Consider the following 123,413-nt stretch of genomic DNA (forward strand, 5'->3'; position numbering starts at 1 on the left):
CCATCGATCTCAGTGAGTCCTATCCAGGTGTGAAAGGGGCTCGAGTGCTGTGCAATGAATCTCTGGAAAACAGGTGGAATGGAGTGTCTAGATCAGTGATGGCGAACCTGTTGAGCTCGGCGTGTCAGCATTTTGAAAAACCCTAACTTAACTCTGGTGCCGTGTCACATATAGAAATTTTTTTGATATTTGCAACCATAGTAAAACAAAGACTTATATTTTTGATATTTATTTTATATATTTAAATGCCATTTAACAAAGAAAAATCAACCAAAAAAATGAGCTCGCGTGTCACCTGTGACACGCGTGTCATAGGTTCGCCATCACTGGCCCTTCTGCTCGGTGCAGGCATTAGCTGGGGGCCCTCTGCCTGCCCAGCCTGAACTGCCCCAAGGTGAAGCATCAGCCCCCAGCGAAATTAGGTCCTCGCTTTTTCCTTTGTCGCCTTAGCTATTGTTCCGAGATCATTTACTGGGCGGAAGCCCATGCTGCATGCTTCATGGGTATTATTTTATCTAACCCTCAGAAGCCCTCTCATGCTTCTGATTTAAGGACCTCGCGGTGGCTGGTAGAGCCCCCTAAGTCAATGCAGTGCTGTTTGTGACGCCCCTACTTCATCCTCAACCCCTGGCTGCTACCCCAACACAAGTCCTCTCCTTGTCTTCTGCCCACAACCTCAAACTCGGGATCCTGACTGGCCCACGGAGCTATCGGTGTCACCCGCCACTCAGAGGCTTCTGCCCCGCCCCTGCTTCTGTGTAGCTGTCATCTCCAGAGGTTCACCGGGTCCTGGGGCTTCCAATTGGACCCACCGCCCAGAGCCCCAGATGGCGCTGCAGGTCTCACCTGCCCACTGCCACCACCACACCACAACCCAAGCACCATCGTTCACAGGGAAGAGCCAGCCTGTTAGAATAGGCGGGGCCGTTTTTTCAAGAGGATCTTCGTGGTAACATTTGCTGAGTCTTTACTATGTGACGGGAATCCTGCCCTCTCTGCTCCTTTCACCCAGCTGCCCGCCACATGCCAGGCCGGCACACAGCGAGAAGGGCTCTCAGTGCCCCTCGGCGCTCTGCAGCCGAGTCCTGCCTTTAATTAGTTGGTCTTTGCGTTCTGTCTCCTGACTGCCCCTCACCCCCTGCTCACCTGGCTGCTGCCCCTTTGCCTGAGCTCCTGGCTGTAACCTTCCACCTCTGAGATCAGTGGCTGCTCCACTATGAACCGCCCAGCGTTCTGCCAGCCTGCTGCTTCTGGACTCTTCCCCAGGTTAAAAAAATTTTTTAAAGTGGCCCTAGCTGGTTTGGCTCAGTTCATAGAGCATCTGCCTGCGGACTGAAGGGTCTCAGGTTCAATTCAGTCAAGGGCACATGCCCAGGTTGCAGGCTGGATCCCCAGCAGAGGGTGTGCAGCAGGCAACTGGTCAATGATTTTCTCTCATCATTGATGTTTCTATCTCTCTCTCCTTCTCCCTCTCTGAAATCAATAAAAATATTTTAAAATAATAATAATAAAAACACCTGGCTGGTGTGGGTCAGTGGTTGAGCAATGACCTATGAACCAGGAGATCACAGTTCAATTCCAAGTCAGGGCACATGTCCAGGATGTGGGCACGATCCCCAGTGTGGGGTGTGCAGGAGGAAGCCGATCAATGATTCTCTCTCATCATTGATGTTTCTGTCTCTCTCTACCTCTTTTTTCCTCTCTGAAATCAATACATATATCCTATATAATAAAAGCCTAATATGCTAAGTGTCCGGTCATCCAGTCGGCCATTCAACCAATCAAAGTGTAATCTACAGTAATAAAAGAGAAAAATGGTAATTGGCGTACAACGCTACCCTTTTCATTGGCTAATCAGGGCTATATGAAATTAACTGCCAACTAAGATTGGCCGTTAACTGCCAACAAGATGGCGGTTAATTTGCATATGTAGGCACAATGCAGGGAGGCAAAAGGGAAAGCAGGAAGAAGCCCCCTGCCACTGACAGTAATCGGAAACCCAGGGGGGGAGCTAAGAGCTGGGAGGCAGGGCAAAGGCAGCCCTGGGGCCGCCTTTGCCCTGCCCCCCAGCTGTGATCGGAGAATCAGGTGCCTTTTCCGCCCTGGCCAGTGATAGCAGGAAGTAGGGGTGGAGCCAGCGATGGGAGCTGGGCACGGTCGAAGCTGGCAGTCCCAGGAGCTAAGGGTCCCTTGCCTGGGCCTAAAGCGAAGCCCACGATCGCGGGGCCGCTGCAGCTGCGGGTCCCCACTGCCTGGGCCAGAAGCCTCAGCCAGAGGCGTCCTGCAGGGGCAGGGGCGGAGCCCGCGTGATCACAGCGCCCCCCGCTGCCACTGCAGGTCCCCGCTGCCCGGGCCGGATGCCTAGGCCAGAGGCGTTAGGCCTGGGCAGGGGGAGAGCCTGCAACCGCGGGGAGCTGGGGGTCCCCTGCCCAGGCCTGATGCCTGGGCCAGAGGCATCAGGCCTGTGTGAGGGGCGGAGCCGGGGATTGGGGGGATATGATGGTCCCCTTGCCGAGGCCTGAAGCCTGGGTCAGAGGCATCAGGCTTGGGCGGGGGGTGGCGCAAGCGATCAGAGGGAAGATGGGGGTCCCCTGCCCAGGCATGATTCCTGGGCCAGAGGCCTCAGGCCTGGGCAGGGGCCAGAGCCAGTGATCGGGGGGAGATGGGGGTCCCCTGTCCAAGCTTGACACCTCTGGCGGAGGCGTCAGGCCTGGGCAAGGGGCCGATCAGGCGATCGGAAGGTGATGGGGGTCTACGCCTCTGGTCGAGGCATCAGGCCTGGGCAAGGGGCAGAGCCAGCAATCAGAGGGGTCTGGGGGTCCCCTGCCCAGGCCTGATGCCTGGGCCAGAGGCATCAGGCCTGGGCTGGGGGCAGAACCAGTGATGGGGGGAAATGAGGGTCCCCTGCCCAGGCCTGATGCCTTTGTCAGAGGCATCAGGCCTGGGCAAGGGGCCGATCCTGCGATTGGAGGGTGATGGGGGTCAACGCCTGAGGGCTCCCAGTATGTGAGAGGGGGCAGGCTGGGCTGAGGGACACTCCCCCACACACACACCCAGTGCACGAATTTCGTGCACCAGGCCCCTAGTATGCTAATAATATGCTAAGGCCACTCAACTGCTTGCTATGACATGCACTGACCACCAGGGGGCAGACACTCCGACCAGTAGGTTAGCTTGCTTCTGGGGTCTGGCCGTTTGGGACTGAGCAAGACAGGCTGGACATGCCCTGGAGCCTGCCCATGGTCCCTCCAGTTGGTCAACCTCCCGCATCCCTCCCCAGCCCTGATTCGTACACCTGTAGGGTCCCTCGGCCTGGCCTGTGCTCTCTCACAATCTAGGACCCTTTGGAGGATGTTGGAGAACCGGTTTCAGCCTGTTGGCAGAACAACCTGTTTCTATGATGTGCACTAACCACCAGGCAGCAGACACTCAATGCAGGAGCTGCCTCCTAGTGGTCAGTGCACTCCCACAGGGGGAGCGCTACTCAGCCAGAAGCTGATGCACCGCTGGCCAGTGCATCAGTGGTGACGGGAGCCTCTTCAGCCTCCGCGGCAGCGCTAAGGATGTCCGACTGACGGCTTAGGCCCGCTCCCTGATGCACTTAAGCCATCAGTCGGACATCCCCTGAGGGTTCCTGGACTGTGAGAGGGCACAGGCTGGGCTGAGGGACGCCCCCCCCCCAAGTGCATGAATTTCATGCACTGGGCCTCTAGTATTTTTATAATAATAATAAAGCGCTGATCCAGCCACCCAGGGTTCGCATTCCAGAGGCGCCTCCTGCCTGGGGAGGTGGGGCCTCACCTGCTCCTCTCTGGAGTTGATGACCACCAGGTGGGCGTTCTCCAGCTGGCAGTACTTCTCGGCCTCGGTCCAGGTCAATCCAGAGCGAGAAAACCAGTAGCAGCTGCCTTCATACTCCAGCCAGTTAACCGGGCAGCATTCCGTGCCTGCAGGATGAGTGGGCAGGGAGGTGAGGTCCCGCTGGAGGGGCAGGCGCACTGGGCCTGGAGGCTCCCTTCCCTACCGTTGCTTCGCAGGAAGGCCATCTGACAGGACAGGATGCGCACGTCAGCTGGGAAGTGCTTCAGGTGAAAGAGCAAGGTGGTGTGATCTAGGGGACGGAGCAACAGGCCCGGGTGTGGGCAGTGCGGGCGCCCCATCTACCAGCGCCCCACACAGGACACACACACACTCACACTCATACACACAACAACACACACACATCACTTACACCACACCCCACACCACACACCAAGGGGGGCGGGGCTCTCAGACCTGCTCTCAGCTCCAGCTGCTGTTTCTCCAGCTTGGCTTCCAGAGATGTCACTTTGTCACCTGTGCTGCCTCCTGAGAAAGAGGAAAGCTGAGTGGGTTTCCTCCATTCAGCCTCCTTCCACCCTCCATGCTCACCCCCTGGAGCACCAGCCACCATCGCCTTCACCTGCGTCACCGGCTCTGCCCCCCGGGCTCCCTGCGCTGCCACCCGGCTTTCTGAGGAACAAACCTGCTCAGGCCGCTCCCCTGCCTGAATCCCTTCCCTAGGTCCCCATCTTCTCAAAAGGAAGCCTCGCTGTATTCACACAGCTTCTTCCGTGGCCTGGCCCTGCCCACCTCCTTGGCAGATTCGTTCTCTCTACCTGGCACTAAGCCCCCTCCTCTTCACCTGCCTACCCATCCTTCAGGCTCCCTCAGCCCAGGGATCCACTGGGGTATCCGCCCACACACCTCAGACACGCCCCTTTGCAGACCCAGCACGGGGCACCCACCTCGGAATCCAGCCTGTGCTGCTAAGAGGGTGCCTCAACTACCCCCCCACTGGCCCTCCCGGCTGGGGAGCGCTCTCACCATGGAAGCTGAGCGTCTGGATCTCGGCGAGGGTGCTGGCGGAGAAGTTGCTGAAAGCGTCTTTTAGGGCCCAAAACTCCCTTTGCATCTGTGCTCCTTGTCAGGAGAGAGAGGGCACTGGGCAAAGTGGAGGGGACTGTGCCCCAGGTGACAGCCTCATCACTGTCATTGCACCGTCCCCCCCACCTCCCCTCACCGTCCCAGCACTGCTCCTTACTGCCTCCAAGTCTTCCCCTGCCGTAGCTCTCACTGCCCCCAGCACCGCCCCCAGCACAGTCCCCACCACTGCCCCCACCACTGCCCCAGCACTGCCCCCAGCACTGCCCCCAGCACCGCCCCCAGCACAGCCCCCAGCACTGCCCCCACCACTGCCCCAGCACTGCCCCCATCACCGCCCCCAGCACTGCTCCTTACTGCCTCCAAGTCTTCCCCTGCTGTAGCTCTCACTGCCCCCAGCACCGCCCCCAGCACAGCCCCCACCACTGCCCCCAGCACCGCCCCCAGCACAGCCCCCAGCACTGCCCCCACCACTGCCCCAGCACTGCCCCCAGCACCGCCCCCAGCACCTCCCCCAGCACTGCCCGTATCTCCTCCCATCACAGCCCATCCCACTGGCCTCTGCGATCGATCCTCACTCTGAGACCCGATCACGCAGACGGCCACCAGCAGCAGGACGTTGAAGCCCAGGACCAGCAGGCTGAGCCAGAAGCTGGAGCAGAGAGTCCGCAGCAGAAGGGGCTGGGGAGGGGGCGCTCCTGCGAGGGAAAGGGTGTCAGGAGGAGGTCTGTCCAGAGCCCACCTAACGGGAGCATCCAGGGGAGCAGAAGTCTCAGGAAGTACAGCCCAGGTGGGTGGGAAAACTATGGCTTTGACCCTAGTGTTTCAGCATTGCACACGCATGCATTTGCACACTGGCACCCACATGAACACATGCATATGCTCACACCTACAAGTGCATGCAACATACCTGCGCATGACACCGATAGTCACATCATCGGTGTGTAAAGGCCCAATCTCAGACCCGGGGACCTAGGGAACAGGCCCTGTGTTCTTAAGGTCCATGCCTGAGCTCCTCACGCAAGTCTAAAACTGGAACCACCACCACCCAGTTCCCCCGGGATGTTCAGTCCAGGTCATCCCACCACAAGCCGCTCCCCACGGGCTGCTGTCCAAGTCCCCTCCTCTCTCATCTCCTCTCCCACGTCTCTGCCCTTCCACCCCAGAAACCCTTGTTCCTTCACTGTCAACTCTCCCCCCTAGCCCTCAGTCATCTCACAGAAACCTCTCCCTCCCCTTAGTCAAGCTGAATCCTGAAAACACACACACACACACACACACACACACACACACACACATTTTTCATTTCACTCTCACACTCATGACTGATACTCCTTGGCTCGGCCTCTGACTGCTCGCTCTAATACTGTCCATTTAGTCGGCCCTTGTCCTCTTCCCAGCCTGACCTACGGCCTATAAAACCTCAACTCTGGGTCGGCTCAATCATCTGTCTCCGCACCTCTGTCCGGACAGCAGACCACCCATGGCTAAGTCCCACTGTGCCACCAACCAGCTCTGAGGTCAGGGGAAAGTCATTCAACCTCTTGGCGCCTCAGTTTCCTTGTGTCCACTTATCCAACAGTCAAACTCATAGGAACAGGGTGGGATGGTGGTTGCCAGGGGCTGGGGATGGGAAATCGGGAATTGCTGCTCAGCGGGTGTAAAGCTATGATTACACAAGACCTGTGCGTTCTAGAGATCGGCTTACAACACCGTGCCTCGTTAACAAGCAGTGTTGCGCACTTTAAATTTTGTTGAAAGGGTCGATCCCATTACGTGTTCTTACCACAATAGAAAAAAAGTGGGTAAGAGCAGCAGCTACCTGATTGGGTTGTTCTGAGCATGAAATGGGTTTAATCGTGTGACGTGCTGCTCAGGCAAGTTGGAAAATAAAAGAAAGGGCCTGCCTTATGGAACAATAGGACTAGATGGGCCTCCTCCCAGAGACACCAAAATAGGAAACAGCTACTATAAGAAACAACCACTTGCAAGGGACTGGCCTTCAAGCAACACAGAGCAATGGTCCCCGGGAGACAGGAGGCGAACAAGAGGAGGCCTATGAGTGTCCCCGCCTAGTGCTGGGGGAAGCTTTCAGACCACGGGGCAGAGGAGGGCAATCCAAGCAGAGCCCAGCAGACTCCCCCAGTTGAGGAGATGGGGCCAAGAGTCTAAGGAGACATCACAGGACAAAGTATCAGGGGAGAGAGCTGCACAGAGAAGTCCAGAGATCTGTGTGGTGTTCCCTTCAAGCCATCGGCAGTAAACAAAACCACCAAGACCAGGCAAAAACAATCTGCAAGGATTAGGGGGCAGTGCCTGGCACTCACACAGGGCCAGGAACAGTGCCTGCTCCCACCAGCCGGACTGGAAAACGTAACCTACAAGGCACTGGGTAGCGGACCCGAGAAGCCCTTGCCCCGACCATGCTCCAGACCCACCTGACAAGTCATAAACGCAACACCCAGAAGGACCAGATGATCCAAGTCACTTAACTACATCCCAGAATAAAGCTCAAGAGTATTTAGAGGAATACAAATATATCCAGCACACAAGAGGCAGAATCACAATGTCTGGCGTCCAACCAAAGATTCCTAAACATTCAAAGAAGCAGGAAAACACATTTTGTAGCAAGAAGGATAATACATCTATCAAAACTGACCCAGAACTGACACAGGTGTTAGAATTAGCAGACAGGACACTAAAACAGATATTGTAACTGTGCTCCCTATGTTCAAAAAGTTAAGTATCAAGGAGGATATTTAAAAGGCCCACGTTGAACTTCTAGACATGAAAACTACAGGGTACGAGATAAAAAATACACTGGGTGGAATTAATGGAAGATTAGACATACATAAGGAAAGATTTGTAAACTTTAAGACACAGCATTAAAACTATATAAAAAGAAACACCGAGAGAAAAATTCATTTTTTAAAAATGGAAATAGCATCAGGGAACTGTGGGCCCACTAGTAGATGCAGAATTGGAGTCCTTGAGGGAAGGGGGAGGGGGGGCGAGGCAGACACTGGCCAAAGTGTTTCCAAATTTGCTGAAAACAGAGGCATACAAGGGGCTTGGACATGGGAGAGGATGGCGGGCAGGCAGGAGGCAGATGCCAGCTCCCCTGCCCACTGACGCTTGCACCACCTCAGCGGTGCCCTGCAGTGTCTCCATCGGGCCTGTGGGGTGAGCTCCTTCTCCCATGAAACCCCAAACCTCTGGCCTGTCTCCAAACCACCTGCTTACACGCTGAACCCTCCACCTTCGGGAGATTCAACAATATCCCAAATCATTGTGAGTGTTCACTGCATACCAGGTATCACGTGGGCACTGACAACGCAGAGGGAGTGAGACAGATGAGGCCTCCGCCTACTGCCCAGCCTTCAGTAGAAATGTCCGTGCCTCCTGCCGCTCCTGCCCTGCCCAGCTCCCCCAGCAACAGCAGCAGCCTCCACAGTCCGCCAGCCTCAGAAATGAGGCGGCTCTCCTCCCAGCCCAGGCTAACCAGATCCTCTCCCTGAGCTCCAAGCCCCAGCCCCCCCCCCCCCCCCCCCGTCTCCACAGAGCCTCACTCCATCACCACAACTGACACCCCCTCCCCACCCCTGGCTCCAGCCCTTCAGCCTAGAATGGCTCGGGTCTCTCTTGCCTTAAGCCCATTTCCAAGACATGGGCCTTCCATCAAGATCTGCCAGAGAAAGATCTGGGGGGGATGGAGGGGGGTGTTGGGGGGAGTGAGAATGTTCCAGAATATCTCTGTGTCCATTGCCCCACCTACCCATCCCCACACCCTCCCGCATACACAGACGCTCTCCTGGCTGAATGGGATTTCCTTGCACACAGCACTCGTCAGAAGGAAGAGGGGAGGAAGTCATCTCCAGCTCCCACTTACTCCCTCACCTCTGGGCACACACCCTTTCCTGGGGTCCTGAGGGTAGAGAGGAAGGTGAGGTCGGGGGTAAACAGAGGTGTGGGCACCACACACCTGCACGCATGGAGGGGCCTGGGTCCTGCCCACGGAGTGAATGTCACAGAGACTCAGAGAGACAGAGCGGTCAGGAGTGGGGGGTGAAGCAGAGCCCAGACACTGGGTACTTGCCTTTCCAAAATGCATCCTCTCTCCCAGGACTGTGTCCATGAGGGCCTGGCCCCTCGCCCCTGCCCAGCTGGTGGTCATTTTCCTCGGGGTCCAGCTGCTGGATGTCTTGGAAGTCCTTCTCCATGCTGGGTCCAGGGCCGAGCTGCACCTGGGGTTGAGTCAAGGCTGCTCTTAGGGCTGGGGCTCAGTTCGGGGCTGATGTTGGTGCTGAGATGCTAACTCAGGTGCAGGCTGGTGAGGGGTTGGAAGTAGGGTGAGAGTAGATCGAGGAGATGGCTTGGGTTGGGTCTGAGGTTAGAGGTGAGTTTGGGGCTGAAATACAGCCAGTCCTGTCCCCTCTCAGATGATTGCTAAGGCCAGTGATGGGGAACCTTTTGAGCTTGGCGTGCCAGCATTTTGAAAAACCCTAACTTAACTCTGGTGCCGTGTCACATATAGAAATTTTTTGATATTTGCAACCATAGTAAGACAAAGACTTATATTTTTGGTATTTATTTTATATATTTAAATGCCATTTAACAAAGAAAAACCAACCAAAAAAATGAGTTCACGTGTCACCTCTGACACGTGTGCCATAGGTTCGCCATCACTGGCTTAGGCGATGGCATGGCCATGGAGGAGCCTTCCCTCCACACACTCATCTTCCCATCCGGTCCCCACTGCCCCTCAACCACAGTCTCCTAAATACCAAACATCCCCAGTCCCACCTGCCTCCCCAACCTTGGTTACCTGCTAAAGGTGTGGAGGGCTTACTCCCGGTCCCTCAGGCAGCCCAGGCCCCGAGGCTAAGGAGGAGCTGGAGCCAGGAGAAGCGGGACAGGTGCTGCTAGCAGGACAGAGGAGGGGAGGGGGCTGGTCCAGGTGAGGGCCCTGAGCCGTGTGTCTGAATGTCCAAGTGGCTGTAACCTGGCATCTCCTGACCCCGGGACTTTGGACAGTAAACAGAAGCGGACATGGAGTTGGGAGGCAGGCGAAGCGTGGTGGGGGCTGGGGCAGGACTGTCTCTGTTCTTTCTGGAGAAAGGGTCTCCTGGCTGCCCCCCCTCACCCCTACAAGCGGTCACCTCGAACCTCATTGCACAGTTTGGAAGGGAGGCCTGGCCAGGAGGGTGGAAGTGCAGTTCAGGGTTTCCCCTCGTCCCACCCCCTTTCACTTCCTGCCTCTGAACTTCCCAGAATTGTTGGTGTCTCCAAACACCCTGACCAGGATCAGAGGGGCCGGTTCTCTGTTCTTGCCCAATCTGGCATTGGAGCCCCGGCCCAGCTTCCCCGGCTCAGCCCAGGCTCCCCTGCGCTGGGCTGACAAGCTCCGCCCCCTGGGGACTGACACCCTGGAGAACTGGATGTGCGGGGCGGGGCCGGGGGCGGGGGGGGGGGGGGGGTTAGGGGCAGAAACAGAATATTGGGGACCAGCTTCAATAATAAGAAATACTAATCACGCTCTGTTAACCAGGATGGTTCTGTTCTGCTTAGAGAAAGCACATTCTAAGCTGGCTGGGAGTTGCACGCCCTGGGACAGGGAGCTAACATAGGAATGCAGTCCATCCTCCTGTCCCGAGAACCGCCTTTCATTATGGAAGGATTTACAGCCTCGTGGCTAGTCCCAGAGGCATCTGCTCTTTACAACCCCCTCCCCTATTGCCTGTAATCTGGTCCCAGGGAACCTGGAGGCACCCGCCCTCTGCGACCCCACTCCAGCCCACATGGCTTGAAACCTGTGATGATTATCCCGTGCCTACCTCCCCACGCCTGTAATTCCTACTCCCCCAGGTCATCTTTGTCCTTCTACCGTAACCAGCTGGCTTATGGGGGGCTGCAGAGCAGATTTTTGTGAGTGACCTGTTGCTCTCCCATGCTGCCGGCAGGATTGGGATAAACGCTCATGTATGATTCAACCCTGTCTCTGCTGAATTGGCTCAAGTAGCAACAGGCAGCCCGGACCCCTTGGTTGCCGGGTTACAGAGGGAGGACTGGGCAGAAGGCAGCCCTCCCGGGGCAGGAGGTGTGCCACCCCAGGGAGCCCCTTGCATGGCCCTGGCAACACAAACCTTTGCCCTCACCCCCAGCCAGTTTCTCAGGTAACTCTCACCACACAGCACCCAGGGAAGAAAATTACCACAAAAATTAACCTCGAGGGAGGGAAATGGGAAGCAAAGCAGGAAAAGCGGGAGGGGGTGGGGGGACAGGGAGGAGGGGGGGAGGCAGAGCATAAGAGAGGAGTCTTCACAGTCCTATGAGGAAGGTGGGCTCCGTGGACCGAGGAACGTGAGTAATCGCTGCGCTCACACTAACAATAGTCTGGGGAAGAAAACGCAGTTTCATGCCTGACTTTCAGACCCTCACCTACTTGGGCTGCTCATGAAGTAGCCCGTGGCGCCCTGGTGCTGAAAAGGGGTGGAGACAGAGGCCTGTGCTTTCCTTCTGTCTGTCTCTGTGTTTTTAATTGACATTTAACATTGTGTTGTTTCAGCTGTACAGCCTGTGCATTTTTTGTGGTAACTTCCCGACACACATGGGAAGTGGCCACTGAATTCAGTATCATGACTTTTCTACGAAGCCACCAAGGCAGTGGTGGCTGCTCTGCTGTGGGACCGTCGCCCACAGTAAGAGATGGGTTCTACAGCGTGATCCAGGACACACTCGCAAGCACCTGCCCACGCGTGCACGTGTGTAGGTTTCACTGGTTTCTGAATCCCCAGTGCCTGGCATATAGGAGGTGCTCAACAGGTACTTATTGAATGAACACGTGATTGAATGAATGAACTTGTAGATATACTATTGACATGAAAGTTTCATAAAACGATGCTTACCTTACTACTTGCATTCTATTTCTTTTCTTAACAGTCTTTATGATCTTTTTTAAAATATTTTTTATTGATTTTAGGAAGAGAGGAAGGGAGAGAGAGAAACATCGATAGGTTGCCTCCCATACGCACCCTGACAGGGATTGAACCTGCAACCAGGGCATGTGCCCTGCCCAGGAACTGAAATGGCCACCTTCTGGGGCATGAGATGACGCTCAACCAACTGAGCCACACCGGCCAGAACTGCTTGCATTCTATTTCATGACCGAGTTTCCTGATCCATTCATCAGTCACCAAAGTTTGAAAACACTGTCATGAAGCCGTGCTTTTGGCAGGGGCGTGGTTTCCGTTCTGAGATACAAGCAAGAGCTCAGCAAATAGATTATCAGCTGCATGTCCAGGGTCACCGACGGCCATCCAGGGATAGAGGGAGCCTCACTGGCCACCTGCCAAGACTGAATAGATTCCAAGTTTCAAGGTACAACCCCCCCTCCTGGCACTGGCGAGGTAGGACAGAACACAAGAGATACCCTCTGCGTCCTGTTCTTTCTATCTGAAAGTCAACATTTTAATTTACCAACATTTGACATATACTTAGACTATTTCTTACGTTTCCACATTGACTCGTTACTTTTATGTTAGGGTTTTTCTGATTTGGGTTATAAAGTTCCGTTTTATGTGGTTGATTTTGGTTTTGGCTGGGGGAGGTTGTGTACCTAAGGCACAGAAAGTGAGGTGAGTCAATTTCTGAGTTCACAACACCCAGCTTCCTCTGCGGTCTGAGCAAGACCTTTCTCTTGTTTTATTACCTTCCCCTCTGCACCCCAATTCCTCCACTCTCCACAGGCAGCCCAAGTGGTGTGTGTACATATACGGCAGTCTCCAAAGATGGCAGCCATCACCTTCTCCCTTCACTGTGTGTGCAAGTCACACTACCCATCCCTGGTAGAGTCCATTCCCCTCGCCTTGAGTCCAGGCTGACAGTGTGACTTGCTTTGACCAATAGAAAGTGCTTGAAGTCACACTCTGCCTAGCCCAGGGGTGGGCAAACTTTTTGACTCGAGGGCCACAATGGGTTCTTAAACTGGACCGGAGGGCCGGAACAAAAGCATGGATGGAGTGTTTGTGTGAACTAATATAAATTCAAAGTAAACATCATTACATAAAAGGGTACAGCCTGTTTTTTTTTTTAGTTTTATTCATTTCAAATGGTCCGGATCCGGCCTGCGGGCCGTAGTTTGCCCACGGCTGGCCTAGCCTTTAAGAGACCTGGAAGGTTCAGTTTTCACTCTTGGAAGCCAGACACCATGCTATAAGGAAGTCCAGCTATTAGGCGAGAAGCAGGGAGGGGGGGTTCATGGAGAAGCCTGGGCTGGGGGACTGGGCTGGGGTGGGTGGGGGGGAGTTAAGACACAATATGGAGAGAAAGAGAGAGGGAGAGAGACCACCCAGAGGAACACCAGGCCCCCAACATGTGAGCAAAGCCTTCTGGGAGCTTCCAGAGCAGCACAGCCAATGGCTGGGTGCATTCAAGCATATAACATAGCCAATACCACATGGTCCACCTGACCTCGTCCTTTCTGTGTGACTGTATTTGGAGATGAGGCCTTTAAGGAGGTCATTAAAGTTAAATCAGGTCATATGGGTGGGGCCCTAATCCAATAGAGTTGATGTCCTTATAAGAAGAGGAAAAAAAAAAAGAAGAAGACATCAGGAATGCACACACAGAGGAAAGACCATGTGAGGACACAGAGAGAAGACAGCTGCTTACAAGCCAGAAAGAGTGGTCTCACTTGGACTTCTTGCTTCCAGAGCTACAAAAAAATAAATGTCTGCTGTTTAAGCCACCCATTCTGTGGTATTCTGTTATGGCAGCTCAAGCAAACCAATGCACTTAGGCCAGTGGTTCTCAACCTTCTGGCCCTTTAAATACAGTTCCCCATGTTGTGACCCAACCATAAAATTATTTTCATTGCTACTTCATAACTATAATGTTGCTACTGTTAGAATCATAATGTAAATATCTGATATGCAGGATGGTCTTAGGCTACCCCTGTGAAAGGGTCATTCGACCGCCGAAGAGGTCGTGACCCACAGGTTGAGAACCGCTGACTTAGGCAAAAAGACAGCATTTTTAAATAGGACATATGAAAAGATACATCAAGTCAAAAGATGGAAATAAATCAGATAAATGATCCTCTCAAAATAGACTTAACTGCACCAGGCTGGTGCGGTTCAGTGGCTTAGTGTCAACCCATGAACCAGGAGGTCACAATTTGATTCCCCATCAGGGCACAGGCCCGGGTTGCAGGCTCAGTCCCCAGTAGGGGGTGTGTAGGAGGCAGCGGATCAATTATTTTCCCTCATCATTGCTGTTTCAATCTCCCCCTCCTTCTCCCTTCCTTTCTGAAATCAATAAAAAATATTTTTTAAAAGAAATAGAATCAGCAATAAACAGGGCAAAGTTTTTAAAATATCCTGGATAGTTTATTTGCTAAGTGAATGAATCTTGCTTCTACAAAACAAGAGCAGGAAATCACACCAGAGGAACAACTGATAACAGAAGAACAGTTTGGGGGTGTAACATGACGGTGGATAATTTCAAACACGATGGAGTATGTGAAGCGCCAATTGGTAATAGCAGGAAACAGAATCAGTGATATAGACAGAAATGGTAAATTTCCCCCAAACTCAACGCTACAGAAAAAGATTGTGCAGCCATGTTCGTAGCAGCATTATTCACAATAGCCAAAGGGTGCAAGCAGGCCAAGTGTCCAGTGATGGATGAATGGGCAGGCGAAAGGAGCTACCTATGTAATGGAATATTATTCAGCCTTAAAAGGAAGGGAATCTGCCCGGCCAGTGGCTCAGTGGTTGAGTGTCAACCTATGAACCAGAAGATCACGACTCGATTCCCCGTCAGGGCACATGCCCGGATTGCAGGCTCGATCCCCAGTGTGGGGCATGCGGAGGCAGCCGAACAATGATTCTCTCCCATCATTGATGTTTCTCTCTGAAAATCAATAAAAAAAAAATTTTTAAGAAGGAAATTCTGACACATGCTACAATATAGGTAAACTTTAACAAGGTTATGTTAAGTAAAATAAGCCAGTCACAAAAAGACAAATACTGTATGTTCGCATTTATATGAGGTGCCTAGAGTAGTCCCATTCACAGACAGAGTAGGAGTTGGGGCGGTAAATATAGGGAGTAAACATTTAATGGGTATACAGTTTCAGGTTAGCAAGATAAAAAAAAAGTTCTGGCTGCCGAAACCGGTTTGGCTCAGTGGATAGAGCGTCGGCCTGCAGACTGAAAGGTCCCAGGTTCGATTCCGGTCAAGGGCATGTACCTGGGTTGCGGGCACATCCCCAGTAGGAGATGTGTAGGAGGCAGCTAATCGATGTTTCTCTCTCATCGATATTTCTAACTCTCTATCTCTCTCCCTTCCTCTCTGTAAAAAATCAATAAAATACATATTTAAAAAAAAAAAAAAAAGTTCTGGAGATGGGAGGCAGTGATAGTCTCGCATATTTATACTTAATGCCATCAAGATGTACACTTAAAAATGGTCTAAACAGCAATTCTCAACCTGTGGGTCGCGACCCCTTTGGGGGTCAAACGACCCTTTCACAGGGGTCTCCTAAGACCATCGGAAAACACATATATAATTACATATTGTTTTTGTGATTAATCACTATGCTTTAATTATGTTCAATTTGTAACAATGAAAATACACCCTGCATATCAGATATTTACATGACGATTCATAACAGTAGCAACATTACAGTGATAAAGTAGCCACGAAAATAATGTTATGGTTGGGGGTCACCACAACATGAGGAACCGTATTAAAGGGTAGCGGCATTAGGAAGGTTGAGAACCACTGGTCTAAATGATTACAAAACCGAATATGGAGAACACGTTTCCAGGCTTGGAAAAAAGTTTTTGGAGAAGAATCCAAGGAGTTTGCCGATGATTTGGGGGAAAAGAGTATCTTGAGACTGTGTCCACCCGAGAAGCAGCAGCAGAGCTCCTCAGCGAAGTCCTCAGTGGGAACACGTGGCCCCTGAGGCACTAGCCAAGGCTGCGCATCAGGGTGCTGCCTGTCCGACCCGACTCTGATCCGATAGAGGCCGCCCTCCCACAGGACGTGTTGGGAATTTGGGTGGACCCCACAGATTCAACTTATCAGTATGCACAAGGCTCTGCTGACACTCAATCCATCTGAGGAATCTTCCCCAGGGACTTCAGCGCGCCCCCATTTTAATCGGAGTCTATGACACACAGACAGGGGTGCCCTGATGGGAGTCATCAGCCAACCTTTCCTAAGACCCAAACACCCTCAGGTGGAAAGGATGGTGCTACTGGGGCCTTTCTTGCATGGGAACCAACATCTATTCATTTCATCTCTGAAAGAAATGGCAGTGAGCCCTGGCCAGTTTGGCTCAGTGGATAGGGCTTCGGCCTGCAGACTGAAGGGTCCTGGGTTCGATTCCGCTCAAGGACACATTCCCCAGGTTGCAGGCTCGATCCCAGTAGGGGGCGTGCAGGAGACAGCCAATTAATGATTCTCTCATCGTTGATGTTTCTATCTCTCTCCCTCTCCTGTCCTCTCTGAAATCAACAAAAATATTTTTTTTTGAAAAAGAGAAAAGAAATGGCAGTGAACCTCCGAGCCAACTGGCTGAAAACACCAGCTCCGAGGCTGAACTCTGTCGCCGTTTTTTCAGCTGCCATTAGCACACGCGAAAAGGGGCCTGGCAAAGCGGCATTGTCCTGTGTGTGTGTGTGTGTGTGTGTGTGTGTGTGTGTGTGCGTGGAGACTGCACATTGTGGGCAGCGGGGCTGGTTACAAGCGCGTGTGTGTTGCCCAAGGCCTGTGGACCTTTACATCTTTGCAGAAGATGCCACATTCGAACGGGGCTCCCGTGCTGCTCATGCCACACTCAGGGCCAGGGCAGGGGATGGTGGACTTTAAAGAACGCGTGGATAGACATCCAGACGCGGGCTTCCCTGGCACAGCTGGTGAACGAAGGCCCGTGGAGCGGATGGCTGGGCCCGCAGGGAGGACTAACTGCTACCCTTCTTCTCCACCCTCTTTTCCTCCGTAGCGCTCGTCGGCGTGTCATATATCATGCATTTGGGTGTGGTTACTCCCTTCCTGCACATACGGGAATGCAGGCTCATCGGGAGCAGGACTTGCCTCTCAGTCCTGGCTCCCAGGGTCTGGGTCAGTGCTTGCACACGGTCTGCTTCCAACACCAGCAAGTCCGTATTACAGGAGTGAACGGATGGCCCGTGTCTCTCTCTACGGCGGGGTCTCTCTTTTCCATGGCCAGCGCGGAAAGAGAGTGGTCTGGTTCTTCGAGTAGGGGCTGCTGGGGATTGAGAATATGAAAAAAGAGACAAGACACAAAGATGGAAGAAAAAAGCTGGGACCTGGTGGGACTGCCGCCCTCTTCTGATGGAGAGACAGAGACCCAGCACCGAAACCACGTTTTTATTTTATATCCCCAATACCAGGAAGTAACGTCAGTTCTGGGCGATGCCTGTTCATTCCTGGTGCTTGGCTGGATTTACATAATGAAACCCACTCCCTGACACCTGGGCAAAGATGAAAGTCAAGCTGAGAACACTTCTGCCTTTTTGGTAAGATGTGTATCCAGGACGTGGCTCTGCCTGTTGTCGCCTTGGATTCAGCTGACAATTATTAAATAAATGTCCATGTGCCTTCCCAGGGGCCCTCTACATCTCTCCCTGTCTGGATGCCAGCTCTTTGAACTCAGGAACTACCTTCCTCACCACTCAACCTCCATGCCCAGCACCAGGCCCCCCAAAAAGCGAGGAAAAGGGAGAGCCCACCCTCTGTCTGAAGGCATAAGGAGAAGACCAGGGCTTTGGGAGTCAAACACAAGTTGGAGTTCTGGTCATGCTGCTTACTAGCTCTATGTGAATGATGGACCAGCTACCTAAGATCTCTGAGCTTCCACTTCTTCCGCTGGAAATGGACATGGTAATAATACCTGCCTTGCGTTGTCCTTGTGGGATTGAGTGCGTTAGTGGAAGAAAAGGCCTCTAACACTGAGCCTGTACGCAAAGCCCGTCTCAGAGTAGGTGCTCGATAAAAAGCCATTCCCTTCCTCCCTCCTGCCTCCTCCAATTGCTGCAAAGAAAGCTCTCCTCCCCCTGATGTTCGGGTGTCCACCTGCACCCACTCCCTGGGGGAGATGCCACAACAGGAACTGGGGAGCCTGAAAGCAGCTGGGACCCGGGGAAAGCCCCCGCTTCCTGTGGCTCCGGCAGGGGGTGGGCGAGAAGAACGGGCCCCTGGCTGGGGACTCAGAGACAACCAAGAAATTGGACAGGAAGTGAAAGGAGGCATGAGGCAAAGGGGAAACAGCAGCTTCACCCCTGGCCCCTTCTGGACGGTGCACACACTCCTACATCACAAAATGGGGAACCAGGAGAGCCAGCAGGAAGGGACAAGGCGGGGAGACTCACCAAGGAGGAGGAGAGTCAAAACGGCCCCATCTGGGCAGACACACACACACCCCAATCCTACAAGCCCCATTACCCTGCTCTCACCGGGCTGGTCCTGGCCACTGGCTATGCTGGCTGCAGGTCTGTGTCTGCTCCCACACTTACCTGCACCCGCCCGCCTGCGGCCCGCGACAGGCCTCATTCTCCCTGCCTGGCTTACCTGCTCCATGTCACCCAGACTTTCCGTGGGGTGGACACACTGTGTTGAGAGGACAAGCATGTGCTTAAAGTTCACAAGGGGTCCTGATGATGGACTCAGACGCCCACTGTGTGCAGCCCAGGGCTTGTGCCGGGGGGACAGACATGAACAGGGAGGGACCGCTCCCTCAAGACCACAGATGAGAGGGAAACATGGACTCATACACAGCACAAGCTCAGGATGAAGGGGGGTGATTAGGGGGGCGGGGGGGACTTTCTGGAGAAGATGGCGGTTCAGCTGTCCTTGGGGGAGCCTCACCCACACCCTCTCCCCCCCGCCCCAAGATCAGAGGATGGTCAACTCTAGGAGACCCACGGCCACACCATAGAGTGTTTATCTTAGTACACTTCTGTTTTTAATATAAAAATAATTTTAAATTAAATATTACTGAGTTGAGCCCTAGCTGGTTTGGCTCAGTGGATAAAGCGTCGGCCTACAGACCAAAGGGTCCCCGGTTTGATTCTGGTCAAGGGCACCTACCTCAGCTGCAGGCTCCTCCCCGGCCCAGGCCCTGGTCAGGGCGGGCATAGGAGGCAACCAATAGATGTGTTTCTCTCACATTGATGTTTCTCTCTGTCTTTCTCTCTCTCTTCCACTCTCCCTAAAAATCAATGCAAAAAAAAATATATATATATATATATATATATATATATATATATATATATGTATGTATTACTGAGTTGAAAGGATTTTCCAAGGAAAATGCACTGATACATGACCAAGCAATGACATAAGCACATGCATTGAAGGCTTTGGACAGCATGCTCTACCTCCACTACCTCAGTTAAGCTTAATAGCAGCCTATGGAGAAGGTTCGGCTATTACCCCCACTTTACAGATGAGCAAACTGAGGCGCAGAGAAGTTAAATCACTTCTCTCAGTCACTCACAAATCAGAGGCCGAGCCAGGATGCAGACCAGGTCCGTCTGACGCCAGAGCCAATGCCCTTGTTATTCTGCACCCGGGGCCATCCCTTGCCTCGCAGGCTTGTGTCTGTTTGAGAAGCACAAGCTAAGAAAGGTGCAAACTCCTCACCCACCTCCAAGCTGCACACATGGTCCGTGTCCCCCTCCCCACGTGCTGACCCCTCCTGAGCTGCAGGACACGACTTGTAGCCACCAGACCACAAGCTTTTGGCTTTCTTTGTTCCTTCACACAAGCTTCTCACTGTCCTGGAATCCCAGCCCAGGCACCGTCTCTCCCCTCCTCCAGGAGGCCTTCCCTGACTGCCCACGTGGAGCTCACCATCCCCCGCTGGGCACCATCTCCATGACAAGCCTATGACTCTGTCATTGCTTCGGGGCGTTGTCTCCCCTGCTCCACCCTGACACCCTCCTGGCAGGAACCGTGGCCTCGTCACCTCCGTGTCCCTCACACCCTGCCCAGAGCCTGGTACACAGCCGCCTGGATCCCCCTTTTGCTTTTTTTTTTTTAAAAAATCTTTATTGTTCAGCTTATTACAGTTGTTCCTCTTTTTTCCCCCCATAGCTCCCCTCCACCCAGTTCCCACACCACCCTCTGCCCTTACCCGCCACTGTCCTCATCCATAGGTGCACGACTTTTGTCCAGTCTCTTCCCACACCCCCCACACCTCTTTCCCCGCCCCCCCGAAAATTGTCAGTCCACTCCCTTTCTATGCCCCTGATTCTATTATATTCACCAGTTTACTCTGTTAATCAGGTTTTTTATTCACTTGATTTTTAGATTCACTTGTTGATAGATATGTATTTGTTGTTCATAATTTTTATCTTTACCTTTTTCTTCTTCCTCTTCTTAAAGGATACCTTTCAGCATTTCATATAATGCTGGTTTGGTGGTGATGAACTCCTTTAGCTTTTCCTTATCTGTGAAGCTCTTTATCTGACCTTCAATTCTGAATGATAGCTTTGCTGGATAAAGTAATCTTGGTTGTAGGTTCTTGGTATTCATCACTTTGAATATTTCTTGCCAGTCTCTTCTGGCCTGCATAGTTTCTGTTGAGAAATCAGCTGACAGTCGTATGGGTACTCCCTTGTAGGTAACTGACTTTTTTTCTCTTGCTGCTTTTAAGATTCTCTCTTTGTCTTTTGCTCTTGGCATTTTAATTATGATGTGTCTTGGTGTGGTCCTCTTTGGATTCCTTTTGTTTGGGGTTCTCTGCACTTCCTGGACTTGTAAGTCTATTTCTTTCACCAGGTAGGGGAAGTTTTCTGTCATTATTTCTTCAAATAGGTTTTCAATATCTTGCTCTCTCTCTTCTTCTGGCACCCCTATAATTCAGATGTTGGGACGCTTGAAGCTGTCCTTACACTATCTTGATATTTTTGGATTCTTTTTGCTTTTTGCTTTTCCAGTTGGGTGTTTTTTACTTCTTCATATTTCAAATCTTTGACTTGATTCTTGGGATCCTTTTGTCTGCTGTTTGATCTCTATATATTATTCTTTATTTCAGTCAGTGTATGCTTAATTTCTAGTTTGTCCTTTTTCATATCCTTGAGGGTCTCACTAAATTTATCAACGGTTTCTAGAAAATTCTTTTTTTTTTTAATTAAATCTTTATTGTTTAGATTATTACATTTGTTCCTCTTTTTTCCCCCATAACTCCCCTCCTCCCAGTTCCCACCCCACTCTCCGCCCTCACTCCCCACCCCCTGTCCTCATCCATAGGTGCACGATTTTTGTCCAGTCTCTTCCCGCATCTCCCACATCCCTTTCCCCCCCAGGAATAGTCAGTCCATTCCCTTTCTATGTCCCTGATTCTATTATGATCACCAGATTATTTATTCACTTGATTCTTAGATTCACTTGTTGATAGATGCATATTTGTTGTTCGTAATTTGTATCTTTACCTTTTTCTTCTTCTTCCTCTTCTTAAAGGATACCTTTCAGCATTTCATATAATACTGGTTTGGTGGTGATGAACTCCTTTAGCTTTTCCTTATCTTTGAAGCTTTTTATCTGACCTTCAATTCTGAATGATAGCTTTGCTGGATAAAGTAATCTTGGTTGTAGGTTCTTGGTATTCATCACTTTGAATATTTCTTGCCACTCCCTTCTGGCCTGCAAAGTTTCTGTTGAGAAATCAGCTGACAGTCGTATGGGTATTCCCTTGTAGGTAACTGGGTTTCTTTCTCTTGCTGCTTTTAGGATTCTCTCTTTGTCTTTTGCTCTTGGCATTTTAATTATGATGTGTCTTGGTGTGATCCTCTTTGGATTCCTTTTGTTTGGGGTTCTCTGAGCTTCCTGGACTTGTAAGTCTATTTCTTTCACCAGGTGGGGGAAGTTTTCTGTCATTATTTCTTCAAATAGGTTTTCAATGTCTTGCTCTCTCTCATCTTCTGGCACCCCTATAATTCTGATGTTGGTACGTTTAAAGCTGTCCCAGAGGCTCCTTACACTATCTTCATATTTTTGGATTCTTTTTTCATTTTGCTTTTCCAGTTGGGTGTTTTTTGCTTCTTCACGTTTCGAATCTTTGACTGGATTCTTGCGCTCCTCTGGTCTGCTGTTGGGAGTCTGTATAATATTCTTTATTTCAGTCAGTGTATGCTTAATTTCTAGTTGGTTCTTTATCACAATATCGAGGGTCTCATTAGATTTCTTGAGGATCTCACTACATTTATCGGCGGTCTCCCCAGTCTTTTCGAGGGCCTTACTAAGTTTATCGGCAGCTTCTAGACAGTTCTTGAGAGACCTTAAAAGTGTGGTTTTGAGCTCTATATCTTCCATTTCTGACATTTGTGTCTTGTTTCTTTGTCTCCGCATTTTTGTATCTTTTCTTGGTGCACCCCTTAGTGGTCTTTGTGCGCAGTCTTGTTGTAGTTAAGCCTTGATTGTCGGTGATACCTGGGGTGATTTGACCTCCAGGCTAACTGGCTATGAGAGTCGAAAATTCTTGAAAAACCTTATAACCGTGGTTTTGAACTCTATATCCAGTCGTTTCCTTTCCTCCATTTCTGTCATTTGTGACCTGTTTCTTTGTCTCCACATTTTTTATGCTTCCCTGTGTTGATAGAGTGGCTTTCTGTGCTAGCTATCCTATAGGGCCCAGTGGCACCCCTTTGTGGGCTGTGTGCACAGTCTTGTTGCAGTTAAGCTTTGATTGTTGTAGGTATCACTGGGAGGAATTGACCTCCAGGCCTATTGGCTGTGAGAATCAGCTGTGTCTACAGTGGGAGAACTTCTGTGCTGAAGACACCCTTATGGGGCAAGACTTGCTTCAGTGGGGCTTTGTTGCTCCCTGAGTCTGCCCCCTGAGTGTGTCCCTTATGGATCTGAGGAGTTGCAATCTGGATGGTCCCAATCTGACCACTGGGTACACAGGCTCTTGGATCACTAAGGAGGTGCTAATTTAGCCTCTTCCTGAGGCTACCCAGCAGGAGCTTTGGAGAGATCTGCAGGTTCCTCTTTTTTGTTTGGGTTTTGGAGATGCCCAGATGAGGCCCAGCTGTGAAGCAATGCAAGCTGCTGTGGGGCCTTGGGCCTTCTTTTGGATGTTCTGGGTCTTTCTGACCCAGCTGCAGTTTGTTAGGTAATTTTAGATCTCAAAGGGCCAGGGCATTCATATGCAAAAGCCTCTGCTCACAGCTTGGGTGGGGCGGGGTCTCAAGGAATCAACAGGGCAGAGAAAACAGCTATGGCTGCTCCTCAGTCCTGCCCTAAGAGGTCCCGGGTCTCAGTGTCCCAGTAATCGCTGCAAGCACCTCTGAGAGAAAGCCGCCCTCGAGTTCCATCTGCTGCCAGACCGTCCCATTTCTCCCCAAATGAGTCTGGGTCCCCAGAGACTCGCCTGGAACTGGAGTCAGGGCCGCAGGGAGCTTGTGCCTCCCTCCTGATTGAAAAAGACAACCGAATCCTCAGTTGCCAGCCCTTTCCACATGTGCCTCCGTACCTCTGAACTTCACTTCCGCACCTTCTCTGAGTCTCTGTGTGCTTTTCTCTTTCCTTCTAGTTGTAGAATTTCTACTCAGCCAGCCTTCCTGTGGTTCTGGATGATGTCCGTTTTGTCTTTTAGTTGTATTTTTGAAGAGGTTGTACGAGGCAGCAATTTCTGGTGTTTACCTATGCCGCCATCTTGGTTTCTCCCTCCCTTTTGCTTTTAACGTCTAGAAAGAGGACAGCTAGCATTTGGGTACAAACATTGGAATAGTCTGAGGAAACAATTCATCAAGAAGCATGCAGCACTGGATTCTTCTACCAGCTTTACAGTCCTGTGCGTCTTCTCACTCCCTTGGCCCTGCCAGGACTAAGTTGAAGCTGCTGTGGAGAGGGGGGAGGCAGAGTTTCAGCTGAGGAGGTCTCTGGAGCTTCACCTCACTGCTCCCCCCTCTCCCCTCTGTGCCCCTCCCCCCAGCCCCCGCCCCAGCACCTGCCAAGCCGTAGTGTCCTCGAGTGCCCAGGCTGCAGGGAAAGGACCGTTCCCGTCTTGCTCAGTGCTGAGTCCAATTAGAAGAGCTTAGGCACATAGTAGGCTCTCGAGAAATGTTAGTTGTCTCAACAACTATTTGTTTTGAAGAAATAATGTTTAAAATTATTGTGGTTAAAAAAAATGTTGAAGGACATGAAGTAAACGGAAACTCTCCTCCATGCTGGTGGGAGCGCGAAGGGCGCAGCCATTGGTAAACTGCTTGGCAGGGTCTCTGAAACCTGGCCATGTGGCCCAGGAATCCCCGTCCTGAGGTGCACCTGACAGAACCATCCATGCGCTCCCCAAAATACACATGCCGTGTTCCAGCAGCAGCCCTCATAGGAGACAACACTGGGGAGCTCCCCGGACGCCCCTCGGTAGAGTGACTAAACCATGACGGGAACCTGTACAGCCACGAGGGTGAGCCATCCACAGCGTGTGCAACGGTTCAGATGAACCTCACAGACGATCGTGAGTGAAAGAACCACATGCATGGTTCCATTGACTTAAGTATGGAAACAGGCAAAACGAACCTATCCTGTTAGAAATCAGAGAGAGAGAGAGAGAGAGAGAGCCATGACTGGAAGGGGGCACAGTACAGCCCTGGGTGCTCATAATGTTCTTTCTCAATCAAATTTCTGGCTGCATGTGTGTGTTCGGTTTGTGAAATCTGGCCTGTGCAGACAATAGAAAACATGCATTTGTGCTGGTCTCTGGCACAGAGCTCCTAAGACCCTTGCATATTCCTAAGTGGTAAGCATCTCTTGTTCTAATGGGCTCCTGGGTGGCTGCTGGGTGGGGGTTGATCAGCAGAAAGACCAGGCCACAATTAGGGGCATTTTTAGCTCCCCCCTCCCCCATTCTCCAGAGAGGGAAGAAGGGCTGGAAATGGAGTTGACAATTGGTCCTGCCTGAGCGATGAAGCCCCCATAAAATCCCAATAGTGAGCGGTTGGGAGAGCTCCCAGGTGGGCGACATGTGCACGTACCAGAGGGTGACACACCTCCACTCCACAGGGGCAGAGGCCCGCACTTGGGACCCTTCCAGCCACCGCGCCCTTCTGTCTTCTCTTCTGGCTGTTCATCCGCATCCTTTATCATACCCTCTAATAAACTGGCAAACATAAGTGTTTCTCTTCAATTCTGGGAGCAGCTCTATCAAATTAATTGAACCCAGGGAAGGGGTCATGGAAAACTTTGATCTATAGCTGGTCAGTCAGAAGCACAGGTGATACTGGGCTTTCGATGGGCAAGGGTGGGGGCAGTCTCATGGGACTGAGCCCTTAACCTGTGGGCTCCGCCGCTATCGCTAGGTAGATAGTGTTAGAAATGAGTTAGATTGCAGGATGCCCAGAGAATTGCTTGTTGGGGGGGAGGAGGGGGAGTGGACCTCCATACTTTGGTGACCAGAAGTGTCAGAAGTGAAGTGTTCTATGTACTAGTAAAAGTAAAGGAGAAACACAATAGGGAAGACCTGGATTTTTCCCTACCCAGGAAGGAAAAAACTTGAGTTTTTCCCATTTTAGAAAGTTTCTGTACAACTTCTTTAAGTTACTATAATAGGCATCAAAAGTTACTTTGGCTTGAGGGGGGTGGGGGGATGGAGGACATCTGTAAACGTGTCAACATTAAAAAGTTATTCTTGCCGAAACCGGTTTGGCTCAGTGGATAGAGCGTCGGCCTGCGGACTGAGAGGTCCCAGGTTCGATCCCGGTCAAGGGCATGTACCTGGGTTGCGGGCACATCCCCAGTGGGGAGTGTGCAGGAGGCAGCTGGTTGATGTTTCTCTCTCATCGATGTTTCTAACTCTCTATCTCTCTCCTTTCCTCTCTGTAAAAAGTCAATAAAATATATTAAAAAAAGAAAGAAAGAAAAAGTTATACTTTTCTTACGTTCCCAACATTCAGGGTGGCAGCACCACCTTGTGGTCACCCCTGTGTGACGCTCCAGTCCATGAGGAATGACTCTACCCACCTCCCCGACTTCTATCATGCTTCTCTCCAAATAGCTAAAGTGAAACAGTAAATGGTAAAGAAACCATTCTTATCATTAAAAGTGTAGGCCTGCCCAGCCTGTGTGGCTCAGTGGTTGAGCGTTGACCCATGACCTAGGAGGTCACGGTTTGATCTTGGTCAAGGCACATGTCCTGGTTGCCCACTCGATCCCCAGTAGGGGGGCGTGCAGGAGGCAGCTGATCAATGATGTTCCTCTCTCATCCATGTTTTTCTCTCCCTCTCCCTTCCTTTCTCTCCTCTCTCTGAAATCAATAAAAACTTTGTTTAAAGAGCTCTAACAGGATCCATGTACTGCAGGCTGTCTAGGCTCAAAGGGTGGGTGACTGTCTTGGATGTTGTGTTCATCTGTATTGAACGATGACCAGTGACCACAAAGCAAAATTGGCTTTCAAGCCTGGTGTTACTAGTGGACAAAAAAGGAGCCACATACTAAACCTGACAAGCTCAGGGGAGGCCTGCATGGAAGGACTTATAAACTCAGAGACCTCAGGTAACCACATGGGATGATCTGAAATTAAAACTTAACTAAAGGTGGGTCATGACGGGTTGTCACATCCTGGGCTGGTATAGTTAATGGAAAAATGGCACCAGCTGTTACCGGTGAAGTTAGACCTCAGTCCTTGAGTTTGGCTAAGAAAGAATTCAGAGCCAAGAACTCAAATACAAGCAAAAGTTTTAGAAAATCACATAGCGTGAGCCAGCTGAGCTGTGTGAACTCAGGAAACAAGTTACTGAGGCAAAGGAAGGGCCCTTGGAGCTTAGGAAAGAGCAAAGGTGCAGGCCTTGAGGGAAGAAAGGGGGAAGGAAAGGCAAGGACCTGCGAGAGAGAGAGAGAGAGAGAGAGAGAGAGAGAGAGAGAGAGCGCACATGTGCCCTGGGTTGTCTCAAGAGTTTTTATCTGGTTTCTAATGGCAGAGATTAAGGGGGAGGATTTCAATAGAATATTCATCAGCTTTCCAGGTGTGTCCTTTCATGGTTGTGGTCTCTACCAATTGGTCGGCACAAGGATAGCAGGTCAGAGGGTCATTGGCCATTGCACCTGGTCCTGATGTCAGCCATGGCGTCACTTCACCTGGTTTTGCTGCTTTTCTGGGCCTGGCGCCGAAACAACTGAGGCCTAGATGTGATCTCTAGTTTGACAAAAACTCTGTCTCTGTGGTCAATAGATACGAGGCTTTGTTTCTAAGATTATTTGGTGCCTGTCAGGACCTCCCTGTCCTGAGGGCTTGCTGCTTCAGGGAGTGGCCGTGCAAGAGCTTTTATGGGAGTCATAGGAGGCTGTTCTCTGGCCCCCTTGCGCCTCCTCTAAGGGGTCTGCCATGTGACCAGCAACATGCCAGGGGAGACAAGGTCAGAGGAGGGCCCAAACTGCATGGCCAGCAGTATGAAAGGTCAGGGGGTCTAAGCTGTATGATCGGCAATATGCTAGGAGGGGAAAGGTCATGCTGGAGGCGAGGTCCCACCCTACAATACTTATTTTTCCCAGTTTTTCCATTGCTATGCAACTGGGCTTTCTGCCCTGGTGACCTTCAATGCCTGGCCTATCGCTCCTCCTCTGCTCATGTCTAACTGCCTCCTGTATCAGTATCTTCCTTGACAAGAGTCAATCTTTACCTTAACTAAGCCAGTCTACTGTGACTTTTTTTTTTTTTTTTTTTTTTTTGCATCTACAACAACATACCTTTGGACTGTCAGAGTAATCCCCTTTATTCCAGACCCTCAGGGCACGCTCTCCCACCAGAGCAGAGACCATGGAACACATCATTGTTATCTTGTTGCCCAAATACCATCTCTAAGTGCCGTAAGTGTTCATTGTTAACTAGCCTATACCCTACACCAGCCAAGGTACAAAGAAGTATGTGTCTTCACTTTACTCTTTATGCAATCTCAGAGATTTCCCTAATCTACCACCAATGCATTTCATGTAACCCTCCTTGGATTTTAATGTATAAAATAAACTGCAAAACTGCCATTCTCTGGAACATTCCCCAATCCATTGAAATTTTGCTTCTTGGCGTTTGTCATCAGTTTGACTCAAATAAACTCATAAAAATTCTTTACGGGTTTGGACATTTCTTATGTAGACATATTTTATTGTTTACAGTTAAGCAATTTTGAAAATGCTCCCAAAAATGTAAATGGACTTTATGTCACATCACTTTATTAAACATAAAACAACCCCTTCCTGCCCCTCTCCCCCACCGACCCAGCCCCTCTGGTATGGTTCAGTGGTAGAGCATAGGCCCATGGACCAAAGGGTCCCAGGTTCAACTCCTGTTCAAGGGCACGCACCTGGGTTGCAGGTTCAATCCCTGGCCCTGGTCAGGGCACATGCAGGAGGCAACCAATGACTGTGTCTCTCTCACATTGATGTTTCTCTCTCTCGCTCGCTCTTCCTCTCTGAAATCAATAATTTACAGGCAGTCCTCGGGTTACATCAGACTCCACGTATGTCGTTTTGTGGCCATCTCCATTTATAAAAAAAAAAAAGTTCCGTCATTTCGATGTATGTACATATGTGCTTTATGTTTTTTATTTATTTACCAGAAGGTCAGGAATTGTTACCTTTTAAATTTTTTTTACTTTCACTTCATTACTGCTGTGTATGCGCTCCATGTGAGCGAGATAGGTGCTTATGTAGGTGGGTTCCGATTTACGGCGAAAATTGCATTACGTCTCGCCATAGGAACAGATCTCCGACGTAACCCCGAGGACCTACTGTATCTTAAAGAATAGCTAACTATGCTTCACTGCTACTCTAAAACCCCACTCTTTCAGGTGAATAGCTTATAGGTCCTGGATCTGATGTGTTATGGAATCTTAGCCTTAGTATTTTCATGTACAATTTATCTATCTTGGAAGTTAGGCCCTCTCGTCTACCCTGGGAGCAGTGGCACCATTCTCTAAACGAGCAAAGCAGGAGGTCATTGTCTTAGCCAAAGTCACATGGTCAAGACAAGATTCAGACGAGGCGGCCGGGGTCTTCCTGCCTGGGTGCTCTCATGGCATGTCCTAAACTGACTGAGTCCAGGTCCAGTGTCTGGGGAGCGGTCCTCACCTCCCTCAATTCCTGCCCTTTCCAGCCACCCTGGGCTTCCGTCCTTTCATTGATATCGCTCTCATTTTTCCATTGATCTGTAGTCCACTCTGTCTTGGAAACCTTTCCTTCTTGCTGCTCATTGAAGCTTCATTAGGAGGCCTGTTCTGCAGATGAGCTTGCCATAGGCCAGGTGCACGTTGACCCCAGAGCAGTCCATTTTCAAAGAAGGGATAACGTGAGAAATGAGCCTTCCCATGCCATTGTTGGGGAAGAGGGACTGTCGCTGCTGGTTTAGCGGAGTTTCAAGTCCATCACCCGGGGATGAGAACCATGGGAAACTGAAGCCTGCGGATCTGGAGGGAAAGGCAGTGGTATTCCTGATGCCTTTCACTGGTTTAATTATTGGCATAAAGTGGTGTGCAGTAACAGCAGAATCTGCAGAGAACGGAGGCCTCTGTGCAAGCATCAGTCTCATTTATGGCTGGGCTAGAAAACTAGTTTAAGGATCTCTGATTCGATATGTAAAAAACAGGGCCTCAGCCCAGCCAGTGTGGCTCAGTGGTTGAGGGTGGACCTGAGAACCATGAGATCACAGTTGGAGTCACCAGGGAGGGCACTTGACCTGGTTGCAGGCTTGCTCCACAGGGCGGGGGGGGGGGGGGGGGGGGGTGTGAAGGAGGTGGCCAATCAATGATTCTCCCTCTCCCTCTCCCTTCCTCTCTGAAATCAATAAGACAAATTGTTCCCAATCATTTACATTTTGATGAAAAGCTCATCCTTAGGCTTTGCTCCGTTTCTTGCCTGTGATGAACTGAGAGGTCCAAGCACAGTCCTCAGCCAACGAGGCCGCCTTCTCCAGAAACGTCCCTCCTCAAAAACCGACAGGGAAGGGATTACAAATGGCAGCAGAGTAAGTGGATGCCGCAGACATGCTCGCAGGAACTGAAAAAAATAGGGTGCATTTAAGAAAGAAAGCACTCCATTAAAGAAGTTCGAATGAACCCAAAACTTGAACAACCATTAGAACGTAAGACGTCGAACTGGAGACTGTATAAGAGGAGGAGGCTGTAGAAGAGCGAAATTACACTCAGAGGCAACTTTCTCACGAACAGAACGCTAGAATAGTACAGGATGGAAGTGCGACCAAACACTTTTGCAATACAAAGGTGATAGAAATAGCTCACAAGAAAATGAATTCTGAGGTTTCTAATAGTTCTGACAAAGAAAAATGCCTGTTGCATGAAAATCCCAGATGTTGCAGGATGAAATTGCCAAGCTAAGACTGGACTTAGACACAGTAAAAAATCAGACCCAGGAAATGGGAAAAAATATTTTGAAGACATTGCAGTTGTCAAAGAAAAGAATGACCATCTTCACAAGACGACAAAACTGAATGAGGAAACATTAACAAAAACAATATTTCAATATAATGGACAGCCTGAAGTTCTGACGGCTGAGATGACAATGCTCAACTGTAAACCAGAGAATGAATAACAAAGCAGAGGAAGACTGGAAGCAGAGGTTGAATCATACCGGTCTAAGCTGGCTACTGCTGTACAGGATCATGAGCATTGTCAGACATCAAAAAGAGAGCTAAAACTTGCTGCCCTGATCGGTTTGGCTCAGTGGATAGAGCGTCGGCCTGCGGACTGAAGGGTCTCGGGTTCGATTCCGGCCAAGGGCATCTACATTGGTTGCGGGCACATCCCCAGTAGGAGGCGGGCAGGAGGCAGCTGATCGATGTTTCTCTCATCGATGTTTCTAGCTCTCTATCCCTCTCCCTTCCTCTCTGTAAAAAATCAATAAAATATATATTTAAAAAAAAAGAATGTAGGGGAGATGCTCTCAAAGAAAGGACACTGGTTTTGGAAAGTCTAGAAAGAGACCTCAGCCAAAAACAGTGTCAAGAAAAGGAAATTGAACACCACCCGTATTAAAAGGAACAAGGAAAGTAAATAAGACATTGGAAAACAGGAATCATCATCGGAGAGTCTATCTCACCTGCAGAGTGAAAATATATTGCTTTGACAGCAACTGGATCATGCTCAAAACAACGCTGACAGGAAAGAAGACTAATTAATATCCAAGATCAGTCTCAGAATGTCATAAAAATAGTGAATGCTGACAGTGAAAAGCATGTTCTTATGTTGAATGTAGTAATTAAGGAGTTAAACAAATGGCATCATTTTAAAGAAAGAATATGTCAATCTGAAAAGGATAATGTAGAAAGAGATAATGATGATCTTATGGAAAAACTGCAACCTTCTTCAAAATGTATACATCTGGATGAAGAAGAGACCCCTCACCAGGAGTTAGCAGTGGAAGCACTCAATTCTAAGGAAATACAAAAAACTAAAGGATAAAAAAGAGAAGTGGAAAGAAAAAGCAGTAAACCTCAAAACACACAGGGAAATGCATATGGTAGAAGACTGTGAATGAGAAGAGTATAAACTGAAGATTGAAGAAACTGTAAAGGACATAGCAGACAAATTGACACAGTCTATTCATTTTCACAGGGCTCAGAAGCAGCTAGCAGAGGTCAGCACCGAGGTTCTGCTTCTTGTAGAAACAACTAAACAGATGCCTGAGCACTGCTAAATGAGACCAGTCCTGGAGACACCTTGTGTTGGAAACCCTAATCACAGTTTTGTGTGCAATAGAAGATTCCTACTTTGAGAATCTTTTCTTATAAATTTAATAAACTTGTAGTACTAAGATGATTAATTTCTGTTTTTAAGTGAAAATTTTTGTCATCATCTTACGTGAAAGAACATTAATTGCTACTTACAGCATTTTTCGGTTTTTATAAAATGTCTTGCTGAGCAGTTGTACATTTTCTAAACAGTTAAATGAAGGAAATATTTGAATTTGAGTTTAAAAAAACAAACAAACAGGGAAATGTGAGCTCTGTGTGTCCCCTGCTTTGTCCCATCTTTATCCTCCTCAAATTTACCTCCATCTTGCGTTTGGGTGAGCATCTCTCATGCCAGAAATACAGGAGAGAGCCCTTTGGAAGTAAACGCATGCCGACAATTAGTGATTCATGCCCCGTTCCGTCTTTCACATGTAGCTCCGGTCTCATTAGGGCTAAATGGGCACATGGGTCCATGCTCATGAGCAAAATCACCGCAGACCTGGGCCCTGAAGACGAGCCCTGCACGCTGGGCTTTTCGAAGCTCCCTGTGTCTGTTTAAAATGCCCACAATGTGTCTGGGGAGACCTGTGCATGTGGCTTGGCCTGGAGTACAGGCAGGACTTTCAGCCCCACTCACTTCCTTGGCCCTTGGCCGAGTGCCCTCGCGCAGAGTAAAAAATGCACAACCAACTGGGCAGAAGCAGTTTCCTCTCGACAGAAGCAGTTCCCATCGGTCCCCTTTAGACTTAGTCTCACAGGCACCCTTGGAGGGTGCTTTTACTTTCCTCACTTCTTTTATCCCGGAAGTTAAATCACACCAACTAGAAGCAGCTTTTTGGCCCCTTCTCGAACCTCTGTGTGGTTCAGCCTCCTCACCTCCACTCCGGCCATCATGATATCCACAAGAGTGACCAGGAGACCCCCAAGCCCCCCGGGGCCTTCACCAGCCCCTCATGCTCGAGTGGGCCCAGCACCAACGGCGGCTTTTCCCGGTGGGCAGCGGCTACCAGCTGGCCTGGATGCCAACGTGAGTCTGGCTGGGGGTTACGGCAGGGCTGATAATGTGGGGAACCTCACAGCTGTCCAAGTGAACCTGCTGAGGCCCCTGAAGCTGGAGGTGGACCCCAACATTCAGGCGGTGCACCACCGGGACAAGGAGCAGATCAAGACCCTCAGCGACAAGTTTGCTTCCTTCGTGGATAAGGTGCGGAGCCGGGAGCAGCAGAATAAGATACTGGAGACCCAGCGGAGCCTCCTGCAGCAGCAGACGACTCGCAGTACAATGGACAACATGTTCAAGAGCCACATCAACAAATTCCAGCGGCAGCTGGACACACTGGCACAGGACAAGCTGAGGCTGGAGGCAGAGTTTGGCAACATGCAGGGGCTGGTGGAGGACGTGAAGAGTAAGTCCGAGGATGAGATCAGCAAGCGCACAGAGATGGCGAATGAATTTGTCCTCATCAAGAAGGATGTGGATGGCCCTGGCCAGTTTGCTCAGTGGTTAGAGTGTCAGCCCATGGACCGAAGGGTCTTGGGTTCGATCCCCAGTCAAGGGCATGTACCTCCGTTACAGGCTCCCCAGTCCCTGTGACAGCATGCGCAGGAGGTGACCAGTTGATGTGTCTCTCACATCAATGTTTCTCTCTCTCTCCCCGCCACCTCCCTCCCTTCCACTCTCACTGGAAATCGATGGAAAGAGTATCTTCAGGTGAGGATTTTTTAAAAAGAAGAAGAAGATGTGGATGAAGCTTACACGAGCAAGGCAGAGCTGGAGCCCCTCCTGGAAGGGCTGGCCGATCCGATCAACTTCTACAGGCAGCTGTATGAGGAGATTCATGGCCTGCAGTCCAGACCTCCCACACATCCATGGTGCAGTCCATGGACAACAACCGCTCCCTGGAGCTGGATGGCATCATCGCCCAGGTCAAGGCCCAGGACATGGAGACCCCCAACCGCAGCCGGGCTGAGGCTGCGATCATGTACCAGATCAAGTATGACGAGCTGCAGACACTGGCTGGGAAGCACGGGATGACCTGCATCGCATGAATACTGACATTTCTGAAAAGAACCAGGGCATCAGCCAATTCCAGGCTGAGATCGAGGGCCTCAGAAGCCTGAGGGCTTCCCTGGAGGCCCTATCACTGTTGGTGAGCAGTATGGGGAGCTGGCCATCAAGGATGCTTAGACGTTACCTCCAGGGAGGGTGGGCGCTGAGGGGGTGGACTAGGCATCGAATGGCAGGACACATTCGGGCTGGCTCCTTGCATTTCTCAGGGCGGCACTGGAACCTTCAGAGCTCTACTGATTTTTTCTGAGAAAAAGAAAGAGAGAGAAAGAGAAACATCAGTTTGTTGTCCCACCTATTTATGCATTCATTGGTTGATTCCTGTATGTCCCTGTGCCCTGACCGGAGATTGAACCTACAACCTTGGCATATGGGGTGACACTCTAACCAGCTGAGCTCCCCAGCCAAGGCCTATAATTCCTCACCTACCAATTATCACTTTTGATCATGAAAAACTCATGTTACAGATTTTTGTCCATCCACAGCCATACACCCCAGTCGAACACATTGGGAATCAGCAAGCATTTGACTGCCAGTTAGAGAGAAGAAAAATGAGCCCCAACTTAAACCTATCACTGGCAACACAACAAAAGGCTTCTTTGGAAAAAGTGGTTATTTACTCAGAACGTTCCATAGTGTGAACTACAGTAACCATAGTGAGGATTAGTCCCTTGGTCCCCAAGGGCCAAATGCCCGGTACTGAAGAAAAGCCAAGGCTAGCTAAAAATAATAGTAATAATAAAATAAAAAGCCAAGGCTAGAAGACCCCACTCAGTGAGACCCTCTGCAGATCTACTGTGACTCCTCACATTCACATACCCCTTCCTGTCCTGCCTCAGACGCAGAGGGAGCCTGAGGCTTCCTCTCTCCATCTCCGCAGGGTGCCCGTGCTCTTGCTACCATCACAGGTGACCATGATTAACACCCACTGCTAACAGGTCCTCATCTGGACACGCCCTTCTCCATCTACCCACCGATTCTTTAGCTTGGTTCCTGATTCCACATATCCCAGCCCACATAACAGAAGGCTGTCAACAGAAAAAACCACCATGTCCACCCTTGCTCTTTGCTTACATTTAGGCAGGCATCTGCGATGTAGACTGAGATTTGCCGGGTTGTGTGCCAATAGGAATGTTCAATAAATCTATGGAATAATACTTGGGGCCCTAAAATACATTAGGGAAAAAGCAACTCTTGTCAGATGCCTACTTGGCTTTCATTTCACGTCATTTCTTTTCTTTTCAGCTTTACTTGGGGACCCATACAAAGCTCCTGACTGTGTGAAGGTCAAGTGCACCAGTGCACAGCTGGGTGGTGCGGGTCAGGGGAGAGGTAAGGGCCCTGAAAAAGGAGGAACATGAGCTTGTGAAGCGCCCAAAACTGGGAGCCAGAGACCTGGGCAACAGCGGATAGCACTTAGCACTTTCTGATCGTGTTTTTACTCAGCTGTGGAAGGAGACTGAAATGCATGTCCTGCCCACCCTTGGGGTAGAAGGGAGTAATATAATTGGCCAAAACACTGTTTTGAAAAATAAGCAGTGCTGTCTTTATCTAAGTAGCAGCGTCATCGTTTGTGATGTGCCCAGATCACTGACAGAGACCGTATTCACACTGCACAGGCAGGAAAGCACATTTTGGACGTTACCAAGTAGGTGCCAATAACCTAATATGTAGAAAAATACTTAAAAGCAACCGAGTGTTTGGTGGGTGGAAAGCCTGGAGCTTCCGAGCACGTTTGGAGTTGGAAGTCTAAGCACACAAGAGCCCTCCCATCCATGAGAAGGGCTGGGTAGCAGCCTCTGTGATGGAACTAGAAACTCTCAGGTTCCAAATAAAACTTTCATAGAATAGTATCATTTGTCCTCTTTTTATAAAATTGCAAAAACAAACAAAATAAACATGTATCTTCCTAGCCAGTTTTGTTCAGTGGTTAGAGTGTCAGCCCACAGACTGAAGGGTCCTGGGTTCGATTCCGGTCGAGGGCATGTACCTCAACTGCAGGCTCAATCCCCAGCTCCAGCTGGGGTGCACATGGAAGACAACCAATCGATGTGTCTCTCTCACATAGATATTTCTCTCTTTTCCTCTCTCTCCCCCTCCCTCCCTTCCACTCTCTCTAAAAGTCAATAGAAAAAATATCCTCATGTGAGGAGTAACAAAAATAATAATGATCCTATCTAATAAAGACAGAATATGCAAATTAACCGTCACTCTGTGACAAAGATGGCGGCGCCCACAGGCAATAAGGAGGGCATATGCAAATTGATGTGACAAAGATGGTGGCGGCCGGGGTGGACGGGACGCCTGCTATGGGGGCGTGGGGAGTGGAGGGAGCTCCAGGAGGGTGGCAGGGCCGGAGCGAAGGCAGAAGGTGGCTCCAGCCGGAGCAAACACCCAGGTCCCGGGTGACGGAGGGAAGCCGGTGCCAGCTGCCAGGGGAAGGAAGGCCTATTCTTGCATGAATCTTCATGCATAGGGCCTCTAGTAGTAGTAGTAATAATAATAATAATAATAATAATAATAATAATGCAGTTACATTATTTGTTTAAAATTTTATCATTGATTAAAAATAAATTAAAACAAATAAAATAAAAAATTTTAATTTTATTATCAGGCAATTCCGACTCACCACAGTGTGTGTTTGGCAGACATTCAGTGTCAAATGCAGTTTGATTGTCTTGCCCACAGTCTCAATATTATTTTTAAATTGGCAGAGGCAGCAGAACAAAGCTAGGTAAAATCCTATAAATGGAAACACAGAGAATTCAATCAGTGGCAAAGGAGTTCCCTGAGTAGGTAGAAGAGGCAGGCCACTTGCTACTCTTTAACATTGTAAATAAATAGAGAGGAGGACAGACATGCCCAACAGGAGGGTAAGTATGGCAGAGGGTATGGGAGGCCTAGAATAGAGGCGATAAGGACTAGAATTGGGTGACACTAATGCACAGTTTAATTCAGACGTATCTCCTTCTCCCAACTCAAAGTCTCACTTTGGGTTGAGAGTCCACAGGAAGAGGAAGACTTCTCAGAAGACTCCGAATAAGTCGCCAACTTACAGAGTCCCTTTCTCAATTCCTAACTGTGAGTGGGAAATATATAAGAAATTATTCTGGGCATAGAAACATTGTGTGGTGGGAGAGATCAACCAAAGGACTTGAATGCATGCATATAAGCCTAACCAATGGACACAGACACCAGGGGGGTGAGGACATGAGTTGGGGGGGGGGGAGCAATGGGGGGATAAGAACACACATATAATACCTTAATCAATAAAGAAAAAAAACATTGTGTGGCTAAATAACAGATTACATTGGTCAAATCTGGGCAATTTGAACATTCAAAAGAAAACTGATAAATTACAACATAATTAATTTAAAGAAGAGTTCATGAGTTCATAATGATACTCAAAAAGAAAAGAGGGGAAGCTATTATTTATAGAATAATGCTGCCAGCTAATAAATGTAGAAGGAATAATAGAATTAGGAAAAAAGTGTCATTTTGTAACCACCGATAATCGATTCATGCGCAGACTGTCATCGATGCACAGTTGGTAAAAAGCTGAAAGCAGCTGAAACCGGTCTGGCTCAGTGGACAGAGCGTCGGACTGAAGGGTCCCGGGTTCGATTCCGGTCAAGGGCATGTACCTGGGTTGCAGGCACATTCCCAGTGGGAGATGTGCAGGAGGCAGCTGATCGATGTTTCTCTCTCATCGATGTTTCTAACTCTCTATCTCTCTCCCTTCCTCTCTGTAAAAAATCAATAAAATATATTTTAAAAAAAAAAAAAAGCTGAGAGTAGAATCTTCCCTGATCCCAAAGCATCATCCCACAGATGTATTAATTACCAAGGGGAAAAATAACTTTACAACAGAGAGATCTGCACCAAGTGATCAAATGTAGCCCACTAAGGGCCACCTGAAGTGATGAGGTAGGAAGAATACATCACCTATGTAGTAAACCCTCGATTTTTCGGACCTCGATTTAATGGACTTTAAATTTAACGGACAAAATTTCTGATCCATACGTCATATGTGAAAATTAACACCCTGTTAATTTTAAAATGCTTTTAACCAAGATGTGCTTATTATTAAATTAACAGGTTATTTTTTGTTATTATTTCACTGTTATTTTTAACAAATTTTAGCAAATAGGCCATATGTTGGAAAAAACAATGTAGTAATTTCACCAACATAAATAAATATCACATATCTGCAACTATAGTCTATATATTTAAATGCAAGAATCACCGCTTGCAAACATTGGTCAGTGAATGATTAGCACATGATTACACTAAATTGTGTGTGGTAATTGGTTCTGTTGTCTCATGACGATTTTCTGCAGCAGTTTTTGTTTGTTTATTTTAATCCTCACCCGAGGATATTTTTCCATTGATTTTTAGAGAGAGTGGAAGAGAGAGGGAAAGACAGAGAAACATCCATGTGAGAGAAACACATCTATTGGTTGTCTGCTGCACGAACCCCAAGCAGGTCCTGGGCAGGGGAGGAGCCTGCAACCGAGGTACATGCCCTTGACTGGAATCAAACCAGGGGCCCTTCGGTCCGCAGGCCAACGCTCTATCCACTGAGCTAACTGGCTAGGGCTCAGCAGCAATTTTAACACATGGCAGCCAATGTTCCCACCTGCACTAAGCCTGGCCCCAGCGTGTGCATCTGTTTACTCGTAGTGACTGGTGACTGCAGTATACCCATTCAGGATAAGTTTAAAATTATAATAATATATATAGAAAATTTTTCTGTGAAATTAAACTTTTCATACATACTTAATTTTAATTACACAAACCTGTCTACAGAAGTAAAAACAGGTTAACTAATTTGTCCATTTTTTAACATATGCATTCAGAAACCGCCTTTATTATGTAACAGGTTTTTTGGCTTTAATGAGCACCTCTCACCGCAATTAGTCTGTTATAGTGAGGTTTTACTGTATTCTCCCCAAAACAGTTTACCTTGAATCTAATCACAAGCAAACAGACAGATCCAGACTGAGGGACAACATACAAGACAGCTATCTTAAGCACATCAAAAATGCCAGTGTCAGCCCTGACTGGTTTGGCTCAGTGGATAGAGCGGCGGCCTTCGGACTGAAGGGTCCCAGGTTTAATTCTGGTGAAGGGCATGCACCTTGGTTGCGGGCACATCCCCAGTAGGGGGCGTGCAGGAGGCAGCTGATGGATGTTTCTAACTCTCTCTCCCTCCCCCTTCCTCTATGTAAAAAATCAATAAAATATATATATTTTTTTTAATGCCAGTGTCAGAAAATACTTTTTTAAAAAAGCGTAGGAAAATGTTTTGGACTATAGGAAACAAAGACACATGTGATGTCTGATCTTTGATTGGATTCTGGATCAAGATTTAAATACTATTATAAAGGGAAAGGAATACTACTGGCTTTTGGCCAAGATGTAGTAACTAGGGCCAATTTAACCTCCTTCCCTTCCTTCCACTCACTCTCTGAAAAACAAAGAAGGGAAATAATCCAATAAAATAAAATAATTTAATAATAAAATAAAATAATAAAAGCTGTTAAATTCCTGAGACTGTTTCAACCACTAACTCTGTAGATGACTGAATCTTTGCCTTTAGATTTGTCCTCTTCTCTCAGCAACAACTTACCTATTCCGTTTATATACACACTAGAGGCGGGGGGCGGGGGGGATTGGGGGGGGGTAGTGGGGGGTGCCCCCTCAGCCTGGCCTGTGCCCTCTCACAGTCCAGGAGCCCTTGGGGGATGTCTGACTGACGGCTTAGTGCTGCCGTGGAGGCGGGAGAGGCTCCCACCACTGCTGCTGCACTCACCAGCTGTGAGCCTGGCTCAGGGCATTCCCCCTGTGGGAGCGCACTGACCACCAGGGGGCAGCTCCTGCATTGAGTGTCTGCCCCCTGGTGGTCAGTGTGCGTCATAGCGATAGGTCCTTCTGCAGTTTGGTTGATTTGCATATTAGCCTTTCATTATGTAGGATTTTTCAGGAAGGTCAGAAAAAGTCAGATACCTGTCTGCACCGTTTCCACTCAACCAGAAACCTTCCTTCCCAAATGCTGTACGTACGTCCACCTGTTATACCACCATCATTCTCATCATCCAGGGCAGAAATTTTACCAGGGTCTTATTCTTCTCTTTCCTCTACATATCCCACCCCCCTCCCCCCAGCTCCAGTCAGTTACTAAGTCTTGTCAGTTCTGCCTTTATAGTGTCCCCAGGATTTTCTTTCTACTCCTGTCACAACCGCTCTGGTCCAGCGCCTTCTCACTTTACTCCTAGATGTTGCTAGAGCATTCTATTTGGTCTCCCTGAATCAAGCTTTCCACTCTAGACCACTCTGCATATGGAATCTAAAATAATCATATTTCAATCATCTGTCTCATTTGGAAACTTTCAGTGGCTCTCCCTATTTCAGTGTAAGTTTCACACCCTCAGCAGGTTTTCATAATCATACTAGAGGCCCAGTGCACGGATTCATGCACTGGTGGGGTCCCTGGCCTGGCATGCAGGGATTGGGCCAAAACTGGCTCTGACATCCCCCGAGGGGTCCTGGATTGCGAGAGGGCACAGGCCAGGCAGAGGGACCCCACCCGTGCACCATTGCAGCCGCAGAGGGACCGCGGGAGGGCTCCAGGGCGAGTCCAGCCTGTCTCACCCAGTCCTGATAAGCCAGACCCCAGCAGCAAGCTAACCTACCGGTTGGAGCATCTGCCCCCTGGTGCTCAGTGCGTGTCACAGCGACTGGTCGAACTGTGGACCAGACACTTAGCATATTAGGCTTTTATACATATACATTTTTCACTGCTTCCTAAACAATTCTTTAAAGCCAGACTGGTCTGTTACGTCCTGATCATTCCTGCAGCCATGCTTTTGCTTACACTGCACTCACTAGTTTTTCTCTATTTAACAAATCATAGACTCCCTTTAAGTTCCAGCTAAAGTTCTAGCTTATTTATGCAGCTTTCCCTGACTCCCACACCCCCGTGACTACAGGCTCTGGTGAATTATAATATCTCTTTTAGTACTTAATTATATATCACCTCCCTTTTTATCCGTATTCCCTTTCTTCCCACCTATCATTGTTATGTTCTTTAGACAATGTCCTATTTCTGTAGCTTCCACAGCACTTAGGCCTGGATTGGGCACAAGATGGGTGATATATATAAATAGAAAGCCAGGGGGCAGAGATGAGTTCTGGACATAACTGAGGGATCCAATAATAATAACAGCTGACACATATATATGTTAGGCAGTGATATAAGTGCTTTCCGTATATTAACTCGTCTAAATCTCACGACAACCCTATGTGGTGGTAACTATATAATCTTCATTTTACAGAATGAATCCAAGGCTAATAAATGACGTAAGTGCAAACCCAGTCACTCTGGCTCTAGAGACTCTCTACTCTTAACCACTCTGTTGTATCATCGCCGATAAGGTGAGGAGGGGGCCGTTGCTTTAAAGAGGATGGAGCAAAAGGGGGAGAAGAATAGAAGGTAAGGGATGGAATGATGGGGCTAAAAACATGGATAAGGAAAAATAATACGGGTAAATACAACGGCGTCTGGCGACTCTGGCTGCTGAGCTACGGTAACTTCCCGGTGGGTGCGAACTCGCTACCTGCTCTGGAGGCGGACGTGTGAGTCCCTTCAGGGCACGTGGGAGAAGGACCTGCAGCCAGGACCCTCCCGGCGAGGCCGTCCGCTCCGACCTGCCCCGCTCCGCGCCCGTCTGCCCGCTTCCCCCGGGGCGACCTCGCCAGGGTCTGAGCCAACCGCTCCCGCCGGGTAACGGACTCCCCACTTTTCCGTTGAAAATGCGTTCTCCGCGCCAGAGCGGGACGGGCTCAGCTAGAAGTCCCCGCCCTTAGTCCCTGATTGGTGTTCCTTGATTCTGTGCGTTTGAATCGTCCAACGCTCTATCCTGATTGGTCAGAATAGAGCCGCTCTGATTGGTCAGAAGTGCACAGCTGATTGGGTGAGGAAAGCCTCAGTCCTATTGGTTGGAATGGGACGCCTTTCATAAGGGTGCGCTCAACCACAGGAGCACAATGCAGGCGGTAGTTCACCGGTATCGTTAGCGCTCTTTTTTTTTTTTTAAATATATTTTACTGACTTTTTACAGAGAGGAAGGGAGAGGGATAGAGAGTTAGAAACATCGATGAGAGAGAAACATCGAACAGCTGCCTCCTGAACACCCCCTACTGGGGATGTGCCCGCAACCAAGGTACATGCCCTTGACCGGACTCGAACCTGGGACCCTTCAGTCCGCAGGCCGACGCTCTATCCGCTGAGCCAGACCGGTCAGGGCTCCATTGATTTTTTAAGAGAGAGGGGGAGAGAGACACAGAGAAACATCCATGTGAGAGAGACATATCAATTGGTTGCCCCACACACACCCTGACCAGGTCCAGGGATGCAGCCTGCAACCAAGTAGGTACACGGGACCGGAATCCGACCCAGGACCCTTCATCCCAGGGCCAGCGCTGTACCCACTGAGCCAGACTGGCCAGGGCCCCTTCATGTTATTTTATTCTCCAAGAATCAGATTTTAATTTTGTAGGTCATATCTACATTTTTATATCCTACTTTATTAGGTTTTGCTTTTTAAAAAAAGGCCCCTTTCTTCTATTTTGGGGGTTTATTTTGTGTGTGTTTTTTAAGTTTCTCGAGTTAAAACAGCTTTTTTCAACTCACCCTTTCTTAATTTTTTTAATAAATGTGTTGAAGGCTCTGCACAGCTCCTCCTGGGCGCTGCGTTAGACCACCCACACCCCAGTGTGTAGTGCTGTCCTTGTCCATTTCTAATTCGCTTGCGTCTACTTTGATTTTCTCTTAAAGTTTATCTAGAAAGCTGGTGAGAAAGGCAGATGTGACAGTCCTTTTTGGTTCTACTTGTTTTCAGGTCTAACTGTTTTATTGGAGTCCTTTTTAGAATTAGCTGGGGGCTTGTTTGTGGCTAATGGTGCATGTTTGCTGACAAACCCGGACGTGTCTGTAGAGTCTTGGTCTGTCTGTCCTGTTGACCCCTGTCCTGGGTTGTGGATCCCACTTCTCTGGGGTCTGCCCTTCCGTGGCGCTGGCTCTCCTGAGCGTGGTGCTCTTGGTTGGGGCTCCGCTTTGGGTCCCTGCACTTGCGCCTGTGGCCGCTGCTTCTCTCCACTGTGATGCTCGAACAGAGGCCGAGGAGCTTCAGCTGGAGGCTCAGAAGCGCCTGACACAAGGGCGGCCCTGCTGGCTGTTAGGTTAGGTGGCCCAGGAGGCGGCATAGGAAATAAAGACAGTCCAGTGAATCAGAAAAAGAAAGAAAAGGAAAAGGTTTATTTCTGCGTCCCGGGAGACCCACGTACCCCAAAGACAGGGCACGTGGACTCACGCCAACAGGGAGGGGGGCGCTTTTTTATACTGCGGTTGGGTGAGGGGCGGGGACATGAGCTGAGGTATTCGGCGGAGGAAGTTTCAGCTGCAGGGGGTCAGCCAGGTATTCAGGAAGGAGTCCGTTCTGTGTGGGGGGTATGTGGATTCAGGGAGAAGAAGCCGGTATCTGTGTCTGGCACGTTGATCTGTGAGAAATTCCAGGGGAAGTCCATTATCTCATCACGCGTCTGCATGTATCCATCCTGGGCTCTCTCCTACCTAACACTGGGGGGCAGGAGGGGGGGGGGCGTGTTGCTGGAAGGATGGTCCCAGCACAACACCGTGTTCCAGCTGAGACTCGGAGAGCAGAGTAACTTGCCCTAAATCACACGCCTGTAAACAGCGAATCCCTCCCTCCGGCCCAAAGCCATACCGTTCCCACGCTAACCCATTACCTGCCCAAGGCTTCCCCGTGCCAACGTCCATTCCCCATTCTTTTCTTTTTTTCTTTTCTTTGTTTATTGATTTTCTTTAGAGAGAGAGGAAGGGTGAGGAATAGAGAGGTAGGAACATCAATGATGAGAGAGAATCATTGATCGGCTGCCTCCTGCACGGGATTCGAGCCCTGACCTACTGGTTCATAGGTCGACACTCAACCACTGAGCCACACTGGCCAAGCCCATTCCCCACTGTTAATCCCTCATAATTAGTCAACTCAGACTGTTTCGTATATTTCTCTTTTTACTCAAAAAAAAAAAGTTGACAATAACTTGCAAACCGTAGAGAGTGGCATAGCTCTCAATCCCCCGCCCTTCCGAACATCCTCTGCAGCCCTCGGCCGCCATCCTCTCCCCTCCCCTACAGCCCAGATGAAAAGCCCCAAGAATGTGCAGGAGGCCCCAGGTAGGAGGATCCCAAAGTGAGGAGCCTTCAACAGGTGAAGGCATCGAGGAAATAAATTAGGGGAGCAGAGGCTCCTGGGTGGGCCTGCCCAGCTCTGCCTCGCAGACCCAGCGGTAGGGCCTCCGGCAGACGTCGTCATTCCAGCGGCCATCATCTGTGAGGTGGGCACAGTCCTCGCCTCCCCCAAGCCCGTGCCCGGTCCAGTCGTCCGGCTGATCTGGCCTCCAGTTCCTAAGAAGACCAGACAGATTGGGCCCCAGGAGGCCAGACCCTCAGCCAAGCCGAGGAGCCCCTCTTGCCCTTGGACCCGCCAAGCTGGGACAGCAGGGCGCAGGGGAGGGGTTATAGTGGAGGCCAGTGCAGAGCGCACAGCACACACACTCACTGGAAGCCCTTCTCGTAGTCCGACCCGTCTATCCATCTCCAGGGCCCATCTTGGTCAGTGAGCCCCATCCAGGTGTTCACAGGACCCATGTGGTGCTGGACAAATCTCTGGGGAGAGAGGAGGATGGTGGCCTCTCCGGAGAACAGACTGACTCCCCGAGGAGCCCTCCGGAGCCCTCACCTGCTCCTCCCAGGAGCCGACCACCACCAGGTGCCCGTTCTCCAGCTGGCAGTACTTCTCAGCCTCCGGCCAGGGCTTCGCAGTCCGAGAGAACCAATAGCAGCTGCCTTCATGCTCCACCCAGTTAACAGGGCAGCAGTTCTTCTCAGAGCCTGGGGGGAGGGGGGGAGTGCAGAGGGAGGGTGAGAGGCTGAGCTGCTGCCAGGAGGGGAAGTAGGCATGAAAGCAAGGCTGGGCATCCCTGACTCCTCACCATTGCCCTGGAGGATGGCCAGCTGGCAGCTCAGGCTTCGTATGTCAGACACAAAGGTCTTCACATGGAGCAGCAAGCTGGAGTGATCTGGGGGGACAGAGGGCGGGGGGAGGGGGGAGAGTGAGGAGGGAAAGAGGTCAGTGTAAATCCCGTGTGCAGGACGGAAGGTCAGTCCCAGGTGCCCCTGCCACAGGACCCCTTGGTTTGATGGAGAGAGAAAGTTTCTGTCAATAAAACATTTGAGACTTGCAGGGCGGAGGGGAGGGGAATTTGTTGTCAAGACTCCTTGGTTTGGCCCAGCCGGTGTGGCTCAGTGGTTGAGTGTTGACCTATGAACCAAGAGGTCACACTTTGATTCCCCAGCCAGTAGGGGGTGTGCAGGAGGCAGCCAATCAATGATTCTCGTCATTGATGTTTCTATCTCTCTCCCTCTCCCTTCCTCTCTGAAATCAATAAAAATACATTCTTTTAAATATATTTTATTGATTTATTACAGAGAGGAAGGGAGAGGGATAGAGAGTTAGAAACATCGTTGAGAGAGAAACATCGATCAGCTGCCTCCTGCACACCCCCTACTGGGGATGAGCCCGCAACCAAGGTACATGCCCTTGACTGGAATCTAACCCGGGACCCTTGAGTCCGCAGGCCGACGCTCTATCCACTGAGCCAAACCGGTCAGGGCGATAAAAATACATTTAATTTAAAAAGAAGAAGAAGAAGAAGAAGAAGAAGAAGAAGAAGAAGAAGAAGAAGAAGAAGAAGAAGAAGAAGAAGAAAGAAAGAAAGACCCCTTGGTTCGGCCTGAGAGACGCCCTGTGTTCCACACGTGGCCCCAGCACACGGGCTCCCCCTCCCACCTTGACTCAGCTCCTGCTGCTGTTTCTCCAGTTGGGACTCCAAGGACTTCATCTTCCTGCCCACACCTCCTCCTGGGGGAGAAACTTGCTCAATGTCCCAACACCCCTAGCGTCCCACAGCCGCCCACAGCCTCAGCCCCAGCCCCCTCACCCTGGTTGCGCAGGTCCTTGACCTCGGCCTCTGTGCTCACGGTGAAGTTGCTGAACGTCTCTCTCAGGGCCCGCAGCTCCTCCTTCAGCGTGGAGTCTGGACAGGAGAAGGTGAGCGTTAGACAAAAAGAGAGGGCTGTGCCCACCATCATGGCTACCAGCACTCCCCCCGCCACTACTGCTCCCATCACCTCCCCCAACATTGCTCCCTTCCCCGCCCGCCCCTGGGGCACCCACTCTGGGATCCGATCACACAGACAACCACCAGCAGCAGGAGGCTGAGGCCCAGGGAGAGCAGGAGGAGGCGGGGGCCGGAGCAGAGCCGTTGGAAGAGTGGTCGGGGAGGAGGCGGCCCTGCAAGAGGAGAGGGTCTCAGGGTGGCGGCAGAGTCCGGGGCAGCGCTGGGGTCCCCGGAGGAGAGCAGGCTAAGGCTCCTCTCGTAGGCTCGGAGGAATCACATAGATTAAGAAGCATGAGCGTGTCCCAGCCAGAGTGGCTCCGTTGGCTGGAGCATCCTCCCGTACACCACAAGGTCAGGGTTCAATTCTGTCAGGGCACATACCCAGGTAGCTGGTTCGGGCACATGCATTTATGTTTCTCTCTCTCCCTCTCCCTTCCTCTCTCTCTAAAATCAACGAAAGTGCCTGCTGCGTGGCTCGGTGGTTGAGCATCGATTGACCTATGAACCAGGAGGTCACAGTTCAATACCCAGTTAAGGCACATGCCCAGGTTGTGACCTCCATCCCCAGTGGGGGTGTGCAGGAGGCAGCTGATCAATGATTCATCAATGATTCTCTCATCGTTGATGTTTCTATCTCGCTCTCCCTCTCCCTTCCTATCTGAAATCAATAAAAATGTATTTTAATAAGTAAATAAAAGCATGTTCTCAGGTGAGGATTTTTTAAAAAAAAAAAGAAGAAGAAGAAATATGGGCAGTGGGTGACTGAGAGGCCAGAGGCCTCTGGAGGTGGGAAGGGAAGAGGGCTGCAGATGGAAGCAAAGCTTTGACCTGCGCGAGCCCGGCCTGGCCCTGGGCTTTGGCTGACACCTAGTGGCCCGACTGTGTCAGTGCAGCTGGTGAGCCTCTTCGGAGCCGTGAGGATGGAGTTTGTGAGCTGGAGACCAGCTGGGGAACCAGGGCTCCTCCCTGAAGGTGGGGCCAGAGGCAGAGGTTTCTTCCTCCCTCCAGGAGTCCCACCGCTCTGGCTGGGGGCAGGCTGGGGCAGGAGGAGAAGGTGGGGTAGCCAGACTTCAGGTCCCTCAAGTTGCTCCACCAGGCAGCCCTGCTCCAGTGAGCTGGAGTGTGGGAGGCCTCCCCTCCATTCTCGCCCCCTTATCCCCTTTCCCATCAAAGGCACTGCCCACTCCCACCCCCCAGGAGCTGGACCCTCGCTCAGCCCCAACGGCGTTCCTGCTCACGGGAGAAAAAATGGGGGTCTTTTTATTATTGTTGTTGATGATGATTTTTAGATAGAGAGGGGGGGAATCAATGTGACAGAGAAACATCAATCAGTTGCCTCCTATATGTACCCCGACTGGGGATCCAACCTGCAACCTAGCTATGTGCCCTGAGGGGACTCGAACCTGTGACCGTGGTGCTCCGACAGCCACACTGACCAGGGCGCGGGGACTGTTTTTTATGTAGGAGGGCCTCATCCTCCCTCAGATCAGAGACCCCTCAGCCTCTTCACAGAACTCTTATCCCCTGACCAAACTGATCACACACACACACACACACACACACACACACACACACACACACACACACACAGCTCACTGGTGTTGAAAGAGGAAAGGAGGAGGGGCCTAACTTCATTACCGCCACACTCATGGGCCCACCCCCTCCCCAAGGCCCTGAGAAGTGTGTGGCATGGCAAGGGTCAAGGGTACCCTCCCCAAGACAGAGCTCCAGCCCCACACCCCCACCTCCCCTTAGAGGGCAGCTATGTTCTAGCGACAGGGGGGGACCAGAGGCAGAGGCAGGGGCATAGAAAGAAGCCGGAGCCTAAAGCTCGCCCTTCCGAAACAGCGGCGTCCCTCACCTCGTCTGACCTGATGGTCATTCTCCTCGTTGTCCAGGTGCTGAAGATCCTGATACTCCTTGGTCATGGTGGGGCTGGCTGGACCCCGGACTAAGTCAAGGCTGAAGTGAGGGTTGAGATTGGGACTGAACCAAGCTGGGGTATGGCGTCTTTCCCTTTCTAAGTGGCCCGTGGCGACGTGCAGACCTTCCTTCTTTCCCTCATTCCATCCCAGGCCTGTCTCCCCTGAGTGTTCCCACCCAGCCCCTCGCCCCGGACAGCTGGTCCCCTCCCCCCTCCCCCAGCCCGCCCCAGTCAGTCCTCCTGCCTCTCTTCCCCTTTTACTTGCTGGTGGTCTCGAGGGTGACTCCTGGATCCCTCGATGCTGTGCAGATCCCAGGCTAAGAAGGAAGCTGAAGCCTGGAGAACGGGGGTGTGCAGACAGCCCCGGACAGTGGGAGAGGGTCCATACAAGGGCCCTGAGCCCTGTGCTTACGCGTGGCTGCTTGTCTGTGTCCCTAGTGTGCCGAACCTGGCATCTCCAGTGCCAGGGACTTTGGACTTAAACAGAGGTGGAAGTGGATTTGGAACCGGGGGATGTGTGGGGGTGGAAGCAGGGGGATGGGTTGCCTCTGCTTTCCTTCCCGGGGAGGGGAGTCTCCAGGTCTGTCCCCCTCACCTCCACAGGCTGGTCACCTCGCTTGCATGGTCTGGGAGGGGAGCCTGGAGGGCCTGGGTACAGCTTCAGGGTTCCCCTCTGTCCCTCACCCTGTCACGCCTGCCTCTGAATTCCTGGAATTGTTGGTGTCTCCAACGGGATCAGAGGGCCGTGCATTCTTTGTTCTTGCCCAACCTGGGCCTGTGACCTGGCATCTGAGCCTAGGCCCCAGCTTCCTTGGGGGCTCTGCCTCCAGACTCCCCAGCTCAGGCTGAGGGGCTTCGGTCTCCTGGAGAGTCAAGTTGCCCAGCAGCATGGGCGGGAGGGGGGTGGGGGGATGAGATGTGGGGAGAGGCAGGAGAGCAGGCTTCCCCACCTCACCAGAGATTGGTGCCCACAAACCTCCGCTGACCCCTGCTGTGTGCCCGGGCTCTTGGTTCATGAACTCCTCTCCTCCCCAGAGCACATCCAGGATGAGGAAACGCAGACCCTGAGAGGTAAGAGCTAACCCAGGTTCACACTGCGAGGAGGCTGCACAGGGGCATGGAGTTGGGGCAGCCTGACCCCAGGACCTTGTGCAGTCTCCGCAGGGCCCTGAGGTCTCAGAGACGGCTCAGTGGTTGAGCGTCGACCTACGAACCAGGAGGTCACAGTTCGATTCCAGGTCAGGCCACATGCCTGGGTTGCAGGCTAGATCCCCAGTGTGGGGCATGTAGGAGGCAGCCAATCAATGATTCTCTCTCGTCATTGATGTTTCTATCTCTCTTCCTCTCCCTTCTTCTCTGAAATAAAAATATTTTTTTTAAAAAATAAAATAAAATACTAGAGATAATCCTCAGAAACGAAAAAGTTACTAAAAACAAAACTATGCCACGATGGTGGTATATCTACCTGTGCACTCTGAGAATTCATCCACCCTTTACATTTATTCCTTTAAGAATATATGCCTCGCCCTAGCTGGTTTGGCTCAGTGGGTAGAGCTTCAGCCTGAGGGCTGAAGGGTCCTGGGTTCAATTCCCACCTGGGTTGCGGGCTTGATCCCCAGTAGGGGGCGTTGCAGGAGGCAGCTGATCAATGATTCTTTCTCATCATTGATGTTTCTGTCTCTCCCTCTTCTTTTCTCTCTGGAATCAATAAATAAATATATATATATAATTTTTTTTTTAAAGATTAACTACATACTACAGGGCCCATAAAGAGTTGCAGGCAGGATAGTGGTGAAGTCAGATCTCTAAGCTGATAGTGCTGGCTTCCCACAGAGGGTGACCTGTGGTTCCCCAAATCTAGGAGAGGGTGTGGGTGGCACTGAAGCAGGAGATGCTAGAGGAGGTACCTGGGGCTGGAGCCTCAGGGCCAGGACTAGCAGCAAGGGGAGAGGGGGCCCCAGGGCTGCAGGAAGAGAGGGAGCCGGAACAACCCACCCCAGGGCTTCAACAACCGCTCCCTCAGCCTGCAGTGCCTGGGGCCCGGCCGCAGGTCCCTCCCCCTGCTGCTCTCCCCTCCCCTCCCCTCTCCTCCTCCACTGCCTCCATCCCAGGCACCCCCCTCTTTTCAGTCCTGGGGCGGCCAGGGTTCTGTGACCCAGGGCCCTCTCTGCTCCTCTTTCCTACTCGACTTTTAGAAAAATTTAAAACTCCAAATGTTTCCAGGGTTTTTTTGACTTTCAAGTTTACCCGGTAACTGCGACTAGAACATGAAGCCAGTGGCAGTAATGATTCCGTGTTGGCCCTGACCGGTTTCACGTGGTGATTAGAGCCTTGGGGTCTGGGGTTCCATTCCTGGCCAAGGGCACATCCTGGGCTGCAGGTTCCCCAGTCGCAGTGTGTGGGGGAGGCAACCAATTGCTGCGTCTCTCTCATGTCGAGGTTTCTCCCTCCCTCCCTCCCTTCCTTCCACTTTCTCTAAAAATCACTGGAAAAAATATCCTTGGGTGAGAATTTTTTTAAAAAATTATGATTACCGTTTCCTAAGTGCGCCAGGAAGGGTGCCTAAGGCTACACGGATTATCCCCTTCATTCCTCTCAGGAGTCCTGGGAGGAGGGTAGTTATTACTCCCATTTCACAGCTGGGGAAAATGAGGCCGGAATGAAGTGGGGCATCCACAGCGACGCCGCACCTCATCCCACCCCACAGCCACCTCGGGACCGGCTCTGCTGCCCCGGCCGGACCTTCTCCACCAGCCTGGAGGCCGACGCAGTTGCTCCCTGCTTACAGCTCCAACAGGACTTCCTATGGCACCATTTTATTTTATTTTTTATTTTTATTTATTTTAATATTTTATTGATTTTTTACAGAGAGGAAGGGAGAGGGATAGAGAGTTAGAAACATCGATGAGAGAGAAACATCGATCAGCTGCCTCTTGCACACCGCCTCCTGGGGATGTGCCCGCAACCAAGGTACATGCCCTTGACCGGAATCGAACCCGGGACCCTTCAGTCCGTAGGCCAATGCTCTATCCACTGAGCCAAACCAGTTAGGGCTATTTTATTTTTTATTGTTTATTGATTTCAGAGAAGAAGGGAGAGGGAGAGAGAGAAACATCAATGATGAGAGAGAATCATTGATCGGCTGCCTGCTGCACACCCCCCACTGGGGAACGAGCCCACAACCCGGGCATGTGCCTTGACTGGGAATCGAACCGTGACCTCCTGGTTCATGGGTCAGTGCATAACCACTGGGCCACACCAGCCAGGCCTATGGCACTATTTTAAAAATCCATAGACAGTCCTCAGGCCTTGCTTACTTCCCTGATCCAGCTATTTACCTCCTTACCTCCCTTCCCCCATCCTGCCGCACCCTCGTCCTCTCTCCTCGGACAATCCAAACTTCTTCCTGCCTCGCGGTTCCTCTTTCTGCCCAGCAAGCCCACCAGGTTTCCTCACCATTCAAGTCTCAACTCAAACGTTCCTCCAAGAGGAGGCGTCTGTGAGCACCCTGTCTAAACTAGCAAGGACACACACCCAGCATCATGTTCTTTGCTTAACAGCATCATCATCATCTTAACTTATCAACACTGTCTGTTGTCCCCCCGCCCCCCCATGGGCCCCACGTTCCCTGAGGGCAGGCACGTTGCATTCCCAGCATTTTAAACTCTTCCTGACCCCAAGGAAGATCCAAACAGGTGTTTGCTGAGACCAATAGAGGGGCATGGAGGGGTCAGAACTGGAGCCTCGATGCGCCTGTCCATTCACACATGGTCTCCGTAACCAGCAGGAAGAGCGTCACGGATCTGGAGGACCACATCCCAAACTGCTGGCGCGCTTCCCTCTGAACTATGTGGAATGAGATGGGGAGGGAGCTTTTTATTTCTAGTCATATGTATTCCCACATTTACTTGAATGTCGGTAAGGTACATGTATTACTTTTGTAATCTAAAAAATACTGCACGTGCCCGGCCAGTGTGGCTCAGTGGTTGAGCATCAATCTATGAACCAGGAGGTCACAGTTCAATTACCGGTCAGGGCACATGCTCCATCCCCAGTGCGGGGTGTGCAGGAGGCAGCTGGCCAATGATTCTCTCTCATCATTGATGTTTCTACCTCTCTCTCCCTCTCCCTTCCTCTCTGAAATGAAAAAATATTTTTTTAAATGCATGCAAAACTAGGTAATTTCACCCCTTCTCGGAGAACCCTCCTTAAGCCTGTAGAGTCAGACACCTCACCTGCACACCTTCCCAGCTCAGACGTCTCCCTTCGGCTAACGGCAGAGACCATCAGCACAGCCTCGAAAGTGTTTCTACGCAGAACCAAGCTAAGAGGCTTATTTGAAAAAAAAAACATCTTGGGGAGCAGAGCTTCTCCACCCAGCAAGACATCAGATTCACCTGGGAGGCTTCCCGAATGCAGAGTCCTGGGCCCCGCCCCCAGGACGGGGTTCTGTCGGGTAGAGGCCTGCACAGAACTGCGCACGCGGTCCAGAGAGAGCACCTCTCCAAGGTCTCTGCCTCTGACCTTGGATCGCTAGGGCTGGGGCAGCCCACCCTCCCAAGAACCAGTGCCCCTGGGGACTGGCCTTTTGCATCCCTCTCTCCACTTCCGTCAGGGGGGGCTGTAGGACTGCCCTGTGGTCTGGCCGGTGCGCTCAGTGGTTGAGTGCCGACTCCTGCACCAAGAAGCCGCTGGTTCAATCCCTGGTCCAGACACATGCCCTGGTTGTAGACGTGATCCCCAGAGGGGCAGGCAGCTGATCAATGTTTATGTTTCCCTCCCTCTCTCTCAAATCAATAAAAACATATTTAAAAATTTTTTAAGCTGTCCTTTCACACTGTTCAGGATTGACCATTACCATTACGCTTAGCACCCTGCACCTCAGCCTTCCCCCAGGCCCTGAGGCCCCCCAGTCAGAGGGGGAAGGGGCCACACCCCACTGGGACCAGCAATGGTTCATTTCTGCTGCCGCTGAGGCCTTCATGGCGGGAGCCTGTCAGCCTATGAACAGTGGCAGAAGCAGAGCTGAGAACCCTGCTCTCCATGCCGCATCTGAGGAGCTTCCGTTGGACTCATGGCCAGAAAAAGGACTCCCTGAAAGGACGAGAGGCCCTGGCCGGGGAGCTCCGTTGGTTAGAGCATCATGCCCACATGCCAAGGCTAAGGGTTCCATCCCAGGCAGGGCACACACAAGGGGCAACCAATACTATAAATGCACAAACAGGTGGAACAAATCCATGTTTCTCTCTTGCTCTCTCCCTTCCGCTCTCTAATATCAATTAAGTAAAATTTAAAAACAAAAGGACTAGAATTTTGTCTTTATATCTAACAATAATATATAAGTGTATGCTCTAACCAGTTTGGATCAGTGGATAGAGCGTCGGCCTGCGGACTGAAGGGTCCCGGGTTTGATTCTGGTCAAGGGCATGTACCTTGGTTGCAGGCACATCCCCAGTGGGGGATGTGCAGGAAGCAGCTGATCAATGTTTCTCTCTCATCGATGTTTCCAACTCTCTATCCCTCTCCCTTCTATATACATATATATATGCCATTTCCTTTTTTGCCTGGTCTACTAGGAAGCTCAGAAATTATCTTTATCCTCATAGCTACAGCAATTGTTTCTCCTATTTTTATCTTTAGTATTAAGTTCTATTTTCCTACCCTTATCAATTGCAAAACTGCTTCAAATCTTTTTTTTTTTAAATATATTTTACTGATTTTTTACCGAGAGGAAGGGAGAGGGATAGAGAGCCAGAAACATCGATCAGCTGCCTCCTGCACACCCCTACTGGGGATGAGCCCGCAACCAAGGTACATGCCCTTGACCGGAATCGAACCTGGGACCTTCAGTCCGCAGGCCGACGCTCTATCCACTGAGCCAAACAGGTTAGGGCTGCTTCAAATCTTTTCTGTAGAGATGAGGCATAAAGAAATCCAATGAATAAGTATTTACACAGCATTTCTCATCAGCAAACCTCTGTGAAGACGGTCGCTGGAGCCCAGCTCAGGCCACAGCTCCATGAACAGGAACAGAAAGTGGCCTCTGTGTTTCCCTTCACAGACCTCGTGCTGCCTGACGGGACCAACAGCCCTGGGAGGGGTCAGGGCTGAGCCTCCTTGTAGGGCTGTCAGTGAGAGGACAGAGCTCCAGTGCCTCCAGGCTCATCCCCTGATTTGCAGGTTCCCTCCAAGGCCCCTCCAGACCCCTCTACCCTGGGGGTGGGAGGGATCAGCCCTATGCTCCCACCCTGTCTCCCTCCTCACCCAAGTCCCAAATAATCAGGCCACACACGAGGTTTCAAGTATCTGTCTCTTCCTTTCACTCTCTCAAAAGAAAAAAATAAATAAATTGCAGAAGGCGGCAGCATTTCCAGTCTTCCCCTGGACACCCAACCCCCACCCCCACCCTCCCTCCCACATCCCCACTCCCTAGACCCATCCCTCCCCTTTCCCCAAAAAAAAATCCCAGGGGGGAAAAAAAGCCACAGTTAACCCTTCCACTCATGCAAACCAGCAAAGATAAAAGGTGGGGGCATGTGGAAGGCAGGGGCCCACAGTGGAGTCCCCTACTTGTCCCCCAAAAAACCACCTTTGAGAAGAAAAAAAAAGGAAAAAATAAATGAGAAATCAAGGGAGTTATGGTGTGGGCAGGGGCGACCCCAGAGCTGCCTCAGGAGAGGGGAGGCCTGGGGCCTGCCTCCCCCAGCGGGTGCTCCCGGAGGGCAAGCCTGACTTCTGGAATGTGTGTGTGGAGACGGGGGAGGCGCCCCCGTGGGTCTGTGTGTGCGTTGGGGGCGGGCAGGGCCAGGGACCCTAAGGAGCAAGGGCCCGGGACCAGGAGCCTGGCTCCCCCCAGACCCAAGGCTCCTGGGGCTCAGGAGCCCAGTTCTGGGTGCAGGATACATGCAGGGGAGTGTCCCCCCCCCATGGGCTGGATCCGGTTAGAAAGGAAATAAATAAGAAAGGGGGGGAGGGAGGCCGGGGAGTGCGAACGGCTTGGGCAGTTCAGTCCAGACCAGGGGCCCAGGCGACGGAGGCGAATCCAGGCCACGCCCGGGCAGGAGTCAGAGTCTCTCTCGGGCTGGGACCCAGATATAGGGGCCTGAGAGGTCCTCGATGACGCGCTTCACCTTGTGGTAGATCTCCTCAAAGCTGTCGCCCTCCACGATGGCTGGGGGGGGGGGATGAGCCAGATGAGCCAGTTGTCTGGCCAGGGGTGGCAACAGCCCAGAGAAAGGGGCACCTTTTTCTAATTCTCTCTAAGCCGTAAGCCATGCGGTTGCACCCACCCAAAGGGGGCACCTGCTTCTAAACCACCCCCCAGGGGTCTCCCTCCCTCTCCCACGCCCTGCGACCTCTGCTCTTTGACCCGAGCGGGGCGCCTCGTGGGCGATGGCTCACCCGAGAAGCACTCCGTGAACTCCTGCTCCAGCTTGGTGGCCCTGTCGAAGGCTTTGCGGGCTTGCTCCTCTGTGATCCGCTTATTAATCTCTCTGTGGAGAGAGAGAGACGCCCTGAGGGCGGGTCCCCCTCTGCCCTTTATCTCCTCCATCCAGGGACGTTAAATGGCAAACGGTCTTTTCTCATTTGGAACACGAAGCAAAAAAATAAGAATTCCCAACATCCTCTGGGGCCACAGACGACTGCCCCTTCCCGCAACCCACCAGCCGTATGGCCACTCAGGGACCTCTCCAGAGCCTCCTCCTCCCAGCCCTCAGCCCCAGTGAAGGGACTCGGACTCCGGCTCCCAACAGCTCTGGAGGCCCTGGCTAACCCCAGCAGGTGTGTGCCCCAGGGGCTGCTGGGAGTTGTAGTCCTGCCTAGTCCAAGGAAGAAGAAGAGGGGAGAGGCCTGAGATTCCTGCATCCTCCGGGATCCAGCTCTCTGTGCAGATTCCCCTCAAGGGCTGCTGGAACCACTGCCCTGGGTTACGAGGGGACAGTTCAACACAGAGGCCTTCTGAGGCCCAGGGCCACAGGTGTGGGGGAGTGGAGGGGAGGCCCCCTGGGACCATACTCACAGCACATTCTCCAGGGAGCGGGGGCGGATGAAGATGGCGATAGGGTGCAGGTGGGCCGCCTGCAGCCGCCGCACAGCATTGGCTGAGACATCAAGGATGCAGTGCTTCCCCTGGGGCAGGCAGGGTAGGCGGAGGGGGACCAGCAGGTGGTGGGAAAGGACAGACAGAGGTACCAGGACAGGACACAGTACATGGAAAGGCAGGAAACAGGAGGTTGGCCAAAAGGGAAGTGACATGGATGTCAAAAGACACATTGGCAGAGAGTCAAGGTGAGAAGGGGGTATGGACACAGTGAAAGACAGAGAGAAAGAGGGAAGGAGCAGACAGCGAGGGAAGGGCCAGCACAGGAGGAGGGGATCGGAGAGGCGGAGGAGGGTGAGAGACAGGCAGGGAGGAGACCCCGAAGAAGAGGCAGAGCAAGGCAACAGGGCAGAAGAGGGTGGGGGGATGGAAGGTGGGACAGGACAGATGGGGCAAGAAAGCAATGGAAAAGAAGAGAGGAAGTAGGATAGAGGGAGGAGGGAGGGGAGGACGGACAGAGGACAGACAGATGGAAGGAACCAGGAGAGACAGATGGGAGGGAGGAGAGGCAGATGGAGAAAGGATCGGTGGAGGGAGAGAGGGCAGGGTGGGGGCAGCATGGAAAGGAGGTAGCAGAGGAATGGGAGAGGGAAGTGGGGACCCCAGGAACAGAGTAGGGGACAGGGCCAAAGGGGAGTCAGCCGAACGGGGGGGCGGGGGGGGGGACCGAGGTAGGGGAAGCCAAACCACCAAGGGCAAGGCCACAGGAAGCGAGGAGAAATGGGGCAAGGAGGAGGGAAGGGGGGAGAGGGGCCAGATGGCGGTGCGGAGTTTGGGGTCAGGAAGCAAAGGAGGCCGGCAGGAAGAGCGGGCACAGAGAGCAGGCGGCCAGACAGAGTTGCCCAAGAGGAGAAGGAGGTGGAGGAGTGGAGTCGAGACCCAGCAGGGAAAGAGACAGAGAGAAAGAGAGTTAGAGAGAGCTGGAGGAAGGCCATGGGGTGGGGAGAGGGGAGGAAGAGTGCGAGGTGCCCGCCGGGTCCTACCTGCTCTGCCACCTCTCGCACGGACTGGACGCTGGTTCCATACAGGTGGCTGTTGTACTGGCCGGCCTCAATGAACTTGTGCGCTTGAATGTCCTTCTCCATTTTTTCCCGGGATGACACAAAGTGGTAATCCCGGCCATCTATCTCATACTCCCGCTTGGGCCGTGTCGTATCTGCCAGGAAGTCACCCCGCCCCCCAAAGATCTAACCACCATCCCTCTAGCTCCCAAGCTGTCTGTGTCAGCCCCTCCAAGTGCCCAGCTGGTCCCTCCGGGCAGGGGCGCAGGGGAGACCGAGACAGAGGGACAGCCCCCTCCCAGCACCCTCCGCCTCCATCCTCCGAGTCTGGCCTCCAACGGCAACATGCATGGAACATGGGAGGGCTGAGAAGCACCCCTTTTCTGAGAACCCCAGTGTCCTCCTGCAGGGCAATGCCCAGAGGTGGCTCTGCCCCACCTCCCACCCGTGCCCGCCCCCACTTCCGCCTCCATCCAGCCCCAGCACTCACGGGGAACACAGGATCCAAACTTGTCGGGGAACTCAGAGAGAAGGTCGTCGTTGGCACGGTCCTTGGTGGGCCCGAGGATGATGATGGGGCGAGCATAGTGCACTGGGGAGAGAGCGCTGGCTCAGGCGGGGACAGAGCCAGGAGCGGCAGGGGCTGGGCCAGGCCGGGCGCGGGGCTTACCTTCCATCTGCGTCACCGTCTCGTAGCTCAGAACGGAGTCTTCCCGACCTGGTGAGAGGGGGGTCATTGTCAGGGGCTCTGAGACAGGGGACTCGGGCTCCCTGTTGCCTTCCTGAGGACAGCAAGCAAAGCTCAGGGCTCCCCTCACCCCAGATCTTCCCAAACTGACCCTACCTACCCTGCGATCCAGAGCTGGAGCCCCAATCCTAGGAAGAAAGAGCAGACCACGTGGTTGGTTGAGTTCACCCCAAGAGTCCTTGACTCTTCCACCCAAGCTCACCCCACTTCTACCTACCTTGGCCTTTAACCTTGACCACTCCCGTCGCTCAACCCTACGGGAAACACGGAGGAAGGGGGGATAGGGAAATGTCCAGTGAGGAGCCCCACAGCCCCCATCACTGGACCAGCTCCTAGCCCCCTCTCCCAGCAGGCCCGGGGCCCCTGTGCTCCTAAATGAGATGTCTGCCCGAAAGGCTCATAGGAGCTCTGGTGCCGGGAGGGCCAGCAGACAGATTCCCAAGAGGGCAGAGGGCACCTCCGCATCCTATGGGCTGCCCACCCGGGACCTGAGGAGAGGCGGTGCCTGTGGCAGGAAGGCTGAAGGCCCGGGAGCCTCACCGCCGTTTGCTGGGAATAAAGCCAATGTCGTCGGTCTCGCTGTCGGAGTGAACCCGCCGTGCCTGCCACCACTCCTCATCACTGGCATCGATGACATGCAGCACATCCCCAAAGTGGAAGCTAAGGGCCTGGCTCAGGAATCCGCAGTCCTTGGTCTTGTCGTAGTCAAACAGGGCCCTGGAGGACAGACGGCCATCAGTCAGAGCCTGGCTGAGGACCCCAGCCACCGAGGCCCAGCTCAGCGGTCAGGGGCAGGGGGCTACAGCAGAGCACGCTGCCGTGGCGCTCCCCCGGGTGCCTGGGGTCTTGGCACTCCCCCGGGTGCCTGGGGTCTGAGCAGCCCAGAGCTCTGAGGGACCCAAAGCTCCGCCGTTGCTCACGGTCATTCAGTCAATGCTGTGTCCGCGATCAGACAAGCCATGGACTCTGCAGTTTCTCAGGTAAGACGGGAACCCCACCCTCCCGGGGAGGCAGTCTGCAAAGCACAGCACGTCACAGTCACAGGTAACCTGGAATCGCTCAAGTTCATAGGAAAAACAACACGCTGCAGACTGGCTGCCTTAACACCTCAAATCCCTGCCAAGGGGCCCTAACCTCTGGGGCCAAGATGGAGAGCAAGACAGCGGGACGGGAGGAGAGACACAGGGCCAGCGGCGTCACCTGTGAGTCAGCACTGACCAGCCTGCAGCCAGGAGACCTAGCAGGAAGGGAAGGGCCGAGCAAGGCTCTGGTCTGAGCCGGGTCACTGGTGGTGCCATTCAGCAAAAAGGAGAGAAAACACTGACTCGGCGAGACAGCAAGCACAGCACAGGAGGAGGAGAGCTGCCTGGGACGTGTTGAATGTGAGATGCCTGTGGCACATCCCCGGGGACATGTCCAGAAAGCAGATGGCTAGATCTGCAGGTCTGAACGGGGAAAAGGTCGGGCCAGAGCTGACAGCTCTGAGAGCCACAGAGTGGAGAGCAGAAGAGACCAGGTGAGTGGACGGGAGCCCAGAGGGAGAGGAGAGAAGACAGACGTCTGGGGAGAGGGAGAGAGAGAGAGAGAGAGAGAGAGAGAGAGAGAGAGAGAGAGAGAGAGAGAGAGAGAGGCGGCCGAGGGGAGGAGCCCAGAGAAGGAAGTCAAGGCTGCTGAAGAGACAGGTGACAGGAGCGCGCTGCAGTGCACCCTCCCCGGACTGCACATCCCAGGGGGAGATGCAGGCTGGGCACACTCGGGGTAGCCCGGGGCCCTGTTCTGGCACTAACCTTCGCGTTAGAAAATGTGGGGCAGCTGGGGGCGGGGGGGGGGGGGGCCCTAAGGGGAGTGTCAGGGTAAGGGGACTAGAGGAGTAAGGCTGCTTGAGGCCGAGGCTCTTTTTCAGGCGACAGGGAGTGTTTAAAACACTCATCTGTGCAGCTGAGCCCGGAGCACAGCTGAGTGTGGGGCTGGAGGGGCAGAGGGAGCCAGGCCGGGTTAGAGGAAGGGCTGTGTGGGGCTGGGGGTCCCAGAATGAGGAGGAGCCGAGCCCAGGAATCCCCCACCTGATGTAGAAACCCCGTTTGGGGTTGCTCCGAAGGGAGGCGGTCCCTGAGCCCAGGCTGCTGTTCATGAGCTGCTCCCGAAGGTCGTGGATCTTGGCCTCGAATCGGCTGTACTCTGAGGAAGAACGGGAGGCTCCTGAGCTCCGGCCCAGGCCCACTGCCCTCCCGGCCTCCCGCCCTCCGTGCCCACTGCGGCCAGAGCTGAGGAGACAGGGTCCGGAGGACCATCGGAGCCCCCAAGCGGGGGAGCTGCAGGCCTGGTACCTTCTGGCTTATACTGAGCGATGATCGTGACCGTCTGCCCCGCGTTCTTCAGGGCGATGGCGGCCTGCTCGTGGCTGGCATTGCGGAGGTCAACGCCATTGACCTGGAGGGCAGAGGAGAGGCTGGGTCACCGGAGATGAGGGCCAGGCTCCGGCCGCCCAAGCCCCTGCCCCAGAGCCCTGGGCCCTGCCCTGAGGGGAGCGGGTGGTGCGGGCAGGGGCTGGCCTTCTCTCACCGAGAGGATCTGGTCCCCCTTCCGCAGCTCCCCACTGAGGTCCGCCGGGCCCCCGGCCAGGATAAAGGAGATGAAGATGCCTTCACCGTCCTCGCCACCGACGATGTTGAAGCCCAGGCCGGTGGAGCCGCGGTGAATGACGATCCGCCTCGGTTCTCGGGGAATGTCTTCCTCCCCCAGCAGGTCCTTGGCCACCGGGGAGTAGCGCCGGGGGGACGTGGGGGTCATGGCTGTGGGGTAGTCCGTGCCCAGGTAGCTGCTGTGACTCATCTCGTTGTCCAGGTGCTGGGAGTAAGCTGGGGGAAGACGTGGGATAAAGGGTGACGCAGAAATGCATGGACTAGACAGCACCCACCCCCCCCTGCTCCCGGGAACCAGGAGAGCCCGACTCGGGTGAAGGGGAAATGATTCTGGCAGATACACTGGGGGGTGGGAATCAGATCACAGCGGTGCCGGGGGCAGGAATTCACAGGTGTCCGGGCTGGTTCTCCTAGGACCTACGGCCGTGACGGCGAACCTTTGGAGCTCGGCGTGTCAGCATTTTTAAAAACCCTAACTTAACTCTGGTGCCGTGTCACATATAGAAATTTTTTGATATTTGCAACCATAGTAAAACAAAGATTTATATTTTTGATATTTACTTTATATATTTAAATGCCATTTAACAAAGAAAAATCAACCCAAAAAATGAGTTCGCGTGTCACCTCTGACACGCGTGTCACCTCTGACACGCGTGTCACAGGTTCGCCATCACCGCCCTGGGGGCCATGGATGTGCGGTTACATGTCCTAGGAGTGAAGGCGGTGGGGTCAAGGGGAATATTAACCCCAGGCTCTTGGGGTTTTCTTTCAGCTGCAGAATGTCTTCGTCTAGAACATTCCTCTCCCTCTCTTCTTTTCCTCCTGGCCATCCATTTGGGAAAACAAGGTCACTGTCTAACAGAGGTCCCCTCGTCCTGTCAGGAAAATCTCACTGGGCAATCGCTGCTTGCACCCCGTGGTGCGAACATGAGCCCCTGCCTGGTATCTCCTGCAAACTGGTCATTCAGACGAGAGACTCAGATTCAAGTTCAACTTTTCAGCAAGAACCCCTCCTAGATGGTGCTGTGTACTTTGCACTGCACGTGTCCCGTTGTCTCTCCGTTCGTAGACCAGCTGGCCGGCCCCGGGGTTTCAGCATCCGCCTCAGAGTTTCAGCAGCCCCGGGGAGCACGTCCTGGTTCTAAGGTGTCACTGGGGATAGCAATATGGTGACGTTCTACTGTCTTTACTTTTCTCTTTTTCTTTCCTTTGCGGGAGGGGCATTTATTAGTGGGAATCACTCTATAAAAAAAAAATAACTATCGCGCAGCCCGCTTGGCTTGGTGGTTGAGCGTCAACCTGTGCACCAGGAGGTTGCGGTTAGGTTTCCGGTCGGGGCACGTGCCCGGGTTGTGGGCACTGTCCCCAGTGAGGGACATACAGGCAGCGGATTCTCTCTCATCACTGATGTTTCTATTCTATCTCTCTCCCCTTCCTCTCTGAAACAAAAAAAATTTTTTAAACATATAACTGTCCCCATGGAGGATCCTGGAGACCATTATGCTAAGTGAAATGAGCCAACCAGAGAAAGACAAGTGTCACATCATCTCACTTATATGTGGAATCTAATGAACAAAATAAACTAACAAACAAAATAGGCCTGGAACCGACTGACAGATCTCGCAGGGGGAGGCGGGGGGGGGGGGGGGGCTGGGGGGGAGGAATGGGAAGAGATTAACCAAAGAACACACGTACATGCATGTATTCATAACCCACAGACCAGACAACAGTGTAGGAAAGGCCTGGGGCGGGGCAGGGGTGGGTGGGAGGGGGCAAAGGGGGGGTAACACTGTCAACCATAAAACAAATAAGTAAATAAAACAGAACCGTCCCGTGTTAACCATTTGGTCACCCTAAGGTGCAGCTGCTCCAGAGGAAGAACAAACGCCTGACTTTTCCCCCTTATTCGCCCGTTTTCCGAATGAATGGGTCCTGAACACCCTCCAAAGGCACCTTTTGAAGCGCCAGCGTGACTTTCACACATTCAATGTGTTTTCGTTAAATGGCCAACAGAGCCCCTCCCTGCATGTGGCTCCTGAGTCTCCGCCGCGGCCCTGGCCGTCTCAGACACCCCGCTTTCTAGTACGAAAGCTGTTGTGAGCTCGTCGTCTACATTTCTTGCCCAAGCTTTGGAATCGGCCCTTCCTCCAAGAAGCCGCGGTTCCCGGTAGGCCATGGTGCTGAGAAATGCTACCACGTGATTTTAATAGCGTTACAATATGGCTTCAGATGTGGTAGGATCAGTCATGCCTCATCATTCTTTTCCAAAAATTTCTTATTCTCCCAAATGTATGTTTCCCGTTGAACTTTAGAATCAACCTGCCAAGTTCCCAGGGAAGGAAGGGGAGAACATTAAAATTCTGATTAGGATTGCATAAAATGCATAGGCTAATTTGGAGAGGGCTGAAATCTTTAACATAACAAGTTTTTCCATTCAGAAACATGGTGTGGCTCTCCATTTTCTAAGTCTTCTTTTGTGTCCTTCAGTAAAGGGTACTCATTTTCTCCAGATAAAACTTATAGACTTCTGGTCGTCAAGTTCATATTTCTAAGAATGTTACAGAATTTTTTCTATGGTAAAAGGAACCTTTTTACCCATTACATATTCTTATTGCTGGGAAGTTACTAATCCTTGTCGTTTATCTTACATATGGCCACATTCTTAAACTTCCATATTATTTCTACATTTTTTTGGATTTTAATATCAATAGACAATAGTATAGTTTATAAATAAGGACAAATTTGTTTTTCCTTTTCAAGTGTAACCGCTATCTTCCTGGCCGAGTAGCTCAGTTGGTTAGATCATCTTCCTGTTAACGCCAAGGTTTCAAGTTTGATCTCGGGACAGGGCACATACAAGATCAAACACTGAATGCAGACATAAGTGGAACAACACATCAATGTCTCTCTCTCTCTCCCTCTCTCCCTTCCTCCCTTCTCTCTAAAATCAATCATTTTTTTAATGTCTCAACTGTAACATCTATTTATTCTTCTTGCCTTCCTACATTGCCTGGAATCTCTAACGCTGTGATTCTCAAGCAGGGTAATGTTGCTTCCCAGGGGCACTTGGCGACGTCTAAAGACATTTCTGGTTGTTCTGACTGGTGGGGAGGAGTCCCATCGTCATCTGATAGAAGCCAGGGATGCTGTTAAACATCCTGCAACGCACAGAACAACCCAGCAACAAAGAACCACCGAGTCCAGAAAGTCAGCAGTACCAACGCTGAGAAAGCCTGCTCTCCAAGCCATGCAAAATAACAGCAGCAATAGAGGCGCCCTTGCGTAGCTACCGACGGGATGGACACATAAGGTTTATCATTAGGCCGTGTTTGTTGTTGGACTCTGAAAACTACTCTTCACCACATTAAGGAAAATTCCTGCTCCTTGTTTACTGAATTTTCATCTGAAAACAGATATGGAATGTCATCAAATGCCTTTCGCACATCTATCTGAAATGGCCCTACCGTCTTCCTCCCTTAACTTTTTAATACAATGAATCAAATTAAGAGGTTTCCTGATCTGGAACCACCTTTCTGAAACAAACCCTACTTTGTGACAACCTATTCTCTTCGCATGCTCCTGTGTCTGGTTTGCGACTCTGTTATTATAAACTTTTGCATTGCTATTCGGAAACAAAATCGGCCTGTGCTTGCTTTTACATTATCTTGGTGGCCATTGGAACTGCCCTTATAAAATGAAATGTGACGTTTTATCTTTTCCCATACTCAGAGAGAGCATAAGAATAATCCATTCCTTGAGGGTTTGATAAAATTAGCCATAAAACCATCTGGGCCTTGTGCCTTCTGGGGGAGAGGCTTTTGACAATATCTTTTAGTTCTTCCACGGTGACCAATTTCCCATATATTCCCCAACCACAGGAAGTGACAGCAACTATTTCACGGGGAGCATCTGAAGAGGAACAGTGACCAGAATGCCGGGGGGAGGTGGGGTGGGTCGTGGGGAGCTCTGGGTTTGGAGGACTCTCACAGGTTGTGATGTCTGGGGGAGCGTAGCTGTCACTCAGGTAGGCATTGCTGGGCTTGGCCACCTTTAGGTAGACAACATCATATGTGTTCTTCAGGGCTGCCACGGCGTCCTCATGCATGACGTCCTCCAGCCCCACGCTGTTGACCTGGGTCAAGGGAAGCAAAGCTCAGACAGAGCCAGAAGCAGCCTCAAGACAAAGGCACCAGAGTGAGCTGGTCACAAAGCCTAGGTCTGCTCGGGGCCACAGGCAGGACCCAAGCGAGGGGGGTCCTCACCGCCAAAATCTTGTCTCCAATCTGCAACCTCCCGTCCTTATGGGCGGCACCCCCTTCGATAATCTTGGTGACGTAGATGCTGTTATCGCCGGGGATGTGCTGGTTCCCTACGCCGCCGGCGATGCTGAAGCCAAGACCTAGACGGAGGGAAAGGCAGAGGTGGGGGCCTGGGAAGCAAGCCCGGGGCGGGGGACCAGGGATACAGGGGTGGAGACACAGGGGTGACTACCTTTAGGCCCCTTGATGAGCTTGATCTCCATGAGTTTCTCAGCAGGGGGCTTCCGGCGCATGACGTAGAGGCGGACTATGGAGCCGGCCTCTTTGAGGGCCTCCACCGCAGCCGAGTGGGTCACCTCCCGCACGTCCACTTCATTTACAAACAAGATGCTATCGTTGACCCTGAGGGCAGCAAGGTGGGCCTGAGCCAGGCGCTTCCTGCCACCCTGGTCCTCCCTTTGGAGGGAACCCGCATCCGAGCCCCTGTCTCCTCTCCCCACCTGAGGCGGCCGTCCTGGGCTGCGGCCCCACCAGGAATGATCTTGGTGATGAAAATGGACGGGTCGTCACCGATGTGTGGGTTGTCGGTGCCACCTGCGATGCTGAAGCCCAGACCTGAGTTACCCTGGGCAGAAGGAGGGGGGAGAAGGTTAGCTCCCCTCGCTGTCCGCTCTTGGCAAAGCAAGTGGGGAGCTGTGACCAGCGCCGGAAGGGTCAGGGTGAGGAGGCTGGCCACCTGGAGAGCAGCACAGACAGGGAGCCTGCTCACCCTTTCCAATGTGATCTCCTCGTATTCCATCTCCCCCTCGGTCCCGTTCACCTGCAACTCCAGCACGGGCCAGAAACACAGACACAGTGAGACAGACATTCCCACCTGAGAACCTGCCCCACAGACACTGCTGGAACCCAGGCCACCCCACTCCTTCCTTCTGCATTGGCCCCAAACTCTAAACAACTCACATATCCCGGGGCTTCTAGGGTGTCTGTGTTGACAATCACGGGGGGAGAATTGGCCTGTGAGGGGGAAGGAGATGAAAAGCTGCCTGAGCGTTGGCTCAAGAGGGAGTCCGTCGGTAAGTAAGAGTCCGGCCAGCCCGGCTACCCTCCCAGCCTCTTAACCAAGCTCCTCTGCTACCCTTCGAGTCCCTCAAGGACCCAGCCTCAGTCCACATCACAATCACACACATGCACACGTGCACACGCTCCACTCTGCCCAGCCCAGGCCCTGCATGGAGAAGATGTTTCAGAAGCCGGAAGGGAGAGGCAGCCAGCCGGGGAGCAGCAGATGGTACAGAGGGGGGAGGGGGCCGGCTGGGGGAGCCTCTCACCGGATGTAACACCACCGGGTGTTCCGTGCCTTATGTGCTACACACGTAAACCCCAGGGCTGATGTCCACCAGGGCCTGCTCCCCACTTCGTGACCCATCCCTGTCCGCCTACATATACCCTGACACCTCCACAACCCCCCCCCCCAGACTGACCCTCGCCTTTACGTACATTTGCCCCCAGCCCTAGCCCAGCGGAACCCAGGGTCCCCAGATGCAGGCCCCTCCCTCCTGCCCACCCGCCGTCTAATCCACTCTTTCCTCGGGGACCTGGTTGCCTAGCAAGAGTATCTAAGCGCCGCCAAGGCCAGGGGAGACCCACCTCCAGGAGGCCCTGTCGTCAAGACAACAGGAGGGGTGGGCGTGGCCTAGGGGCGACCAGGCTCCCCACGCAGCAGGGATCAGCCGGCCCCGCCCCTCCCGCTCCGGCCCCGCCCCCGCCAGCCGGGCGGGAGAGGTCCGGGCTGCAGGGGTTCGCAGGAGCAGCGCCTTCTGCATCACCTCCCTCCTCTGCGCCCCTCACCCTACAGTGCAAAGGACGCCAGGAGGGGAAGTGGTAAAGACATCCGGGTCCCATTCTCTCATCTGTTCCTTCTCCCCCTACCCCCCTCCCCGCCGCCACTTCATTAAAGAAAGAGTTAAAGTGGGGCGTGCTAAGGCCCCTGACGTCAGTGGCCTCGAAAGAGCAGGGTCTCTAGACTCCGGGGTGGGGCCAGCTCTAGGCCTGTCCTAGGGGCTTCCCCCATTGCCAGGGCAACAGAAGCCACGTCTCCATGGCAATGAGGGAAGGCTGCCCAGAGCCTCCTTCCGGGATCCCCAACCTAGCGCCTCCTTAAACAAATATTTATCTGGAGCCTACCAAGCGAGAGGCAGTCTTCACGTCTCCCCAGGCTCCTCTTTCTCCCCTGCAAAGGGGTCTCTCCCCTGCTTCTCAATACTACACATTACCATGTTCAATCGCTAACAGATTTCACACTCATAAATCTATTAGCACCATCCTCCGACCCTTCAGGTCTCAGTAAATGCTGTTATTCAACCAATAGGCACTGACACCAAACTCCCCTCCACATGGCCATCCTCCACCCTGCAGCCTATCCTCAGTCCCCACCTAGCACCCTTTCCTCATCCTCTCTACCCCACCCCCACACCCCCATCTATAAACCTGTCCCACCTTCCATTTCAGTCTCCAGCCCCAGCCTCCACTCTCCATCTGCTTCCCTGCCCCTATCCCACCTTCCAGCCCACCCCTATTAGTCTCATGGCCTTATCCTCCATCCTCACTTCTGATTCCCCACCAAGATCAGCACCACTCCCCCTGACCTCATCCTCAGCCCCTCCAGATTCCATCCCTAAATCACAATCCTTCATTCTCAACCCACTCCCCATCTCCTCTGAAAACCGGGGTTTCTCCTGTCTGCCTGTCCTAAGACCTCCCACACACACACTCGGGCCTCCACACTCTCCTCCACTTCCCTGTGCTTCCTGAGCTCTGACTGCAGCACCCCAGGCCTGTACCAGCTGCACCTCTCAAGCCTCCCTCTCTCGTCTCACCCCTCCCAGGGACGGAACGGCCCCACCTGGAAAAAGCAGCTCTGGCGTCTTTCCTTCACTCCTTGCAGCCCCCAGAGCGTCTCGCCATCTCCCCAGCTCCAGGGCCTTCCTTTCCTTCCTTTCAGTCAGCTCAACCTGCTACCCTGATTTCAGTCTCAGCCCGGCCTGTCCCCTGCCCTGGGACCTCTTACCCTTCTGCTGCCTCTCCATTTTGCTAAAGCCAGAGGATGGTCTTTCTCTCTCCAGCTCCTCTCCTGCCGGCCACCCCCTTCTCACCCCAGAACCTGCTGCTGCCCCCCTGCCCCCTCATCCCTAGGCTCCACCTCCTCCCCACCTTGTTAGGATGATCAGCAAAGTCCCCTCCCCAGGGCGTCCCGCAGGAGCCCTTAAGCCCAGCCCTGAGCCCACAATGTCCCCTCAATCGCACAGCTTGCCTGGCGCTCTCCATTCTTCCCATCCTGTGCCCCTGGAAGAGGAGACTGAGGGGGGAGAAGATGAGAGTGGCCTAGAGAATGGGAGGTCTCAGAAACAAGGCTCCCCCGGACGGGAGAAGGAAACTCAGATTCCGGCACACAGAAGAGAGGGAAACAGGTGGTCATAAATAATAATGGGGGACACACAGGGCACAGAAAAAATATCTGGGCAGAAATGAGAGCCCAAGAGGATGAGAGGGGAGGCCTGGGCGCGGGGAGAGCAATGATGAACAGTGAAGGGGGTAAGTGGGAGGGGGTGGAGGGGTGCCTGGCTGACCCTTGAAGAGGACTGAGCAGGCCACAGAGGGCCTGAGCGGGGATCTGGGGGAGGGAGGAGCGTGCGTGGGAGGAAGAGAGAGACAGCATCAAGAACCAGCCAGCAGGGAGGGAAGGGCAGCAAGGAGGGGAGCAAGCACAGGAGCGGAGCAAAAGCTGGGGCCGGGGACAGAGGCAGTGGGCGCCCCAGCCAGAGGTCTCAGGCCAGACAGATGGAAAGGACTGGAGACCAGGGAGACGGGGAGAGCCAGGCCCAGGAGCGGGAAGTGGGGGGAGGAGGCAGGGAAGGGACCAGAGCTAATGAGGGCAGCAGGAGCTCTGAATAGAGCTCTGGACAGGGAGACGGTGAACAGAGGTAGGGAATGTGAAGGAATGGAGTAGCCCTGGGCTTGGTGAGCTTCCTGCACACATCTCAACACGTATGCGCGCAGACACGCAGGCAGGCAGACAGACAGACACACGCACGCACATCCAGGCTTTCAGCTCTGCACCCACTCCCACTTGCCTGGCCTCTGCTTCTCTTCTGTAGGAACAAGGTTTCCAGCCCCCCAAATACCCTCTCCCCTAGGCCCCAGGAGCCCAAGTCCCAGCCCACAGTCCCAGCCTTCCTCCACCTACACAGCTTGGCTATCGCCCTACCGGCCTTGGAGGGCGGCTGTGGCTCCGAGGCTCCGAGGGCCGCACTGGGGAGGGGCTCCCTGAGTCTCCTACCTTGAGGGGGGAGAGATGGGCGCGGCCCACGACCCCGTGGACGGCCTCGAGGTGGGACAAGTTCCTCTCCGCCACGTGCACCAGCTCGGGGGCGTTTACCTGGTTGGGGAGGTGGGCCGGGCTGTGCTCCAGAGGGGGTGTGTCTTCATCTTGGTAGCGGTATTTCTGGGGACAGGGATGGAAGTGTCACTGGGGCCGACCCAGTGCCTCGGGCTCCAGGCCGCCTCCTCTTCCCCCCGCCAGTGCAGTGCGGAAGGCCCCGGGGCCTGACCAGCTCCTCCCCCTCCCTCTCCTCCAGCCCATTGGTTCCCCTCTCTCCACCCTCCCACAGCCCCCTCTCCTGCCCTGGCCTGGGCACCTCTCATCTCTTTCCAAATCCCAGCTCCAACCCCCAACTCCTCTTCCTCCCATCCTAGGGCCCCCAGCCTTCTACCCAGCAAACTCCCTCCTCTGGCCTCTGTTTTTTCACCCCTCCCCCAGGCCTGCATCATAAATCCCTCCATCCTTTCAGAGCGACAGCCCCTCTGACAGTGGGACCCACATTCTCTACATCCATCCAGCCCCAAATTCTTTGCTTCTCTCATCATCTTCATCCCACTTCCCTCATTGCCTTAATCCCACCCCCCAGGCTGTAACCTCCCTCCTCCCTATTCCAGTTGCTGCTCCTGCTCGCCATTCCATCCTACCACCACCCCACCCTCATTGCCTCAGTCTCCCCACTACAGCTTCTACCTCAGAAGACTGGCTCTCCAGCACCTTCCATGCCCAAGGCAGGAACCTTAGTCAGGCCCTTCAAAGAGCAGGTACTTGGCATCAGCCCCCCAAGCAGGACAAAGCTAAACCTGGCCAGCTCTTTCTCCAAAGGCCCCGCTGGTTCCCAAGAAGTCAGCAGAGGGGCCCCAAGAGTCCAGCCCCACCCCAACAAATGCCCACAGCCCAGCCAGCTAATCGGATGTACTAGAAAGGGATGGGAGAGAAAGGGGAGGACAGAGGCAGCAGGGTTCAGGAAGGGGACAGGAATGGGTGTCAGGTTCCAGGGTCCCTGACAGGAAGAAGGTAGGGTGCTGAGCCTCAGGGTAAAAGCATGGTCTCCCTCTGGCCTTAAGGAGTGAAAGACCCAACATTACTCCCTTCCCAGCTAACCACCTGCCATCTCAAGGGCCTCCTGTGCTAGCTTAATAGGGACACCAGCAAAGGAGATTAACTGGGGGGCAGAGAGAGAGGAAAAGGGCAGCCGGAGACAGCAGAGAAGGGCAGCAACCCTGCCTAGTCCTCCCACTTCTGCTCTGACCTCCCACTGCTCCCCTTCTCAGGACCGGCCCCCCACAGAAGCAGACCCTCCCAAACTCCAGGCTGGGGAAGGAGGAGAAGGGTGCCGTCTGGAGGGGGACGTAGGATACACTCCCCAGTACACATGGGTAAAAAAAGAATTTCCTTCTCAAAAAAGTATCTGGGAAGCTGAGCATACCCCAACATTTGGAGGCCAACGGCTGCATGATCCAACTGAAGGAAGCGTATCAAGGTCAATGCCTAATACGACAGTATGATTCTGAAATTTCTGAGGATGATGAACCAAGACGTAACTCAACTTTGGCTGTAGCTCAGCTTGCAGTAAAAGAACGGGGGGAGGGACATGGTGCTGGCAACATGAAGACTCTCGACCCAGGACACAGACAACTGGCATCAAGAATACCTTGATACATCTGAAGCCTCAAAGAAGGAAAACAGGGGCTCCTGAAGACGTACCCCGTTTTCTGGCCCACAGATGTGAAGAGAGCAGCAGTATCCTGAGCCCCAGGTTTCAATGCCACAAAGAGCAGAGACGGGAGAGGAGGGGAGAGTATAAGCTAAGTATCCGTCCTCAAAGGCTGAGCCATCTTGGATAACAGAATTCAGTGAAAGAGCTTGCTCATCCCACACCCGGAAAAGGTGGTCTTCAGCCAGGACAGTGCAAGAACTAAGGGACAGTGCCCCAGAACCGGGGGGTCCAGGCAGCTCTCCTCTCTCACTTCACAAGGCCCCCAATTCCCTGATAAATGAGGCAGGGCCAAGGGTTGCAGCTTCAAGCTTAAGAGTCTGGGACAGGGTCTGCCCCATGCCCCTCCCTCTGCACCCCATCTCACAGAGAAGATTCCTGAACCGGATGATGAAATGCCAGGTGCACATAAGGAAAAGGGAAGCATGGGAAGGGACATTTCATCGTTTATTCTAGAGAGGAGAGGGAGGCAAATGTTTATCACAGTGAGACTGCCATCACCTCTCTCTGCCCCACCCCTGTGGGGGGAGAGGGGGTCAGGACTGGGGGAAAGGCTCCTCCAGATGGGAGACAATGTGACAGAAATAGAAACAAGGTAAGGGACAAAGTTCCCAGAATGTGGCTGAAGAAGGTTAGAGTCTACCTTCAGCCCTTGGAAATGTTCTAAGTACATGTAGGGGGGGGGGGGGGGGGCATCTGGAAAGGGGAGGGTGGGAGAGTAGCTCTGAAACCAGGAGGTGGGAGTTGGGGCCGGCACCTCTCAGTCCTCAATTAGGACATCTAAAGCAGAACGGACAGCAAGGGGGGATCCCCTAAACAGATGCTCAGGTCCCCTCCTGGGGCTGAGGCCCGGACCCGCGACAGCTCCAATGCTATTGGGACACCCCCAAGATATTAGGGCAGAAGAGAAGTGAAAGGCTTGGGGATCGCCGCTGTTCCTCCTCCCTGGGCCCCCTCCTCACTGTCGCCCCAGCTGCACAAAACAACCTGGCACCGAGGCTGACACCCCCAGCACAGAGGGGTGTGAGTGAAAGTGGATGGAGATAAGAGGGGGGACCCCCTGCGCTTGTCCGCGAGACACTGCAACCCAGAGACCCCGCGCCCAGCAGCAGCAGCAGCGTCAGCGCTTGGAGCTCGCACCCTGAGATGTGGAGGGTCCGGGAGGAGGGGAGCGGGGCCGGAGCCCGGATCGCGGCACGTACCACGCAGAGACACATGGAGGCGAATCTGTTCCGAGCCGACATGGAGAAGGGGAGGGGGGCGGAGGGGAGGGGGCGGGCGGGAGAGCAAGGGTCCCAGGGCTGGGGAGGGGGAGGGGCAGAGGGGCGGGGGCTGCGGCGGCGGCGGCTACTGGAGGCTGCGGCCGCCGGTGGGGAGGGTGGGGGCCAGCGCCTGCGCAGTGCGGAGGAGCGTCACGAAGGGAGAGAGGGTGCGGGGAGACCCTCCGGGCCGTCAACTTTCCCGGCTCCAGCGGTTCCTGGCGGACTTGCCCGTCCGCGGTCGGCTCCCTCCACAAAGAGAGACGCTCCTAACGTGCGCCCATCCATCGTCTGGCTCTCCGGGCCCCTTCTTCTGCCTCAACGCGCACCCCGACAACCACCAGGCCCCTAACTATTCCAAAGCCTCGCTAGACCGCTCGTCACTGCTGGGCTGTCAGGGTGCAGGGACGGAAGCAGCATTTATCTCACCTTAGGACCCCCAAGGGGTCTACATTGTCTCCCACAAGCCCGCCCCCCAGGTCCCCAAAGACTGTGCATGTGGACAGCGTCCCGGCGGACGGACGCAGAGACAGCTGCTATTCTCACCGGTAGTCCAGCCCCGCCTGAGAGCCAGGGGATGCTTTTCAAGAGTTTCAGGACCACAGATCCTCGTCTGCCCTCAAACTGATCATCCCTTTCAAAATCATATCTATCCCTCCATCCACTAACAGAAATCTTGAAGTTAATGCAAATACTACCCTTGCTCTAACGTAAACATCCAAATAAGCAGCTCTCAAATTCCTTTGCCGTCCCGTCCAAATGCCCAAATCTAATAAAGTACTCGGGTTTTTCTAATATGCCAGTCCCTAATACCGCCAGACCCCAGTTTTAGGTAATACTTCGTGTATCTTAAAGCTGGCGCTCCAAATTAAATGGAAACCTTTTCAATTTACCCCCAAACCCTTAAATTAAGAGGTATTTTTCTATTCTTTTCTTTACCCCGCAGTTTCATACATTATTCATCCCCCTCCATGATTCCGAGTTCCAACTGCGTTGGAAGATTGCTCCCAAATGTGCTAATCTGTCCCAGACACCAGCCTCGAAAAATATGCACTAAAGTAAGATAAGGTCCAATTTGCAGTGACCCACAAATTTTCCAGAACACCCCAAACCGACTGCCCAACAACGGCCTGAAAGCATCTCTCCCAAAGATTCTCCCATTGAACGCCCGCCTTTCTTTCCCAAAGCCCAGTAAGCAGTCTCCCCAAATCTGCTCCTCTGGCTTCTGTAAAACGCTCACACATGGCATGAAGGACGGCCTTCCCTAGAATCTCGCCTATGCCTCCTCTTTCCTGTGGACCCGAGTCTGTTAGATGCGCCCCCAAGATGACCCCCAATGCCCTAGTTTCATATGTGGATAGATGCTTGGATCCTCAAAGGAAACCAGTGCCGAAGGGGCTGGACCCGAAATTTCTTCAAGGATGGAAAAAAATCATCACAGTTCTCCACTAGTGGGCGCTATGACCCAAGACCCCCCACCCCCCATTTCCTTTTTCCCTCCATTTTCCGTTTCCCGGTTGCCTAGCAACGCAGCTATCAAGGACTTTGCTGTCGCCTAGTAACCGTCTCCTTGGAACATAGAGCTGAGGTAGGAGGTTGTGCTCTAATGAAATCTGAACAGGCCTCCATCTTAGGAAAATTGAGACGTCAGATGGCCCAACCCCCGGATTCTCCTTTCCAAAGACCCTCGCGCCCCGCAGTTACTTAGACAAGCCCCTCAGACCCCCGTCTCATTTTGGCACATGGGACCACGCCACGCCCCTGCCAGGTCAGCTCCGCCCTCATTCAGTCAAGTTACCCAGCCCTAAGGCCCCGCCCCTTTCCGAGGGCTGTAGCCCGCCAACCTGGAGAGTAAGCCAGACCTCGCCCACCTGCCTCCAGGAGACCACGCCTCCATCCACTCCCCGCCCATTTGCTCGCCGGCCTCCCCCGTACTGTCCTTTCGCCACGCCCATGTCGGCCAATGAATGAGGCCGCTGGCCACACTGCCCCGCCCCCGTCATCTTAGCTTTGCCCAATAAGGACCACCCGGAGGGATTAACCGCTTCGCCTCCGAGGGTTCAAATACCCCTGGTCTTTCCCCACCATCCCCTTCCCCCGCAGTTCTGCTCCGCCCTCCGCCACCCGTGCCCGGCCCTCCAGTCCGCCACGCAACTTCAGTCGTCGCCGGTTACCATGGCAACGGCGGCAGCAGTGCGGAGAGAAGGGGGAGGGACGGGGGCGGAGTGGGAGAAAGAGATGCTCAGAGATCGAGAGACTCCTGCAGAGAGAGGCACAGAGTAAGAATAAGTGATAGCTATAAAAGCAGAGCTGGCACAAAGCACAGGGCCTGGCACATGGTAGATATTCAATACATGTTCCTTAAATTACTGCACCAGGTGTCTAAATATAGGTAATGGAAGATGGAGTACTCTCAGACGGAGCTGGGGAGCTCAACGACCTGAGCACCCGCTACCCACATAGCATTTTGGGGGGGACAAGAGCCATGTGCCCCCTGCTGGTTCCTCCAGGGCTACCCTCCGCTGCCCTGGATAGAGAGGAACCACAACTCCCAACAGCCCCGTGGCAGCAATCCCCTAACACTGAGGGATCTTGTGCCTCAAGGCCTTATGGGAGTTGGAGTCCCCGCCATCCCGCAACTGACAAGTTTTCAGGCCAAGAAATGTGGCAAGCCTGAGTCTCCACGCCTCTGTAAAAGCCCAAATGCATCATCCTCTCTGTACAAGCTCCTTTCTTCAGGGGAGTTCAACCCTGGGCTCCATGGAAGAAGTGGGAGTCTGGAAGGAACACGGATAAGCGCCCCCTCCCAGAAGAGCTGCCAGTGCCAGGGAGCCCCTCACCCTCGCTCACACATGTGCACACGTGTTGGAAGCAAAGCCCACACATTCCAGCTGGCTTTCTGTGTACACCTGTGCACGGAACCACAGCCTGGGAGCCTGAGTCTCAGAAGCAGGCTAGGGCAGGAGACAGGAGGAGCTGAGGACCAGAGGACGTTAGAGAGAGCAGGCCAGAGAAACTGAGGCCCCCAAAATCTACTGAAACCACAGGGGATGGGAGAGGGGTGCAAAGCAGCAGCGGGGGGAGAAAGGTCTCCCTAAGAGGGACAAGCAAGCAGCCTTGGCGACTTAAAGGTCCTCAGCCCCCAATCTCTTCCGTCCGTGCTCACACATGTGTAAGTTTGTGGCAGGGAACATGTGTGTCCTCAGCTCCCTCCCCTGAAAAGCTGCAGTTCCCACTAAATATAACCCCCTCCCCAGCTTCTGACTCACCAGACCCCGCCTTCCCGGCCCCCACTTCCTGTCCCACCCCCCAACCCCCAGCTGCCTGCCACCAGCCCATGCCTCCCTCCACACACCAGGCATCCAGCTTTCCAGTCCCAGAGTCTCACAGCCAAGACCTAGGTATTCTGTATACCTTGTGCCCCCCATCGTGATCTCCTGCTCTTTCCACACTCCAACCACAGGGACACCTTGTACAGGTCCTCACTGCTGCCAGCCCTGCCCTCCTCCTACTCCTTTTCACCCCCGTCACCTTAAATCCAGGTATTTTCCCGCACCTTGAGCCCAAGTGTCAGAGGTAACAGAAACATTGCCCTCCATCGAATCTCCCTTTCACTCAGCCAGGAGCAGATACAGTGTGGGAGGAGAGGGAGATATTGGGCACCCACCTTGCCCACCCCCAAATTTTGCACTACCCATCTGGCCCCCCTCCTCAAATCCCCTTTCTTCCAAAACCTCTCCTCCCCCTCCTCCTCCTCAGGAACCCGCAACCTCAGCTGCTGTAACCTGTGTCACCCATGGGAGTACCCCAGAGCCTAACCTTACTTGGTCCATTCCCTCAGGTGATCCTTGTCAGGCCCCAGTCCTCCGACAACTCCCAACTCTCCCCATCCCACATGATCATGATCGAACCCTAAATTAACAGTTCCCTCTAATTGAGAAAGCACCCCCAAATGTATCTACCAGAAGACGCTGTTTCTATAGCCTGAAGGCCCACCCCTTCTCACCAGCTGACACCCCCAGACCAGTCAGGCATTCACAACCAATAACCTTCTACCCATACCGAAAGCCCCCTTAAATCAGACAGGGCACCCAGAGGCCAGCTTGTCCCCCAGGAGGAAAGAGAATCCCCCCCCATAGTCCACCTTCTAATATACAGGAACAGGACTCCCATGTGAGCCAGGCTTCTCCTTAAATAAGTCTCTCTCAAATATGGTTGATGAGCCCCCAAACCTACCAGACCCCCAAACCAGTGTACCCCAAATTTTCCATTTCTCTACAGGTACAAAGGGATGACTCCAGGGGGCACCTGTGGCCAAACCCAGCGTTTTCTCAAATGTGAACCCCAAAACTAAATTAGGACCCCAAATACATCTTCTGATGCTCTAACTCCAGGACCCCCAGCCCCAAATTAGGCCGGCCTAACCCCTCCCCACAAACTCATACCCTCCCCCAGTTTAGAGCCCCCCCCCCCACCATCATGCTTACCTTGGTTGTCACTATACAGAGACAGTCCATGTTGGGGGGCCTGGCCGCCGCGGCGGGTAGGGGGCTCTGACTTCATCGGAGTTTCGTTCCTCTCCTCCGTGGGTTCTCACCCCTCCCCCCTCCGCACCCCACTTTTGCAGGGGTGGCCAGGATGGGGGGAGGGGTGAGAGGGGAAAGAAGGGGTTGGAGAAGGGAAGGGTAGGGGAGCGTGGGAGGGAGGGAAAGGGGGTCCTAAAAGGGAGTCCCCAATGGAGGGGGGGCTTGGGGAGCACACCCCGGTTCTCAGGAGGGGCGGGGGCACCGGGGGCTAGCAGCCCCGGAGTTCGGGGGCTGGGGCATGAGCTGAGGTGGGGGAGGGGAGCTGGATTTCGGGGAGCCCCGGGGGAGTCTTGCCTACTGGCCAGGGGCTAGGGGCCTTGGCGGGAGGAGTGGGGTTGGGGGGTTGGAGGTGGCCGCGGCCGAGGGAGCCGTGGAGCCAGAGGAGGGAAGGGGAGAGAGGAGGAGAGAGGAAGCAGGGGGAGGGAGGGAGGGAGCTAGGAGCCAGAATGGGGGGGTGCCTTGGCAGAGTTAACTCCTTCAGTGCTGGAAGGAACCCGGATAATGGAAAAGGAGACGGAAGCAAAAGCAGAGAGGCCCTGAAGCAAACATGGAGACCTGGCCAGCCACCAGCGATGACAGCAGACACGATGAGGACAGATTTCATTTCTCAGAGGAGGAGGCTCCATAGTTGGGCAGGGAGCACCCATGGTTGTTTAAATACTGGAGAGAGGCCAGGGCAGAGGGTGGGAGTGAGGGAGGGGTTGGCAGGCAGGAATCCCAGGGTCCTAGTTCTCCCACAGGATTCGCCAGAGGAAGCCTTAAAAATCATTATATCCTCAACTCTTCAGTGCTGAAATGGAGGCCGGCGACGAAAAGGGGGAAGCCAGCGGAGAAGGGGCTCGGGGACAGGAGAGGCATTCTCTGTGCCCCTGACTCAGGATTTCGTCCCCAAGTGTCAGTTCAATATCAGCAGGACTCTGCTCAACCCTCGGAAAGTTAGGCCCTCATCCTACCTACCTGACTCTCTGAGATGGAAGCCTCATAGCAGTCCAGGATGTCTGCCAGGAACAGCACTGAGTTACTCTCCCCACCCTCGCCTCCCTGGCCACCCCACCTCCTGCCATCACCCTGCCTCCTGCTGTCTGGGAAAGGAGGCGCTCCTCCAGCCCAAGCTGGTGGACACTGAGGAGGAGCCCTGTGGGGTGACCCCTGCATGAGGCTCTTGCTTGGACCACAGGACCTCCGGGCTCCCAACCAGCCCCCAAATTCAGTAACTGCCCTCACAGGCCTAGGCCAGCCCTTTCCACGACTGTTCCTTAGGAAATTGGGAGACCACTCACCCAGCAAGGCCTGGAAAAGGTCAGTGTGCAGGACCCTGAGCAGAGAGGGTGCCCATCGCAGCAGAGGGGGGGCCAGGAGCCAGAGGGCTGACCTGGGAGCTGGTGAAATGCGAGGGAGGGTGGGTTGGGAGAAGAAAGAGACAGAGAGACCAATGTACTCACCTCATCTTCCCAGCCTTGGCCCTTTCACCCCAGACTCTATGGAAAGGTTCAGGGAGAGGGATCCCCAAAGTCTCAGCCCCCGTTCCACCCCCAGGCCTCCCTTCCATAAGGACTCCTGTTTTCACCTCTTGGTCTCTCGGACATCTCTCTCTTCTCTCACTTTAATCTCCCTAATCCTCCAGGATTGGAGCTGAGCTGTGTTCTCCCTGCCGGAAGCCGGTCCATCCTTACTGCTTGACACAGTCGCTGCAGGAAAGAAACATCTGCACAGCATATGTTTCAAGGGACCTGGCGTATATAGCATACTGTTCTTAATATGTTTGCTCCCCTTAGTGCTGTGTGTTTTAACCAAGGTCACCTCTCCGAGAAAGGTTGTTTCCCCAGGTAGGAATTTTTCCCTGAAGACAGGGAGGGGATGCCTCTCTTAGAAAGGTTGTTTCCCCAGGTAGGAATTTTTCCCTGAAGTCAGGGAGGGGATGAAACTCCTTAACTAAGTGCCAGGCGGGTAGTTAATCACTACAAACAATCATGCTTAAGCTACATAATCTTTACTCCCTGGAATGGAGATAAGAAACGCCCTAACCTTTGTAATAGAAATTGACAGGATTAAAATCAACTGGGATAAATACGGATGTAACAAGACAATAAATGGCAGAACCTCTCTGGAGATCCAGACCAGAACTTGGCTGGAGATCCTGGCTAGGCTGCTGATCAACTGAACTCCGTCTCCGTGTCATTCCTTCTTCGCCGACTCCATCTACACCTTTGGGGACCCCTGGACCCGCTGGGGTTGGACCCCGGCACTCCCAACCCAATTTTAGCCATAGCTAAAGCAGGCACTCTCTGAACCAACCAGATACCCCATTCTTCTCCAGGTCTCCAGGCACCACCACCATCACCTTGCTCCACACACCCTGGCCCCTTCTCCCCAAAGCCAGTCACAACTGAGCTACACCTTCCTGAGGGACTGAGGAAGATGGCTGCCTCCCACAGCTCAAAAATAGAGCCCAGCTCCGTCTCCTCCTGGGCCTGTCCCCAGTGGGAATGGCAAAAAGAAGGGCATAAATTACCTGGGGCTCTTTTAAACTTAATTTTTAGAGAGAGGAAGGGAGAGAGAGAGAGAGAGAGAGAGAGAGAGAGAGAGAGAGAGAGAGAGAGAGAGAGAGAGAGAGGGAGAGAGAAACATCAGTGTGAGAAACATCAATGGGCTTCCTCCCGCACCCTGACTGGGAATCAAACTCACTACCCTTTGGTCCAACCAACTGAGCTACACTGGCCAGGGCCACCTGGGACTTCTTGACCCAGAGCTAGAGAAGTGTGGGACAGGGAAGAGACATGAGGATCCCTACAGTCCCTCTCACGCCTGGAGAGCTCCATCTGCCCAGAGGTCTGGCCTGAGCACGTCTCAGGAAGAAACAGAAGGCAGGTGCAGAGAGGTAGATGTTGAGGAAGGTCCCAGAGGCCCAAGGGGGAGGCAGTGAACCCCAGGAGGGAAGAGGAGGTCCTTCCTACTGTGAAAATGTTGGTGTTTCCCAAATTAGTGGACCTCCTAGGTCTCAGGAGAATATGCTTGGGACACTCACACCCCAGCTTGAGTCCCCCACCCCGACATTTTCCTCCCTTTTGTGAATTTCACCGGGGAGACCAAAGAGTCATCCTTCCATGCCTCTGCCTCTGCCATCCAGCTTACACTTCTCTCCCCGCCTCTCCTTTCTAACCCACCTGTAAGCGCTCCTTTCAGCCCACCCTCCATCCCTCTGCTGCAGTTGCTAAGCTCCTCCCTCTTCAGTCCCGGCCTAACCGATCACGCCTTCCGAGGGCTACACTCTAGTTCGGACAGGTGGCAGGAAGGAGTTTGGGGGGGAGAAGGGACGTTTGGAGATCACCCCTAGGTCAACCAGAATGCAGGGCTGGGGGGGGCTCCGAAACTACAGCTCCCAGCATGCCCCGGCGGCCGGAAGCCCCGCCCACCGCCCGGTGCATTGTGGAGAATGAGTCAGAGGTTGTAGGACCCTGGCTTTCGCAGACAGAACCAGAGCGCGAGGTCAGCGCTCAAGACAGCGGCGGCTAAGGAAGGCGGTTCAGAGATGCAGGCGGCGAGGAGGGCCCCGAGCGTGGGGCGGCAGCTGCTGAGGTTGACGGGCGGAAGGTGTGTGTATGCCCGCAGGACTGGGGGCGGCAGGCCCGGGGGCTGGGCCAGGACTGACCCTCCACTCCCCACAGCGCACGGCCCTGTGCGATCCTGGGCCACCCCCGGCCCGGCCCAGCCCAACGACCCTATGCCAGTGGGGCCGCTCAGGTAAGAAAGCGACGGTGGCTTTGGGGTGGGCGACCGTCTGGCCCCCACCTCCCTGCCGCCGCCGACAGGGGTCTCCCTCCTGGTGCAGTGACCCGCTGACCGCTCTGGCAGCGAAAGTGGGGGAAAGGGCGAGCCAGGGTGCCCTGGCATGAAACTGGGTGAGAAGTCGCCGGGTCTGCCCTTCCTGGCACCTCGCTCTGCCCCTCCGCTCTCCTTGGCATTTCGGCAGACCCTTCCCCAGCCGCGTTAACTATCCCTTTCCCCAGGCGGTTCTGGACAAGTCAGATTCGCTCCCCTCTGAGGCTTCGACCGGGGAGAAAGCGGCCAAGGCGGTATGTGCCCCCGATCTAAGCCGCCAGGGGCGGGGCTGGGCGGGCCCAGGGGTCACCCCAGCAGCCAGCTCCCTGAATCCTCCTCCTTCCCCTGTGACAGGAATCTAAGTCCTTTGCTGTGGGCATGTTCAAGGGCCAGCTCACCACAGATCAGGTGTTCCCCTACCCGTCAGGTAAGGGCAGGGGAAGTCCGAGCGGGCGGGGGCGGGGGCGGGGCAGGTTCCCCTGATCACCTGGCCTGGCCTGTCTCCGCTGTCTCCGCAGTGCTCAACGAGGAGCAGACACAGTTTCTCAAAGAGTTGGTGGGGCCGGTGTCCCGTTTCTTCGAGGTAAGAAATAGCCTGGGCCTGGGGAATAGCGGGCTTGGTCCCTGTGGGGTGGGAGCGGTGTTCGGACCTTTAAAGGAGCCTGCAAGCGGGATCCTGTGCCCTCCCAGGAGGTCAACGATCCCGCCAAGAACGACACACTGGAGAAGGTGGAGGAGACCACCATTCAGGGCCTCAAGGAGCTGGGCGCCTTTGGTCTGCAAGTGCCCAGTGAACTGGGTGGTGTGGGCCTCTGCAACACCCAGGTGAGAGCCCCGCAGCTACTTCCCAGCATCCAGGTCTATGGTCTACTCAGCTTGGCAGGTTCAGCTCCTTCATCCCTGGGGCTAGTCTGCCCAGTCCCTGCCCTGGGACCTGTGGGATATGGACTCTCAAGATATGCACACACCCCCTCCAGACACATCACTGAACTGCATACAGTCCCCTAGGGCCGTGGACCCCCACCCAGGTCCCCAAATCCTGATGAACCTCGTGTAAGTGGGGACTACTGGACAGGGTAGGAAGCCATCACAACCTGGACTGGACACCCGCCAGCCAGTGTCCTTCCCTGCCATGTTCCCACTTCCCTTCTGGGAACGCCCAGGTCGGGCTCTGCCCACCAGTTACAGCCTGCTTCCCCTTCAGTACGCCAGATTGGTGGAGATCGTGGGCATGCACGACCTTGGTGTGGGCGTCACCCTGGGGGCCCACCAGAGCATTGGTTTCAAAGGCATCCTGCTCTTTGGCACGAAGGCCCAGAAAGAAAAATACCTCCCCAAACTGGCATCAGGTAAGCAGGCCTTGTAGCCCCAAGGATTAGGGGTGTTGGGCTTGATGCAAATTAGGCCACCACAAAGCTTGGCATGTTGGTTGAGGGAGATTTGGGGAAGGCATGACAGGGTGCTGGTAGGGGAATGGGAAGAAACTGAATATACCCCGAGGTGTTAAGGGGTAAATTGGGGGGGCACTGAGGGACCTTCAGTGCCCATCAGACCCGCGGTGGGCCCAGTGTAAAGGAGCTTTCTGCCCAACAGGAGAGACTATAGCAGCTTTCTGTCTGACTGAGCCCTCAAGTGGCTCAGATGCCGCCTCCATCCGAACCTCAGCTGTGCCCAGTCCCTGTGGAAAATATTTTACCCTCAATGGAAGCAAGATTTGGATCAGGCAATCTTCCATTTCTCCCCTCCTCTGCCCGATTCCAGGCCACACTGCTCTGTCCTCCACGCCCTGACTGCCCTCTCTCCACAGTAATGGGGGCTTGGCAGAAATCTTCACCGTCTTTGCCAAGACACCAGTTACGGATGCAGCCACGGGAGCCGTGAAGGAGAAGATCACAGCTTTTGTGGTGGAGAGGAGCTTTGGAGGTGTTACCTCGTGAGTGGGTTGGGGAGGAAGAAACGGTTGAGCCAGGGAGGGCAGTACCGAGCTCTGGGGCAAATGGCTGTTACAGGGCACCTGGAATGTGTGCAGAAGCCAGCACAGCTGGAGAGTGTGTTCCTTTGGGACTAAAACGTATGAAACTGATCTAAAGCTTTAGCTCCAGCAACCAACGAGGGCAGGACAGGGCCAGACCTCCTCAGCCCTCGGGCATGCAGGGAACTTGTGTACAGGCTACGAGTTGTAGTTCCTCCCTGGTTGATAAGAAACAAAGGGGCAGCTTTCCCTGCACCTTGTTGGACACACTCTGCTCTGCTCTGCCCTATCACAGCGGGCCCCCTGAGAAGAAAATGGGCATCAAGGCTTCGAACACGGCTGAGGTGTACTTCGACGGAGTCCAAGTGCCGTCAGAGAACGTGCTGGGCGAGGTGGGGGGCGGCTTCAAGGTCGCCATGCACATTCTCAACAATGGAAGGTTTGGCATGGCGGCGGCTCTTGCAGGCACCATGAAGAGCATCATTGCTAAGGCGGTGAGTACCCTGCTCGAGTCCCTAGACAGCCCAAATCTGTCACAGTGTCCCCCTTCCTCTATGTCCCTGTTCCCTTGCAGAGACCCCTCCCCCACCGGCAGCTCCAGACCTGATCACTTAGGTCTCCATCTAGCCTAGACTGGACTCTCCTTGGCTGTGGCCAAAGCCCAGCCCAGCCCCTCTCCTGGGAGGACTAGAGAACCACAGTGGGACACAGGTGCTCTCTTCCAGGTGGATCATGCTGCTAATCGTACCCAGTTTGGGGAGAAAATTCACAACTTCGGGCTGATCCAGGAGAAGCTGGCCCGGATGGCCATGCTGCAGTATGTGACAGAGGTGAAGCGTCCTCCCCATGTTCCTTTCCTGTGGCCTTCTCAGTCAGGTCAGACTACAACCCCCAGCAGCACCTGGGGCAGTGGGTCTCCAGCTTTACACCAATGCCCTAGGGGATGCGGGGAGGCATAGTCAGCTCAGCCGCTGCAGAAGGGGGAGCCATGCTGTTCTGCTGCGTTGCTTTCCAGAGGGACCTGAAGTCTATTCTACCCCCACATCCACACTTACCTCTTCACCCCTTTCAAGAAGTCAGATTCCTAGAATCCCCTGATGAACTAACTCAGGGAACCAAGTATTTCAACATGCCTGACACGTGGAGTTAGAAGGTGAAGGCAAGGGCTGCAGGAGCTGGGGCAGATTTGGTCTTGGAGATCTGGGTGATCAGGTCAAATCTAATGAAGCCCTTTTTGTTCTCATGTTCCAACCACGCAACCTCAGTCCATGGCTTACATGGTGAGTGCCAACATGGACCAGGGATCCAAGGACTTCCAGATCGAGGCCGCCATCAGCAAGATCTTTGGTTCGGTGAGGCTTCAGGCTGCAGGGAGGGAGAGCCCAGTTCAGGAGCTCAGCTCCAAAAGCAACCTTCTATGGTTCTGTCCCTAGGAGGCAGCCTGGCAGGTGACAGACGAGTGCATCCAGATCATGGGGGGCATGGGGTTCATGAAGGTACGGGAGGGTTCTCTGCCCTTGGGAGCCGCAGCTGGGCTGGAGGAGGAGGCAGGCACGTCTCACTCAACAGAGGCATGTGATTTAACTTTCCCTGTGCTAGGAGCCTGGATTAGAGCGTGTGCTCCGGGATGTTCGCATCTTTCGGATCTTTGAGGGAACGAATGATATTCTTCGGCTGTTTGTGGCTCTGCAGGGCTGCATGGTAAGGAGGAGGAGAACTGAGGGGAGGAGGTGGGGAAGACAGAACCCTAACTGTTGTCACCCTCCTGCCCACAGGACAAAGGAAAGGAACTCTCTGGGCTTGGCAAAGCTTTAAAGAATCCTTTGGGGAATGCCGGCCTGCTGCTAGGAGAGGCAGGCAAACAGCTGAGGCGGTAAGCTTAGGGGCCAGGGTAGGGCAGGTTAGTGTAAGTGTATGGAACTAACCACTTTCCCCTGTCCTCTAAGGCGGGCAGGGCTGGGCAGTGGCCTGAGTCTCAGTGGCGTCATCCATCCGGATTTGAATCGGAGTGGTGAACTGGTAAGGAGTCAACGCTTGAGTGGGTGGGAGACAGCCTGCCTCCAGAGCTGATGGGGCTGTGTCCCCTCTGAGCCCTGGGCACCTTCCTTATCTCTTCAGGCAACACAAGCTCTGGAGCAGTTTGCCACTGTGGTGGAGGCCAAGCTGATAAAACACAAGAAGGATATTGTCAGTGAGTGAGACCTACCCCATACCCACCCCTCCCCCGTTTTCCTCTCCCTCCGACTAACACCCCTCCCCCCATCCCATCTACCTGACAGATGAACAGTTTGTGCTGCAGCGTCTGGCAGACAGTGCCATTGACCTCTATGCCATGGTGGTGGTTCTTTCCAGGTGAGGAGGCAGTGTGGGAGGCCTGGGCTGCAAGGGGGTCCTGGGCCAGGGTCACAGCCCTGAATTTTTGTCTCCTGCTTCCCACCAGGGCTTCACGATCCCTGAGTGAGGGCCACCCCACAGCCCAGCATGAGAAAATGCTCTGCGACAGCTGGTGCATTGAGGTGAGATTCGGGGTTGCCAAGAGCAGGTGGGGGGCCCAAGGCACAGTCCCGAACACCCTCTTCCCTGTCGCCAGGCTGCAGCCCGGATCCAGAAGAACATGGCTGCTCTGCAGTCTAACCCCCAACAGCAGGAGCTCTTCCGCAACTTCAAAAGCATCTCCAAGGCCTTAGTGGAGCAGGGTGGCGTGGTCACCAGCAACCCCCTCGGCTTCTGAATACGCCCAGCCAGAGCCAGGGTGTGCCTTAAGCCAAAGCCTAGGCCCCTTTTCTGTGGGCCCTGGTTCTCTCTTGAAGGGGCCTTACTCCAGGACTGTGCCTGCTCTCAGAGGGAGCATTCGCTGCCTTACAAATAAAGTCATGCTTTGCTACTGTGTCTGAGTCCTTTTCCTCGCTGCCTGCCTCCCTCCCAAAAAAAGGAGCCAAAGGCATAGGGAGTTTGCCCCTATTGCTTTATTTGGTGTTTTATACAAGTGACTAAAATAAATAGAATAACAAATGCAGCTACATTGGCCCCCAAATACCCCAGCTTTCTTTGACTGCTGTCAAGGGTGACCAACCCCCCCCTCTTCCTCCCAGGGTAGCAGGACAGAGGTGACAGGATGAGGTCACATTTGGGGGTTAAAAGAAGGGCCGGGAGATAGGGATTCTTCATATAAAAGAGGAAATATCTACTAAAAAAATAGTCTAAAATATGTAGAAAAATCTATTTTAACCCCCCAAAAAGCGTACAAAAAAAAACAATACTAAAAATAACCAAAGGTCCCTTGTACACCCCTGAGGGAAGGGGGAGGAACCAGGCACTGCTGGTAAGAGTCACAGTGGTAACCTCACAGTAGGCAGCAGCCACAGGACAGGCTGAGCCCAGGCACCCAGGCACCACAGAGGAGTAACGAACACGCCTGACAAGACACCCAGTCACAGGACAGGAGCACCAGGTGCTGACGAGACAGGCCAGGGGTAGAGCTCCAACAGGGCACACTGTTGGCTCTACATGACATCCACAAAGAACTCACTGGGGTTGCCCATGGCCATGTGGAAGCTTTGGCGGCTGGCTGTCAGCTCTGGGGGCACTGAGCCGAGGTCTCTGACTGGAGGGGCCCCCGGGGGCTGCACTGCTGGAGGGACAGGTGGGGGAGGTGGGGGCATCATGACCACCATCATGGGATTATAGGGAAGGGCCATACCAGGGGGTGGTCCATAGGGATGAAGCCCTGGGTGGGTTCGGAGGTTGGGAGCACCTCCCGATGAGCTCCTGGAAGGGGGAGGGCCCCCATCACCAGTCCCACCAGGTTCCCCGCCCCGCCTAAGGCTGCCCCCGCGGCTAGAGGGCTCCGACTCACTGCCACTGCCAGACTTGGACTCAGGGGCCCGCTCCTCAGGCCTCCCTGTGCGCCCTGCACCCCCATCACTGCGTGTGGACCCACTGCTCCGGCTCCCTGTTGGGGGAGAGGGTAGGGGGGCAACTGAGCCCGGGCCCAAGGCCCCTCAGCCTCCCCAGCCCCTGCCCCTGCCCCTCCACCCTGGTGTCCCCGTCCCCCACCCACACTGTATCGGTGTCTGGCAGTTACTTACCTTCACTGTGCTGGCTGCTGGCACTGCCTCCACCGTAAGTGTAGGACGAGAGCTCATGGTAGGGTGGGGGCTGGGGGCTGTATGGGTGCGGGGCTGGGTACTGGTAGGGGAAGGTGTGCAGCAGGGGCCAAGGGGTGGCCCCAGGCAGAGGAGCCAAGGTGTCCTGGTCCGAAGCCCCACTGGAGCCGTCATTGTCATTCAGAGACAGATTGACTAGATCTGGAAAGAGAAGAGACTAAGTCACTGCTTCAAAGGGCCAGGACGCCAAGACGTTGGATGAAGAGGAACTGTGAACCGTTTCCCCAGAACCATCCATGCCAGGGGTTCCAACAAGGGCCTCTAACAGGAAGTTCCCCACCTGCCACTACTATTGGGGCAGGAAACCAGCCAGGGCCACCACAAGTCCCATAGGCTTTTATGCACCTCAGGAAGAGGCGCCCTAGCCCCAGCAGACAGCCCTGTGCCTGGTGCTCCGCTTGTCCAGCAGAACACTGGTGGGCATTGGCCGCTACTTGGGTCATCGGCCAGTGCAGGGCCCAGTGCAGGGCACATACTGCTCCTCAGTCCACAGTGACCCTAACTGGTTTCTGGGCAAAGTCTGAGGTTAGAGAGAGGCACTCACAACCCTCACAGCCGCCACTGAGGTCTCCAAAGACATAATAGCACTGCTCAGAGAAGGTGATCTTGTTTACGGTGTGCCGGATAAGGCCAGCCTTGAGCAGTCCGCTGGCGTACTTTCGGGCCTCCCGCCGCTCAGGAAAGCCTTCCACGTGATGGTAGAGCCAGTCGACCACATCCGAACCTGGGATCACCCCGAGCAGAGAAAGGCCTCAGATCCCCCGACTTGTTTCACCCCTGGCCTGAGCCATTCCCAGCTTTGGCTCCTCCTCCTTCCCATGCCCTGTGCCCAGGCCCCAGCCGTACCCAGAAAGGCATTAGGGATGGTGATCTTGAGCCACATGCGGTCCCGAACTTCCAGCCCAGACTCTGGAGATGCCATGGCTTTGGTCACAGAGGCCATGTCTGTATGGATGGAGAGACCTCGGCCCTCACAGCCTGACAGAGAAGCAGGAATCAGGCAGAGCCCACTCCCAAGGAGCAAGGGGATCACAACACTGCAGCCTTCTGGGAAGGTGGGCCTAGGGGCTCACCATCAGGCAAAGAGGACCCTGACGTAATGGTGCTCATGGACGAGGAGCCTGGATAGGCTGGGAAGGTGCCGGTCAGCGCAGCCGAGTGTGAGACCCAGGCAGCAGGGTCAATTGGCTGGATGGGCTCATCTAGGACAGAGAAAACCACCAACATGACCACTTCCTAGTCCCGGAGAGCCATCCCCGTCCCTCCCTGACTCTGATTTGACCTTCCTCCACCCACTGCCAGTGGCCCTGGGACCCTCCCCGACTCCCCACTGCAGGCCCTCCTGAGCATCACTCACTGCGGGGGAGAGTGAAATAGGCCTGGGGAGAGGGGTCCCAGCACTTGGCCACAGTCAGCACGATGGGGCTGTAGGGGAGAGAAGGCCAGTCAAGCAGGGTGTGGAGAGAGGCCTCCGGAGGACGGAGGCCTGGAATGAGAATGGGTTGAGGGACAGAAAGAGGAAGAGAAGAAAAGACATAGCTGGGCCCCAGAAGATGAGGGTGGAAGGCTCCATCCACTATGAGGGTGACTCACCAACTTGGATAACTCTGAGAAACATACTGAGTCAGACAAGAGAGTACACACTGTACACTTCCATTCAGAGAAAGCCCCTAAGCAGGTAAAACTAAAGCATGTTGTTCAAGGGTACACGCATGGCTGGTAAAACTATCAAGCGAAGCGAAGATTTTGTCACCGCGATGACCACAGAATCAGGAGCAAGATTACCCCTAGGGGCCGAGAGGAGGGTGGGAGCCGGAAGGGACACCGGGGGAAACTTGGGGTATCAGCAATCTTCTACTTCATGATCTAGGCAGTGGTGACAGGGGTACTCATTCACGCTAGAATCACTCATTACATTGCGCATCTTTTGTTTTAAACACCTTTTACATAAATGTTATTTCACTACTCTTTAAAATGATGAAACAAAAAGGAGAAAAGGCCGACAAGAGGACTGAGGGCCCGAGACCAGCTCGGAGGCTCACCCTGGCTTATGCACAATGTCTCTCAGCACTCGTACCGCATCGTCGTTGCTCATGTTCTCGAAGTTCATGTCGTTCACCTGGAAGGGAGGGGCAGTGGGTCAGAGACAGGGTGGGAGAGGCCGAGACCCCTGCCCGAGTGCCCTGCCCAGCACACCTGCAAAAGCATGTCCCCCGGCTCGATGCGCCCGTCAGCAGCCACGGCCCCCCCCTTCATGATGGAGCCGATGTAGATGCCCCCGTCTCCCCGCTCATTGCTTTGGCCCACAATGGAGATGCCCAGGAAGTTGTACTTCTCTGTGGAAGGAGTCCATGTGATGAGGGGAAGCCCAAGCCACATGACCCCCGCGCCCTGGAGACCAGGTCCCCAAACCCCCGTCCCTGGCTCCCTCATACCCATGTTGAGTGTGACTGTGATGATGTTGAGAGACATGGTGGAATCGGTGACGCTGCTGAAGGATGAGGTCTGTGGGAAAGAGGGGAGGCGCTAGACTAGACTGCCTTCAACAACCCAGGGACAAGTCTGGGATTGTCTGGGCCCTCATACCCACTTAGCCAAGGCCCAGGTCCCCAACTTCCCCAAGATCCAGTCATCCCATGACCCCCTCACCCTCTCCAGGCGAGGCGGCCGCTGTTTCCTCCGCCGCCGGTGGCGCTTGAGGAGGCGAGAGGCACTGCTCTGCTCCGTGGAGCTGCTGAACCTGTCAGGAGGTGGGAAGGGAACACTTGCAGGCAGAGAAAGGTGAGAGGATTGGGTGCAGGAGGGAAGAGAAGGGGCTGGTGCCCTGGGGGAGATCTGTGGAGCCATACCTACTCGTGGTGTCGTCCTCATCGGAGTCCCCCAGGCTGGTGCTCTCCAGCTCGCTGGTCATGAGGGTTGAGGAACTCTCGTACCCAGCCAAGTGGCGCTCCAGCCTCGAGGGGCCACTGGGCCTGTGGCCCCCAGCTGAGTATGAATGGCAACTTCAGGCACCAAGCCTCCTGCTCCTCACCCTCATCAAGGCTCAGGTCTGACCCAACCCCTTCCCAACTCCAGTCTACCCACCCTCAGAGCCCGACCCCTCACCGCCATGCTCACTGCTGTCTCTCCTGCGAGGCCGCTCCCGCCTCAGAGACACTACTGACTCTGTTTCGGTCTCAGGCTCCAGATTTTCCCGGCTGCTGGACACATTAGGGCTAGAGGGGCAGAGATGGTGCCAACGGGAGGCAGTGGGACAGAGTTCCAAAGCCTTGGCTTCCCCGCCCAAGAGGCTTTGATTCCCTCCTCCTCTGCCTCCCCCGTCCCACCCCCCCACCCCCCCCAAGAATCCCAAGGACTCACTGGAAGGATGGAGGTCTGGAGTCCCCAATGCCACTGGTCCTCTCCGGTGGTAAAGGGGGTAATGGTGGGGTTGGAGGCACCAGTTCTGTCCTAGGCTCCTGGGCTGGGGGAGCTATCTCAGGTTGGGGGTTATCGGATGACACAAGCTAGAAGGATGCAAGTGATAAAAAAAAAAAAAAAAATATACTGGGATGTGAGGCATATGAGATGGGAGTGAGGGAAAGGACTAGAAAGGGGACAGGGTCTGCCAGAGCCTGGAGGAAAGCATCAAAAAGCAGGAGGAAGCTTGTATATAAATGTTGAGAGGCTTCAGAGAGAGAGGGATGAGGGACTTCAACTAGCTCTCCAAACAGGTGGGGAAGCAAAGAGCCAGGATCTCCAACAACTAATCAGGGGTTGGGCTACAAGGCCAGACTAAGGCTTGAAGGAGCTTGGTGATACAGGAGGGACTGGGCCCTCAGAGCCAGGGCCCCTTACCCAGGAGACAACTCTTCCGTTGAAGCAGGGAAGGCGGGCATTGTCATCTGAAATTTCTTCCTTCACCACGCTGTCGAAAGCCAGGATGAAAAGTCAGTGAGACTGGACGGTCCCTCCAAACCCATCCCCAAAGTCTCTCCCAATTTTTTTTTTTTAAATCACAAATAGGATTTCTTTTCTTTTTATTGATTTCAGAGAGGAAGGGAGAGAGATAGAAACATCAATGACGAGGGAGAATCACTGACCGGCTGCCTCCTGCACTTGCCCCCTACTGGGACTGAGCCGGCAACCAGGGCATGTGCCCCCGACCGGAATGGACCCCAGGACCTTTCACAGTCCACAGGCTGATCTCTATCCACTGAGCCAAACCAGGCGGCACAAACAGGATACTTTATTTGTCACCATTAAAAGTCTGCCTTTAAACAGATTCCTGGACTGGGGCTCATATCCATCCGCTCATTCAACTTTAGCACCTGCCTCAGCCTCAGTGCCTTTCCCAGAACTACTACCTTCACCGTGACGTTTCCCTAACTCTAACGCGGGCTTCTTCAGCATTTTGACTTTCTAACAAAGACATCTTGGAGCAGACAAATAGATGGGCAAGCCTTTTCTAATGCTACCTGGAATCAACTTATTGACCACTTCTTTCAAATCATCTGTGAACCTCTCGGGTCATGATTTCCATCATCATCTTCTGGATTTGGTGGACCTGTTGATGCTGAGCATAAGAGGTCTTCCAAATCTAATTGTTGTGTCTTTTAGTAAAAACAACACAGAATAGATGAAGCAAATAACCACCGGTCGTCTGGCATCAACACGAGCTTCAGTCATGGTCTGCCATTTTCTGACCGTGGAGCACATTTTGTCTCCATGGTGAGATCCATGCCATGGAAATTAGGCAGGTCTGCCCTGAACATCCTCAGTAATTAGCTTGAATTTTCTAAATGCAACTTCATTACCCTGCAGATCAGCTACACTCACTTCAAAAACATGGCCTTTGAATGCAATTTTGGTTTCCTGTGTTCTCATGACTAGTGTTTTTTCCAGTATTTATATATATATATATATATATATATATATATATATATATATATATATATATATATATATAAAGTATATATATATAAAGTATATATATATATACACACACACACGCACACACAGTATATATATATATATATATATATATATATAATTTTATTGATTTTTTTACAGAGAGGAAGGGAGAGGGATAGAGAGCTAGAAACATTGATGAGAGAAACATTGATCAGCTGCCTCTTGCACACCACCCACTGGGGATATGCCCGCAACCAAAGTACATGCCCTTGACTGGAATCGAACCCGGGACCCTTCAGTCCGCAGGCTGATGCTCTATCCACTGAGCCAAACCGGCTAGGGCTCCAGTATTTCTTATGTGCAACAGAGCTGGTGCTTTCACATCACACCAATCTTTCTTAGAAAATGGCTCAACCCCTTTCTAGTTGGCTCCCTTTCTGCCACCTTTTCTAAGGCACCTGTTCTTGCAGACCACCATGGTGTTGCTCAGAGAGCCAAAAGGGCTCTCCCAATCTCCATCCAGCTCAAGGATGTGATGCTGAATTTCTCCCACCCTGTCTAAGTCCTCTTCTCTCGCATTAAAACACTTGGCTCTTATACCTACGATATCTACAAACTCAATGCTGTTTCTTTATTTCTTCTTCTCGCCCCAGCTCATCCTCAGGGGCTCAGTCTGCTCCGAAGATCTCCTTGAGCCTGACTCAGATCTCTCAGTCCAATTTAAGAGGCCACCCCCTAAGCTACCCCAGTTGCCCCAAATATCTATCTAACCTTAGGAGCCTTGCTGGCAGCATCCACCGTTTCTCACATATCTTCCCCTTCCAAAGTCGTTGGTCCTCATCTAAAACTCTGCTCTTAGGCTTTCTTTAGTTTCCTCTAACTCACTTCCAGGGAGCCATCCACGTGCACTATCTTTGCCTGGGTAAAAACAACCATCAAACCAAACACTGGCCCTTCCTCACCAGGCTGAGAGTTCCCAAGGGGAGGGAGGCCCTGCTTCCCATTCCTGTGCCTCACCTGCCACAGACTCTGCAATCTGCTCCACCTGACAGACTTCAATGACCAACCCTGGGGGTCCCATCTCCCCTGGGTTCCTTGAGATGGACTGGACTTGCCCCTTTTCAACCACCTGTGGAATCAATTATATTCAACACCATGTCCTGGCCACACAGCAAAGTACCTGACACTTCACAAACATCAACGAATACTTGTTGACTAAAGGAATACACATATGAACTATGAGCCTCCCTGCCCTGAACAGAATCTCATACACATTCCCCACCCCTTACCCTCCACCCCCCACCCCAATAGGACATCCTGTCTGATTAACCTTTTAGCCTAATATGGTTCTAGACCCCTGGATACATGCCAACTTAATCCCATTTGCTTTCTCTCTCTCTCTCTCTCTTTTTTTTTTTTAAATATATTTTATTGATTTTTTACAGAGAGGAAGGGAGAGGGACAGAGAGCTAGAAACATTGATGAGAGAGAAACATCGATCAGCTGCCTCCTGCACATTTCCCACTGGGGATATGCCCGCAACCCAGGTACATGCCCTTGACCGGAATCGAACCTGGGACCCTTCAGTCCGCAGGCCGACGCTCTATCCACTGAGCCAAACCGGTTTCGGCCCATTTGCTTTCAATGTAACAAACACAGTCCAGTCACTACCAATCTGTCCCAGCATAATGTCATATTCTTCACAGCATAATACCAATCTGTCTCAGCATAACCCAGCCTTCCCAATGATTCCAGTCTGTATTACCATAACCTAGTTTATGGACTAGTCAAACTCAATACTGCCAATTACCACTGGCCAAGAATTAATGTGTGCTATGCACCTGTACTAAGCATTTTACTCTATCTGCATTTCACAGATGAGATCAGGCACAAAATTTTTTAAATTGCCCAATTACACTGCTGACAAATAGAAGAACCTTGATTTAAATCCAAGGTAACTCCCCAGACAATAATACCATTTTCCCAATGGTCAACAGTCTTTCTAGATGGAGCCCAGGTGATTTGGCTCTCCTAGAACCCAGCCTATCCCAGTCTATTCAGTCTGCTTTCAAGAGCTGAGGTTGAGCCCTGGCTGGTTTTGCTCAGTGGACAGAGCGTCGGCCTGAAGACTGAAGAGTACTGGGTTCGATTCTGGTCAAGGACACATGCCCAGGTTGTGGGCTCAACCCCGGTAGGGGGGGTGCAGGAGGCAGCTGATCAATGATTCTCTCTCACCATTGGTGTTTCTATCTCTCCCTTTCCCTCTCCTTTCCTTTCTGATATCAATAAAAATATAAAAAGAAACAAAAAAAGAGCTGGAGATTGAGCCCTGGCCAGGTGGCTCCGTTGACTGGAGCGTTGTCTCACGCACCAAAAGGCTCCAGGTTTGATTCCTTCCGGGTCAGGGCACATAACTTGGGTTCCAGATTGGATCCCTGGTCAGGATACATAGGGAAGGCCACCGGTTGATGTTTCTCTTTCACATCAACATTTCTCTCTCTCTTCCCCTCTCTCTCAAATCGATAAATTTCTCCCACCCTGTCTAAGTCCTCTTCTCTCGCATTAAAACACTTCGCTCTTATACCTACGATATCTACAAACTCAATGCTGTTTCTTTATTTCTTCTTCTCGCCCCAGCTCATCCTCAGGGGCTCAGTGCTGCTCCGAAGATCTCCTTGAGCCTGACTCAGATCTCTTAGGGCCACCCCCTAAGTTACCCCAGTTTAAACATCAAGTGAAGATTAAAAGGAGAGAGAGAGCGCGCGCGCTGAGGTTGAGGTTCAGTACCCAAAATTATAAACACAAAAGAGCTCACTCTGCATTATTTAAAGTCCCAGCTTGGCCCAGAATGTCCCAAATTACCCCAGGACAGCCCAATATATTCTAGCACAGCCTAGAGTGTCCCCACACGCAGCTGTCTGCACCAACACATACTAGAATATCCCCATACAGCTGTCAGTATTGGCAGAGACACCAAGAGTACTGAGTGTCCCAATAAAAACCAGGCCCCAATACAAACCAACATCAACCAATACAATCCAACAGAGACCAGAACGGCTCAATCTACCCCCAGCCTTCAACGCCCCCATACAGCACCCTCTGCCTTAGTACAGACGAAGGTCCCAAAACAATCCCGGCGGCCCTGGCATAGGACGGAGTGTCTCAAGTTGCCCCAATAGAGCCCAATCTACATCAGATTTCATAGTGTCTGCGCTACAGAACTGCGCAGAATGAGAGGTAGAGCGATCTACCTCAGGACAGTCCCGAATACCCCGAATAAACCAGTGCGCCCCCCTCTGCTCCAGGAGAACCTAATCCCCGCTAATCTGGCTCCTGGTTTAGCATAGCCAGTCTTCCTCCTACAGCTCCGTGCGCCTGTCTGTCCATCCTGGGGCAGCCAATCCATCCCACCACAGCGGTCCGCTCCACACAGCCCAGGAAACGCCAGCATGGCCCGGACTAAGCCGTGCCCCGCAACACCGCCCATCAGCCCGGGCGCAGCCCCCTCGGCCCCAGGCTAGGCCTCGCGCTCACCCGAAATCCTGATCCATAGACTTGAAAAAGTACTTGGCGCCCGCGGGCCGCTGCAGGACGCTCTTGAAGTCGCCGAGGGTGATGCGCTCGGCGGGGACGGGGATCTTCACCAGATAGGGAGTCTCCTCCTCATCCAGGTGGTAAATCACCTTCGTCTCCCCGACGCCGCCGCCCCCCGCCCCGCCGCCCGCCATGGTCTCGCCCGCGCGCTCTCCGGCTCCACCGCCCACCCAACTGGGCTACTCCCCCGCCGCGCCTGCGCACACCCGCACACCGACGCGCGAGCGCGGGCCGGACCGCCCGGGTGCGAGAGGCCGAAGGGAGGAAGGCGGGGGTCCACGGGTGGCGGCCAAGGGGGACGGGCCGCGGGGCGCGACCCGAAGCCACGGACTCGCAGCCGCCGCGAACACCATCCAGCGCCCCGCCCACCTCTTCCCATATCACGTGGCCCAAACCGGCCCGCCCTCTCGCGACGCCCACACCACGTGACGGGCGCCACACCACGTGACTGCTTTCAGCAACGGTCTCCCTCGTGGCCCCGCCCCCCCAATGCCCCGTTCCCCACTCCCCTCCCCTGCCCTCCGGACACCCCGGCCAAGTGGGTCCCGGCCCTCAGGGGGCCGGCAACACACTCCCTCCCCGCAGGGGCTCCAAGCAACTGTGGTCCGACTGGGGATGCAGGCGCGGGGAGGGCGGGGTTCCGGGGGTTCCAGACTGGGGATGACACGGGGCAAAGCCAACTGAAGCCAGAGTTGTTGGGCAAGACACAGAGGGTCATGTTCAGCTCCGGCTTTAGAGGTGGGTTTCAGGACCGCCTCCAGCCATCTTCTCTGCCAGCTTTTCCAAAACCTCCCTCCCAAGGACAGTCAGTGAGGGCTGTAAACACAAAAGAGCCCACTCCGCTTTATTTACAACACGCAGGCACCCGCACCGATGCGGGCCAGTATTATTAAAAACAAGAGGTGACCCGGAGAATGATCACCTGTCTTCCTTCCTCCCTCAGCCAGGCTCTGGCACTCCACCTCTGAGCTGCCCTGCCCAAAAAGGGGAAGTCCAAAATTAAAAACAAAACCAGTGTAGAATAAATGGGGATGGAGAGAAAAGATGAGGGAGGGAAGTGCTGTATTTACACTAGCGTTTTATAGACAACTGTCCCATTCCATCCCATTTCCAACCCTGGCACATTGAGTGAGAGGTGGCAGGTCCAAGGGACAGAGATTAAGTGTCTAGGGACCCAGACAGCCTCCCACCCCCAACTGTAATGGCTCCCATTTCAAGTCCACAAGGTGGGAAGGAAGAACAGTAACAACTCATTTCCAAACAAGGCTCCCTCGGGACTTCCTGCCTTGAAGTGGGACAATATCCAAGCTCCGGGGGACGGGCTGAGGACCCCGAGGCTCAGTTCCCAAGTCCTGTTGTCATGTGGAAGTTCCAGCCTAGACAGTGATGTCAGGGCTCTCCAGATTTGGGAGGCCCCCCTAACCGCCGGGCCTCTGGCCGCAGTTCCTTGCACTTCTGGCAGTAAAAGAAGTCAGGGACATTCGTCTTCTTTATCTTAGCACATGAGAGGTGGATCCATGTCCCACAGAGGCTGCACTCAATCATGGGCCGCCCAGCAAAGGGCTTTCGGCAGTAACACGTGATCAGGTCCCACGAGTCATCACCTGGGGCAAAAAAGGTTGGTTTAGTATTGTGCCTGAGCTGCTGCACCCACAACAGCCCCATACCCATCATCCCAGCTGCCCCTGGGCAACTCCAAACTTCTCACCTGACTCTACCATGATGTCCTCATCCATGACCCGCATCTCCCCTTCACTGGAGCTGGCATCACCATCTTGGCTTGTTTCAGTGCTGCCCACCTCCTTGCTTTCACTGTCAGTGGGAGGGGCTCCTTCGGGGTGCGCTGGGGCAGGGAGCCTAGGAGCCTCAGGGGGTGTTGGCAGCACAGGGGCTGGGGTGTCACACCCTACCATTGCTGCCATCTCTTCCTCCTCCTCCTCTTCCTCTTCCTCCTCCTCCTCTTCAGAGTCTGTATCACTGGGAGGTGCCCGGGGAGGCCCAGGAGGTGGGAGTCTATCCCCCCGCTCTGCCTTTTTCAACTTCCGCTTCTTGCTCTTCTTGATTCGAGACCTCTTTTCCCCATCTGCAGGGGCTGGCCGAGGCCTCCGAAGCACCCCAAAGCCAGCCCCCCCTCCTGGCCCCAACTTTCTGTTCTTTCGGTCCTTCTTTCGAGGAGGCTGGGAGAGGTCCCCCTGGGAAAGGGGTACTGGGGTGAGAGCAGCAGAGGGCCGGGAGGCATGTGTGAGGGATGAGGGAGACAGCGGAGATGCCATTTTGGGCCCATCTAGATCAAAGAGAGAGTCCTTGAGCTTCATCTTCTCAAGCAGGGTGGCACTGTCAGGGGCCTGCAGACGAGAGAAGGTGGACCTTGGGGGTCCTGGCTGGGTGGGACCTGCCTGAGCAGCCCGTCTCTTGGATGACTTGGCCTTCTTAACGAAGGTCTGGATGGTCCGGAGATCGGAGGGAGCTGAGTCCCAGCCGTCGCTGTCGGCCGCACTCTCACCTCGCAGTGGAGAGCTGGAGCCCGAGGCCGGCCAGTCGCTTTCCTTCAAAGAGGACAAAACCCGGGTCAGCAGGGGGCCCAGTGTCGTCTCCCAGCTCCTCTACAACCCTAGCGAACACCCTGCCAAAAACAGCAAACCGCCACTGTGCTCAAAGATTGATCCCCACCCCAATTCCCATTAGCGTCTCCATGTTACTCCTGCCCTTACATTTTAGCCGTTTCTCCAATTCCCACCGCCGTTGCAACATTGTATCCCTCCGACAAGAATCTTATTGTCTAGCCTTCTGTGTAGCCTCATTGGTTATCAGGTACAGTTTCCAAAAGTTTATCCAAAACACCTTCCATTAACAGAACCCCAAGGCCGTTCACTGCTGCTCAAGCCAGCTTTCTCCATTCCTCCCACCCCCACCCCAGACCGTTTTCCTACTAGAATTTCTAATCGCCCTGGTCTCACATAGTTTCGGATGGGCTTCTTCTGTAAGTAGGTATAGCTCCAGTCGCTCACCAGACTCTACAGTCCTAGGCCACTACCCTCATGTCAGCTGACGGCCTGTTCCTACCTCTTTGCTGGGCGGGATGTAGCCGGCATAGGCCAAGACAAAACTGCAGAATTTGTTGAAATCCTCAATTGTTCTCCGACGTTTCTCGGGTGGCTGAAGGAAGGAAAGTTGTATCATACGGGGTTTAAGAGGGGCATTTCCAAAGGCATGTACCCAGGAATAAGGAAGCTGGAGTAGGGGGGGCGGGGGGGGGGGGAAGGAAGGGGAGAGGCGGGTCGGATAGCAATACTGGGCTGCAAGGTAAGGGGAACCTCACCTGAGTCTCTGGCTTCAGGGTCGGAGGTGGGTCTGTGAAAGCAATAAAAGCTGAGTCAAGGCACGAGGAGAGTCTGGGTGCAAGCCCACCTCTGAGCCCTGGAGACCCCAAGCGAACCCCCAGCTCCCACCCCCAGCTCGCCCGGGTCCCAGAGCCCGGCCAGCAAGCCCCTGCGGAGCCCGCCCCGCCCCGGCTCCCCCGCCCGCCCCGCGTGGGGCGGAGCCTGGGCGCGGCGCGGCGCCCTCCGGGGCCTCGGTACAGCGCTCCCCTCCCCTCCCCCCGCCGCCGGCCGCGCGCTCCGCCCCCCCACGGTCTCCCTAGACTTGTCTACTCCGATCGCTCGGCGCCCCACCCGCCGTACCGCTCCCGGGGCCGAGCCGGGCCGGGGCCCGCCCGATCCTTCACAGGCGCCCCGGGTCCGAGCTCCTGCCGGGCCGCGCTCTCCGCACCGTCCCTCCGAGACCGAGCACGCCGCCCGCCGGGCCCAGGAGGACCGCGCCGCCCGCCGGCCGCCCTCCGCGAGCACGAGGCCGGCGCGCCCCTCACCCCACACACAGGCTCGCTCCGCCAGCGCCGCTCCACGTCCGGGACAGACCGGCGCGCTCGCCCGGACGCGGCCCCACCTGCCCCCACATACCGCGCTCCCCACAATGTCGCGGTCCCTCCGCCCCCATCCGGGGCTTTGGCCCCTCCCCGCCGCGAGCAGCTCGGCTCCCCGCCGGGCCCCCGGGCCCAGTTCGGAGCTCTCTCCGGCCGCCGCCTCCCCCACCCCCGTACCCGCCACCCAGTCCCGAGGCGACGGACCCCTCCACTCTGGCCCCCGCCCTGCTCCTCTCTCCCGCGCAGCAGCCCCCGCTGCCCCTCGCCCTCCGCAACTCCGAGCCTTTAACCCTCGCCGCCCGAGTCCCCCACTCGCCGCACAACTCGCCGGCTCGATCCCGCACCCCGCCCCACGCCCCAAACTCCTCACCTCCGCGCTCCCGCGGGCTCTCCCGGCACAGGTCCCTCTGCCGCAGACAATGCCCGGGCTCCCCTTTCCCGCAACTCTCCCCGCCCTCCAACAAACACCGGCCACCTCCGGCGGCAACTGCCGGGCGCTCGGCGCCGCCGCCGCCAACTCCCCACCTCGGGGAGCCGGCTCCCCACTCGGTCCACCTTCTCTCAACTACTCTCCGGCCCAGACCCCCCCAGCCTCCCAGCTCCAGGGCTCCGACTGGCCGGAGGCCCTTTCGCCCCCTAACCCCAGGCTGATCTCCAGCTCCCACTCCCCCCTCCACCGCCTCACACAGCATCTGGTCTCCAACTACCCCCGGCACAGCCTCCCACTCCTCCTCCCCAAGGTCTCCCAACTCGTCGCCCTCCACCTCCAGGGGCAGCCCCCGAGCCCCTCCCCACCTCCCTCGCTGGACTCCGGGCTCGACCTCCAAGTTTGCCAATTGATTCCTTGCCCGCCCCCCTCCGGCTTAGTGCTCAGTGCCGGTCGAGAGCTCACCTTCGGGACTGGGCTCCGCCATGGCTTCCAGCATCGCCCCCTCCCCTCCTCCCGGTCCGGCGGCCCCCTCCCGAGCCGGGGATCCCGGTGCCGCCTCCGGTGCTCGGTGTTCCCGCTGCCTCGCTCCACAGAGGTGTCTGCCTGGCCCCGGTTGTGACTCCAGTCCGCTAGCCGCTGCCGCCACCTCCCTCTACCACTGCCTCCCGCACTCCCGGACCGAGCCCCCTCCCCCCGCGCCGCCGGCCGCCTGCTCCCTCCTCCTCCTCCTCCTCCTCCTCCTCCTCTCCACTCCCTCCTCCCCTCCCTTCGCGGGCGCCGAGGCGCAATGCATCAAGGGACTTGTAGTCCATCTGAGGGCAGCGGGAAGGGGACCGCATGAGCCTTGGGAACTTCAATTCCCAACAAGCTACTGTTTCGCGCCGGCGCACTAAACCGCTCCCCTCCCCCTGGGAGTGGCGGGGAGATTGGTAGCGGAGGGTAAAGCGGAAACGCGCGCGCAGGCTCCTGGGAAATGTAGGCTGGGCGGGACTAAATAAGAAGGGGAAAGAAGGGATTAGAACTCTCGGCCACCATACTGCCTCACTCTGCAGTTTCTTTCTCCCTTGGAGGACCGCCCCACTTCCGGCCAGAGAAGTGGTTGCTGGGAGATGAAGTCCTTCTGGTAATAATAGACCCTCCTCCTAGTCTTCTCTCCTTTTTGGATTCACTCCACTGGATCCCACATGCCCGCACAAAGTCTGGACAAGTGACAAAATCTCTTCCTTAATCCAAAAGGAACAAACTTGGATGTATTCATCTAAAGCAGATACTTTCAAACTCTCCCCACAGGAACCCAGTAAAAATGTTCCTCTTTTACATCAGGACCCAATACACAGGTATATACAACTGAATTTCAAGAAACAATACCCAGGATATCCCATCCATCACAACAAAAGCACCTTTTCATGCACAAGGAAAAGCCCAACATCAACAGAATAAACCAAAATATATTACTATCCCCCCAATCTCATCTTTTCCCACCAACCACTAAAAAACAATAGAAGGTAGCAACACAAAGCAAAATCCAGTTCAGCTTGATGGTTTCCTCTTTATTGATGTGCCTCTTACCTTCCCCCCACAATTTCATCCCCTTCCATCTACCCCACAAAAAGATAGTGAAAGGGAACCAGTATTGGGGTTCTGAGCTCCTTGGGCAGTTAGCAAAGGAACAGAAACCAAAACAATCACTGGATGTGACAGAGATCGACAATCAAGTCTAAAGCAGAGTGGGAAAGGTGGTAGAAAGAAGAAGGCAGGAGAAAGGAGAGGTACCAGAGGCCATCTCCCCCATGAACCCCCTGCTAAGAGGGTCTGGAGAAGAGCCTCAAACATTAGGAAGTACAGGTCCTGAAGGAAGAAGTCAAGGAAGGGGGGGCCATCTCTCTCTATGTAGAATGGGACCCTCCACTACAGGCGCAGCAGCTTCACAGGCCATAGACACTTTCGTCGCTGTAGGCAATGTATAGAAAGAAGTCTTCTTCATGGTGCTCCTGGGGTGAAAGCAGAAAATAATGGTGCTCAGGCATCTGGCCTTTAGTTACTTGAACCACCCAACACCCAAACACATTCTTCAAAAACCATTTTTTGAAGACCCTCAAAACCAGTGCCTTAATTCTCCCCCCCAACCCCCCCACCCCACTTGTTCCAGGACCTAGCAGCCTAACAGGAGGATTATCTCTAGCAGCAACCCTGGGCAAAAAAAACCCTCAAACTGTTCTCTGCTGCCTAGAATGAGGAGGGTGGGGGAGAGTCCATATCAGAACAGTTGCTCCAGCACACTGTTCTCTCCCTTCAGTCTACTCCCACTGTCCTGTACAAACCTCCAACCCAGGACTACTCAGCTAACCCAAGAACTGCTGACCTAAAACTTTCTTCCCCTCAAGCTCTTCCAACTCCTCTCCAAAACCACCACTACTTCCCAATCGCCATACCTGGTACAGCTGACCCATCGTGGCACTGGTGGGTGGAATGACATTGTTGACAAAGAAAAACAAGGCATCCTCAGCTCGGAGGTGAATTCGCTTCCGGATCAAGAAATAGAACTGCCCAACTGCCAAAAATATAAGATGTGATAAAGTCACAGGTATCACAAATGCCCTCAAAATAACAGCTGCTATGTGGAGCCTCCTCCCACAGGTAGCAAAACCCGGGTACTGTGGTAAGATTCCCACCTGTGAGATCAGAAGGCACCAGGTATTTCTTTTTGTCCAGGTCTCCTATCCGAGCTTTGGGAGCCTTTTCTACTATCACCTGGTAAAGGGAAGATGAAAATTATAAGACATTTGATATTATAGCCCCCAGCTCCACCTGTCAGCAACCCAAGCAACAATATTCCTAGCACCCAAACGCCCCAGACTCATTTCTTTGTCTCTGAACACGTGGTGCAGCCCTGAGTAGAGACCCGGGACCCCACTGACTCAACTCCCCTAACCACCCAGGTCCCTGAATGGAGGGCGTCATAATAAACAACTACCTGAACCCCACGGGACGACTTGTCTGGGCGGCTATGGGTTCAATCTCCAAAGCCTAGCTGGCTGGGGGAATGACCATGTGACATCCAGACTGTCAAACTCCCTACAGCCTCCGACCCAAATCCCAAGATCTATCTCCCCCATCCACACCCCTGAGCCCCCAGCTACCACCACTACCCCTCCTTTCACCTCCAGCCCCCGACAGCAATTTCAGGGTCGCTCCCAACCCCACCGCAGCCCACAGCCTGATGGCCGCGCTGCCCGTTCCGGACCCAAGCCCAGGCTGTGGCGTCAGTACCAGCGCCCCGCGCCCTCGGCCCTGGCTACCGTCCTCACCGGGACCCGGTCCGGGTATTTCTTTCTGATCTTCTCGCCCTCAGAGCGGCGCTTCTCGAACGGATGCTCCTCTTTATACACGAACTTCATCCTCCCGGGAACCGGGCTGGACCGGACTGGGCTGAGGGAACCCAGGGAGGGGGGGCCCGGGACGGGGGGCGGCGGCAGCGACGGTGGCGACGCGCAGGCGGATTCAGCGGAGCGATCCCAAGACTTGCGCTACTTCCCTATTCGCCAACCCCGCCCCCGCCCATCTGGGGCCGCCCTGCGGGCTACGCTACGCCGCCAGCGCAGCAGCTCTAACGCGGATCGCTTAGCACCGCCTGACCGCACCCCCACGCCGTCAGCGTAATCACTTTGGAATCAATTTGTGGGCTACACGGCGACGTAGCAAATTTGGGTGGTTGGTCTTCGCTACCATAAAAAATAACTGAAAACCCATTTCCCGACCTTCCCCACGAAGCTAGGAAAGAAAAGAAGCTAGGCGATCGTAACCATAGTTTGAGACTCGGCTCCCCCCCAAATTCTTTCCGGACATAACGTAGAGGAAAGCAGATGATTACAAGGACAGCTATTCACGAATAGTTGGTACGCAAAAGGCGGCCGTTGACACCAAAACAAAGTAGTACCCCAAGGGAGAAGATGGTCTTCCGAAATAGAGGGCAGAAACTAAGTATATGTTTGCAGACACGCACAGAACGCTTAGGTTTCGGGAGAGCGGACCAATAGGGACTGGAGCGCAGGCTCGAAAGGTGGGGACTAGGTCGGCGCGGAAGAACACTTTCAGCCTCGTAGCAACGAAATCATGTGATCCGAGGGAAGGGCGGAACGTCACGTGGCGAAGGCGAGAAGTAGAGCCGGCTCGCGGGAGGAGGGCAGAGGGAGACAGGGCCCGAAACTGCCGGAGTGGGAGACGGAGGCCGGTGCGGGTGGCCCGGGGGAGCGGAGGGCCCAGGGCGCCGCCGCCCGGGGGCATAGACCGTTGAGCTGGTCTAGTCAGCCCCCAGCCCGGCCTTTCTCCAGCTACACGCATTCTCTGGCGTCCAGGCTTCTCCTTTCGTACATGTGTCCTGCTCTGCAGCTCAGGTTCCCTCAGGACGGACAGCTGTCCTTTTGCTCCCGCCCAGGACGCCCATCCCGCCACTTAGACGCTTCCCACCAAAGCATCTGCTGTAGATGGTGACCACTCCATCCTCGCCAAGCGACACCACCTTTTCCCCCTTGCCCTAGGACCAGCAGTCTCTCCCCTCTGCCTTTCACGTCCCATAACCCCAGAGAAGGACCTGGGGCAGCTTTGGTTTCAAAGTTATAATGCATGGTTTAAAAGAGGGGGGAACAGAGAGAGAAAGCTGGTTACAGGTCTGAGGAAATCTAAGAAAGGAAAATGTAGAGAAAAGGAGGGGAGGGGACAAGTCTGGGGGAAATCCAGTGGCCCAAATCCGTTTCCCACCCACAACCCAGCCCTTGGAGTGAAGAATTAGATCAGTTTTGTACAAGAGTTTTTTAAAAAATTAAATCACAACAAAGCTGGCTTGGCTTCTCTCTGAGCCTCCCGGATTATTGAATGTCTGTCTCACTCTGGCCAGTCCTCTCTCCATCACAGACACTGTTTCCGCTCTCCTAGACCTCTGCTTATGTCCCAGTCTGGGGTTTCCAGGGAGTGCGAACAGGAAGTTAGAGAGAGGCTGCTTCAGAGTCTGGCCCATGTGTCCATCCAGGTTCCATATGGAGTGCAGGGCTCCCAGGGCAGAGAGGGGAGGGAGGGGCAGACCCTGCCCAGGCAGTCCTCACCATTGGACAGGGCATCAGACAGCATCTCGAGGGCTCACCCTCCCTCTCCCCCCCACCCCAACTCAGGTGGAGGGGGAGCAGCTGTCACCAGAGCCGGTGTTGGTGAAGGTTTCGGCTTAGCACAGAGCGAACATCAGCGGTGAACCTGGGATGACAATAACTTGCATTGGTAGAGTCCTTACAGTTGACAGAGGCAGCCTCACTGGAGATGTGGGGCAGTCACCATTTCACATGAGACTGAGGTTCAGTCTGCTCAAAACACAAGGGCTAAAAAGTCAGCTTTAGTATAAGACTTCCATTCAAATGCTAAACACTTACGGAAGAGAGGTAAGGAAGTAAAACAGGACAAGCTTTTAATCCCCCCCCTCTTCTTTTCCTCAGAAATCTAAGGGTCCAGTTTTCCTCACCTGAGGGCATCCAGCATGGGGAGCAGATTCAGAAGGGCCGTGTCGCTGGGGTCGCTGAACCAGGACTTGATGGGGATGGCATTGTCTAAGTCGAGTGGAAAATACACGAGAAGAAACAATGCATTCAAGAGAGACAAGGTGTTTTTTCTTTTGTTTGGGAGTAGGGATCATTACTTTAAAATACATGTATTTACCTCACCACCAGTCACCTACCTAAATCAATAACAATAACCTAAGTAAAAACCTTCCTGATTTGTACTCGAAAATAAAATTAACTTGCAATCACCATATCTCACACTAGTATGAGGCTTCTAGTCATACCTATTGTCATTATGACGTATATCTGCTGTGAGAAATCTGATTTACGAAATGGACATGTGGGGGAGGGGGAAACATCTCATTTAAAAGCGGAATAACTTGCACCTTGACCTACAATAAAGTAAGGCATCCCAGCTCCACGCATTCAAAATACTTCCTCAGAGCCACCTCCTGGGCCTGCAGACTCACCACATTTCCCCGTACCTGGATGGCTCCTGTAAGCCCCTGGGGAGTTATCCAAGATCACAATGCTGGAGAGGTCACTGTGGACCACAGAGAGGTCCTTGATGTAGCTGCCCAATTCCAAAGTGCAGTGCTACAAGGCAGGGTGAGTTGGGTATCAAAAGGCGACTCAGTCCTCTGTGATTGCTCCCCCAACCCCAACCACGCCATGGGCAGCCAAACTCCCACAAAGGGGACCATGCAGTAAGCCTCCCTCATGTCCCCAGGTCTCAATGCAAGGCAACTGCCTCAAACTCAAATCCCTCCCTGGCGACCTGCCTCCGGAGTTCACTGAGACCTGGATTCTAGCCCCTTACCTGTCTGTAATATCTTCTCTTGAGAATGCTTCTGCTATTGTCTAGTTTATCTGCCACAGCAGAGCCATAAATCTCCATGCTTGCTGTGAATACGACCAGCTCGTACCACTGGCTCACCTGAAATAGATAGGGGGAGGAGGTATCAGAAGAGGTGATCATTCATTTAGACATATAGTGCTTTTTCGCTGGAACTATTGAATGTCTCTGAGGACACAAAATTCTGAGTGCTCCCAAACTCAGAGTCTTAGGCACCATACACCCTTAATTAAGATTCAGAGATGCAAGAACAGAAGAGCAGGAAGCCTGTGGAAGAACAGAATTATACCCGAACAAATGAACCCAAACTACCAAAAGCCGTTCTTCAACCATATCACAACCTCCCACCCCCAAAATTGCCCTCAGCCATTTCTCCTCACCCCTTATTTCCTCCAAATCTTCTAAATTACCAGAGCCCTAAAACCATTCCTTCATCACAGAGCTCCCTTTGGCTTCTGCAAACTCACCACTTCTAAGAAGAAATCCACATGGGGCCTCTTATGTACAAAAAACCGGACAGGATGTTTGTCTATTACCACCTGTAGAGGAACAGGGAAGGACTGGGGGAAGTCCTGAGCACCACTGCACGGCCTGAAGGACATCCCCCGCCTCCCCTCCCACTGCCTGCTTCCCTTCTTCAGGCTGACACTGGTGCCAGGGGATGGAGACAACACATTCTGGGACTGGGAAAGGTCTAAGCAGAACAGACATAACCATTCCATCACTTCCCACAGCACACACCTTGAGGATGAAGTCAGGAGGTGTTCCAGGTCGGACCGTGGGCCTCAGAACCCCATCATGATGGGAGTGAATAAGTGTCTCATCCAGATCCAGCACCAGAATCTTCCTCTTCACCTGGCCTAAACCACAACAGGAAAAAATACCACCAAACAACTTCTAGCCCAGACCTTGAACCCTACCTCACCTTAAAGGATCTTCCCAGCCAGCATACTCACCTAGCCGATTCCGAGACACAGGAGATAAGGGAAGGATATCATATCGAACAGTTTGGTACTGAATTACCTGAGAACAAAAGAGAGGATTAGAATCCTAAACAAGGAAATCTTCCTCAGTAACAATAGGTAGCACATGTTGAACATTTACCGTGTGTTGTGCACTGTGTAAATGACTTAAGATGACTTCATTTATTTCTCAAAACAACAATAATATCAACTCTTGTTTTAAGAATAAAGAAACTGAAGCTTGAAGAGATTAAACACATTGCCTAAGGCCACATAGCTAGGAATTATATTATTTAGTTGTTTGTTCCAATTAGAATGAAAAAAACTCCATGAGAGCATGGATTTTGTCTCCATCGTGCTGTCCTAGAACACTGTAGCAAGGGGTGGTCAGTTAATATCAGAATCGATAAAGCGGTGGAGTCAGGATTGTACCCCTGCAGTGCCATACAAGAACCTGCTCTCTTAACTCTGATATCCCCTTGCTACTTTGAACAAAGAATTGCACAGCTCTCCCCACCTCCACCCCAAGGATTCTTTGTGACAACTCCCATCAGCCTTAGATTCCTTAGTGGATACAGGGTAGGAGTCAAGAAGGGAGGTCCTCGGGCTCCTAGGGGAACAGAGGATGAGGGAATCCAGGGGTTGTCAGGTCAGCTCAGTTCCTCTGGCTACGGGCCACCAGGCCTATTTTAACCAGCCACCTGTCCATTTCTGTCTCTATGAGCCAAGTCACAAGTTGCAAAGAACCTAAGCCCTCTGAACAGCCTCCTTTTCCTGGTACCCAGGGCAAGGCAGAGGACAGTGGAAAGCCCCACCCGCCAAGCCAGCTGATAGGGTGTGCAGAAGGCCCGAGTGAAGTAAGGGCTATGAGTAAGAGGTGAAGATGGGACAAGGACATCACTAGCTCAGCCTTCTAGTTTCTCCAAACCTTTTCCGAAGGCTCTTATTTCTAACACTTGCAAAGCCTGGCAATTCCCCCCACTGCTCTTTTCTCCTAAGGTACAGACCAATGCTCTTCAGTCCATCCACAGGCCCTGAGTCTCACCAGAACCAGGCTCCCCTTGCAAACCAAAGAGCCCTCACCCCTAATCCCAAGGCATCTGCCCTTCTTTTCTCCCTGGGCCATCGTGAGGGCCGACACAGCTCGGGTGTCCTGCCCTGCTATCTCGGGTTGCACATGCTGGGCATGTAGGGACTGCTCCAAGCATCTGCCAGAAAGGGGGTGGGGGAAAACACCAGATTGGAAGGGAAGACAAAAGACTGTGGGGTCAGTGCCACTCAAAGGAAAGCAACTAACCTCTGGCTGGGCTAAAGGACTACTCCCTGCATCCAGAACAAAAAGTGACGTGTCAGGAGAAGAAGGTGGGATGCTCAGAACGAGGCCAAGCAAAGAGGGCTGGCAGCTAACATGTAGAGAAAACCCCAGGGGCTGACCCACACATCTGAGCATCTCACCCCAAATTCTTCTTGGCTCCTAACTCTTGTCTCAGCGAAATAGCCCTGCCTACCACCATGACCACCCAGAACAATCCACACTCTAAGTCAGGAAATGGAAGTCGAATGGTAAAGGAGACACTCAATGCAAGGCCAGGCCCATTCCCCCAAGTCAATCAAGTCCACCACTACCACCCAGGGTTTTCTGGAAATTCCCTGACATAGGCCGCTCCTGCCTGGTTTTCTTCTTTCAAGTTTTACTGAGGTGTGCCAAAGGGTACGGACCAGAGAGCCTCTGCGCCCTCGCTCACTTAATTTTCCCCAGACTTCAGAGGATTCTCCGCAATGGTGATGAGAACGCAAGAGCACATTCATCAAATGGCACTGGCCTCAGAAGCTTTGACTCTGGAGAAAAACTGTGAGGGAGGGAACCCACACACGGATACATGCCGTCTCCACTGCCCACAGAGCCTCCCACAATGCCAGGGTTCTCGGGGAGAAATGGGGTGCCTGGCCCTGGGATTCCAGCCTGCACCGACAAGCAGCGTCCCCTGCCAGGACACCCGAACTTTCCAGTGCTCCCCGCCACGGCCAAAGCAGCCAGGATCTCAGTGAGTCCAGACACCCGCACTCACATTCAGAAGGAAGTTTTCTGGGCTTTTTTGCAGGAGTTGCCTTAATGCAAACCGCAGGGGTTTCTCCCTCGCACCCAGGGCTTTTCTCAAGTTCCCACCCTTGTTTGTCACAGATACCCTTCCACCCACCCCCACTCTTGACCCCTAAGCCTGTCTCTCCCTTGTTCAAGGCCAAACACAGTTTCCTAATCACAGGAGGGTCTCTCGCAGGCCCACATGAACACATCTGCTGCCATCAAACAGGTGTCCCCCGCCTCTCCGTTCCTTTAGCAACTCCAGCTTTTTTAAGAGCGCCCCACCCACCACCCTAGCCCCCAAGAATTGCCAAATCCTGTCCCTAAGCCCCCCGCCCCATCTTGGTTCTACTACAAGGATCCCCCTCCTCCCCGTTCCACCCCAGGCCCTGCCGAAGGTGCCCCGGTTCTCTAAGGGGGGAAGCCGCCACCAGGACCAGACAGAGGCCGACCCCTTCCGAAAACCCGTGAGCATCGCTGACAGAGGCCCCACCACGACCAGCGCCCACCCAGGCTCACCGTGCGGATCTGCCTCCGCAAAAGGTAAATGAAGAAGCTCCACAGCTTGGCGGCGAAGGCCACGAACGTGCGCAGCCCCAGCAGACACTGCGTCCGCATCATCCCGATGACCCCGGCACCGCCGGCCCCGGGGCCCCCGCGGCCCAGCTCCGCCAGCCCCCCGGGGGCAGCCCCCCGCCGCCGGGAGGGGAAACGGGGGCCCCGAATGGCAGGAGAGGCTGCAGAGAGGGGCACGGGGCGGGCGGCTCAGAAGGCCACCCCCGGCGAGGGCAAAGCCCAGCGAAACCAGGAGCTGGGGGGCCGGCGTGGGCAGCCCGCAGGGGCCCACATGGGCAGGGAGGGGCACCGGCGGCTTCGCGGAGACTGCGGGCCGAGACAGACCGGGTTAGGACGGGGTCCTCCGAGCGCAGGAGGGAAGGGGATGGAGAATTGGGGGAGGGGGCGCCGGGGGAGGGGGCTCGGGAGAAAGGAGGGGGAGGGGGAGGAGGAAGCGGAGGGGGGCCCGCTGCGCAGGCGCGCTAGGGGGCTGCCCGCGGGAAAGGGGCGGGCGCGGGCAGCGGCGCGCGAAGGGCCGCGGCCCGGGAGAACGGGGCGGCTGCGCGAAGGAGCGGGAAGGAGGGGAGGGGGAGCCGAAGGGCGCGGGTGCCTGAGCCGGGGCGGCCTCCCCCTCCCCGAGGTCGGGGGCGCCTTAACCGCTGAGAAGCGGGGCTGCAGTTTCTGCAGCTGGATTTCCCACTCTGACGGGCGCCATTTTACCACCCAAAGGGCTCCCTCCTCCTCTCCTCCCCCCTCCCCTTCACCTCTGACACTACTTCCGGTGGTGACGTGTATTCGCTTCACCCGGACTGCGGTTCCCGGCGGGGCCTACGGGGGAGGGACGAGGACCGCGGTGTGCGCCGCGCGCCAGGCCGCAGCACCGCGCACGCGCAGACGGCGGCGGCGGGCAGGCCCTGGGGCGCAGCAGGCCCCGCCTCTGACGGGGTGAACGGGGCGGGGTGACTCCAATTGACCCCGACTTCGGGCGGTCGGACGGGCTCGTGCGGCCTTCTCCCCCTCCCGCCGACGGCCGCCCCAACCGCTCCTCCCGCCCCGGTTACTGTAAAAATGTGGAGGGGGCGTCGTCCGTACGTATGTGCGCCAGGCGCGGGAGAGGCCCCTCCGCGCGCGCCGCCCCGGGCCTATGGGACATAGTGTGACCCCTCCGTCCAGACTAGGCCGGCTCCGAGGGGGGCGGAACCATGGTGCCCCGCCCCTTCCCCTGGAGGCGGGGCAGCGGTCGTGACGCCATCAGAGGGCGTCGGAGAAGCGACGGGCCGCTCGCGGGAGATGCTGGAGTCGCTGTTGGGTCCCGGCGGCCTGGTGCTGCTTCGGGGTGCGGGGCGCCGGCACGGGGGCGCGGGAGCCGGGCTCGAGGGGCGGAAGCGGAGGGGAAGGGCCGTGGGTCACAGCCCGGGCGGTGGTGGGGACGGTGAAAGCGGAAGCCTTGGTTCTCACGCTGTCTGTCCGCCCGTCGCTCTCCCCAGACTCGGTGGAGTGGGAGGGGCGCAGCCTCCTGAAGGCGCTCGTCCGGCGGGCCGCGCTGCGGTGAGTACCCGCGGCCCCCCGCCCCCGGAAGCCGCCCGGGCCGCTCTGACATCCGCCTTCTCTGGTCCTCAGGGGGGAGCGGGTCCACGTCCTGGGCTGTGAAGTGAGCGAGGAGGAGTTCCGGGAAGGCTTTGATTCCGGCACCAACAGCCGGTAAGTGCAGGTTGGAAGAGAGTCCGTGGGATGTGAATGTCCCTTAAAGCAGCGAGACCAGGGTCTGGCGTGGGAGAGGTTCCCGTCCGTGACGCTTGGGCTAAACAGCCGCCTCGGGCGGTGAGTAAAGAAAAATGGAATTTATGTAGGAAAACGGGTTGGGGAACGGGGATGTCCAAAGGGAAGTGCGACACAGCACTAAGCCGAGGGTGTTGGGTCTCGGATGGCAGCAGAGCCACACTGAGGACAGTGAAACCAGGAAGGGCCCAGAACAGCGGTTCTCAACCTGTGGGTCGCGACCGCTTTGGGGGTCGAACGATCCTTTCACAGGGGTCGCCTAAGACCATCGGAAAACATATATATAACTACATACTGTTTTTGTGATTAATCACTATGCTTTAATTATGTTCGATTTGTAACAATGAAATTGGGGGTCACCACAACCTGAGGAACTGTATTAAAGGGTCGCGGCATTAGGAAGGTTGAGAACCACTGGCCTAGAAGCAGCAACAGTAACGCCTGGGCTGGGCTGCTTGGCCGGCCCACTGAGAAGTCGGAGAAAAGGGGGCCTTGGAGACAGGGTCAGGGGGATTTGCCACTGCCCGTTGCTCCCCTGGTTGCAAGTCTGGTGGGGTCCCTTGGAGAAAAGAAGGGGGAAGGGAAAGGCTCTGGCGTGTTCCCCTGGGGGAGAGTGGGTGCTGGGTCCTTCTTCCTGAGTGAACGGGTATCTCTTGCAGTTGGGAATCTTGGGGGAGGTCTTAGAGGAGGGTCTTAATAGAATATTCATCAGCTTTTCAGGTGTGTCCTTTCAGGGTTCTGGTCTCCACTGATTGGTTGTGCCAGAGCAGGGTCATTAGTCAGTGGTCCTGAGGCAGCCATGGGGGTCACTTGTCTGGTTTTGCTGCTTTTGGGGCCTGGAGCTGCAGTACAGCTGAGGCCTAGATGTTATCTTTAGGGAAAAAAGGTCAGGCATCCAAACTGTGATATGACAGGAGGACAGCTTATCCTGGAGGCGAGGTTCTCGTTCTCCCAGTTTTGCCCTTGCTAGGCAGCTGGGGCTTTCTGTACCTGGCCCTTCCTTCCTGTGTTACGACTGCCTAACGGTATGTAGGAGCAGCTACTTATTCATTGTATGAATCGATAGGGATCTTTCAGGAGGCAAGAATGAGCAAGAGGAATGTTAAGGAGTGGTGAGTATGTGGAGAATCCACAGCAGAAATTATAGAATGTGAAAGAAGTAGAGGGTAAAGGCCAACAGACAAGTTTAGCACTAGAAGCTGTCCTGGAGAAGAAAAATAAACCTGTTCTGCCTTTTGAGTTATTCAGAATCGGATTCCAAACTTGCATCAACACTTAACTACACACTACTGAGGGATTTGTCCCACAGGCAGAGGGAACAGCATATGCAACAGTTAGGGATGTATGGGGAAGGCATACCTGTTCATGGATGATGGAAGAGCTTACTGAGGTCAGACAGAAAAAGATACCTGAGCCCTAGCCAGTTTGCTCAGTGGATAGAATGTTGGCCTGCGGATTAAAGGGTCCCAGGTTCAATTCCAATCAAAGGGCTCGATCGGTGTATGCAGGAGGCAACCAATCGATGTGTCTCTCTCACATTGATGTTTCACTCTCTCTGTCTTTCCCCCTTCCTTCCACTGTCTCTAAAAAACAATGGAAAAATATCCTGGAGTGTGGATTAACAAAAAAAAAATACCTGATAGCTCTGGCCAGCATGGATCAGTGGTTAGAGCATTGGCCCGCAAACCCAGAGGTCATGGGTCCTATTCCGGTCAAGAGCACAGACCTGGGTTGTACATTCCCGACCCAGTTGGGGTGCATTTGGAAGGTAATCAATTGATGTGGCTTTCTCACATGGATATTTTCCTCTCCCTCCTCCCTCTCTGCTCTCTCTAAAATCAATGGAAAAAATATCTTCCAGTGAGGATTAACGGCAACAACAAAAAGATGCCTGGTAGTGAAAGGTCTTACAGAGTCTGAAAAGGAGTTTAGATGTTGTAAAGGAAGTGAGGAGTCATTTGAAAATTTGGGAGGGTAGTATCATCATTCCTGTTAAGATTCAGTGACCACAGTGTTGAGAAGTGTTGGCAGGGGCAGCCTGGCGATAGGGAAACCAGGTGGGAAAATTATTGCAGTAATCCAGGTTGACTCAGGTGGGTATGTACTGAGCACCAGTTGTGAACCAGCTACCCACTGGAGATAGAGTAGTGAATGGGGCAGATAGGATCCCTGTTCTTATGAACTTAGAGCATAATGGTAGGAGGTGACAGACCTGGCTTGAGGGAATGGCCGTAGGAATGGAGAGTTTAGCACAAATGTTAAAGGACTTGAGCCACTTATAGATGGACTTACAGATGTGGGGTAGAGGCAAGCTTCCAGGTCAGGAGGTCCCTGAACCCATTTACGTTGCCTAATTAAGAAAGATTATTTCCTGGTCTAGGTAGCTCCATGAATTATAACAAGTTTATATCTGTCCGTTGAGCCCTAATTTTGTACCAGTCATTGCGAGAGAGGTGATGCTGTATGTTAAGATGTCATTTGAAAGGGAACAGAAGATAGAGAGGAGGTATCTGGGAACAAGTTCTGCCGCCATGCAGCTTTCCCAGGATTGTTAGCCCACACCAGCATCCCTTTCCTGAACCGCTGTTTTATCTGTAGTTCTTAATGATATGTAGGCCGCATAACTGAATTTGTGACCTTTGCTAAGCTGTTCTACAGGCTGGAACCATGTCTCGTGTTCTTTCCTTTCTCCTTATCCATCCAGAGATAGGCACCACCCGGCATATTTGACAGTGATGACAGCTAACGTTTATCAAGTATTTAGTATGCTTCAAGCCTTGTCCCAAATATCAAGAGGTTTGTATTCCTGTTTTACAAATGAAGAAACCAAGTCTTGGATTAAGTAATTTATCCTTTAGGTGACCTTGGGCAGTTAGCAAACCCGAGTTTCGAGTTCAGGGCTGTCTGATGCCAAAGTCTGTTTACTCAATCACTATATTCTATTTCTCAGTTACTACCTTTCACTGGTATATAAGATATTGGTAAAAATTGAGAAAATAGTGCCACAAAGATCAGAGGATGAATTTCAGGAGTGGGGGAGGGGTAGTATTATGTTGTCTGCTATTTTCTCTTTGTAGGCTGGTTTACCATGACCTCTTCAGAGACCCTCTCAACTGGTCAAACACTGGAGAAGCCCTTCCTGGGGGGCCCCTGGGAGTCTTGAGAGCACTGTGCACGAGAACAGGTCCTGGTCCTGTCACCATTGCTCTTGATTCTCTTAGCTGGCTGCTGCTTCACCTTCCCTGCACCACACTCTGCCAAACCCTGCATGCTCTGAGCCGTCAGGACTCCCGCCCTGGTGAGACCCTCCTTCATTACCTCCCCCCATATATGTCCCTCTGCCAAGGAACATAACCCTTTCTACCCTAAGAAACAACATATCAGGGATCTCCAAGTGGATCGTTTTTCATCTCTTTTTTAACATTTATTACTTTAACCATTTTTTAAAAATACGTTTTTATAGATTTTAGAAAGGAAGGGAGGGGAAGACAGAGAAGAAGAAACATTGACAAGCTGCCTCCAACATGCCCTCTACTAGGGATTGAGCCCGCAACCCACGCATGTATCCTGACCAGGAATCGAACTGGAGATCTTTTGGTGCATGGGTCAATGCTCAACCAACAGCCACACAAGCTAGGGCCTTTTTTCATTTTTTTTAAAAGTATATTTTTATTACAAAGGGGAAGGGAGAGGGAGAATGAGAAAGATAGAAACACCAATGGTGAGAGAATCATTGATCGGCTGTCTCCTGCACACCCCCCGCTGGGGATCAAGCTCACAGTCTGGGAATCAAACCATGACCTCCTGGTTCATAGGCTGATACTCAACCACTGAGCCATGCTGGCCAGGCCTTTTTTTCATCTCTTTAACCTTTATACTAGTTCTTGAGTTCTCTGTAATGCCACCTACCAATCACTTTTCCAAGTTCTTTTTTACTCATCTATCTTATTCATTCAGCAAACATTAAATACATATAGCATGTTAGATATTATTTTAGATAATAGGAAGATAAAGACTTTACTGTAGTCAGGTTCTTGTCTTCCAGGAGCTCAAAGTTCATCAAGGATGCAGACAAGTAAACAGGTAGTTACAAGATAATCTGATGAGAGCCATGATGATTGCCCTGACCGGTTTGGCTCAGTGGATAGAGCATCGGCCTGCGGACTGAAAGGTCCCAGGTTCAATTCCGGTCAAGGGCATGTACCTACTGCGGGCACATCCCAGTAGGAGGTGTGCAGGAGGCGGCTGATCAATGTTTCTCTCTCATCGATGTTTCTAACTCTCTATCCCTCTCCCTTCCTCTCTGTAAAAAATCAATAAAATATATTAAAAAAAAAAAAAAAAGAGCCATGATGATAAAGGAACGTGTACAGAGTACCTTAAATAAGGAACTGTCTTAGAGCAAGGGGTCAGCCCAGCAAATATGGCCAGGCCCATGGCACTAGGAAGTACAGGGTGGGGCAAATGTAGGATTGCAGTTGTGAGTACACGAAATCAGTTTATTCTTGTATTTTTATTTATTTATTGTCTTCCATCTGAACAACTGTAAATCTACTTTTGCCACACCCTGTATATTCTGGGTACTAGCATGGACTTTGGAGTCGGACACCTGGCTTTATATTATGGTACTTGATCTCTCAGTGCTTCAGTTTCCTCTGTAAACATGTGGAATTGCCATTTTTTGTAGTTCAGTGGTAGTCAAATGTCAAATATGAGCAAGTTCATATAGTTCAACCCAAAAATACTGACCTTTGTAAGAATTGAAATGTTACAGTAAAGTGTTTAGTGTAAATGCTCTAGCACTCGTAAATGCTCCTCAAAAGGGAGGAAATCAAAGGCACTAATGGGATCTTGGCAAGTTCCAGAAGCTGCAAGTCAGTATGTGAGAAGCAGGGGCCAGATGATGAAAGTGTCAGTTCATCCTTAAGGCTTGGAGTTGCCCTTGAGAGTTGTAGTCAGTGGTTTCCTGATCAGATTGACATTGGAGTAAGAAAGTACCGTGGACCCTGGTGTTTGGAATGTCTCCTACCTCAATCCACTTCTCTGCCTGACCCCCCCCCTTTCATGCTGATACCTGTATGATGAGTCACACATCTTTCCTGTGACAAAGGAGAGAACATGCAAATATGAGTCAGTTTACTGTTAAAAATCTCAGGATGTTGTGCTGTGAATATTTTGTGTTTTTTTGCTTTTGTTGCTGCTTATACTTACTATAAAATTTTCATTTTTTGATGTACGTTTCCTTTTTGTTAAATTTTCCTTTACATTTCTTATCCTTTTTGTTTTTAAAGTATTTATAGACTAAACAGTACAATAGACATGTACTATATATGAGGAAGGTTAAAACGGAAAAGGGATTCATTAAATTTACATTATTTCTAATGGGGGAAAAATGATTCGGTTTTCAAACAGCCTTCCGGAACAAATGAAGTTCAAGAAATGAGGTTCCACTGTACATGAGCGGTGAGAGCTGAAGCTCAGTGCAGGGCCGTGAAATGGGGCACACTAAGTCAGGAGTGTGGCAGAGAAGTGATGGCGTGTGGGCCTGCTTCTCTTTATTTGATCCCAGGCCTCCACCCCAAACGCTCCCTCCTGCCCTCTGTGACCTGCATTTCTTGTCCCTCCAGATGACAGCTCCCCAGTGGAACGTGTGCATGTGCTGGGCCTGCTACATGAAGAGCTTCATGGCCCAGGCCCTGTGGAAACATTGAGCTCCCTTGCTCAGACTGAAGTGACCTTGAGTGGTTCAGGGGACCAGGCCTCAGCTCACATTCTCTGTCGGAGGCCCCAACATCGTCCAACACATAAGGTCAGGAGAAACCTGGGAGGAGCAGAGGTTGGGTTCGGACAGAGGGGAAGAACAAAAAAAAACCCCACAAAAACTGATGTGATGAAGCACTTCTCTGTGCTTTCATCATTTTGTTATTTTCCTCATTTAATCTTCACAGCTACCCTGTGAGATAGTTTTTTTTTTTTTAAATATATTTCACTGATTCTCTACAGAGAGGAAGGGAGAGGGATAGACAGAAACATCGATGAGACAGAAACATCGATCAGCCGCCTTGGGCACACCCCCAACTGGGGATGTGTCCGCAACCAAGGTACATGCCCCTGACCAGAATCGAACCTGGGACCCTGCAGTCTGCAGGCCGACGTTCTATCCACTGAGCCAAACCGGTCAGGGCCTGTGAGATAGTTTTATTACCCCTGTTTTGCAGCCTGGGAAACTCCGATCCTGTGAGCTTAACCAATAAAAGATACTGCCCTCCAGGAAATGGAAATGGAGAAAAGACTGGGAGCGGTTACTGGTGGGGAAGGAACAAGTCCGTAAGGAGAAGTTTGAAGGAGGGGTGAGAGTTAGAGAGCAGGAGCTGAAAGCAGTTGCATAGCTTATTGGGGCTGAAGGTATTAGGTCTTTGGTTCTCTCTGGTTTCTTCAGTAAGATTGGAAAAAAAACTTTTTAATACTCTCCTTTCTTTTCCCCAGATTCAATGGTTCACCATCCTGCCTGACTTCAGCCTGGATCTCCAAGGGGGGTCTCCCCTAAAGTCCCAGCCCCACCCAGATCCTCGCACACACCCGGTATCTAAGAGTGCCAGGGCCAGAACAAGAGAATGGAGTTGGGATCTGGCAAAAAGAGAGAATAAAAACTGCAGAGGTTTGGGGGTGGGGTCAGAGATTACACGGATGGGGCATAGTGACAGCATCCTTTGTACTTACAGGTGGATCCCACTTCTCACTTGACCTTTAACCTTCACCTGTCCAAGAAAGAGAAGGAAGCCAAAGATAGCCTGACCCTGCCCTTCCAGTTCAGCTCAGAAAAGTAAGGCTGCAGCCTATATCCCTGGGTCCTTAAGTATAGAGCCCAGTATCTGTGCCCAAGAGGTGGGGTGACAACAGATTATTGATTAACCTCAGACTTTATAAGGGGTTGAAGTCCATCTCCAGAGCCAAGTCTGGGGAGTGGTTCTCTACCCACCCATACCCCAACAATGACAAAGCGCCTTTGTCGCCTTCTTCTCCATTACAGCCTTGGGTCCCAGCCCCACATCTGGGTCTAAGCTGAGCCAGAACAAGACCCTGGGGAAAAGGCCCTATCTCCAGGCAACAGTACCAGGACAGGAAGCCAGATGGGGAGGGCAAAGGCAGGTTAATAAGGGCTTAGTAGGTACCTGTTCTGTGCCCAGTGTGTGGGTGCATGAAGTAAGACTGGCAGGATCCTTGCCCTCAAGCTACTAGGAGTATTATTAGGAGAGTGGTGTTGAGTATCTATTCCAGGACCAAATGGTGCTTCAGTACAACTAAACCAGGAGCTCAGAGAAAGGGACTTGGATCAAGAAAATACGGAGTACAAAGAAGGAGTCATAGTTACCAGGTATAGGGTATTCAGATAGGACCCTTGTTGCCCACCCTCACCAGCACCAATTCTTCTCTCTCAGACAGCAGGCTCTACTGTGCCGGGGTTTAGGCCAAGCTACCAGCCATATCTTCTATGAGCCAGATGCTTATGATGACCTGGACCAAGAGGACCCAGATGATGACCTAGATATTTGACTAGACTGAATTGGAGGGGGGTGCGGAGACCTTGGGCCTATAACCATTGTTCCAGTTGGCCTTACCTTGTTTCTTCCCCATCTTTGTTTACTGTGTCTCTGGAGACCCTACCCTGTGACCCATGAGCCAGGGAGCAGTGTCCAGTCAGGACAAAAAGTGGATGGGCCCTAGCCAGTTTGGCTCAGTGGACAGAGCATCAGCCTGCGGACTGAAGGGCCCTGGGTTCGGTTCTGGTCAAGGGCACGTACCTTGGTTTCAGGTTCCCCGGCCCTGGTCAGGGTGCATGCAGGAGGCAACCAATCGATATGTCTCTCTCACATCGATGTTTCTCTCTGTCTCTGTCTCTCCCTCTCCCTTCCACTCTCTCTAAAAATCAATGTAAAAATATGAGGATTAACAAAAAAAAAGTGGGATGGGGGCAGAGGGAAAGGTGAGAGACTAGGAAACCTATCACACACACACACGCCTAATAAAGTATTTTTTTATTAAAAAAGAAACTCTGGTAGCTATTTAAGCAAGAGTTGGGAGCAGAAGGGACTGGAAGATGTCAGTGGATTAAGGAAACCAAGTATCTGAGTCTTTAGACTCAGTGAGGGGTGTTTGTTTTTTAGCTGAAACAGGTATACTGAGGTTCCAGGCTCCCTGCAGGGATCTCGGTAGGAAAAAAGCAGAGGCCCTGAAGGGAAAGAAAGAAGCCTACTTTCCAAAACATACGTTTTATTACTGTACAAAAAGCACATCCGCTCTCCTTTGTTCTCCCCCACCCAGCCCCCAGGGAACTGAACGTGGTGTACAGGACTGCATGACCCAGGGCTGCCGCCGCACACCCTGCCCACAGGCTGAGCTCTGCCCCAGGTCCTTTTAAGTGTCTAGGTTGCCAGGCTGGGGCAACGGAGTCCCAGCTCACACATACTCCTTGGCAGAGCTGGGCTTAGAGTAGGAGCGGGGCGCACCGTACCTAGCTTTGCCCTCACTCCCAGGACAGGAGCAAGAGAGCATTGCACCTCCCAAGAGGACCAGAGCAGACCCTGCCCAGCCGATGAAGATGGCAGGACCAAACTCGTACCTGTGGGGAGAGGGGATTGAGGTCAAACCCTGGCCTGTCTCCAGACCCCAGACCTGTCCCTTAGGAGGCAAGACTCCCATACTTACTTAGTATTCATGGGGACCAAAGGGTTATAAAAGTCTGTGATAATCTTATGGCCGTACCAGGAGCAAGCTATCAAAGCAGCCAGACCTAGGGAGACAAGGAGGATGTAGATACTGTGAGACCCCTCAAAGCAGCACCACGTCCGCCCTAACTCAGAGCCCTGAGGCCACCTTGGACCCGTGACTCACCTGCCACGATGAAAATGATGCCTCCGGTCATGGCTATCCGGGCCTTTTTCACTTTGTCGTCTCCCCCACAGCGTGTGCACTTCATGCCCATAGTGGCCACGAACATGGCCATGAAGCCCAGCACGAGGGACACCACCATGAGCGCTCTCGTGGCCTGAAAGGCCGCTGCGAGGGAGGAGGGAGACCTTTCATGACTGGCAGGCAGCAGCCTTCGGAACACCCCAGCCTTCGAGCCCGCGGCTGCCCGAGGCCGGGCCGGTTCTGGGTGGATCCCGGCTCCGGGGCCTCCAGCTCCGCCCCGCCCTGCCTCAGCTCTGCGACTCGCCCGGGGCGCCCGGGTTTCGATGAAACTGCCCTGGGCAGGGGAAAGGGGGAAGGGACAGCGGAGGCGGCCGCTGGAGGTTCCGCACGGGCCGCAGACGACGGCCTCGGCCCGGGTCTGACCCCACTATCGAGGCCACGGGGTTTGCGGCTTCGTCTAATCGGTCGATAAGATTAGAGGCCGCAGGCGTCTGCCTCGGTTAGACCAGAGCGCACGGCTCCTCCACCGAACCCCGCGCCACCCTTTGTCCGAGAGGACAGGGCGGGCGTAGGAGAGGCCACTGCCAGCCCGGGGCGGCGGAGGAGACCCCGGCCAGCGCCCGGCCGCCCCTGGGGAACTGGGGTAGGGGTGCGGCTCCGGTGTAGCCGCCAGAACGCGCCCGCTGCGGCCCCCACTGCCATGTCCCGGCGCCTCCGCGCCCTCCTCGTCCCGCTCCCTCCTCTCCCCGCTGGCTCCCAGGCAACCCAGGGCGTCGGGCGCGGGGCCCCGCCACCCACCCCTGACCTCGGCCCTGGGCGCGTCGGATGGCCCCGGCCCGGCCCCGCCACCCACCGCTGACCTCGGCCCTGGGCGCGTCCGCCCCGTCGGTCTCGGCCTTACCGGGCAGGGCAAGCACCGAGTCGTACATTTTGCAGCTAATCATCCCCGTGCTCTGCGTCACGCAGTCCATCCACAGCCCCTTGTACATGGCCTGGGCTGTGATGATGTTGTCTCCCGCGTACGAGCTCATCTGCCATTGCGGGAGGGCGGTGCACACCACCAGGCCCACCCAGCCCAGCAAGGCCATGGCGAAGCCGAGCAGCTGCAGGCCCGAGTTGGCCATTCCGCCCTCACAAAGACGAGGGGCGCGGGCGGGAGCCTCTGCAGCAAAGGAAACTTCGAGGGGCGAGCCCACCAGACGGCTGGGGCTGCAGTTATAGGTCACCCAAAGCGCAAAACAGTTTCTGGTCGAGTGACTGCGAAGTTTTTATCACCCGAAAGAAACCAATCGCCCCTCCGGCGGGCGAGGGTCTCCGCAGAGGGAACAGGTGACGCTCCGAGGACCAGTGGCCGGCAAAGGCGATCCCCGGAGTCCAGGCCGTTCCCTCCGGTGCTGTCGGCGACGCTTCCCAAACAAAAGGTGGAGGCGCCGAAGGGGCGGCTCCGGGTGCTGAAGTCCCCGCTGGACGCTGGGCTGTCGGCCCGGGGCCGAGGTGCAAGCGGCGGTGAGCTGGCGGGTGCGGGCGGGCGGATGCGGGCGGACAGGTGCGGCGCACCGGGTATATGTAGGGCGTCGGGGGCGCGCCCCCGCGGGGCCTGGGAGCGCGAGGGGGAGCGGAACCGGAGGGGCGGCCAAGAGTGACCTGACGTCACCGAAGGGACACTCACCTGGGCCGGAAGTCCTGGCCCCCACCCCTCCTCTCCCAGGTATAGAGGAAGAAACTTGAGCACAGGGTCACGCCCCTTCACTTGCCCGTCTGTGACCACAGGTCGGGAGGAGGCGGCGGCCTCTCGGAAGTCAACCCCGCTGGACTGGACTTCGGTCGGGCCCCGGGATGCGCCTTCCCCGCGCCCCAACAGGTGCGCCAGGGGCGCGGGGGAGCCCGAGCGCGGGGACGCCCCCGGCCAGCCTTCGCTCCGCCCCGCTCCCCCTCCACCTCCCGCCGCGGGGACTCCAGGCTTCCCTTTAGGCGCTTTTCATCCCGCCCTCCCTCTCCCCACCTTCTGCTCTACTCCCTTCCCTTCTCTTTCCTCTCCTGGCCGACCCCGTCAGGGCCCTGGCTCCAATCCTTCGCCCTCTCCCTTCAGCAGCCGTGTTGGAGTCGCCACCCAGAGCCACCCCAGCACGCGCGCCCCTCCGCGGTCCGCTGCCCTCCTACCCGGCCCTCCACCGGACGCCCGGCCTGCAGGCACGCCCTCCCGTCTTCTTGGTCCCCTCCATGCACATCCCTGCTGAAGTGACTCAGTGCCTGGGCCCTCCCAGCGGTCACTATCCCCTCCCGAATCAGGGGTCCTTGTAACAGAAGGAAGAAACCACTGAAAGCAGAAGCCAGCTGAAGGCGGGGTGCAGGGTAAGGTCTCCGGTACCGCCTTGGTCACATCCCTCATTCCCGCCCTTGAAGTCTTTTCAAACTTGTCCTTCGCCTTTGCCTCTTTCTCCCTCCTACTCCCTCTTTTGCCCCCCGCTCCCCCAAGCCCCCAGTCCCCCAGCCATACCCCATTTCTCCTTCATTCTGAGCCTGGACCAGCCTCTCTGTATGGGCTCTCCCACGGCTCTGTCCTCCCTGACATCTGGCTCTCAGGCTCCCACCTCACCCTCAGGTTTCTTCTCTGACTCTCCCTAAACTATTTCCCCATCCTCCCTCTGGGTATCTCTGCCAGCATCCCACATCACTCATTCCTCCCACATAGCTTATCCTCCCCCCTTCCCGCCTTTTCCACGTCCTATTTCACTCCTGTCTCCAGCTCTCCTGGAGTCCAGCATCACCAATTAGTCTGTCTTTGCATCTTCCTGCCCAGTTTCCTCCCAGTCTTCCTCGCCTCCCACCTTGTCACACCTCCCAGACTCACACACCTTGCTTACGCTCTCTTACTTCATTTTTCTCTCTCCTTCCCCCCCCCCCCGCAACTCTCACGCATTTCCCATTTTTGTTCCTCCTTCTTAAACATGTCTGTAGGTCTTTCCTTCTTGTATTCAATAAACATATTAAAGAGGCCCTCATACTGCCGAAACCGGTTTGGCTCAGTGGATAGGGCGTCGGCCTGCGGACTGAAGGGTCCCGGGTTCGATTCCGGTCGGGGGCATGTACCTGGGTTGCGGGCACATCTCCTACCGGAGATGTGCAGGAGGCAGCTGATCGATGTTTCTAGCTCTTTCTCTCTCTCCCTTCCTCCCTGTAAAAAATCAATAAAATATGTTAAAAAAAAAAAGAGGTCCTCATACCAAGTCAATTAACCTGTTTGTTTGTTTTATAAAATGCAGACATTAATGAACTCTTTTTTATTCATTCATTTTTTTTCTACTTTGGGGTTAATGGTCTTTTTTTCTTTTCTTTTTTAAAATTGACTTCAGAGAGAGGAAGGGAG

The 123,413-nt window shown here is 53.6% G+C and overlaps 10 protein-coding genes and 2 pseudogenes across 26 annotated transcripts in view; 4 read left to right on the forward strand and 8 right to left on the reverse strand.

Moving 5' to 3' along the window:
- Positions 1-9,914, reverse strand: part of ASGR2 (asialoglycoprotein receptor 2) — a 10,648-nt gene extending 734 nt beyond the window's left edge. The window contains exons 1-8 of the mRNA XM_036341702.1: positions 9,728-9,914; positions 8,999-9,146; positions 5,481-5,600; positions 4,846-4,941; positions 4,276-4,347; positions 4,025-4,111; positions 3,802-3,947; positions 1-62 (exon numbers count right to left, since the gene is read on the reverse strand). The exon at positions 1-62 is cut by the window's left edge and continues 45 nt beyond it. Coding sequence (XP_036197595.1) covers positions 1-62; positions 3,802-3,947; positions 4,025-4,111; positions 4,276-4,347; positions 4,846-4,941; positions 5,481-5,600; positions 8,999-9,122 — 707 coding nt within the window. The 5' untranslated portion in view covers positions 9,123-9,146; positions 9,728-9,914. The remainder of the gene's footprint in view (positions 63-3,801; positions 3,948-4,024; positions 4,112-4,275; positions 4,348-4,845; positions 4,942-5,480; positions 5,601-8,998; positions 9,147-9,727) is intronic.
- A 5,800-nt stretch (positions 9,915-15,714) lies between these two features.
- Positions 15,715-16,217, forward strand: LOC118671548 (annotated as a pseudogene).
- Positions 16,218-32,090: 15,873 nt separating this feature from the next.
- LOC118671549 lies at positions 32,091-33,806 on the forward strand (annotated as a pseudogene).
- A 9,386-nt stretch (positions 33,807-43,192) lies between these two features.
- Positions 43,193-48,742, reverse strand: LOC118672354 (asialoglycoprotein receptor 1-like). 3 transcript variants are annotated; one of them, XR_004973038.1, is made up of 10 exons: positions 48,136-48,741; positions 47,812-47,912; positions 46,007-46,123; positions 45,771-45,866; positions 45,620-45,691; positions 44,763-44,849; positions 44,510-44,661; positions 44,330-44,436; positions 43,497-44,175; positions 43,193-43,247 (listed from the first exon to the last, which is right to left on the reverse strand). XR_004973038.1 is itself a non-coding variant. In XM_036341993.1 (9 exons), exons 2-9 carry the CDS (start codon positions 47,876-47,878, stop codon positions 44,001-44,003), a joined length of 873 nt encoding a protein of 290 aa, XP_036197886.1. In that variant the 5' UTR covers positions 47,879-47,912; positions 48,136-48,190; the 3' UTR covers positions 43,259-44,000. The 3 variants fall into 3 exon arrangements, 2 of the variants coding, with proteins under 2 accessions (XP_036197886.1, XP_036197885.1); XM_036341993.1 differs by lacking the exon at positions 43,193-43,247 and having other exon boundaries at positions 43,259-44,175; positions 48,136-48,190; XM_036341992.1 differs by lacking the exon at positions 43,193-43,247 and having other exon boundaries at positions 43,260-44,175; positions 48,140-48,742.
- A 5,566-nt stretch (positions 48,743-54,308) lies between these two features.
- Positions 54,309-78,263, reverse strand: DLG4 (discs large MAGUK scaffold protein 4). 8 transcript variants are annotated; one of them, XM_036341365.1, is made up of 22 exons: positions 78,130-78,263; positions 77,843-77,941; positions 77,520-77,560; positions 68,962-69,126; positions 65,586-65,639; positions 65,395-65,454; positions 65,126-65,250; positions 64,858-65,027; positions 64,629-64,765; positions 64,354-64,498; positions 60,287-60,582; positions 60,052-60,154; positions 59,788-59,902; positions 58,265-58,441; positions 57,942-57,978; positions 57,825-57,852; positions 57,647-57,694; positions 57,467-57,568; positions 56,959-57,131; positions 55,895-56,004; positions 55,276-55,367; positions 54,309-55,045 (listed from the first exon to the last, which is right to left on the reverse strand). In XM_036341365.1, exons 1-22 carry the CDS (start codon positions 78,146-78,148, stop codon positions 54,939-54,941), a joined length of 2,403 nt encoding a protein of 800 aa, XP_036197258.1. In that variant the 5' UTR covers positions 78,149-78,263; the 3' UTR covers positions 54,309-54,938. The 8 variants fall into 8 exon arrangements, with proteins under 8 accessions (XP_036197258.1, XP_036197259.1, XP_036197253.1 ...); XM_036341366.1 differs by having other exon boundaries at positions 65,395-65,445; positions 69,061-69,126; positions 78,130-78,262; XM_036341360.1 differs by lacking the exons at positions 77,520-77,560; positions 77,843-77,941; positions 78,130-78,263 and adding an exon at positions 76,464-76,783.
- Positions 78,264-79,991: 1,728 nt separating this feature from the next.
- Positions 79,992-85,240, forward strand: ACADVL (acyl-CoA dehydrogenase very long chain). The gene is made up of 20 exons (XM_036341369.1): positions 79,992-80,153; positions 80,228-80,303; positions 80,570-80,635; positions 80,736-80,808; positions 80,900-80,964; positions 81,072-81,206; positions 81,586-81,730; positions 81,975-82,104; positions 82,189-82,314; positions 82,649-82,847; positions 83,079-83,183; positions 83,619-83,705; positions 83,787-83,849; positions 83,953-84,054; positions 84,129-84,226; positions 84,300-84,372; positions 84,472-84,544; positions 84,633-84,705; positions 84,794-84,869; positions 84,944-85,240. The coding sequence occupies exons 1-20, from the start codon at positions 80,092-80,094 to the stop codon at positions 85,082-85,084; spliced, it is 1,968 nt and encodes a 655-aa protein (XP_036197262.1). The 5' UTR covers positions 79,992-80,091; the 3' UTR covers positions 85,085-85,240.
- Positions 85,241-85,301: 61 nt separating this feature from the next.
- On the reverse strand, positions 85,302-95,380 carry DVL2 (dishevelled segment polarity protein 2). 2 transcript variants are annotated; one of them, XM_036341368.1, is made up of 15 exons: positions 94,947-95,380; positions 90,357-90,426; positions 89,880-90,025; positions 89,637-89,734; positions 89,369-89,504; positions 89,169-89,259; positions 88,955-89,024; positions 88,716-88,855; positions 88,562-88,638; positions 87,877-87,944; positions 87,593-87,721; positions 87,366-87,497; positions 87,064-87,243; positions 86,442-86,660; positions 85,302-86,305 (listed from the first exon to the last, which is right to left on the reverse strand). In XM_036341368.1, exons 1-15 carry the CDS (start codon positions 95,138-95,140, stop codon positions 85,857-85,859), a joined length of 2,199 nt encoding a protein of 732 aa, XP_036197261.1. In that variant the 5' UTR covers positions 95,141-95,380; the 3' UTR covers positions 85,302-85,856. The 2 variants fall into 2 exon arrangements, with proteins under 2 accessions (XP_036197261.1, XP_036197260.1); XM_036341367.1 differs by having other exon boundaries at positions 89,625-89,734.
- A 440-nt stretch (positions 95,381-95,820) lies between these two features.
- On the reverse strand, positions 95,821-100,049 carry PHF23 (PHD finger protein 23). Of its 2 annotated transcripts, none has more exons than XM_036341370.1 (5): positions 99,818-100,049; positions 98,326-98,357; positions 98,070-98,162; positions 96,715-97,552; positions 95,821-96,610 (listed from the first exon to the last, which is right to left on the reverse strand). In XM_036341370.1, exons 1-5 carry the CDS (start codon positions 99,849-99,851, stop codon positions 96,396-96,398), a joined length of 1,212 nt encoding a protein of 403 aa, XP_036197263.1. In that variant the 5' UTR covers positions 99,852-100,049; the 3' UTR covers positions 95,821-96,395. The 2 variants fall into 2 exon arrangements, with proteins under 2 accessions (XP_036197263.1, XP_036197264.1); XM_036341371.1 differs by lacking the exon at positions 99,818-100,049 and adding an exon at positions 99,296-99,767.
- An 830-nt stretch (positions 100,050-100,879) lies between these two features.
- LOC118672048 (GABA type A receptor-associated protein) lies at positions 100,880-102,882 on the reverse strand. Its single transcript, XM_036341380.1, has 4 exons — positions 102,664-102,882; positions 102,028-102,106; positions 101,788-101,906; positions 100,880-101,346 (listed from the first exon to the last, which is right to left on the reverse strand). The coding sequence occupies exons 1-4, from the start codon at positions 102,751-102,753 to the stop codon at positions 101,281-101,283; spliced, it is 354 nt and encodes a 117-aa protein (XP_036197273.1). The 5' UTR covers positions 102,754-102,882; the 3' UTR covers positions 100,880-101,280.
- Positions 102,883-103,956: 1,074 nt separating this feature from the next.
- On the reverse strand, positions 103,957-110,535 carry CTDNEP1 (CTD nuclear envelope phosphatase 1). 6 transcript variants are annotated; one of them, XM_036341374.1, is made up of 10 exons: positions 110,447-110,535; positions 110,119-110,182; positions 109,319-109,681; positions 106,711-106,777; positions 106,496-106,614; positions 106,222-106,314; positions 105,719-105,835; positions 105,369-105,495; positions 104,862-104,946; positions 103,957-104,599 (listed from the first exon to the last, which is right to left on the reverse strand). In XM_036341374.1, exons 3-10 carry the CDS (start codon positions 109,418-109,420, stop codon positions 104,539-104,541), a joined length of 771 nt encoding a protein of 256 aa, XP_036197267.1. In that variant the 5' UTR covers positions 109,421-109,681; positions 110,119-110,182; positions 110,447-110,535; the 3' UTR covers positions 103,957-104,538. The 6 variants fall into 6 exon arrangements, with proteins under 6 accessions (XP_036197267.1, XP_036197266.1, XP_036197269.1 ...); XM_036341373.1 differs by lacking the exons at positions 110,119-110,182; positions 110,447-110,535 and having other exon boundaries at positions 109,319-109,790; XM_036341376.1 differs by lacking the exons at positions 110,119-110,182; positions 110,447-110,535 and having other exon boundaries at positions 106,222-106,293; positions 109,319-109,787.
- A 10-nt stretch (positions 110,536-110,545) lies between these two features.
- Positions 110,546-119,184, forward strand: ELP5 (elongator acetyltransferase complex subunit 5). Its single transcript, XM_036341372.1, has 8 exons — positions 110,546-110,690; positions 110,842-110,902; positions 110,975-111,055; positions 114,211-114,431; positions 116,761-116,942; positions 117,620-117,715; positions 117,856-117,956; positions 118,573-119,184. The coding sequence occupies exons 1-8, from the start codon at positions 110,645-110,647 to the stop codon at positions 118,685-118,687; spliced, it is 903 nt and encodes a 300-aa protein (XP_036197265.1). The 5' UTR covers positions 110,546-110,644; the 3' UTR covers positions 118,688-119,184.
- A 199-nt stretch (positions 119,185-119,383) lies between these two features.
- Positions 119,384-121,617, reverse strand: CLDN7 (claudin 7). Its single transcript, XM_036341379.1, has 4 exons — positions 120,948-121,617; positions 120,026-120,190; positions 119,840-119,924; positions 119,384-119,753 (listed from the first exon to the last, which is right to left on the reverse strand). The coding sequence occupies exons 1-4, from the start codon at positions 121,168-121,170 to the stop codon at positions 119,591-119,593; spliced, it is 636 nt and encodes a 211-aa protein (XP_036197272.1). The 5' UTR covers positions 121,171-121,617; the 3' UTR covers positions 119,384-119,590.
- Positions 121,618-123,413: the final 1,796 nt, after the last annotated feature.

Source organism: Myotis myotis, unplaced genomic scaffold (genome assembly GCF_014108235.1).
Source record: "Myotis myotis isolate mMyoMyo1 unplaced genomic scaffold, mMyoMyo1.p scaffold_m19_p_17, whole genome shotgun sequence".
Lineage (NCBI taxonomy): Eukaryota > Metazoa > Chordata > Mammalia > Chiroptera > Vespertilionidae > Myotis > Myotis myotis.

Coding starts and splice junctions, on each gene's coding strand:
- CLDN7 (XM_036341379.1), bottom strand. CDS start 121,170: ATGGCCAACTCGGGCCTGCAGCTGCTCGGCTTCGCCATGGCCTTGCTG. Junction 120,191..120,947: donor CTCGGTGCTTGCCCTGCCCG/GTAAGGCCGAGA, acceptor CCTCCCTCGCAG/CGGCCTTTCAGGCCACGAGA. Junction 119,925..120,025: donor CATCATTTTCATCGTGGCAG/GTGAGTCACGGG, acceptor TTGTCTCCCTAG/GTCTGGCTGCTTTGATAGCT.
- DLG4 (XM_036341365.1), bottom strand. Junction 57,132..57,466: donor GTTTGGATCCTGTGTTCCCC/GTGAGTGCTGGG, acceptor ACTTCCTGGCAG/ATACGACACGGCCCAAGCGG. Junction 55,368..55,894: donor CGCTCCCTGGAGAATGTGCT/GTGAGTATGGTC, acceptor CTCTCTCCACAG/AGAGATTAATAAGCGGATCA.
- PHF23 (XM_036341371.1), bottom strand. CDS start 99,617: ATGCTGTGTGAGGCGGTGGAGGGGGGAGTGGGAGCTGGAGATCAGCCT. Junction 98,163..98,325: donor CCCTGAAGCCAGAGACTCAG/GTGAGGTTCCCC, acceptor TCCTTCCTTCAG/CCACCCGAGAAACGTCGGAG. Junction 96,611..96,714: donor GGACATCATGGTAGAGTCAG/GTGAGAAGTTTG, acceptor TTTTTGCCCCAG/GTGATGACTCGTGGGACCTG.
- ACADVL (XM_036341369.1), top strand. CDS start 80,092: ATGCAGGCGGCGAGGAGGGCCCCGAGCGTGGGGCGGCAGCTGCTGAGG. Junction 80,154..80,227: donor CTGAGGTTGACGGGCGGAAG/GTGTGTGTATGC, acceptor CACTCCCCACAG/CGCACGGCCCTGTGCGATCC. Junction 83,850..83,952: donor GGGGCATGGGGTTCATGAAG/GTACGGGAGGGT, acceptor TCCCTGTGCTAG/GAGCCTGGATTAGAGCGTGT.
- CTDNEP1 (XM_036341374.1), bottom strand. CDS start 109,420: ATGATGCGGACGCAGTGTCTGCTGGGGCTGCGCACGTTCGTGGCCTTC. Junction 106,315..106,495: donor CTCCTGACTTCATCCTCAAG/GTGTGTGCTGTG, acceptor GACTTCCCCCAG/TCCTTCCCTGTTCCTCTACA. Junction 105,836..106,221: donor TGGATTTCTTCTTAGAAGTG/GTGAGTTTGCAG, acceptor TATCTATTTCAG/GTGAGCCAGTGGTACGAGCT.
- DVL2 (XM_036341367.1), bottom strand. CDS start 95,140: ATGGCGGGCGGCGGGGCGGGGGGCGGCGGCGTCGGGGAGACGAAGGTG. Junction 88,856..88,954: donor CACAGTCACACTCAACATGG/GTATGAGGGAGC, acceptor CTCCTTCCACAG/AGAAGTACAACTTCCTGGGC. Junction 88,639..88,715: donor CGGGGGACATGCTTTTGCAG/GTGTGCTGGGCA, acceptor CCTCCCTTCCAG/GTGAACGACATGAACTTCGA.
- ELP5 (XM_036341372.1), top strand. CDS start 110,645: ATGCTGGAGTCGCTGTTGGGTCCCGGCGGCCTGGTGCTGCTTCGGG. Junction 110,691..110,841: donor CGGCCTGGTGCTGCTTCGGG/GTGCGGGGCGCC, acceptor CGCTCTCCCCAG/ACTCGGTGGAGTGGGAGGGG. Junction 117,957..118,572: donor TTCCAGTTCAGCTCAGAAAA/GTAAGGCTGCAG, acceptor CTTCTCTCTCAG/ACAGCAGGCTCTACTGTGCC.
- LOC118672354 (XM_036341993.1), bottom strand. CDS start 47,878: ATGACCAAGGAGTATCAGGATCTTCAGCACCTGGACAACGAGGAGAAT. Junction 44,437..44,509: donor TCGGCTCCTGGGAGGAGCAG/GTGAGGGCTCCG, acceptor CTCTCTCCCCAG/AGATTTGTCCAGCACCACAT. Junction 44,176..44,329: donor GACTACGAGAAGGGCTTCCA/GTGAGTGTGTGT, acceptor TGGTCTTCTTAG/GAACTGGAGGCCAGATCAGC.
- LOC118672048 (XM_036341380.1), bottom strand. CDS start 102,753: ATGAAGTTCGTGTATAAAGAGGAGCATCCGTTCGAGAAGCGCCGCTCT. Junction 101,907..102,027: donor GGTGCCTTCTGATCTCACAG/GTGGGAATCTTA, acceptor TATTTTTGGCAG/TTGGGCAGTTCTATTTCTTG. Junction 101,347..101,787: donor CGATGGGTCAGCTGTACCAG/GTATGGCGATTG, acceptor CTTTCACCCCAG/GAGCACCATGAAGAAGACTT.